A 144,179-nucleotide genomic window follows, 5' to 3' on the forward strand; every position below is an offset into this window, starting at 1 on the left:
TCAGTAACCGAGAGTTGGAGGTCCTTGTCGATGAAATCCTCAGAGTCGAGCCACAGCTCTTTGGAACCTTGGTCAGACAGACCAGCATGTCAGAAAAAACAGCCATGTGGCAGACCATCGTCGATGCTGTGAATGCTGTTGCGGACACCAGAAGGAACAAGCAGGAATGCCAAGCCAGGTGGTACGATCTGCGGAGGAGGGTCCGAGCCAAGATGCTGGATGAACACAACCAGGCCAACGTCACTGGAGGAGGGCCGTCCCGCAGACCCGTACACTACCATCCCTGGGAGGAGAGGGTGATGGCCATACTGCCGGTTGAGGCAGTCGAAGGATTAGGAGGACTCCGAGACCCGGGTGAGTACACAAACAACGCACCTCACATGGGGGGAACGTCATCCACAACCAAACTCACAAACAGGCACGCAACCACCCCAAGCTATCGCATGACTCAACCACACTCCATGAACACGCACATGCCACTGCCGCCACCATGCCCCATGCACCCAGCTGGACAATGTTAAGTCACAGGCCACAGAAGACACCAACACATGACACAGTAACCCGGATGGCGGGAGGGTGGGCCCCAAAATTCACATAGTGCAACTCAGAAGCAGACAACAATGCCCTCTGCCCATATGGCCTAGGTCACAGCCAGACAAACAGTGTGTCCCCACACAGGAAAGACTCGCCAGCAAATGGCAGACACCTTGCATCAACACATGGGGGTGAAGGCACTGTTTTGCACATGACAGCAGCTAATGAACAGCCAACATTGTGAAAGAGTGGCAGCACACACCACCACAGCAGCAACGCAGAGACACACACTACACCCAATGGGTGCCTGGAGATCAGAAACAAACTCACATCAACAAGCCAAGGGCCATTCAAAGATCTGCTAACAGTGTGTGCCCAGGAAGCTGGGCTGAGGTGACAGAGGGTGACACACAGAGGGAGGGAGAGGGGGACAGAGAGGGAGGGAGAGGGGGACAGAGAGGGAGGGAGACACAGGGACACGGACAGAGGGAGGAGGCTGACACACGGAGGGAGGGAGAGGGGGACAGAGAGGGAGGGAGAGGGGGACAGAGAGGGAGGGAGACACAGGGACACGGACAGAGGGAGGAGGCTGACACACGGAGGGAGGGAGAGGGGGACAGAGAGGGAGGGAGAGGGGGACAGAGAGGGAGGGAGAGGGGGACAGAGAGGGAGGGAGACACAGGAAGATGGACAGAGGGAGGAGGCTGACACACAGAGGGAGGGAGAGGGGGACAGAGAGGGAGGGAGAGGGGGACAGAGAGGGAGGGAGAGGGGGACAGAGAGGGAGGGAGACACAGGGAGAGCAATTCAGTCCTTTGGTGTGTGGGAATGGCTGCTCGTCAGCAGGTGGACTGCGTGCATGTAGACAAGGGTGGCCAGTGCCAGCACCCCCCCTCTCCTCCATGGCAAAACACAGGGCCATGTCACAACCTGTGCACGAGCACAACGACAGCTACCTGCATCATTGAAGTGTGTGTAACTACTTCATGTGCCCACGTACAGTGCAACACGGAAGGCGCCAATGCACGGCTCGCCACACCTGCCCACTCCACTGCTGACTGCAGTCACACTTGACGCAGCAAGTAAGACTGTGCCACACATAGTTAAAGGCGCCAAACCTGTGCACAAGGGACACACCCATGCACAAGTGCACTGTGAGTGGAATGCCAGACAGATCCAAATTCCCAGAGGAAATGTTCCAACTTTGAAACTGATGAAACATGGATGTTGCATGGACCAAAATTAACATTGTCTCTCTCACACACAGGTCAACCTCGTGGTTCACCCCCCTCACAGGACCCGGCTCTGCGGGAGGCCGATCCCACCGGCAGCAACGACTCTCACCACTCTGTGGATGACCCCGACCAACCTGGCCCCTCTGGTGTCCAACGACCTGCAGCACCTGCGTCAGGTACAACGGGGCCAACCACCACCCCCACTCCTGCCACATCCCAGGAGACACCCAGGATCCCTGCCCCACCACCACAAAGCAGCCAGGCTGGCCAGGAGGGACACGGTGTCCCGGGCACCCAGGAGGAGGCAGGCGACAACGCCAATGCCACCCCTCAGGGGTCCCGGAGACCCGATGTGCCCACAAGGGCAGGCCAGGTGCAAGTGGGCAGGGGTGGTGGGAGTGGAGGACGGCGGAGGCGCCAGCCTGACCAGTTGGCTGGGGACCCGGTATATTCCCATGTCCGAAACATCCTGGACACATAACGGCAGGACACCACGGGCCTGGCCCAGGTTGTGTCCGTCCTCGAGGGGATCAAGACCCAGCAGGCCCAGCAACATGCGTAGCTACATGCCTGTCTACTGCAACACCAACGGAGGATGGAGGACGGACAGGCTGAGCTCGTGACGGCGTACACGGGAATTCACGATACACTCCGTCGGATGGCCGACAACATGGCCAACCCTCCCTGTGCCAGAAGGCGTAGAACATCACCACCCACAGGGAGGGATCAGGAGGAGGAGGAAACATCCGATGGAGCATCCCAGACGTCGTCACGGCCTGCTTCTGAGGGTCCCCGCAGGAGGGCGGGTCGTCCACGGAAAAGACCGTAAGGGTCGGCGCTACAGCACCATCTCCCAGGACACCTGGCCTGGCACCTGGCCCACTGGAGCAACAGCAGCACAGCATCAAAATACATTCTCTGCCACATGGCCTTGCTGGTCACTGTCTGACCAATGTTGACAAAGACTGTGGCATGGACTCTGAGGATTTCTAATGGCAAGGACACCAACTCCCCTACTGAACTTTGGATTCCAAACACCCGGAAAGCCCCTCATGTCATCCCCCCCCCCCCCCACTAAAATAAAAAGTCACACCATGATGAGAAGATGCCTGCTGGTTGCATTATTACCTTACATGTGTCTTGTAAAGTCTAACCATGCCTGAGTTCTCTTTTGACTTCAACCATCCACACCCTGGGGCATGAGTCTGGCACAGGACACACGGGTCACAGTGTATTAGGCAAGACAGACATGGAGCACCATACACACCCGTGATGGGCCCAACCAGCTGAGGGGGTGGCCGCACAACCGTGCTGACAGACATATTGAGTACAGCAACAGTCATGCGCAGAGGTCAGGGATCATGTCCAGTGTCCTGGGGGGTACCCAGGTATGTGTAGACAGGTGGCAGAACCATGTCCTGCAAGCTTGAGTCCGGTGGATGCACATAATGGGGGCCTGGCCAACGTTGGATGCATGGGGATGGCACATGTAACAATACCCACACAACAACATTTTCGGGACAAATGTTGTTGTTTAGAAAAACGTGCTGTTTGGGCTGAGTGCGACGCCACTGAGCACGCAACAGTTATAAGTTAAAATCTAAAAATTGGAGTAACTTGTAGAAAGCAAGGAGTGCAACTCGTCCTACTTTGATGTTTATACAATACCCACACAGTCATGGACATCATGCACAACACACAGTCACATCCCACACACACAGCTTGCATGTTGCTACTCGACAGATAGACACATAGCCACTATCAGGGAAAACCATGCCAGACATGCAGGATGCACCGTGGCAACACACCAGCATTGACTGAGAAGAGGCACCTTGGAGGCCTAGGGACACCTTTATTAGTCATATTTTCAGGATTGCAGAGGGAACTTGAAGTACACATGAACACTTCATGTGGAGTAACATGTGGGTCCAACACTGGCACCCCCCTTCTGCAGCACAAATGCGTGATAGCCATGGAACTGGCACACAAGTGTCGGCAAACAGCTAAACACCCACAGCTGCTCACGGAGAGCCTGCCATACACCATTGATCAGCTGATGTGGAAGTCCCACAGCATGTCAAGCCAATGCAAACCGTATGTGTCCGAGGGCAGTGTTACACACATTGATGCCATCATCACGATCCACTATCCCATCACTGATGACTGTCAACAAGTCTGACCCCATCTATTCAGGTGTACCCAGCTGCATGTAATGTGCACCATGGTGATGCGACATGTCTGCAGAGGAACCAAACATCGACAGGGGCAGTGTGCATACATCGTGAACAACTGCCACACCCAATACACCCCTGATGCATCCCTTACCCTAAGGAGACTTCCAAACTTGTCAGTGCCTGTAACGCAGAGTCAGCACACGATGACGTGTCCATGAGGAATAGCAGTGCCACAACAATGCAAGCAGCAGACGGCATGCACAAGTACCTGGGGAAGAGAGACACACAAGAAGTCAGCCACAAAAAGCACAGCCACTTGCATGTGCATTTACTCGACACATGTATGGATGACAACATGCTAGGTCACAATTATGACTGGGGAAATACAACCATCACTGGCACCATCACTCCAGTGACACACCCACACACACCTCTGACTCACGTGCCATACATGCAGGTGGAGACACACATCACAACACATGCCACACGGGGACCAATGCGTGCACACTCAGACACTGGTACTCACCACTAAGCAAAGAAGTCGCGTATGAGCCGAGTCCGGATGTCCTCTTGCGGCTCCACATCCTCCACATCACTAGCCCCATTGCCAAGCCCTTCGTCCTCCACGGGTGGATGGTCCTCGTCATCTTGATCCAGGATGAGTGGCACAGCTTTCTCAACTGCCATGTTGTGCAGCATGCAGCAGACCATGAAGATCTTGCAGACCTTCGCCGGGGCATATGGGAGTGCGCCGCCGGTCTTGTGTAGGCACCTGAATCGGCTCTTCAGCAGGCCAAACGTCCTCTCTATCACTCGCCTTGTCCGGCCATGGGCGGTGTTGTAGCGGAGCTGGGCCAGCGTGATGGGGTTGCGGAGAGGTGTGATCAGCCATGGCATGTTGGGATAGCCAGCGTCCCCTACATGGGAAGCACATGGACATCGTTAGAACAGGAGAAGCAGTCGTGCTGGAAGTCTACGCAAAATACAGGACAGACAGACTGTACCCACCAACAACACATGCTCGTTCGTTGCGCAGCTGCGTCATCATTTCAGGCATCCTGCTACACCTCATGATGTAGGCATCGTGTGCTGATCCTGGGAAACGAGCACAGACATGTGAAATCACCATGTTGGACAGACACACCACAAGGGCATTGATGGAGTGGTAGTGCTTGCGATTGCGGAATGCTACCTCCTGTGCGTGTGGTGGTACCAAAGCTACATGTGTCCCATCTATGGACCCAATGACATGGGGCATCCCTCCCAGGGCATAGAATCCACGCTTGACCCCAGTCAACATTTCAGGGGTTGGGAAATGGATAAACTCATCCAGGTGAATCAACATGGCCTCTACGAAATCATGCAGCACACGGCAGAACATGCTCTGGGACATGCCACCAAGATGAGCTATGGTATTTTGAAAGGTACCCGTGGCTAGAAAATGTAGGGCTGCCATTACCTTCAGCTTGGGTGTCAGTGTCTTAGGATACCTGTGCAGCGGTTGCAGGTGTGGTGCCAGTCTCGCCGTCAAATCCAGAATCAACCGTTGGGGGAAGCGGTAGCACCGGATACAATCATTCTCCCGCATGGCAGCCAAGTCCGGAATTGCTCGGGGAAGAGGCGGCGCCCTGCAGGAATTTGGAAATGACAAGGAGGAGTGAGTGCACCACAACAACAAATAATTTGTCCTGAGCACATGTTAATCTGTCTATACACATATGCGACATACGGAGTGAGGTATGTGCCACATGCCCTGGACACGTATGGCTGGCAGGTGAAACTCCTACCAAGCCCCGGGCGACACACGCAGATTGAAAACCTCCACATGCCATGGCATGGGATTAGCTGTGTCCCAGTGCAAGTGAACCGCCAGACGCAAGACAGGAGTGACATACACCCACACATCAGCAGAAGTAGGATGTCGATTGCAGAGACTGGTAGCGGAACACTAGAGCCACAGGTCACATGACATTACACTAGGACAGGCCACACACCTTGCCATGAAGGTGCACATGTGATGACTCACCACACATTCATAGAGAGGATGCAGACATGTCCTTGTTACGCTACTCCATGTCCCATGCATGCATACGCACCTCACATCCGATACCACATGTGGCCTGGTGTGCGTAACAGTGTGCCATGGCCATCTACACACAGACACATGTTGGTTGCTGCAACGGCTGCAGCTTTTGAGGGAGCTCAAACATCTACCTAATGTGAACCCCCCACACATACCTGACATAGTCACATCGTGCACCGTGGGTAGTGACATGTCAGGTGTGGTAACCCCTGTACCGGGCCTCAGGGGACACTTCCGTGAGTTGGTGTCCGTGCCATGCCAGTGACGCTCATGCCAAGTGTGCAGTACGACATGCACACATGTCAAAGGAGTCAAGGGCATGCCTGGCACACATTGCACCGTCACACATTACATATGTACACATCTCATCATACATCTGGTGCCTTCTCCACTCAGGAGTATTGTGCCACATCACACCCTTTCACACCTGTGCCCCACACATGTAGTACTGCCCAGACAATGCCTTGATGTCCATCCATGGACAAGTATGTCAGCCCTATCCCTTCCTGTGTGCTGCCTGTCACCACTGTGATGTGTGAAAAACACCGTACTTCTGCTAAGAGGGCCTGTGTACCTTCCCGTATCACTATGGGAGTGCTGCCGTATGTGTACCCATCGTGATGGTGAGCGTACAGGCGTGTGTACGGCCCGTACACACGCCGGTACGCTCCCTATCACTATGGGTGTCCTCGCGTATGCGTACTCGTAGTGGTACGGACCGTACACACGCCTGTACGCTCCCTATCACTATGGGTGTCCAAGCGTATGTGTACTCGTAGTGATAGTGAGCGTACAGGCGTGTGTACGGTCCGTACCACTACGAGTACGCATACGCTTGGACACCCATAGTGATAGGGAGCGTACAGGCGTGTGTACGGTCCGTACCACTACGAGTACGCATACGCTTGGACACCCATAGTGATAGGGAGCGTACAGGCGTGTGTACGGTCCGTACCACTACGAGTACGCATACGCTTGGACACCCATAGTGATAGGGAGCGTACAGGCGTGTGTACGGTCCGTACCACTACGAGTACGCATACGCTTGGACACCCATAGTGATAGGGAGCATACAGGCGTGTGTATGGGCCGTACCACTACGAGTACGCATATGCGAGGACACCCATAGTGATAGGGAGCATACAGGCGTGTGTACGGGCCGTTGCTATGCATTTGGGGTGCCCTAGGGCCCCGGAACGCACCGTACCTGTGTGTGAAGCTCCAAATTACATAGGGGACACATGGGGGACAAGTATTAATGCCTACATGCATGCTGGTTGTCATGGAGACCAAGTTTTAAGTTTGAATTTGTTCTGGAAGGTGCACAGCAGAAGTCAGTTGGAATGAATCTACTTTGTTGCAATGTGTTTGTGGGGTTGACATCATGCTGACGAAAAAAACAGAATAAGAACCCACTGACTGCTAGGTTTGAAGGGATTGGAGGAAACATAGGATGCAAATGTGAGTGACCAATCACTCTGCACTCCTGTGAATGAAATGGGCCAGCAAGGCAGATATAAGGCAGCCAGGTCCCATGAGGGAGCACTTGCCTGCACATCTCTGTATTCCACGACCCAGCTGCTGCTACTGATTCCCTGGAACCATGTCAAGGGCTGTGGAGAGGTCACAGCCATTCACCCTGGAGGAGAACATGGCTTTGGTGGATGTGATCCTCCCACAGTACCCCATGCTGTATGGGCGACCAGGTTATCAGGTGAGTGCAGTGTCCACTGGCACAGACTGTGTCCCTTTTTTGTGACTGTGACTTCTGCCATTGTGTCCAGGTGTGACACACATGCTATGTACTGTAGGGGGGGTCCCAGGGGGGGGAATGCCTGATGTCTCCCAGCAGTGCCCAGAGACAGGAGGGGTGGGTGCCTATCAATCCCAGCAGTGCCCAGAGACAGGAGGGGTGGGTGCCTATCACTCCCAGCAGTGCCCAGAGACAGGAGGGGTGGGTGCCTATCACTCCTAGCAGTGCCCAGAGACAGGAGGGGTGGGTGCCTATCACTCCCAGCAGTGCCCAGAGACAGGAGGGGTGTGTGCAGAGTCCTCCCAGCAGTGCCCAGAGACAGGAGGGGTGTGTGCAGAGTCCTCCCAGCAGAGCCCAGAGACAGGAGGGGTGTGTGCAGAGTCCTCCCAGCAGAGGCCAGAGACAGGAGGGGTGGGTGTGATGCACAGTGTGAGCCTGGATCATTGATTGTGTAGTTGCCCTCATTCCACCTGTGTCCTTTCAATAGCACGTACTGCTTTTGGCCTTCCCCAGAGGATCATGTCCCTATGCCAAAGGTGCAATGCGTTGGATGCATACTATGCCTTGTTGTAAACAGCAAATGTGTTCTAATATGTGTCTCTGTGACATGTGCCAGGTGTATTGATGTAGTGTCACTTGTTCATCCTCACAGGTAGACGCCTCTGCCAAGGAGCAGATATTGCTGACCGCCGTCAGCGCCGTGAGGAGTGCGGATGGTCGGAGGCGGCGCTTGTCCCAGGTGAGGAAACGCTGGCAGGATATCCGGTGCTGGACGCGGAGGATCGCACGGGTCCTGCTGGGGGACTCACCTGAGAGCCATAAGAACCGCGGGCGCCGCCGTCTCTCCCACATCCACAAGCGTGTGCTGGCGGTGGTCTTTCCAGACTTGGACAGGCGCCTTCAGGAGATGCAGCAGCAGGAAGGGGGTAGGTACATGTGTGTTTGTTGTGTTTCACCAGCATTTGTACGTGCACTGTTCCATGGATACACTGCCAGGGTTTTATGGTGCTGTGCAGATCCTGTTACCCACAGTGTTGCAGTGCTCTCCTGCCTCCCTTCCCCTCCTTGCAATGTGTTCCCTGGTCTGTGTGTAGTCACTCCGTCACAAGGTTATGTAGCCTGGCACCTTCTGAAAGTGTACTATGCCTGCAGCATCATGTGTGGGGGTGGTGTGTAACAGGTATTTGGACCTTGCCTGTGCCCTGTCCCGTTCTGGACTTGTGGGTTCCATGTCAGTTGGCACTAATGCTGAGTCCAGACATGGGAGTTAATCTCTCAAGTGCGAGGCCTTCCAGCACGCATGTCCTATGTGGTGGCCTGTGACATGATGTGCATGAGTGTGCGGTACGCATAGTGCAGGGATGTTAGCGTGTGTTGCAGTCATTCCCATTCAGGAGCATGGAGTTGTGTGGCCACTACTGTCCCCAGGGGCATATTTACCTAGGTCTCATGTGTGTAATCCGAAAATGTCGAAAATCTCTGTGTCTACAGCATAGGTTGTGCTCTTTGCCATTGTGCCCTGGCACCATGTATATTGACGTGAAATGTAGTACAAGTGTCCACTGTCCAGCCTGACCTGATTTTCCCAGTACATACTCACGGTGGCCATTGCCTGTGTATCTTGTTACAATCATCTCATGATGCCCATTTGTACATGATTATTTGGACAGGCGCACCTTGGGTATTTTGTGTGCAATATAGAATTTTTGCATCCCATGTGTATTTCACCCAGACTAAGAGATGTACGTGCTTCCTGTGTCTCCAAAGAATTGTCTCATGTAGGCGGTGGGTGGTGCGGGCATGGCCGACATGTCAAGACCTGAAATCTCCTTGCTAGTGTGTGATGTTTGCCTGGACATACACTCAAGGTGCAGTGTGCCAGTCAGGGTGGGCATGTTATCAGTATTACCTATGCTGCATGTGCCTCTAGTTCCTGGCTATGGTCCCTGCTCATCCCTATTTCCTGCCACGCTGTGTGGTGCAGATGCAGTGCTGGATTGTCCCCAGGGCCTTGCTCCTCAGTCAAAATTCCATGTCATCTCATTTGGTATTGTGCCATGCTCTCCATAGTTTTTCGGTGGCATGGTGGGTCAAACAACTGTGTCTTGCATGCCCTACATACGTACCTTGTTTAGTAGTTGTAACTCTTCTTTTGTTTCAGGCTATGCACTGTAACCTAAGTAGATTGGACTCATGTGACATATCTATACAGGTGTATGATTAATTTCTGTCTCTTCACCCTGCCCACAGCATTGTCGGGGGACACGGAGGGAGACATGGACACAGATGGCGCAGAGGGACCGAGCACCAGTGCCAGCGGTGACATCGGGGCTGGCACATCGAGTGGGCCTGAGGCGGAGGAGAGTGAACCCGGGGACCTGTCGACTGGCACAACAGAGTATGAAGCTGACGGGTCCGAGGATGATCTCTCTGAGTGGGCGGTGGCTGCACCACCATCTGACAGCAGCCCTACATCTCGCACCGCCCCCTCTATTGGCATCAGCTGCCTCCCACGTGCTCGTGTCCCTTCCCAGCGTGCCCCGTCACCGCATGTCTCCTTCCTGCCAGGCACCGCACCCTCTGCCCCTGTCTCCACTGCTGCCGCCAATGCCGAGTCTGTGGACATCCAGCGGCAGTTGCAGGTTGGTCAGACTGCGATCCTTAATGTCCTCCATGCCCACAGCCAGGTCCTCAACAACATGGAGGCATACTTGGAGGGCATTCATTCATCGCAGGCTGACCAACGCAACTTGCTGAGGTCCATAGACTCCACACTGACTGCAGCAGTGGGTCTCCTGCAGCGCTACGTCCCACCCCCTACCCCTGCCCCTTCCACACTTCCCACTCCCATGCCTGTCCCACATACACCCAGACATCAGCATGCACCCACCACAACAGACACAGGCACCACACCAGCAGGGAAGGTCCGCCGCACACCTCCTGACACGCACACACAGGGTGAAGTAGGCACACCCACTGGGTCGGGGGGCAAACATGTGACACACAGCCAGAGTGGGAGTCTGCATTCCACCCAATCCACTCCCTCCAAATCCCCTCCCCTCAGCTCTCCTGGCCACATCTCCCCCAAAGACTCGTTCATGGCCGCTCTGTCCCTGAGCCCCACATTGACACCACCCCGCAAGCGGTCAAGGAAGTCCACGGTCAGGGTGTTTGAGTCCCCCCCCCTGTCCACACCCTCCCCCAGTGGCGCTGCGACCCATCCCTCTGACCCCCCACCCTCCTTGGGGCCTGTGGTTCCTTCGGGTGCAGGGGAGTCCCTGGAGGACCTTGCCAAGGTGTGCAGCGCGCTCCTAGAATCCACCTTTGGCCCTGCCCCACCCCCTGTGGTGGAGTCCTCCATCCCTGCACCCACGTCGCCTACCCTTCGCCCTCCTGTCCCTGCGGTGCCTGTTCCTTCCCCCCCACATGATGCCCTCACCCCTGTGGAAGACGACGGCTTGTAACTGTGCAGGCAAGCTAGGGGACACGCATCCCACTGTGTCCCCCATCCAGCTGTGACTTCTGGACTGCCCTATGGGCTTTGTAACTATTGAACTTTCTACGAACAAAGAATTTTAGATAATGCTGATTAAAGCCATTTTTGTTTCCTTTGAACACTACTGCTTTACTGATATTGCTGTTGGTGGGGCTGCTACATGAATTTGGGTGGTGATCATGTGTTGGGTGTGTGGGAAATGTAGTAGTGTGCTGGTCATAGGGGGGACCCTGGTATCTGTGTGCCATCACACGGTGTTAGCTAGGTTTCTCTGTCCATGTACGCAGTTGCTGCATGGTGGAATTGTACCAGGGTGTATTCCTTCCTCTGTGTACCCTGACATCTTCCCTGCAGGGTGTTCCCAATATGTGGTGCTGAACTGTGTCTACATCAGCTGGGTGTGCGACGGACTCCTTCAACTTTGCACATGCATGCAGAGCGATGTCTCCACCTGCATCATTCGTGGCATCCTTGGTAGTCATAGTACTTGTGTGTGTGGACTATTGACATGACTTCATGTGGACATGTTTTCTTTTCTGCGCTATGCATGCGTATACTCCCAGCCTCGCACACATGTGGTACATGTACTGCAGGGTCTTTGTGCACCTGACTGACATTTGTGGGCATGGTATCTGTGGCTACTCCACCCTTTGCGTTTCATGGGCACTGCTGTGAGTGTTAGGCACACACCCCTCCTGTGTCTGGGCACTGCTGGGAGGACTCTGCACCCACCCCTCCTGTCTCTGGGCACTGCTGGGAGGACTCTGCACACACCCCTCCTGTCTCTGGGCACTGCTGGGAGGACTCTGCACACACCCCTCCTGTCTCTGGGCTCTGCTGGGAGGACTCTGCACACACCCCTCCTGTCTCTGGGCTCTGCTGGGAGGACTCTGCACACACCCCTCCTGTGTCTGGGCACTGCTGGGAGGACTCTGCACACACCCCTCCTGTGTGTGGGCACTGCTGGGAGGACTTTGCACCCACCCCTCCTGTGTCTGGGCACTGCTGGGAGGACCCTGCACCCACCCCTCCTGTCTCTGGGCTCTGCTGGGAGGACTCTGCAAGCACCCCTCCTGTGTATGGGCACTGCTGGGAGGACTCTGCACCCACCCCTCCTGTGTCTGGGCACTGCTGGGAGGACTCTGCACCCACCCCTCCTGTCTCTGGGCTCTGCTGGGAGGACTCTGCACACACCCCTCCAGTGTGTGGGCACTGCTGGGAGGACTCTGCACACACCCCTCCTGTGTGTGGGCACTGCTGGGAGGACTCTGCACCCACCCCTCCTGTGTGTGGGCACTGCTGGGAGGACTCTGCACCCACCCCTCCTGTCTCTGGGCTCTGCTGGGAGGACTCTGCACACACCCCTCCTGTCTCTGGGCACTGCTGGGAGGACTCTGCACACACCCCTCCTGTCTCTGGGCACTGCTGGGAGTGATAGGCACCCACCCCTCCTATGTCTGGGCACTGCTTGGAGGACTCTGCACACACCCCTCCTATTTAACAATATGTACGCTTTGTCCATACACGTGTGTGGGTTCGCTCCATGGGGGTACGGGTCGTACTTACACTGTTGGGGTGGGGGGTACGCTCAATGCATACGGGTGGGGGGATGTGTCGTACTTACACTGTTGGCATGGGGGGGTACGCTACTTGCATACGCGGGTGGGGGTACGTGTCGTACTTACACTGTTGGGGTGGGGGGTACGCTCCATACGTACGCGTGTGAGGGTACGGGTCGTACATACACTGTTGGGGTGGGGGATCGCTCCATACGAACGCGGGTGAGGGTACGGGTCGTACTTACACTGTTGGGGTGGGGGTTCGCTCCATACGAACGCGGGTGAGGGTACGGGTCGTACTTACACTGTTGGGGTGGGGGTATGCTCCATACGTCCGCGGGTGAGGGTACGGGTCGTACTTACACTGTTGGGGTGGGGGTACACTCCATACATACGCGGGTGGGGGTACGGGTCGTACTTACACTGTTGGGGTGGGGGGTACGCTCCTTGCATACGCGGGTGGGGGTACGTGTCGTACTTACACTGTTGGGGTGGGGGTTCGCTCCATACGTCCGCGGGTGAGGGTACGGGTCGTACTTACACTGTTGGGGTGGGGGTACGCTCCATACGTACGCGGGTGGGGGTACGTGTTGTACTTACACTGTTGGGGTGGGGGGTACGCTCCTTGCATACGCGGGTGGGGGTACGTGTCGTACTTACACTGTTGGGGTGGGGGGTACGCTCCATACGTGCGCGTGTGAGGGTACGGGTCGTACATACACTGTTGGGGTGAGGGTTCGCTCCATACGAACGCGGGTGAGGGTACGGGTCGTACTTACACTGTTGGGGTGGGGGTTCGCTCCATACGTCCGCGGGTAAGGGTACGGGTCGTACTTACACTGTTGGGGTGGGGGTACGCTCCTTGCATACGCGGGTGGGGGTACGTGTCGTACTTACACTGTTGGGGTTGGGGGTACGCTCCATGCATACGGGGTGGGGGTACGGTCCGTACATATCCGTCCCCACGCTATGTAATGCGTGTGCGGCCCGTACCCAGGCCTTTGCCACGTGGGTACGAGCCGTCCCGCCATTGTTGGGGTGACGTATGTGTGGGCGTGGTACGACTCGTACCCACGCTCTTGAGGCGTGGGTACGGGACGTACCTGTCTGGTTGTGTTGCCGGTTCGCGTCATCAAGAACTTCCGTTGTGGCGGTCGCTGGCTTAGCTGGACACGCCCCCACCCCCTCGTAGTGACCAGGGCCTGAGGGTCAGGTATGTCCAGGGCATGTGTGCTGTGTGACTATAGTGGGGGTTTTGTGGCCTGCCCCTGGTCCTGCCCCCCCCCTTTCCCCCCTCCCTTTGTTGTTCTGACCTTCTGCGGCGTCTGCGTCATAACCTGTAGAGGAGGTCGACTGCTATGAGGGCCGGGATGACACGTAGGTTCGGGTCCATGTCTGTCCGTCGCGTACGGGTACTCCTTGTTCGCGTCGTCCTGTCTGTCCGTCGCGTACTGGTACTCCTTGTTCGCGGCGTCCTGATTTCCCGGCAGTTTTTGGCTGCCGGAAAATATTCACCGTGCGGGATGACGTCGGTGCGAATCGTAATTCCTGGTTCGTGAATGGCAGGCTGCGAGCGTCCCGACGTCAGGTCGGCGCTTTCCCGGATCGCATTTGTATGTTTATTTTCGTCGGTCAGGGTTTTGTACGATTCGTACGGAAATGGTGTTTCCGTGCGAATCGTAATTCCATGTTGGTAGATTTTGATGACCGGGTACGCGTCGGACGGAGAATATGCTCCGTCCGACGGTTTGTACCCGGTTTTTACAGGATCGTGATCGGCGCCCAAGTCTTGCACTCTCCCTATTTTCAGCTATAAATCTTGGTATCCAATTTTTCATGTGATCTATATATTCCTGATCATAGAGTAAAGCTGTGTCAAAAGTCCAGCGAGATAGTGGAGGATTCTGTATTTGTATTGAACATTCTAAAACTAACGGGTTGTGATGAGACACAATACGGGAAAATTTAGATATCTTACTAAAGCCCGTGTGATATAAAAAAGTAATCAATGCGATTGGTGCGGGGCAGAAAAATAAGTGAATCCTGGGTTCTGGGGTTCCTTTGCTGCCCAGGCATCTGTTAAGCCGTGAGTCGCACAGAGATTAGCTAAATACTGAAATACTTTTGGCTTACGGCCTGCGTATGGTCTTGTTCCCTGCTCGATAGAGTTGGAATTTAAATTAATATTAAAGTCCCCATATAAAATGAGTGGGAGTTGCCAGCTTACCAATTCTGTGTTTAACTAATCCAGCAAGGACGGATCATCTAGTACAGAACAATACAGTGAACACAAAGTAAAAAGTGTATTATGAATACTGCATTGAGTGAGCGCCCACCTGCCCTATTTTCAGCTATAAATCTTGGTATCCACTTTTTCATGTAAACTGTATATTCCTGATCATAGAGTAGAGCTCTGTCAAAAGTCCAGCGAGATATTGGAGGATTCTGTATTTGTAATGAAAATTCTAAAACCAACGGGTTATGATCAGACACAATAAATTGGTGCGGACAGAAAAATAAGTGAATCCTGGGTTCTGGGGTTCCTTTGCTGCCCAGGCATCTGTTAAGCCATGAGTCGCACAGAGATTAGCTTAAGACTGAAATACGTTTGGCTTACGGCCTGCGTATGGTAATGTTCCCAGCTCGATAGAGTTGGAATTTAAATTAATATTAAAGTCTCCACATAAGATGAGTGGGAGTGGCCGGCTTACCAATTCTATGTTTAACCAATCAAGCAAGGACGGATTATCCAGTACAGAACCGTACACTGAACACAAAGTAAAATGGTTATTATGAATACTGTATTGAGTGATCGCCCACCTGCCCAACTGATCTGATTTAGAGCGTGAGAATCCAGCCCCTTTTTTGCGAGCCATAATAGCCACCCCCCTCTTGTCCGTGTACCCTGCGTTGTACTGGAAACCAACTGATAGCCTTCAAGTTCTGCCACTTGTTGTCTGCCAGCCTCTACATGTGTTCCTGCAAGCACACTATGTCTTCCCTAACTTGCTGAATGTCATGCTCAATCCGGCATTTTTTAAGGGGACTATTCAATCCACAAATATTGATTGATGATATTCTCAGCTTACCCATTTCTTCCTGTGATATTTAACAAATCCCTCCATCCTTTTAAAGTTAGTAATATCAACTCATCCTGAACAGACATCTGGACCATCCCCTCCCCGCATCCCCTCCCCTCACCCACCCTCAACCTTAATATTAGGCAAAATAGGTCCGAGGACCCTTGTGATGCCTCCTGTATAGTGCTGTTCCCCACCGCCACCCACCATTGCTCTACAAAAGGGAAAAAAGAAAAACCGCTGTGTGGAACGAAAAACGTCTATTATACTAGACAACTTATAGTATATCTGAAAAAGAAACCCAGATAGAGAAAGAAAGCAAAATAAAAAATAAAAAAAAGAGAGAAGAACACTGCAGACAAGCAAGAAAGAGAATATCAAACAGACAAAGAAAAGGACCAAAATCAGCCTTCTTGAGTCAATCCAATACCCATTTTCATTAACTTCCTTCTATTTCCCTGTCTCAGAGAATTCTCAAAGATAATCTTGTGCCTGTATTTATGAGGGAAACACTCTTATGACCCCCCTTGTAGATGACCTTGGGGCGTGCAGGGCTAAGAAGGTAAACCTCACACCCAATTTTTTGAAAAGGCAAGATTAATTGTCAAAGTCTCCACCTTCTTTCGACAGTAATATGGCAAAAGTCTGGCCTGACAAAGAAGGTATGTCCTCCTGTTGAACGTCTCGCTTCCGGTCTTACTTTATCAAAGACTGCTTGCCTAAGAAGGAAATTACCAAAAAATACTAAAATAGCTCTAGGTCTTTCATTGTTTTCTAGTCCCTTCTTCTTTCTCAGCATAAGTGGGAAGCGATGTACTCTTTGCACCTCCATGCACCTCCATGTCCCAATCCCAGTGTGCTAGTTCTCGAAGACCCTCTTTTAGCAGGCGTATCACAAACCCTCTAATGCCCTCTCCTTCCACATTTTCCGGTATGCCCAGAAGCCTAAGGTTGTTGCGCCGTTGGCGATTTTCGAAGTATTCCAACTTCCACATAACATCCACCATCTTAGTCTCATTGGCAGCAGCCTGTAGTACAGCAGACACAGCTCTGGCCTCCAAGGCCACCACTCTTTCTTCCAATGCAGTTGTCCGCTCAGCAATTTCTGTACATGTCTTGTTGACTTTTCTAATAAAACCTTGAAGATTATTAGTTACAAAATGAGCCCTTTTGTGCTTCTGTCTTGCTTCCGCTTGCATTTGCTTGAGGGTAGAATATATTAGATTAATTGAGGGAGATGGCTCTGACCCTGCCTTAGCCTCAGATAGATCTTTCTTTAATCGATGCGCGTTGTCTTCACCAGCAGGACCCTCTTCATCAATTAAAAGGTGCGTAGAAGAGTGACCCCATTTTAGTTCGCTATGACCTGAATCAGATTGTACTCCTTCCAGTTCTTTTCCACCTTTATCCCTTCTTCATCTTCTCTGAGATGACAGCCGTTTCCGGGTACTGGGAGTGGAGAGTGAGCTGTCAGAGCCTACGTCTGAATTTCCTGTGGCTAGTACATCATTTTCACTGATGTCAGACAGCTCAGAATCGTCATTTAGAGAGAAGGATTTCTCACCACCCTCTGGGGTTCCCTTGCACAATGTTTGGGTCATCTAAAGATTGGCAACAGGCACCCCCTCTAATGCTTTCTCCCCCATTCCCACATCCTTATCATTACTGTTATTATTCATTCATATTGGCCAAGTTGCCCCTGTCTGCCCCCTCCACTATTTCAGTACTTGTAACAAGTCCAGTACTGACAGCAACCATGGCGGGTGACTCAGTGTATATTGCTGCAGGGTTGTAGGGGGTCTGACCAGCCGTAGTCTCCCTTTTGCTTTTAGTCTTGCTGTGACCTGTGAACATGATTGGAATCACTTTTTGTTTAGCGGAGATCTCCGCTTCTTTGCCAGAACATTGCTCCTTAGATTTTTGTCTCCCCGCCTCCACTTCCTTCTGCCAAGCCACGGGCCCTCCACAATGGGTATTTTCTCCGCCTCCTCGGGAGAACACTGCTCCTTCGATCTCTGCTTCCCAGCTGGCACCTGCTTCCGCCTGGCAGCAAGAGTAGCATCCCCAGGCTTCTCAGCAGCAAGCGTCTTCCGGACAACGGGAGGTCCGCATGAAATCCCGGCCGCTCCAGAGGTGCTATTCTCCGGGCGGTGCTTCGGGAGTTTGGGCACTTTTGGCAGCATGATGCGCGACCAGGGCTGATCCTTGCCACTAGCCACTCGGCCATGGTGAACCAGACAGCGTGAAGAAGCCGGTAAGTTTGTGTGCCCAAGTCCGCTTGTTTCCCTCCAAGCTTGGGTTCCCAATTGAGTAGGTTCCGCAAAAAAGTCATTAAAGTTGTTACTTCTGCCCGATAATCCTCTTATCTGCGTATTATCCAAAATGCTGCGGAGTGGTAAATGGGTGGCTACTGCAGCACCTACACAGCCACCATCTTGCCCCAACCAGCAATTGCACTTCCTGAAAGGGCTATTTCCAACATGACCCCCTCCAGCCAAAAGCCAGGGTAAACTAATCAATACCTTGATGGCGCTTCCATGCTTAAGTGATAGAACATGGAAGAAGGCCCTGTTATACAGATGCACTTGTCAGTTCTATGCCTCTCTGAACTCAGTTTGATCCCTCTGTCCACACTCTCCTGAGCCACTGGATTAACCTATGGTGAACCTTTCTCCCTACTTGTGGACCCCACCTGTGAAGCACCTAACCTTAACTTGCTCACAGATGCATCCCAGTAGGCCGACAGTAGCACCATGGCCAACAAAGTGATGTGGCCCATTCCACCTCTTTGATTAGACTTCTGTCCCCAACACAAGAACATAACTGACCGTAAGCCTTGGGGCTAGCAAGAAGTTCCCTATGTGGTCCTGAGGTCTCCCTAACCTCTGGGCTGTCTCAGAGTGTGGGGCAACGGATCCTTGTGTTAGGCACCCTACTTCCACTCTTTGTTCCACCATTCCAGGGGTGGTAGCCTGAGACTGGCCGCTCAGCCAAGGATCTGTGCCCTGATGCTGAAGAGGGGGATGGTTGATGCCTCCTTCACCCCCCAGAGCTCCTGACACCGGGGACAAATCATTCCCTAAAAGGTACTTTATGGGCATCTGGGTACTGACCATGACCCTCCTGTGGGTCACCTCCTTACCCCACTCCAGAGATACCAGGGCCATTGGGTGGAAAAATGTCTACCACTGGGCTTGAGTTACCCTAAGCCCCTGGCCAATGTACTGCTCTAGAGAAATTAGCTTTTCCACTATCATGGTCCGGCTAGCCCCAGTGACCCTCAGAGCAGTAACAGGGACTCTATTCACTTTCACGTGGTGGAAGTGATGACTCCCTCTCTCAGGGATCACAAGCTCACCCTCTGAATCTATGTCCCAGCTAAGGGAGATCATGGCATGGTGTGTTATCTGCCCCTGGAGTCACACTGGCCACTCCTGTAGGAGTCCCACTAGGGGATGCTTTTTTGGAACAGACAGAGTCCCCGTGCTTGTGTCCGAACTGGGAGCACTCAAACCAGCAGGGTTGGAAATGGGACACCCTGGACCACTGATCATCAGAACCGCCCCTCTTTTTCTTAGACGGGGCTTCAGAACCCTTTCTCCCAATTTACTTTGGGACTTGTCTTGGTCATCTTTAACCTCCCCTTACTCTGCTAGGTAAACCTGAGCCACCCTTGTTTGGGTCACCCCCAGGTATCTTCTTGGACACTCTGGCACTGACCCAGAGTCAGTCAGCTTGCTGTGTACAAGGTGCTTGCACAGCAACATGCAATGAGCATGTGATCTCTTAGTATCAACTTTGATGCCTCGCACCCAAATATTCACTGCCTTGCTGGCATAATCAAGACAATCCACCCTAGACTGGTTCAGCATCTTTTGACTATCCCTGAACATGATGAAGTATTTCTCTGGGTTGAGTCCAAAATCAGTGACAAGGATGTCTTTCATGGGGGTATATTTGATCTTAGGCCTCCAGAGTGAGTGGGGAATCCCTCCTGACTGTGGGCAAATGTTTCCACAAGCCACCCCCAGTACTCCTGTGGAATCTTGTATACCTTTAGTGTTGCCTCGCATGCAGCAAGCCCTACTACACAGGGGGTGACAAGGGGGGGGAAGATGGTGAATTTTTGGCCCTGTTTTTTTACTATAGGACTGGTGAACTCTGAATAGTTACAGAATCCTTTGCATGTTTTTCTAAATAGAATGTGTTAGACGGTGACCTCAGAGGAGCCCGGAAAGGGGTCCTGACTTCCCTGAGTCCCACCCGTGTTGTATTGTAGCCGGGCACTGGCGAGAGATTCCCCAGGGGGAGGAATCTCGCAACTAGGATCGTACTTCTGGCACCACACGACACAGAGAGGCCACACTGGGTATTCTCAGAAACAAGCTTTATCAAATAGGTATCACTGCAAATATGTACAAGGTGAGCACGGGCTCAAGAGTCTCGGAAAGGGTGGGGGTAGCGGGACAGTCTCTGGTAACGGTTCAAAGCAGGGATGTATCCGGCGCACAGCTCACAATCCTCGAGCTGGGGGATACGTGGTCGGAGTCGAGGTCCGGCGGGACCGTGAGAGTCTGGGGGAGCCGCGAGTCACTCAGCAGGGCTCAGGTACGAGTTCGGAGGTCTTACGATCTTCAGGGAGCCGCGAGTCACTCAGCAGGGCTCAGGTACAAGTTCGGAGGTCTTACGATCTTCAGGGAGCCGCGAGTCACTCAGCAGGGCTCAGGTACAAGTTCGGAGGTCTTACGATCTTCAGGGAGCCGCGAGTCACTCAGCAGGGCTCAGGTAGGTTCCAGTTCCAGGAGCCGCGACCACGTCAGCAGGCTCTCGTTGTTCCAGCGTCGAATCTGCCGGACAGTCTCAGAGCACCCCTTGTTATAGGTCGACCCCGCTTTGATGTCCGGAGTCTGCGCAGGCAGGGGTCTTGTCACCTGGGGGCCGCTTGTCGGGGTTTCCTGCTATTGTCTTTTGATCCTTTCAGGGCCGGGTCGGGAGGAGTCCCAGACACCCAGCAGGCACGGAGCCAGCCCGCAGGGAGGCCGGAGGGCCGATCGAAACCCATCGTCCCAGGGGAGTTCAGAGGTGCGATAGAAACTGCTCCTCCCTCTCTCATCCCCTGGAAGCGTGATGACCTCCAGCCGGAGTGGCGCCTCGAGGCCCGGGTCGTGCTGGGGCCGGGCGGCCATCTTGTTGCAGGGAGTGGGCACGCGGGCCCGGGGTGGCCGAAAGGAGGGAGGCCATGGACGGGGATGTCCGGGGTTGGTGCAGGTGTCCTGGTGGGAAAGGTCGGCTGGGCCGCGTGCTTGGGCTGCAGACACCAGGTTTCGGTGGTGCGGGGGCACGGAGGGCCTTTCTACGAGGCCGGGTCAAAACACGCGTCCCCCCCAGCTGAAAGCCGGAGAGAACTGCCCATCACCTTGGGGGGTTCTCTTCGCTGAGGCGGAAGAACCGGGAGAGGCCGTCAGCGTTGGCGTGGTCCGTACCAGGGCGGTGTTCTACGGTGAAGTCCATTCCCTGGAGGGAGATTGACCACCGCAGTAGCTTGGGGTTTTCTCCTCGCATCTGCATGAGCCATCGCAAGGGCCGATGGTCAGTTTGGACCCTGAAATGAGTGCCGAACAGGTAGGGTCGTAGTTTTTTGAGTGCCCAGACCACGGCAAAGGCTTCGCGCTCTATGGTGCTCCACTTCTGTTCTCGGGGTAGCAGCCGCCGACTGAGGAAGGCGACGGGCTAGTCTAGGCCTTGATCATTCACTTGGGACAGGACGGCCCCAATGCCATGCTCGGAGGCATCGGTCTGGACTATGAACTCCTTGGTGTAGTCGGGAGCCTGGAGGACGGGGGCCGTGCACATGGCCTTTTTTAGAGCATCGAAAGCTTCCTGGCAGGCAGCCGTCCATTGCACCTTCTTTGGCTGTTTTTTAGACGTGAGTTCCGTGAGAGGGCCGACCAGGCTGCCATACCCCTGAATGAATCGGCGGTAGTAGCCCGTGAGTCCCAGAAAGGCTCGGACTTCCGTTTGGGTGATGGGTGCGTCCCAGGCCAGGATGGCGTCGATCTTCGGCTGTAGAGGAGCGACCTGACCACTCCCGACTTGGTGCCCCAGGTAGACTACGGATCCTTGCCCGATCTGGCACTTGCTGGCTTTTATGGTGAGGCCTGCCTGGCGCAGGGCGGTTAGCACTCTCCGGAGGTGCTGGAGATGCTCACTCCACTCTGAGCTGAAGACAGCGATGTCGTCCAGATAGGCCGCGCTGAACTGTTCTAGCCCGGCCAGGACCCTATTTACCAGTCTCTGGAAAGTGGCCGGGGCATTTTTCATCCCGAAGGGCATCACGCGGAAGCGGTAGTGCCCATCGGGGGTGGAGAAAGCAGACCTCTCCTTGGCCCCTTCGGTGAGCGCAATCTGCCAGTAGCCGCAGGTGAGGTCAAAAGTGCTGAGGAACCGGGCGGCCCCTAGTCGGTCAATGAGCTCGTCGGCTCGTGGAATGGGGTGGGCATCGACTCGGGTAACGTCATTGAGCCCCCGGTAATCCACGCAGAACCGGAGCTCGGGGGCGACACCGGGGGCTGCTGCCTTCGGAACCAGGACCACGGGGCTGGCCCAGGGACTGTCAGAGGGCTCGATCACCCCCAGGGTCAACATCTTCGAGACTTCGGCTTGAATACAGGACCGGACCCGGTCAGGAACCCGGTAGGCTCGGTGTCTCACCGGCGGGCTGTCCCCGGTGTCCACATCGTGAACACACCAGTTGGTGACCCGGGGGGTCAGGGAGAAGAGGTCAGAAAATTGTCTGAGGAGTTGGCGGCAGTCCGCTTGTTGCTGGGCAGTGAGGGCTGGGGAGAGGTTCACTCCCTCCACGGAGCCATCCTGCTCCTTGACACACAGGAGGTCCGGGAGGGGATCCGACTCATCTTCGGCCCCGTCATCGGTGGCCAGCAGGAGGCTCAGTTCTGTCCGCACGAAGTGAGGCTTGAGGCGGTTCACGTGCAGGACCCGGAGGGGGTCCCGAGGCGACTGGACGTCCACCAAGTAGGTGACTTGGCTCTTCCTCTCAACCACTTTGTAGGGCCCAGTCCATCGGTCCTGGAGAGCGCCAGGCTTCACGGGGGCCATGACCCACACCTGCTGGCCCGGCTGGAACTCGACCAGAGTAGCATTCTGGTCGTACCAGCGCTTCATTTCTTCTTGACTCGCCTCCAGGTTGGCTTCGGCCAGTTCTCGGAACCTCCTGCTCTGGTTCCGGAGGGCCAGGACATATTGGAACACATCTCGGGGGGTGGTCTGGGGTGCTGCCTCCCACCCTTCCTTAACCAAACTGAGGGGACCTCGGACGGGGTGCCCATAGAGTAATTCAAACGGGCTGAACCCTAAGGACTTCTGGGGGACCTCCCGGTAAGCGAACAAGAGGCAGGGGAGCAGGACGTCCCACTTACGCCGGAGGGGCTCTTCTAGGCCAGCGATCATCCCTTTCAAAGTCCTATTAAACCTCTCTACTAGGCCGTTCCCTTGGGGATGGTACTTATAGGACACCCCACATTGTTGCCACAGGGACGTCATATACCTTGATATAAAATTAGTGCCGCGATCGCTCACGACCTCGCGGGGGAACCCCACCCTGGAAAAGATCCCCATCAGGGCCCGGCCCACCACGGGGGCCGTAATGGTGCGCAGGGGGATAGCCTCTGGATAGCGGGTGGCGTGGTCTACTAGGACCAAGATGAAACGGTGACCTTGGGAGGTGGGGGGGTCCAGTGGCCCCACGATGTCGATTCCGACTCGTTCGAAGGGGGTACTGACGACCGGGAAGGGTTGGAGGGGAGCCTTGCGCTTCCCCCCACTTTTCCCACTGGCTTGGCACGTGGGGCAGGACTTGCAGTGTGCCTCTACTGCTGCTTTCATCTTAGGCCAATAAAAATGGGTCACGAGACGGCTGTAGGTCTTGTCCTGACCCAGGTGACCGGCGAGGGGGACATCGTGGGCTAAGCCCAGGAGGAAATCCCGGAAGCGGAGGGGTACCACCAGTACCCGTCCGGATCCCAGCTCCACTGATTTCTGCTCACTATACAGGATGTTATTTTCCCAATAGATTCGGTGCGTTCCGGTCTGGTCACCTGCGGCTTGGCCCTCGGCCTGGCGCCGCAGCCCGACCAGGGAAGGACAGGTGGATTGCTCCCGGCAAAATTCTTCCCGGGTGGGCCCGCCCTCGTGGCGCCAATGGGCCAACTCGGGTAGATCCCCCAACTCGGGGACCGGGGCGGGGTCGGATGGTGCGGGTTCGTCGCTGGCGACGGACCCTTCTGATGGGGGAGCGGGAGGACCCTCGGCGGGGACGGTACGGGCTTCTTCGACCGGGGTGCTCTCGACTTCTCTCCGGGGAGTGAGTCGGGCGGTCATAGATCGGGTGGTGGCACACACCCACTCGGGGAGTCCCATCATCCCTAGGTGGGCCTTGCGCTCTACGTGCTTCCAGGGAGAACTCTCCAGGTCGTTCCCTAAGAGGCAGTCGACCGGCTGGGAGGTTCTTACGGCCACCTTGAGTTTACCTATCACCCCTCCCCACTCAAATGGCACCAGGGCTACCTGACACATACTTTCCCTATTGTCTGCAGAGATTACGGGGCAAAAGACATTGGGGAGGATCTGCTCCTCGGGAACTAGGTGCCTGAGGACACCGGTGATACTGGCCCCGGTGTCCCGCAGGGCCTCTACCTGGTGGCCATTGATCTTGACGAGCTGCCCATATTTCTGTGTGTTGGACGGTAGGAGGCTACCAGGGATCATTTCCCTATCTCCCAGGGATACTAGGGCCATAGCGGCGGGTTCCCACTCCTCGGCTTCCTCAACCTCCTCCCCCAGGGCTACGTTGGCTATCTGTCTCGCAGGGGTGACTTGGGTGGCCATGGGGCACTCTGGGTCAATGGCGTAGTGCCCGGGTTTCTGGCAACGAAAACATGTAACGGTCACCCGGTGTCCTCGTCTCCCAGGGGGCCCTGTTACTGGTGGGGGTCGCGCCGGGAAAGGTGGAGGTGGTGTCTTCGGGGGGCTAGGCTGGGACTCTCTCGGCCCTCCCTGGTTCCCTCCCCCTCTCTGGCGGGGTGGTCCCTGACTGGTTCGGGGGTACTCTCCTACCATGCCCCGGGAGACCCGGGTGTTGGTCCAGCGGTCGGCCTCCACAGCCAGCTTCCGGGGATCTGTGAGCTTGCTATCCAGCAGATGTTGACGAAGCTCTACGAAGCAGTTCGCAGCCAGATGTTCCCATAACATGAGGTCAGTGAGTTCGGCAAGGGTGGTGACCTTGCTGCCCTTGACCCACCCATCGAAGGCCCGACTAAAAAAGTTTACATACTCCACCCAGGTGGTGCCCGGGATCTTCCGGCAGTCCCGGAACCGTTGGCGGTACATTTCTGGGGTGAGGCCGTATCTTGTGAGGAGAGCCTCTTTCATGTGGCTGTAGGAGGTCTGCAGGGAGAGGGGTAGGTCGAGCAGGGTGTCCCTTCCTTCGCTCAGAAACCGCCCCCACAACCCCGCCCCCCAGTCCTTCTGTGGAATCCGATGGGAGGTCATGGCGACCTCGTAGGCCCGAAACCATTGCTGAATGTCATCGTTTTTATAATATTCTTTGACCACATCCTTGGGGATGTGGACCTTCTGTTCCGCTGGGGGGGCCGTCTCTCGGTTCCCCGAGGGCCTCCCGTCCTCATTTCGGGCCTTGAGCTCGAGCTCTTTTAAGCTGCGTTCGTGCTCTAGTTGGAGCTTTCTTCCTTCGTGCTCCCGTTGGAGCTTCTTTTCTTCCAGTTCGCCTTGTACGCGCATTTGCTCTACCGCTAGCTTTTTCTCCGCTAACTTCAATTCGCCCTCGATTTTGAGTTTAGCTAACTCGAGTTCATGACTGCGGCGTCTCTCTCTGTCCGCAAGTTCTCCCGGGGATAGGCCCCCGTCTGGTACAATGCCTTGCACCTGATTGTCGCTGCTTTCACTTGGAGGGGGTTCGGCTTCGTCGGGGCGCTCCCCCGTGCCTTCCGGGCGGGATGCCCCGGTCTCCACCCAAGTTTTCAGTGCTTTCTGCAAGTCTTCCTTAGTGTTGAGGCCAGTGGTAGCTATTTTAAGTTCTTTGCAAAATTGTTTTAGCTCTTTGTGTGTGTATTCTTCCAGATGCTCCACCTGGAACACTCTGTTGGCGTTGGTTTCTGCGGAGCTCATGGCGCTTCCTTCTGCCATCTCTGTAGGTCGTGCGTCCGTTGTTCACTGTACGATCTCTAGGTGATGGGCCCGAATCCCGTCGCTTGCCACCAATGTTAGACGGTGACCTCAGAGGAGCCCGGAAAGGGGTCCTGACTTCCCTGAGTCCCACCCGTGTTGTATTGTAGCCGGGCACTGGCGAGAGATTCCCCAGGGGGAGGAATCTCGCAACTAGGATCGTACTTCTGGCACCACACGACACAGAGAGGCCACACTGGGTATTCTCAGAAACAAGCTTTATCAAATAGGTATCACTGCAAATATGTACAAGGTGAGCACGGGCTCAAGAGTCTCGGAAAGGGTGGGGGTAGCGGGACAGTCTCTGGTAACGGTTCAAAGCAGGGATGTATCCGGCGCACAGCTCACAATCCTCGAGCTGGGGGATACGTGGTCGGAGTCGGGGTCCGGCGGGACCGTGAGAGTCTGGGGGAGCCGCGAGTCACTCAGCAGGGCTCAGGTACGAGTTCGGAGGTCTTACGATCTTCAGGGAGCCGCGAGTCACTCAGCAGGGCTCAGGTACAAGTTCGGAGGTCTTACGATCTTCAGGGAGCCGCGAGTCACTCAGCAGGGCTCAGGTACAAGTTCGGAGGTCTTACGATCTTCAGGGAGCCGCGAGTCACTCAGCAGGGCTCAGGTAGGTTCCAGTTCCAGGAGCCGCGACCACGTCAGCAGGCTCTCGTTGTTCCAGCGTCGAATCTGCCGGACAGTCTCAGAGCACCCCTTGTTATAGGTCGACCCCGCTTTGATGTCCGGAGTCTGCGCAGGCAGGGGTCTTGTCACCTGGGGGCCGCTTGTCGGGGTTTCCTGCTATTGTCTTTTGATCCTTTCAGGGCCGGGTCGGGAGGAGTCCCAGACACCCAGCAGGCACGGAGCCAGCCCGCAGGGAGGCCGGAGGGCCGATCGAAACCCATCGTCCCAGGGGAGTTCAGAGGTGCGATAGAAACTGCTCCTCCCTCTCTCATCCCCTGGAAGCGTGATGTCCTCCAGCCGGAGTGGCGCCTCGAGGCCCGGGTCGCGCTGGGGCCGGACGGCCATCTTGTTGCAGGGAGTGGGCACGCGGGCCCGGGGTGGCCGAAAGGAGGGAGGCCATGGACGGGGATGTCCGGGGTTGGTGCAGGTGTCCTGGTGGGAAAGGTCGGCTGGGCCGCGTGCTTGGGCTGCAGACACCAGGTTTCGGTGGTGCGGGGGCACGGAGGGCCTTTCTACGAGGCCGGGTCCAACAGAATGTTTATGTTTGAGCACATAATTGGTTTCACATTGAGCACAATGTTTTTAGACAAATTTTCATATTTGTGATGTGACTGTGGTTTTCACGTTCTGTTTTTTTATGTATGTCTAAGTTTTGAATAGGTATGAACTAAATGTATAAAATTAATCTGAGGCCAGGTTTATTTCATAAAATGTCCTCTATGTTGAAGTAAAAGTATGTATTAAATTCACAGCCACCTCTTGTTGTTGTTTATAGTTCAACTTTCTAAAAATAGCATTTTCAGAATTCTGATTAGAAATGTAACATTACCTTTAAAGAGGGTTTTTAATGACATTTCCATAGACACCAAACTCAAGCTGCCTACTTGCTCGAAATTGAGAGTTATTACTTATCAAATGAAATATGGCAATGCAAGGTTATCCTAGGGGAGTGGTAGGTCTTGTAGTAGGTAGGGGAGTGGTAGGTCTTGTAATAGTGAAAAACAAATGTAAGAGATTTCACTACCAGGACATGTAAAACATAAAAGTACATGCCCAACTTGTTATATACATCAAACCCTGCCCTCTGGGCTGTTCAGGACCTACCCTAGGGGTGACATATGTATTTAAAGGGATGGTTTGGGCCTGGCAAAAAGTTTATTTTGCCAAGTGAAAATGGCAGTTTCAGACTGCACACACAAGCTGCACTGACAGTCCTGAAACATATTTAAAAGTGGCACAGAATGTGTTGTAAGCCCAATAGTAGAATTTAATTTATAGGCCCTGGGCACATTTAGTAACACTTTACTAGGGACTTAGAAGTAAATTAAATATGCCAATTGAGTTTAAGCCAATTCTATTATGTATAAAGGAGAGAGCACAAGCACTTTAATACTAGTTAGTAGCGGTAAAGTGCCAAAAACAATGGGTTCAGAAAACAGGAGGGGGAAGGCAAAAAGTTAGGGGAGAATCACGTCAAGGATGTCAGTGTCCCTTCCAGCTGAAAGTGGGGAGAATTACCCAACCTACTGGGAGTTCTCCTTACTAAGGTAGAAAAAGCTGGAGAGACCATCAGCATTGGCGTGGTTTGTTCCAAGAGGGTGTTCCACCATAAAGTCCATTCCCTGCAGGGAGATAGACCACCTCAACTGTTTAGGACTCTCACATCTTATCTGTTTCAGCCATCTTAGAGGTCTGTGGTCTGTTTAAACCCAGAGCTGAGTGCCAAACAGATATGGTCTCAACCTCTTTATCGCCCAAACCACTGCAAAGGCTTTTCTTTCTATTGTACTCCACCTCTGGTTCCTGGGAAGACTACAATCCTGTGTACGTAGGCGGCACTGAAGTTCTCCAATCCAGCCAGAATCTGGTTGGCCAACCTCTGGAAGGTGTCAGGGGAGTTCTTCAACCCAAAGGGCATTAACCGGAACTGGAAGTGGCCTTCTGGGGCAGAGAACAGAGACCTCTCCTTGGTCCTCTCAGTTAGGGCAATCTGTCAGTACCCAGATATTAAGTCAAGCATGCTGAGAAACTTAGCAGCCCATCACCTATCAATGAGCTCATCAATCCAGGAAATGGGGTGTGCATCAGAGATCATGACTACATTGAGCCCCCGGTAATCCACACAGAACCTAAGGCTAGGGGTGGTACCTCGAGGTGCAGCCTTGGGGGCCAGCATCTCTGGGCTGGACCAAGGGCTGTTTGAGTGCTCAATGGCCCCTAGCTCCAGCATTTTTTAGACTTCTCCTACATGTCGGCTCTCACCTTATCTGATGGCCTGTAGATTTTACTCTTCACAGACATATTGCCCACAATATCAATATCATGGGTGCACAATATAGTGAGTCATGGGGTGAGGGAGAAAAGAGGCAAACTGCCCCAACAATTGGCAGTAGTCCCTCTTTTGCTTTAAGGTCAGTGTAGGGGAGAGGCTGATAACTTCCACTGATCCATTCTGCTCCTTGGTAAAAAGGAGGTCAGGGGGAGGTTCACTCTCATCCTTCATCACATCATCTTTGACTAGGAGCATGGTAACCTTAGGTCTCTCAAAGTGGGGTTTGAGGTGATTGACATGCAAAACCCTTAAAGTGTTCCTAGGGAGTCTTAATGTCCACAAGGTAGGAGTCCTCAGTTTTGTGTTCTTTCACTTCATAGGGTCCAAACCATTAGTCTCGTAGGGCCCGGGGCTCCACTGACTCCATTACCCACACTTTTTGGCCAGGCTGAAACTCGACTAGAGCATACACTGCAGAATGCATCTGAGGCCATCCTCTTCAGACCCTGATCTCCCCTAGGTGACCTGACAGGGGAACGTCATGACTCAGCTCCAGTTGAAAGGCCATGTAGCACAGAGGGGCCACCAACAGCAGGCTCAGGAGACTTAGGCTCACTATACAGGGGACCATTCTCCCAATAGTTCAGGTGATTACCAGAGGTGTTGCAGCTGCCTGGGCCTCTGTCTGCTGCCCTAGACCCTCCTGAGTAGGGCACTCCTTCTGCACCCTGCAGAACTCCTCCTTGAGGGACCTGCCAATTGGTCAGTTCAAGTAGGTTTCCCAGGGCGGCAATGTCCTCCCCTGTAAGTTTCGGGTGTCACCCTCAGGACCAGCCTCCTCCTGGACTGTGGAAGTTTCTCAAGCAGGTTTGCGGCACCCCTTGCCCTTCCTCTTTTTGGCAGGTACTTGGGCAATTCTTCCAGGCTCCAGGTCCTCCTGACAACCCTCTTGGGTGGCCATGGACCTTGTGGTGAAGCACACCACTCAGACAACCCTAGCATATCCAGGCAGGCGCAGAGCTCCACCTCTTTCCAGATGGTGTGCTCTAGATCATTACCAAGCAGAACTGGAGAATGATCACCGAGGAGCACCTCAACTCCACCCTCAACCACGATCCCCTCCCACCACGACCGATGCCAACTCTGCAGTCAAAAAACTACACAAATGGATCACCAACTGCGCAGACAAGCTCGCCCACGTCCGCAACCCTGGCAGACAGCGCCCCAGGAAGGCCACTTGGTTAACCATCGACCTCCAACAATCCAGATGCACCCACAGACGTCTCAAGAAGCTATGAAGGAACAGCAAAACCACGGAAGATCGGACTACGGACAAGAACGCCATGACAGAATACCACCAACTCATCAGATCCACCAAAAGGACCTTTATCCAGAGCAAAATCCTCGCCAACTCCAGCAACTCAAAAGAACTCTTAGCATCATTCAGGAATGCACCAAACCCCCCAGCGAAGCCACGGACGTCACACCCTCCCAGGACCTCTGCAACAAACTCGGCTCCTACTTTCATCTGAAAATAAAGTACCTCCACAACAACTTCAACCAACAGACACCAAACACCGAAACCACCTCTTCCTCCAGCAACTGCAGCCAGCCTACCATATCCACCTAGACCCCCATCACCACTGAAGACACTACCAAGACCATGAAAAACATCCACTCAGGAGCTCCCACGGACCCCTGCCTGCCGCACATCTACCACAGAGCCGCAGCTGCCATTGCACCCGAGCTACAACGCACCACCAATGCCACTTTCGAAGCCACTTGCCCCGAAGACTGGAAACACACAGAAGTCAAGCCCCTCCTCAAGAAGCCCTCTGCAGACCCGACGGATGTCAACACCAAGCTAACAAACTTCATCGAAGAGAAATCCATTCTCGACCCTTCCCAATCTTGATTCCGCAGCAACCACAGCACCGAGACCGCCCTCCTCGCCGCCACTGATGACATCCGCACTCTTCTCGACCAAGGCCACACCGCGGTCCTCATCCTACTAGACATCTCTGCAGTCTTCAACAGCGTATCCCACTGCACTCTCACCGTTAGACTCTACAATGCCAGCATACAGGGAACTACCCTCGACTGGCTCCGCTCCTTCCACACCAGCAGAACCCAAAGAATCAGACTCTTGCCCTTCCTCTCCGAACCCACAGAGATCAACTGTATCATACCCCAAGGATCATTGCGCAGCCCCACGCTCTTCAACATCTACATGGCCCCCATCGCCACAATGGTCAGACAGCATGGACTCAGCATAGTAGCCTATGCTGATGACAACTAGCTCATCCTCTTCCTCACAAAGTATCCCCACACCACCAAACTCAGCTTCCCGAAAGGAATGAAAGACGTTGCATCCTGAATGAGCAGCAGCTGCCTGAAGCTCATCTCAGAGAAGACAGAAGTCCTCATCCTCGGACCCACCCTCTCAGCATGGGACATCACCTGGTGGCCCACCGCCCTCAAAACCCCCACACTCCCATGGACCATGCCCAAAACCTCAGCTTCATACTCGACTTCTCCGTCACCATGACCCGACAGATCAACACTGTTACCTCTACCTGCTTCAACACCCTCTGCATCTGTCGCAAGACCTTCAAATGGATCCCCACTGAATCCAGAAAGACTGTCACCCACGTACTCCTAACAAGCAGACTGGACTACGGGAATGCCCTCCACGCCACAATCAACAACTCCCTGCTCCGTAAACTCCTTACCACCCAGAACACTGCAGCCAGACTTGTCCTCAGCATCCGACGACAACATCATCCAACACCTGAGAAACCTTCACTGGGTCCCCTTCGAGAAGAGAGTAACCTTCAAGCTACTCACCCACGTCTACAAATCCCTCGACAACACCGGACCCCAATACCTCAATGAAAGAGTCTCCTTCCATGTACCCAAGATAAGCCTCCGCTCCGCTGACCTCGCCCTCTCCGAAACCCCACACAGCCGCAAAGCCAGAGCCAGCGGAAGAGCATTCTCCTACACCACGACAAAGACCTGGAACAAGCTCACGGTCAACATCAGACGCTTCCCCACTCTGCATACCTACAGGAAGAGCCTCAAGACCTGGCTCTTCGGCTGACCCAGTGCTGCACCCCAGTGCCTTGAGGCCGTCACCGGCGAGTAGTGTGCTTCACAATTCCCTGATTGATTAATTGACAATCCACTGGCATGGACGGACTTGGACTCACAGCTACTCTTAAGGAACCTGAGACTCTCCCACTAAAAGAGAACCAGAGTTACTAGTTAGTGACTCTCATGGTTTTCAGTTACAATAACCTGGTGGGATGCATTAAGGGCTACCTGCTCTCAGGTTACCAGATGACATCTGACAGTTGTCATGCTGACTCTAGTGTCTCCCAGAGCCTCCACACTCTGCCCATTGATGGTGACCCACTGCCAATATTTCTTAGTGTTGCTAGGAGTCTGGGCCTTTGGCACCATCTCTCTGTCAGCCAGGGACACTAGATTAACCTCTGCACTACCCCCACACAAACTTGAGTAATATCCTCCCCAAATGTTACATTCACCAGCCCTTATCTGCTCGCTAGTGGGGGGTGGTGCCTGTTTGGGAAACTTGGCATCTCCCTTGTTGTTCCCAAACTGTTGGCACTCATAGCACTTTTGGGCTGCCTTCCCTGAGGACTTGTTGTCAAGGAACCATTTTTTCATCTGCTCTGGTGAGGACTGGGAGTCCTGACCTGTGGAACTATTTTGGGGACCTTTAGAGAACTCCTTGTTTTTATTAGGGGTGGGCACAGAATTCTGCTTTGCCAGTGGAGTTCATGGAGTTTTACCCAATCCCCGTTCCGTGCTGCATGCAGGGTTCCAAAAAACTCCACGAAGTGACCCAGAGGGGAGTTTCTTTTTCTAGCAGCTCGCCAACGGTAAGTTGGCGAGTACTTATGTAAACAAATACTGCGCTAGACCTCCTCCTGTCAAGATTTCTCATCGTGGGAGGTAGCGGCAGGTTGCGACCGCTCACACTGAGAAATCTGCCATTCTCTTTGAGGAAGCTGCCGCTCGAGTAGAATGTCTACTCGAGCGGCAGAAAGCAGCAGCGCCCTCTGGCGTAACGCTTAGTGCATCCTGGCGCTAAAAATCAGTGCGAGCAACACAACTTAATGGACTCTGCCACTGGCGGAACTCCGCAGAGCGTGGCAGAGTTTTTCTGGCACTTCGCGGAGTTACGCAGAATAAAACTCAGAAAACTTAGCCCAGGCTTAGTTTTTATGTGTGTGACTCCCCTCCTTCTTGTGGGGACCCTGCCTACCCTTGTGATGATCCTTCCCCCAGATACCTTCTTGTGGATCCTGGTGCTGCGCCAGCGCTCTGCCTCCTTAGAAAGCTCCCTAGAGTCAGTGAGGTTACTATCAATCACTTGATGCCGCAGATCTGCACAACAAAGACTGAGCATGTACCGTCTTGCAATTAAGTTTTGTAGCCACTGGCAACCCTACACCCAGCCACCCAGCGCCTTGCAAACAGAATCTACACAGTCCACCCAGGATGGATAGGCCAGCTTCTGGCTGTCCTTAAACCTTTGCACATACTTTTCTGGGGAGAGACTATATTTACTGACAAGGGTTTCATTCATGGGAGGCTACCTCATGCTGTCCTCCTTCTCTAGGGTCAGTAGGGCATTCGTTCCCTCACTTTGGTATTTGTTTCCAGATGGTAGCCCCCAGACATCCTCAGGGATTATATGCACCTGCAAAGCTACCTCATAAGCTTCAAATCATTTGTCAATGCCGTCCCCTAAAACAAAGTCAGGCACCAGATCTTTAGGAGTGTGGACCCTCTTGTCTCCAGAGGTCACTGTAGGGTTGCTGCCACCATCACTGCTGGACCTTGCCTATCTTGCTGGGATGTCAACTTCCTTAAGGATCCTCTGAAGAGCAAACCACTCAAAAGTGATTTATTCCTCCATGCCACTTTTCCCTTACTAAGACCCTCTTAACCTCAGCCTTCAGTTGCTTTGCCCCCATGGCCAATTACTTTTCCTCTGTGTCCCTTCCTAAGGCCTGCCAGCCTGCCAGCCTTCTTTTGCTCTGCCTCTATAGCCAGGTTTTTTCCTCCAATTTTATCTTTAACTGGGCCATCTACAGTCTATACTCCCTTTTGGCCTTCATGTCTGCCAGCTTCTCTGGGGACAGGCCATGAGAAGACATAGGGAGTTCCAACTCTGGAGACAAGTTGACTGCTGGGTCTCAAAACCTCCACCCCGCCCTTCTCTGGCCCTTCCACATCATCCTCTCCATCCTCGTAATCTGTTGTGACTAGCAACTGCTGGACCTCCACCCGAGCCCTCAGATACTTTTTAGAGCGCCACCTTCCTGGTGTTCCTTTTGGCAGGCAGCGCACTGTCCTTACAAAATTCCTTGAGCTCATTCACAGTGTAGCTCTCCAAATTGAGAAGACTCATATTCCTTACTTGCGGTGAAGCCACAGACACAAACAGTCGGATAGAGTTATGGTGAATTTGGAAAACAAATGCTGTCAAACTTGGCACTCTCTACAGGGTCATCCCAAAACCTTGTTCTCTCTCTTTCTGGATCCCTGCATTTAGGGCTTTATCTTCATTTCTTCTTTGGACCTTTGCCCTTTTTGCCCATTTCTGCAGAACGGGAGTCATGGATTCATTGTGGCTAGCTATCAAATGCATGAGTAAAGAGCACAGATCATCTTTGTTAAAGATCAAATGTGACCAGATTGTGCCCATAGCATTTTATCTGACAAAAGAATCATTTGACAGCATTGTTATGGCTACCCATAGGCTTTAACTGGGCATTTCTTCCTGTGCAGTATATGGCAAAACAAAATTCGGGAAATACCATATAACAATTCATCTGTAGGGGATAGCTGCTATCTGTGAGTTAGTGTTGCAGGAGGACAAACAGCTCTAAGACCTGTGCTATAGTCGTCCTGCTGATGTTCAGAAGCAGATCAGTTTCTCTGAGGGCCAAAATTGACAGCTTTCTGTCTGAGGAAAAATAATATTAGTTGAGGATTCGACGGTCACGCATGTTGGGTAGATTCATTCTAGTGCAGTACAATTGAGCATTGTAAAAGACTAGGTGCTCCAAATGGTGAGTAAATCTTGAAGTTTATTTAAACAGAGGCACAGTACATGTTCAAATAGTGAAAAACAGCAGTAACTGAAACCTTGGGGCTCTGGAACATGGAACCAGGAATGTACAACGCAGGTACATGGTTCCATTTTCCTAGCAGGAAAATAGCATGAGGGTAGAGAGAAAAGAGGAGAGGGAGATGCAACACATCTCACCTCTAACAAAAACAAAGGAAAGAGGAAGGGGAAAGAAGATATTAAGACAAATAAAACCTGGTTCTGTTATTACCTTTGACTCTGGACGCTACAGAATGGGCAGGATGAGAGGAGTTGCAATTTGAATTGAGAGAGTCAAACAATAGCAAAGTTACATCTCTGTCTGTGCTAAGCCCTAGAGACTTACATTTGGCAACTCTCCTCACATTCCACACTCTCCCATCCTGGGTAATGACACTGTTCTTGCAAACCTTAACAATCTTGATGGGATGACCAAACTTGGAAATCCCTTTTGCCGAGAAACCGGGTTTTTTAATCCTAACCCATTCTCCTACAGTTAAATCAGGTACTTTCACATTCATTTTAGAGTCAAACAAAACTTTTATCTTGTTTTGTTTTTCTTCTACATGCTTAGCGACAAGATTAACATCAATGCTGTCATCAGCTTTGTTAACTTTCTTAATCCACCAAGGGCAAATATCCGAGGTAGGTTCTCTGCCCTTCAAAAGTCTGTAAGGGCTCACTCCCATCACAGAATGGGGAGTGATACGGTACATCCACAACCTCTTCCTTACCACCACCCCTCCAAGGTTCACTGGACATGTAAGCAGATTGAATACCATCCTTAAGAACGCAGTTAAACTGCTCCACTTGGCCGTTCTCTCTTGGTTCGTACAGGGATGTGGTCACATTCTTAATGCTACACAAATGGAGGAAACTCTCTATCTCCTGAGAAGTGAATTGTACCCCATTGTCTGTCACTAGGACTTCGGGGAAACCCTCACGAGCAAAAACTTCTTTAAAAAATGTAATGATGACCTGAGTGGAGGGGCTAGTCACGAACTTTACCTCAGGCCACTTGGAATGGTAGTCTATCATGACAAGAGCGAAACGGGCATTAGAAGGCAGATGCCTAAAAGGACCTGAAACATCAAATGCTACCTTTTGCCAAGGACACTCAGGCCAAGAAACAGGCTTAAGAGGGGCAGAGGAAACCTGGAGCATCTTGCCATTACTGATGCAGTCTTGACATTCCCTTACAGCTCTATCAACCATTTTGTCGAGACCAGGCCACCAAAAATGGGCCCGGATAAGGCGATTCATGGAGGACATACCTCGGTTTCCCTGATGGGCAAGCGATAACATTTTCTTTTGCATGGAAACAGGAGGAATGATTTTACCTCCTTTGAAGAGCAATCCACGATCTTCTTCAATCTCATTAGAGACATGACAAAAAGGAGCAATTTCAGTGGTGGCAGACTTTTCTCTGGGCCAACCCTTCTTTAAACACTCAATAACCAGTTGACACACAACATCATTATTCATTTCTGTCACCCACTCAGATTCTGGCAAACACACAAATTCCGGAGAAACAAAATCCTTGATAGTTGCAACTATGTCCACTTCTTGTTCATCAAGGGACACACCAACATCAGAACAGGGTAAATTTGATAAGAAATCGGCAGTAACATTGCTCTTGCCGGGAACATAAACAACTTCAAAATCATATTCCTGTAACCTTGAAGTGAGATGAGCAATACGAGCTGTAGAATTCCACTCCCCCAGGAGATAAGATACCAACAAGGGGCTTAGTGTCAGTCCTAAGTATAAATCTGTTTTCCCACACATAGTTGCGGAAATGTCCGATGGCCCAAATACATGCTAACAATTCCCTCTCGATGACAGCATACCTCCTCTCAGTAAAAGAAAGGGTCCTAGAAGCAAAAGCTACACACCACTCTTCTTTTCAGGAGTACTGGCTAAGTACTCCACCTAAACCGTAAAGGCTAGCATCAACAGTAATGATACATTTTTTGTTGAGGCAAAAGGACTTAAGAGTGGGAGCATTGACTATCTCGTTTTTTATCTGTTTGAAGGCTGTCTCTTGTCTCTCAGACCAGAGAAACTCAGTGGACTTCCTGGTCAGGTCTCTGAGAGGCTCCATCTTAGTGGCAAAATTTGGTATGTATTTGCTGTAATATTCGCACAAACCCACGAAAGAAAGACATTTCTCTCTATTGTCAGGAGAGGGTGCATTGATGATGGCATCTACCAAAGACTTTTTGGGCACTACACCATCTCCTGAGAGTGTATGACCAAGTGACCAAGATATTCCACTGATTTACAGAAAAATTTACATTTTCCAGCTTTAAGTGGCAAACCACACCTTCTCATCCTCTAGCAAACTTCTTCTACATGTTGGGAATGATCATCCTTATTTTTAGAAAGAATTAGGATATCATCCTGGAAACATTTCACAAAATTACTGACATCTTTAAAAATATGATACATGGCCCTCTGCAGCACAGATGCAGCTGATGCCAGCCCGAAAGGCATCCTCTTAAACTGAAATAACCCATGAGGTGTGATAAAGGCAGTGTAATGTTTGGAGTCTTCAGTAAGTTCGATTTGATGGTACGCAGACCGAAGATTGAGTGTGGAAAAAAACAGGCACCATCCAGCATGCACACCATTTCATTTATATTGGGAGGGGGTGGCAATCAGCCACTAAATTGGCATTCAATGCTCTCGTATCAACTCACAACCTAATACTGTTGTCAGGTTTTTGGGCTAAAACAATTGAAGAAACCCCTTCGGATGACTCAATTTCCTCAATGATGCCACCCATGAACATGTCATCCAACATCTTCTTCAATTCAGCTCTAATGCTGATGGGTACCCCCCTTAGCTTCTGCTTAATAGGTACAGATCCCTCTCTTACTTTGATCCTGTGGCTGAATCCAATACGTTTTCCAAGATTTTCAGAGAACACATCAGGGTATAATTTTGCAAAATCAGGATCAGCAGAGGTTAGCGATAGAACAGACACGGGGTCCCTGTTCCTAGGGTTCAATATAATACCCAGCTTGGCCTGGTCCAATCACCCTAAAACATTGACACCTTTAAACGCTACATAAAGTTTGATTATGGCTGTGTTCTCTTTAAATTCAATAAGTACTTCCTTGAAACCTATGAAATCGATGGTGGAACCATCAAAATTATCCCACTATATCAGGTTTGCTCAAAGAGTTTAGGTCAAACAGATCTCCAAAGGATTCTAAACAATAATCTTTAGTGATAATGGTCCAAGGTGACCCAGAGTCTGCCATTAACTCCAGTTCCCTTGCCAGAACATGTACAAAACATTTGGGGGATCAAATCTTGTCGACCTCAGAGAGTTCAAATGAATTTTGAATGGAAACCACAATTCCAGACTCTAAATTTTCCTGGGTATGGTCACAACTTGAAATATCACAAGACACACAAGAAATGTTCCCTTTGGAAGAGGAAGGAAAACTATTTCTTGTGTCAGGGACACCCTTCTTGGTATCCTTGCACATCTTGGAAAAGTGGCCTGAATGTCCACACTTACGGCATTCCTTACCTATAGCAGGACAACGTGGAAAGGAAGCCAGGTGCCCCAGATTACCACACCTGTAGCAGTAGAATTTGTTTGGTTAGAGTTACTCTTGTTGTTGGACAAGTATTTTGAAGTGGTGGGATTGACACTGTTAACCTCACTGGAAGTGAGATTTTTAGTCTCTTTGTTAAGTGACTTGATCCACTTCTCAGATTGCTCCAGTGCTTTGGCCGTACTGATGGCAGTTTCTAAATTGGTGTCAACCATTATCCAGAGTTGCACCTGTACTTTTTTGTTTCTCACATGGACAATGATTTGGTCTCGGATCATTTCAGCAGTTATTAAATCAAAGTTGCAGTGCAAAGACAGGGCACGGAGAGCGGTTAAAAATTCGTCAAAGGTCTCTCCCTAATCTTGAGCTCTGGTATAAAATTTAAATCTGTTTAAAGCAACACTAGTGGTTGGTTTAAACCTGTTCTCAATATGCAAAATGGCTACATTATATACATTGTGATCACCACCATATCTAACAGGAGGCAGAGTTCCATAGACTAACTGTCCTTCAGATCCTAAATAGTGGAGGAAAATGTTCTTTTGTCTCTCGGCAGACATGCGTTCACCATCAATAGCTTTTATGTAGGTGATAAATTCTTCTTTCCATCTTGTCCATGGAATAGGAGGTTCCCCTTTGTTTTGTAGAAACTTTGATGGTGAATCAAACTGCATTGTAATAATATGGAGGTAATAGTCACTGAAGTATAAAACACACTAACACTATTTAAAATCATGACAATGAGACCTTGGTAATGGAAAATTATCTGAATAAAGGCATAGTATAAAGATCAATAAATAGAATTAAATGAAAAAATATATATGCACACAAAACAATATAAAGACTGAACTTGTTACCAATATACAACAATGTGCATTACAGAAGGTGTGCCTGTCACCGCAGGCATGCAGAACGTGGAAGAAAGAACCAATGTATTTAAATAGATGTATCAAGTGTGCCTTTCACTGAGCCGGTAGGTTGCGAACCATATGAAATAATCTGTAAAGTCAAGGTGTGCCTGTCACCGCTAAAGAACAGGCTTTCCTACCTGTGTATACAAAGAAGGTGTGCTCATCACCGTGCATAATGAGAACACAAGAGAGTAATTAGCAAAGTGTGTTCATTGCTGAGTGAAAGATATTGAGAGCTGGTTACCAAAGTTACTGGAGTCGAACTCCACAATGCGCAGGCACCGACAGTACAAACATGCGTGGTAGCACAAATCGGACTTTCCGATGTATGCACAGTCAAAATGCAGGAAGCTGATAAAATCCAATTGAAACAGGTGAAGAAATCCTGCTCCAAAATGGCCACCGGCGTGACGAAGCACGGCGTACCCATCGTAAGGAGTGGAAAGAGGAGAGGTGCAGAATTGGAGGAAGCACAGCAGCTAGGCAACCGTATGGAAGTGTGACGCATGCAAAATAAAGCACTCCACAAAAGGCAAGAAGGCACTGCAGAGGACGATTAACAGTTCGAGTGATGGCCGTTGCTCCACAGAATATGTGAAAATGTCAACATTTTGCCAACAAGGCGTTTGAAGGCTGACAAACTCACGGTTTGGATGGCAGCACTCACAAAAGTCGTGCGGAAGTAGCGGAGTGGCACTCGAAGACAATACACAGCAGGAACACAAAGACGGGTCGGTGGAAGACGTCGCAGCACCTGTGCCTCTGAAAGTAAGTAGCCAGCAAAGTCTTCTGTAGATCGTCACCAAAGTAAAAGACGAGGTGCTCCAAATGGTGAGTAAATCTTGAAGTTTATTTAAACAGAGGCACAGTACATGTTTCAATAGTGAAAAACAGCAGTAACTGAAATCTTGGGGCTTTGGAACATGGAACCAGGAATGTACAACACAGGTACATGGTTCCATATTCCAAGCAGGAAAATAGCATGAGGGTAGAGGGAGAAGAGGAGAGGGAGATGCAACAAGCATACCTACTCTTAATTCTGGAGTGTACTTGCTGCCTCTCCTGACTTTCCTCCGGGCTTCCATCTGCGACAACCGGCATTTCTTCAAGTCTGACAAAATGTGATACAGAAGTAGCTATAGTTGTGCAGTATGTGTATGGTGTTTACATAAACGTATACATTGCTCCAATCATGTTCTGCATCAATTATGTGAGACGAACCAACATACCAAACAGTTTTAGGTGCTAGTATGTTTTTCTAAAACCAGGACTATTTTTTCATATTTCCCGTCTATATATTGAATTGTTTTGCAACACTTTTCTCGTCAATGGATTTCTTGTTGGTAGTTTTCTGCTATTTTGTTCAATATTTTGCCTTTTTTACATGATGTAAAAAGTTTCTTTGATCAATACATGTTTTAAATTAACGTCATATTCTAAATGAGGACATCAATCTGGCCTGTCAAACTAGGGAAGCTGAAGTATATTTGAAATTCCCCTTGCATGCAGAACACACGCAAATCCAGCAATTATAATCAGAGCCTGTAAGCCCATTTAATTGATTCGTCGGGATCAAGCAAGGCATCACAATCATTAGGAAATCTTTAAATATGAAATGTTACTCTGTTTTTCGTTTATTAAATTCATTTTAGAGCTGACATCCACAACTTATATGTTCAGTTGAATTTCAGATGTCAGTGAAGGCTTCAAAAAAGAGTCATTGCTATTCAAGCACAATATATAGAGTCAATAATCAATTAATATCCTCTTAATTAATATGCAGATTAACCATTCCCTTTAACAACATCATACCTTCATACAGTGGCATCAGTTGATTGCAATAAAAAAATCGGAATTGAAACTGGCAACTGCGAATGCTGCATGCACCTTTACATCAGTAAATAATATTATTAGATAGGACAATAAAGACTAAAGATCTGAATTCAAGAATGACAGTCAAGATATTGGTGTATAAAATACTTCATAGAGCATTAAAATGGACCTCTCTGCATGAGAACTAAGGTGCCAATTCCGATCCTGTAAAAGCCGGGTACGAATGGTCGTACGGAGCGTATTCTCCGTCCGACTCGTCCCCGGGTAAAACACCTTACAAACCCTGCAAGTACGATTCGTACAGAAATACAATTTCCGTACGAGTCGTACAAAAGACCGACCGACAAAAAAATACCCACAATTCCGATCCGGGACACTGCGTACGTGACGTCCGGACGGAGTCAGGCAGCGTTTTACTAACCAGCAAGTACGATCCGTGCCTACGTCACTCCGCACGGATAATATTTTACGGCAGCCAAAAACTCCCAGGAAATTGAGGACGACGCGAACAAGGAGCACCGGTACGCGACGGACAGCCATGGACTCCATCCTACGTGTCATCCCGGCCCTCATAGCCTACGACCTTGTGTACAGAAACCGATGCAGATGCCGCAGAAGGTCAGAACAACCCCCAGGGGCAAAGGGGGGGGGGGGCAAGGGGCAGGAAACATAACCCACACCCCACAAAAAACAAATATATCCTGCACATTAATTACCTCCATGGTCTGGTCACTTCGGGGGGCATGTCCACCAATCCCACGTCCCGCCACAACGGAAGTGGACGTGGACGCGTACCCGTCACCACCACCATTGCAGTGGTGATGTAGGGGTACGCGTGTACAGACCGTACCCACGCCCCCCAGAGCGTGGGTATGGTCCGTACACGCGTACCCCTACATCACCACTACAATGGTGGTACGGACCGTACCCACGCCCCCCAGAGCGTGGGTACGGTCCATACATGCGCACCCCTACATCACCTCTACAATGGTGGTACGGACCGTACCCACGCCCCCCAGAGCGTGGGTACGGTCCGTACACGCGTACCCCTACATCACCACTACAATGGTGGTACCAACCGTACCCACGCCCCCCGAGCGTGGGTATGGTCTGTACCACCATTGCAGTGGTGATGTAGGGGTACGCGCGTACGGACCGTACGCATGCCCCCCAGAGCATGGGTACGGTCCGTACCACCAACATCCACCCCCCCTGGGACCCACTCTAAACAACATTGCATGTCTGTCACACCTGTACACAATGCCAGAAGTGACAGACACAAAAAAAGTGCACAGGCAAAGGTAGTGGAGTCAGCACTCACCTGCTCCCCTGGTCGACCATACAGCATGGGGTACCGTGGGAGGATCACATCCAGCAGGGCCTCGTTCTCCTCCTGGGTGAAAGGCTGGGCCCTCTTCACAGTCCTTGACATGGTGCCAGAGGGAGACAATACAGCAGCAGTGGTATCGACTGACATATTGTGCAGGCAAGTGCCCTCTCATGGGTTCTGCCTGCCTTATATCTGCATTGCTGGCCTATTTCATTTACAGGAGTACAGACTGATTGGTCAGACTCATTTGCATCCTACGTTTCCTCCAATCCCTTTAAACATACACCAGTGACAGCCTTAGCATCTTTCGAATTTGCAGCATCATGTCAAGTCAACAACCACTTTGCAACAATGTATAATGTGGCCAACTGCTTTTTCCAGACCACATGATGTAAAGTTTTGAACTTGAAACTCGGTATCCATGACAACCAGCATGCATTTATGCCCTAATACTTGTCCCTCATGTGTCCCCATTGTAATTTTTAAATCCCCACACAGGTACGGCGCGTTTCACACGTACCCCTAGGGCACCATCACTACAGTGATATGGCCCGTACTCGCGCGTGTACGGGCCGTACACGCGTGAGTATGGCCCCTATCACTATAGTTGTGTTACCGTAGGCCATAGTGATAGGGGGCGTACTCACGCGTGTACGGTCCGTACATGCGCGAGTACTGCCCCTATCACAATGGCCTACGGTAACACAACTATAGTGATAGGGGCCGTACTCACGAGTGTACGGCCCGTACACGCATGAGTACGGCCCCTATCACTATGGCCTACCGTACCACAACTATAGTGATAGGGGCCGTACTCACGCGTGTACGGACCGTACACGCGTGAATATGGCCCGTACTCGCGTGTACGGCCCGTACACGCTTGAGTATGGCCCCTATCACAATGGCCTATGGTAACACAACTATAGTGATAGGGGCCGTACTCACGCGTGTACGGCCCGTACAAGCGTGAGTACGGGCCGTACTCATGCGTGTACGGCCCGTATACACGGCCTCAGAGCGTGTGTACTGCGTTTCACAGCTTACACTGGTGATAGGAGGTGCACACAAAAGGAATGGAGGTGTCAGACTCACACAAGGCTGTACATCAAGTCATTGTCAGTGCAGTCCTTCATGTGCAGGGCCTAGGTGTGTCAGGCAGTGATGTGGCACATGTCTCCTCATGTTGTGGCACAATAGATGTGTGATGAGCTGTTTACACATGTCATGCTTCTCGCAAGAGTTGATTGAGCGCTTGACCACCCGGCTGGAACCACACCTCCAACCGCGACACAGGTATCCTACTGCTCTGACCCCCGAGATGAAGGTGATGGTAGCCCTACATTTTTTTGCCACCGGTATCTTTCAATTCACCATAGCTGATGTCGGTGGCATGTCCCAGACAATGTTCAGCCGTGTCCTGCATCATGTTTTAGAAGCCATTTTGGAGCACCTGGATGAATTCATCCATTTTCCCACTCATGAGCAGTTGACAGGTGTCAAGGGTGAGTTCTATGCCCTGGGAGGGATGCCTCATGTAATTGGGGCCATTGATGGGACACATGTGGCTTTGGTACCACCACAGGCACAGGAGGTAGCCTTTCGGAACCGCAAACATTATCACTCTATTAATGCCCTTGTGGTGTGTCTACCTAACATATGGATTTCCCATGTCTGTGCCCGTTTTCCAGGGTCAGCACACAATGCCTACATCATGAGGCATAGCAGGGTGCCAGAAATGATGGTGCCGCTGCACGACGAATGAGCATGTCTTGTTGGTGGTTATACTCTGTTTGTCCTCTGTTTAGCGGTATCTTTGTATCTTACGGAGTCTCCTGACCCACTTCTTCACATGATGTTTCCATGTAGGGGACTCTGGCTATCCCAACATGCCATGGCTGATGACGCCTCTCCGCAATCCCAGAACAGCCGCAGAACACCGTTACAACGACGCCCATGGGCAGACCAGGCGCGTGATTGAGAGGACGTTTGGACTCCTGAAGAGCCGATTACGGTGCCTCTACAAGACCGGCGGGTCCCTCCCATATGCCCCGGTGAAGGTCTGCAAAATCTTCCTTGTGTGCTGCATGCTGCACAACATGGCAGTGGAGAAGGCAGTGCCACTCATCCTGGATCCCGATGAGCAGGAACATCCACCCATGGAGGATGAAGGGCTTGGGCACGAGGAAAGTGAGGAGGAGGAGGAGGAGGACATCCGGAGTCAGCTCATCCGCAACTTCTTCTCATAATGGTGAGTCCCTGTGTCTGAGTGCACGCTTTGAGCCTTGTGTGGCATGTGTTTCAATGTGTGTGTCCAGCTGACTGTGTGCTAAGTGACTTGGAGGTGTGTTCTGATGTGTCATTAAAGTGATGATGTCATTCCACACATTTTAGCATGGACACTAATTTGTTAAATTAGCATGGTGACAACATCATTCCTGTCGAGTACATGTCCATGTCTGCCGATAACTAGCTCTTTGCTGACTTGTGGTGTGTCTGTCATCCACAGTTTCTTGCACATGTCATCTGCTCGTGTCTTCGTTGGCCTCCAGCTATTCCTCATGAGTATTGCAACGTGTGCTGAATCAGCGTTCCATGCACGGACATGGTAAAAAGTCATTTTGGGTAAGGAGTGCAGCAAGGCATTTTGTGTGTGGTACGTGTTTGGTTTATGTTGGGACTGCTCCTGTGCATGTTGTGTTACCATGCATACCTGTCGACTCACCATGGGGCACATGACATGTGGCATGGCTCCCATGACTTGATATTCACCCTTCCTGACAGTCATCTGTAATGTTTTGTGGAATGTGATGAAGGCATCAATGTGTGTAAAACGTCCCTCAGGAACATACGGGATGCTGATGGTGGACATAGTGTGGGACATCCCCATAAGAGGCTCAATGGCGAATTGCAGACTCTCCATGTGGAGCAAGGGGTGTTTGGCTCACACACTTCACTTGTGTGCCAGCTCAGTAGGATTTTACACATCTGTGTGTTGCAGGGGGTGTCCAGTGTAGGTCCCACATGGTCAGAGGAATGACCTGTGAGTCTGTTCAAAAGGATGCATTTCCCTTAGTGTGAGCCTGAGTAATAAATGTGTTCCTCACACTCCAAGGTGCCTCATCTCTGTCAATGCTGGTCTCTTGGCACTTTGCATGCGGCATCTCTGGCATAGTTGTGAAAGATTGTGCAGAGGAGTCCATGTGTAGTTTAGCAACATGCATGCAGTTCCTCATGGATTATGATCCCTATTGTGCATGAAGTCCATGGTTGTGTATGTATTTTGGCATGTTGGTCCACACAATGGGCCATCAACACCTGGTGAGGGTGTGTCTCCTGTGCGCAGCTTGGCCTTCAGTTCCCTGATCCGGTGTCATTCATCTTTCGTGTTTGTGCATGCATTGTCTCTGGGTGTGCCATGTAAAACCGGACACTCCTTCCTTTACACACGCCTGTTGCAGTTGTCCTTCAGACATCCTAGTCTTTGTGTGCAAATTGTGGAATATTTTCAAGGACATTCCGCCTGCTGCTGCGGACCCTGCAGCAAGGGCCCACAGAGTATCCTGATTTGGCAACACACACGCCTCAAAGATGCTCCTCCCTTCCTCCCTCCACCCATTCATTTGGCTGTCCTCAGCTTGTCTATGCCACAGTTGGTGCCACGCGGTGGCAAAGGCTGGACCATCAGCACATGCAATGTGCACATTGCATGACCCTCATGTCCTTGCATAACACACATCACACTACAGTCTGATGTAGCAGCCACACTCCAAGCAATGTCCATCCCCCAATCTACCGCATGCTGTCAGTCATACCCTAAGCGCACACACGACACCTTTGCATACTGAGTGTGCTACTCCAACTGCCTACACAGCGCTGCCACGCCTTCCAGGCCCTGTCACACCAACCAGGTCATGTCCCTCCTACTCCCCACCGGCTCTGTACCCCAGCAAGGCCATGGGAGTGGGACTCAAGGCTTTTGCATGTAGTATGGTGTCGTCGTCTGGCACATGGCACAGGTATCATCTCTCAGCGTGTCAATCTACAATGTGTCCAGGACCCCCCTCTCCACCATCACATGCGCACAGCACCTCATCAGCTGGTATGCCATTGACAGCCAGGTGCTCCTCACCCTTACCAAATACGCAGACATTGCCAGTTCCATTATTCCTGAATGCATGAGATCCATTGATGAATGGCTGTACATGAGCCACCTGAGGCTGGGCTTGTACAGGACTGAGTTGATCATCTGAGGATTGTCCTCTTACAGCTGGGTCAAGTGCTTGTGTCCCACCCGCAAGAGCCCTGCCCCGGCACCCAGTGGCCACACACACAAGATGGTGTGCATCATGTATTGCTCGTCAGTCCACAGCATCTGTACCTCATGCTGCAACACCCTCTGCATTATGCACATGATCCACAGATAGATCCACTCCAAGGAAAGACAGACCATCCCCCATGTCCACGACAACATCCGTGTCAAATACTGGCCTGCCCTCTACGGAGCACATACATCCAAACTCCCGGGAAACTTGTCCACATCCAGAGTGCATCTGCACACCTTAGCTTCAACATCCTGCGCCCCAGCCACATCACTGTCCACCATAGATAGCTGCAATGGATCACTGTCTGCTGCAGGATGACCTCAACACTCCCTACCCACACTCAGGAGGCAGTCCACAACCCCGACACAAAACCAACCTTGTACGTCTTGTCATACGAGACCCCGTTGGGCCATCTCCGTGCATCCAACCTTGCACTGGCCACCATTCTTCACATCCACCGTACTCCAGCATGCAGGACATAGTTCTCCCACCTGCCAACACATACCTGGGACTCCCTCCCCGGTAACCTCCACATGAGCCATGACCTCTACGCCTTAATGATAATCTTCCAAATAGGTCTGTCCGCTCAGTATTGCAAGCCCCCCTCAGCAGCTTGTGGCCATCACAGGTGAGTGTTCTGCTCCATGCCTGCTTTGAATGATACCTTGTGACCCATGTGTGACCTGTACCAGACTCAGATCCCAGGGTATGGATGGCTGGAGTTAGTTTTACACTCAGGCATAGTTTGACATTTACACACACATATGTTGTGGAATTAAACAACATTACAGCAACGTCTCATGAACCAAATAATATTTTTATTTGCGGTGGGGTACGTGTTTTGGTAGTTGAAACTAGGTGCTCTACCGGGGGAATAGAATCCAAAGTTCACAGGGGGAGATGGTATCCTTGGCATTGGAAGTCATCAGAGTCCAGAGCACAGTGTTGGTCATCATTGGTCAGACTGTGACCAGCAAGTCCATGTGGCAGAGAATGTCATTGGATGAGGTGCTGCTGTTGCGCCAGAGGGCCAGGTGCCAGGCCAGGTCACCTGGGATATGTTGATGGTCCGCTGACTCTCACGGTCTTTTCCGTGGACGACCCACCTTCCTCCGGGGACCCTCAGATGCAGGCCTTGACGATGTTTGGGATGCTCCGTCGGATGAATCCTCCTCCTCCTCCCTCCCTGTGGCTGGTGGTGGTCTGCGCCTGCTGTCACAGGGAGGGTTGCCCATGTTGTCGGCAATCCGATGGAGTGAATGGCTCATGTCCCTTTGCACCGCCAGGCGCTCAGCCTGTCTTGCCTCCATCCGTCCTTGGTGTTGTTGTTGACTGGCATGCTGCTCGGCCTGCATGTTCTTGATCTCGTTGAGGGTCCCCTGCATCTCTGTGAGTCTTGACACTACCTGGCTTATGCCCCTGGTGTCATGCCGGTATGTGTCCAGGATGTGGCGTATGTGGGACATACCGGTTCCCTCAGCTGGCTGGTCAGGTTCGCGCCTCCGCCTGCCTCCACTCCCACCACCCCTGCCCACTTGAGCCTGGCCTGCCGTTGTGGGCACATCGGGTCTACGGGACCCCTGAGGGATGGCATTTGCAGGGTTGCCTGCCTCCCCCTGGGTGCCCGGAGAACCTTGTCGCTCCTGGTCAGACTGGCTCTGTTGTTCAGTGCGAGCAGGGCTCCTGGGTGTCTCCTGGGATGTGGCAGCAATGGGGGTGGTGGTTGGCACAGATGTACCTGACGCAGGTGCTGCAGGGGCTTGAGCACCAGAGGGGCCAGGTTGGTCAGGTTTGGTTGTGATTGTTCCCCCCCAGTGTTGGGAGGAGATCCACGACGTTGCCCTGTGTGTGAGAGAGAGACAATGTTAATGCTGTTTCATGCGACATCCATGTTTCATACATATTCAAGTTGTCACAGTTCCTCCAGGTAGTTGGATGTGCCTAGCATTCCTCTCAATGTCCACTTGGGGATGGGTATGTTGCGGGGGACAGATTGATATGTTCTCCTGAGTGTTTGACCTGTAGAATTTTGGCTAGGATGCTTATTTGGCTATGGATTGGTCTTGTGTCACATGTCCATTGTGAGAGTGTGTAAATCCGTTGCCTGCCCCGGGGGTGTGTGCTTGTGTAAGGGGGGTGTGTGTGACCGGGACTGCTGTTGGGTGTAGTGTGAGTTGGCATTGGGTCTCCCAAGTGATGTGTCTGTCCCCTCATGGTGAATGCTGGCATGACAGTGAGTGTGAGTTCCTGTGCTAGTTACCTGTGCTTGTGGAGTTGGTGTTTGAGTGTACAGCGGACCCAGGAAGGCCTTGTGCTGCATACAGCAGGGCCAAGTGTCAGCGACCTTGTCAGTACTTTGCCAGTCCCTGTGCATTGTGCATGGGTATGTACCTATGCCATATGGGCTGAGGGCATTGGTGTCTGCTTCTCATTTTCACAATGTGTTGTGTGAGGCCCACCCTCCCAGCCTCCCGGACATCCAGTCTTGGGTTTGTGGTTGGTGTAGCCTGGGACATGGCATTGGCTTGATTTGTGAATGGTGCATGGAGACGTTGGTGGCATGAGCGTGGTTTTTGAGTGTGGTTGTGTGCAGTGAGTGCTTGGGGGAAGTTGCATGCATTTGGTGTATTTGTGGTGTGGACCCCATTGCCCACATGTCACGTAAGTTGTTTGTGTACTCACCAGGCTCTGCGACTCCTTCAACTCCGTGTACTCCCACCGGCGGAAGCAGGGCCATCACCTTCTCCTCCCAGGGATGGTAGTGTACGGGTCTGCGGGGCAGCCCGCCTCCAGTGATGTTACTCTGGGCGTATTCCTCATTCATCTTCCTCTTGACTGCCCTGCGCAGATCATACCACCTGGCTTGGCATTCATGCCTAGTCCTTCGGATGGGCGCAACAGCATTCACCTTATCGACGATCCTCTGCCACAGGCTGTTTTTTTGGGCTATGCTGGTCTGTCTGACCAATGTTCCAAACAGCTGTGGCTCGACTCTGATGACTTCGTTGACAAGGAGCTCCAGCTCCGCCCTTGTGAACTTTGTATTCTTGTCTGTGGGAATGGTGTGGGGTGTGGGTGTGGATGGTTGTGGGTGTGTGGGTGTGAATGTGACGGTGTGTGTGAATGTGAGTGGGGGTGTTTGTGAAGGAGGTTGTGTGAAGGTGTGTGAGTTAAGGTGTAGTTAAGGGGTCAGTAAGGTGCAGTTGTTTGTGTGTGGGGTCTGGCAGCAGTGGGTCTGTTGCAAAGGCTCATGGGTTGTGTGTGTGGGCCCTTTTTATTGGTCCATTTTTGGGAGTGGCTGTGTTTGAATTTTGGTGGGTGTGTTATAAGAGGTGGTTGTGAGTTTGGGCCTCTGTTTGCCTGTTTGGATGTGCCAGGTCAGTCTTTGAGATGTATTTTGTCATGTAGACGTGTTTTGTGGTGTTGTGCGAGTCGAATTGACCCTCCTTGTGCTTTTGTACAGTGTCCTGGTTCTGTACGAGCATTTTTCGCGTAGGTACGGTCCGTACATACGCAATGCTGGGTGAGGTTGCTGGGGTATGGGGTTGGGGTGCTGCGCGTACATGCGGTGGGGGTACGGCACGTACATGCGGGGGTACGCTGCGTACATGCGGGGGTACGGCGCGTACATGCGGGGGTACGGCACGTATAGGTGCGGGCCAGGGGTACCCGCGTACATGGGGGGTATGGCACGTACATGCAGGGGTACGGTGCGTACATGTGGGGGTACGGCGCGTACAGGTGCGGGCCAGGGGTACCCGCGTACACGGGGGGTACGGCGCATACATGCGGTGTTACGGCGCGTACAGGTGCGGGCCTGGAGTACCCACGTACATGGGGTGGGGGTACGGCAGGTACATGCGGGGGTATGGCACGTACAGGTGCGGGCCAGGGGTACCCGCGTACATGGGGGTGTACGGCGCATACAGGTGGGGGTTCGGCGTGTACATGCAGGGGTACGGCGCGTACAGGTGCGGGCCAAGGGTACCCACGTACATGGGAGGGGTACGGTGCGTACATGCGGGGGTAGGGCACGTACAGGTGCGGGCCTGGAGTACCCGCGTACATGGGGTGGGGGTACGGCGCGTACATGCGGGGGTTACGGCGAGTACTGGGGGGGTACGGCGCGTATGTGTGCGGGCATGGGGTACAGTGCGGACAGGGGGGTGTACGGTGCTGACATATTGGGGCGTGGTGGGGGCTGTACGGCTCTTACATTGGCACAAGTTTACCCGTGTACATGTGTGCTACTGCGTTGGCTCCGTACGGGGCCTTTTAAATGCGGTTGTGTATTCGGACGGGCGGTACGAATCATACTTGCGCGTTCGGACTTTTGTTTTACGATTTCCACTTAAAAATGTCCGGCTCCCTCTCGTACACTTTTCACGAGGCCATTCAGACGTAAAAAAATTCCGACTCCCTCTCGTAGACATTTCCCGACGCTATTCGTAGGTATTTTTCACGTCTGAATCATACTTGGCCGTTTGTACGGCACTTGTACGATTCGTATGTAAAAAAATACGGATACGAGTCGGACGGTAAATTTTTTTCACGGATCGGAATCGGCACCTAAATGTTACACAATGGAATATCCTATAAGTCTTTGTCTAGGAATTGCCTAAGGGCCTGATTACGAGTTTGGCAGTGCAGCACCGGGTCCGCCCGCCGCTGCACCGCCAAACTCATTGTCGGGTCCGCCCGGCAGATTATGAGTGTAACTCATGTCTGGTAGGCTTCATTTTGACGTTCCCACAGCTGTGACTCTGAAAACAGGCACTGTGGTGGGAACGCCAAAAATAGTTCCTGCATGGCATGGACTATAAAGTGCTGGAGCTGGGGTGCATGCATACAGGTGTGTGCATGTTGTGCCCCCCCTGTGAGCACCCCATCACCCTGAGGCACAAGAGGGCCCTGTGGAGGAACCTCCATGAAAACCGTGGTGGAGGCGGCACTCCTAATATGCTTGGCGGGACCGTGGTGGTCCCGCCAAGCATATTCAGGCCTCTAGGCTGCCAGGGAGTGGCAGTTCCTTGGCAGCTGCAGCGGGGCAAAGGCGGTTCGACTACCCTAATCGTAATAGGGTGGTTGGCAGACCATCAGTCTCATTATTAGATCTAAATGTCATCACATAATTTATCTCTAAAGAGCAAAAACATTTCCTAATTCATGAACACAATACAGCATTCTGTGTGCTATTGTGCTATTATAAATGTTGTAGGTTTTAACATTTTTAATAGAGTGTTTAAATATTTTAGGGATAGTGAGTACGTACATAATCTTTATTTGCATGATTAATTAAAACCATTGCAATAATATTTTGATTATAAAAATGAAATAGTGATCAAATGTGCAGAATAGGCAACAATACTTAACACATAAATTCAATTATACCTTACATACTGATATGAAAATCGCAACATTACTTTCAATACAGTCGTGTATAGTTAGGGCAGTAAGGGATAGTTCAATAAACAATAAAACCTACAATTAACAGCTAACAACATGATTTCCATTCTTCAAATATACCAATGTTATAATACATTTATGTGTTCTTGCACAGCACAGTAAGATATAATTCAATGGACAATAAAACCAACTTTAGAAAGCTAGCATCCAAAAAACTGGTGAGCAGGTTCATGGCATTCCCCAGTAGTCAGGAAAGAGCAATCAATAGGCAACTAGGCAAATGTAAAATATAGTTCAAACGACAATCAGACCGACATTAAAATGCTAGCAGTTTATACACTTGTCAGCAGATTCATAGCCGCTCCCAATGAAAGGAAAACAGCAATTGATGTGCAAGGTAGGCAACAGTGTTTAAAATACGAGTTTCGTTCAGCCAGTAATAGGGCCACATCATATTTACTAGGAAACTATGCTTCTATAAAAATAACCAAGAAGTGTGTTTCATTGAGCGATAAAGCCAACATTGAAAAGCTAACCGCATAGACGACTCCTGAGGTATTTGTAGCAATCCCCTTATAACTAAAGTACAGAGGTTGTTTTATGCTGGAGAAGCAGCCTTTTATTAAATGGTGTTCCTGACCTCCTCCTGTTGCCTGCTGTGCCTTCCAGGTGTATCCTTGCTCTTTATCTCTTTTCGGCTATGCTCAGGAATCTTAAAAGGCATCAGTGTAACTGTACATCTTCACTTGCAAAACACTATTTTACCGCCTGCCTGCATGTTTGAATACCTTTATGATTGACAAGAGGTTGCAGCAGTGCTCCGCGTTAGCTCATGCGTTCTTTGCATATACATAGCAGATGGATAATATCTTCTTTCTCCTCCCCACACAGATGGAACCAGAGTGTTTCCAAAGGTCGTTTCTGTGGTGGTAGATGGAGCAAGGAGGGAAGGATGCCAAAAAGATACTGTAGATATTTCTCCTTAGTGGTTTTAGTAAATCCAATGCCTAGATAATGCTGAGGTGCCACCTTGGTGTAACTGTTCAGGCTAAACCATTCATGTGCCCTTCCCAACACTAATGCCTTATCCTCTACCAGGGAGACTTGATTGACTGTTTTGTTAACTAGCTGCTGATAGCGGTCATGTGTCCCTGATGCCTTCCAGAGACCCCGCAGGTCCAATTGATCTATTGAGTCTTGCAGATAAGCCCTTGCAGGGCTTTTCTCCTTAGTTGTCTGTTCGGCCCATGAGAGACCATTTAGAGTCCCTGGCTCTGCTCTCTTGATCTTGTGCCAGCATTTGGTATAAGCACCTCTACGGGTCATCTCTTTCCTCTGCATACCAAATTCTTGTCTTATTTTGGCTGGTGACGTGTATTTAGGAAGGATGAAAATCATTCATAGTGCACCTAGTACTATGTTATCAAAAGTGCTCTCATATCTCCCTCTCATTGACCAACTTTTGTAGTTGATTGTTGGGATACGTTTGGCCTGTATCACTTGGCTTAGTGGAGAGAAACTTGAACCGACAACTTTCCTTAGATGTTTTAGCACCACTGCTGTTACCATATCTCTCCTATCAGCGCTTCCGTATTGAGGGGGGGGGGGTAAGTGAGCCTTTGCTATCTATTCTAACATGGTATTCATGGACGATTTAGGGATGGATTGTTGGGTTTGTAGGGGAATTGGGTGGGTTGTATTTTTTATGTGTCTTTTTTTTAACAAGTAACAGAATTTTATCTGTGATTTTTTTTTTAAATTTTAAAATGTGTTGATTTATATTAATTATAATTTTTATAGTAGTATTGTGCTGATGTAATGTGATGTTTTCAAACAGAAAATATTTTTGGGACAAAGTTTTTATATAGTTACTTACTAATTTATAGTGTATGTATTTAATACAAATAACATAGGGTTTATTTTAAATTAAATATTTACTTTTTTATTTTGGTTTAGAAAGTAATATTTAGGACTTTTATATCTCCTTATGGTTTTTTAAATATTTTATATTTTGCAGAGAAAATTATAAACAAATATTGTTAAAAAATTATAGATTTAATTTGTTTCTTGGTGTAATAGTGATGTATTTATATAAATAATATATCAGTTGGTGGTAGTAAATATTGTAAATACCATTTTAGATCTTTTTTAAAGTTACAATATTTTATGAGTAAAAAAAAACGTTTGATAATATTTTAATATAAATGAAAGCATTCATGAAGGTGTTTAGATATTTGTTAAATAATTACATGTAATATATATATATATATTCACTGAAAAAACCATAGGTTTCAGGGGCGTTATAGTTAGCTGGACATTTCCCACGTACAAAACCCTAGAAATTCCCCTGTTATAGTTAGTTCAGCTAACTATAACTCGCGCCCCCGCAATGCACTGCTGATGACGTCACATATTACATCACTGATGACATGGTCAGTGACATCACTGATGACATCACTGATGACATCTGAAATTACATCACTGATGACATCACTGATGACGTCATCCAGTGAGTCTGTGTTTCTGTAAAGTTGTAATATGTTTAATATATATATTGAAAGGCCTGTTGAAGAATGAGTGGGTGTACAAGTGTGTGAATGGATGATTTTCTAGGTGCGTAACTGGCTCTATAAGTGAGTCATTAAATGTATCTTACTGCAGACTAGTGACTAAACTGTGTGAATGTCTGTATGTGTCTGTGTGTTGGTGTATAAGTGGCTGCATGGTTTTGTGAATAGCTATATGAGTGTCTATATGGGTTATTGATTGGTTGTCTGAGTATCTGTATGGGTGCCTGAGTGTTTGTGTGCGTAGGCTGTGTGTGACTCTGTGGATAGATGTGTGAGTGGGTGATTCTATGGGTGCATGGTTTTAAGAGTGCATCTGTGATGAACTGTATAGTTGAATGAGTGTATGTATGGGTGTGTTAGGGATTGAATGTATATCTCAGTGGTACATTTGTGACTAACTACATATGTTAAAGGCAGTATATATGCGTGTAAGAGTATATAAGTGGGTATATGTAAGAGTGTGTGATTGTGAGAGTGGCTGTATGGATAAGTGTGTGCTTGTATCAATGATTGTATAGGAGAGTAAGAATGTGGTACTATTTTTATGAGTAAGTGAACTTGAGTGTGTATAACTGCATAGGTGAGTAAATGGGAGTGTAATTAATTATTTGCATGACTGACTAGGTGTGAGAGTACCTCAATGGATGATTGGTGGTGTGTGAGTGTCTATGTAGGTGTATAAATGCATATGATAGTCTTGTACGGAGTGACTGTAAGTATGAGTGACTGTACAGGTGAATGAGTGGGGGTGTATGTAGACCTAAGAGTTAATGAGTGGGTATGTAGATATTGGTTTTTGAGTATCTATGGTTTTGAGAATGGAAGTCTGAAATTTTGAGTCGGTGTATCAAAGGTTATATTAGGGTGTGAGAAGATGCGGTAATTTATCACATGGATGACGTCATCAGTGATGTCATCAGTGATGTCATTTGAGATGTCATCAGTGATGTCATCAGTGATGTCACTGACCATGTCATGAGTGATGTAATATGTGACGTCATCAGCAGTGCATTGCGGGGGCGTGAGTTATAGTTAGCTGAACTAACTATAACAGGGGAATTTCTAGGGTTTTGTATGAGGGAAATGTCCAGCTAACTATAACGCCCCTGAAACCTATGGTTTTTTCAGTGAATTTCTAAGGTTTTTTAAATGCCAATTCCTAACTATAACACCCCTGAAACCTATGGTTTTTTCAGTGAATTTCAAAGGTTTTTTAAATGCCAATTCCTAACTATAACGCCCCTGAAACCTATGGTTGTTTCAGTGAATTTCAAAAGTTTTTTAAATGCTAATTCCTATCTATAACTTATCTCTAAAGATATCATGAAAAGCATTCTTTTTTAAAAGTAGGGTGCACATTAGTTTTGTGGAAAAACATCTTTGTGATTGGTTAAGAAAAAGCAGTTTCAACGTGGAGTACATATCATAGGATAAAATTTGCTCAGATCAACCACACCTGCTACTTGCATTTGGAAGGCGCTGTTGGAACTTCAAACAATCATCAACTTTTAACCTGCACGTGTCGTTAAATATTCAAGAAAATGTTACAAAAAAATATCGTTAAGTTTTAAAAAATTGATGAACTTTTAACCTGCACGTGTTGTAGAATGTTCTAGAAAGTGTGTTGATAGAATACGTTGCACTTCTGACTTCTATGTGTTGTTGAATATTAAAAAAACGCTTCATATGGAAAATTAAAAAGAAACCAATAGAGAAGTTTTCAAACCTAAAAGAATCAAGGAACTATTCTAATTTATTGTTTACATGTATTTATGTGTGCAGCAACAAAATTATAGGCACAACAGCACTAGGAAGAGGAAGAAGCAGGGAGTGGGGGGAGGGGGGAGATGGGCAGAATGGCACACATGCACAATTAAGTACAACACACATATAGACTAACAATGGCCAAAATGAAACAACCAACAAGGAGCACAAGTCACACAACCCGCCAACATCACACCACTGAATGAGCATAGAAGTGAAAACCACGCTGCATTCATACAGGATGTGTACAAAGGCCAGTCGTTGGTGTTGTGGGATGTCTGCGACCGTGGTCATCATGGATGAGATGCCCAGCATGTGGCACATGGTCGAGTTCACTGTGTGTTATGTTGCCAAACGGCTGCTCCTCCCTCCCACAAGCCCCCACACTTTTGTACGGTGAGCTGTTGTATCTCATGCACTCGTACGGCACGCCATTGTAATGCCTATTTGTGCATGTCCTGCTACATTCCAACTACAACATCACAGTGCCGTTTGGAGGTGGTGCATGCCACTTTACAACATCGACTGCTGCAGCTCTTGCAACAGGCCACACCAGAACACAGAGACACACTTACCGCACTTCCTGTACACGGACATGTCTGAGACACCCCGTTCCCCTTGCTGGATAGGCACACCCCTGCACTGACCTGAGAACCCCAGACCAGCACACGCCAGTTGTGCATGCAGGAGGATACGTACGTAGCTACACATCCAGGCTCACTGCCAACGCTGAGGTGACAGCACACTGTGATGTTGCAGGGCTTGTGCCTATCATGCTAAGACAATGACCACAGGGACACACTTACTAAGATATGGGTTTGGGGGGCATTGGTGTTCCTGGAGTTGTTGAGATGAGTCTTCTGGCCCTCATGGGTATCCCTGTATCATGCTCATTTACTCTATGGCACCTGTGGGTGTTCTGGTGTGGCTCTTGGCTGTGTTCTCTTTCATGGTGCAGGTAGTTGTCCTGCCTAACACCAGCAGAAAGCAGGTGTAAAATCCCTGGTGCTAACGTGTCTTATCGACGGAATTTGTTTCGCATTGCAATTGCTGTGAAAGTTGTGATGTGATTTTTTTCGTGTGCAGAACAATATACAAACTGAGCAGTGTATCTCGTCAAGATCCAGCACCTGACGCACTATTCCCAATCAATATAAATACAATGAGATTTCTTAATAGATTTTGTGTGTACACTGTAAGTGCAGCCAATACCTCAGTGCAATACAATACAGGATTTTAGTATTTAGAATAAATCGCAAACGTGCACCTCATGTCTTTTTGCACGGGAACGGCTACTCTCTATTTCATTATCAGCACTTTAATGGAAGTAAAGTTCAGAAAAATCTAACACACTATTCAGAAGTTGGTGCAAACTGCAGATATCACTAGTATTCCAGCGATAAGTGCCCCAAAATTTAACACCATGGCGGACTTCATCAAATAACAGTAATAAGAACAAGAAAGAGTCACACAGCACTTAAGAGAACAACCAAAAACATTATATATTTTTTTTTCAAACTTTATTTTTTATAATAATAAATATATAAACGTTAAACTATTTTCAAACTTTATATTTTTATTAACATAAATATAAACAATAAACTAATAAACAAAATGTAACAACCATAATACAAAACAACAAAGCGGAACACTCCTGTGGGAACCACGGATGTCGATGACAGACCTGCAAAATTAAAAAGATTGTTAAAAAAAAAACAACATGGTATTCTTAACAAAATACCACAAGAAACAAATCACAGATATATAAAATGTATACAGCTAACAAAATTTTATAAGTTTAACTTACAAAAACTCTAATTGTTGCTGCTTTAAAATATTTACCGAATCTGAGGAATTTCTTTTGCAGAAGGCACCACGCCCACAACGTTTTCCTTCAGTGGTGTGGACATTTTTTACTTTTCCCAAGGGGCCAACAAAGATCAATGCCACCTTGGTCACGTGCGAGATTTGCAAAAGAGTTCTGTTGTGAGGGGATCCTAACAAGAAATACTCGTACGGCTCGGCAAGTATGATGAAACACCGAAGGACCCTTCATCCAAACAATCTTGCACGAGAAGAGTGCAAACGGATGAGAAACACTCCTATTCTGTATCTGTAAAAAAGAATCACAAATAAATGTATATTAATAACTTTCAAATTTATACTATTCCATTACTGTACAAACACATTTTATATAAAAACTGACTAAGAAACTATAGCCCTGAACCACAAGTGTGACGATCGTTAAAACACTACATGCATAGTGCATACTACTTTGAAGCAGTTCATGCCCTAAAGCCCTACCTCACTAAAAGACTACATGCTAACTGACTAAATGATTACAGTACTATAAGGAGACACACTGGGTGAGTGACAGGGTGTTTGCTAGAAGAGTATGAATACTAACTAGGGAATTCAAGGTGTGAAACACAACTGTGTAGGTGATTAGAGGACTGCATCAATACTGCATAGGCATTTAAAGCAGTCCATGTGCTAAGGCCTGGCTCACTGCATGACTATTTGGGTACTGACTGAATGATTAGACTACAACAAAGAGAGTGCCTAGGTGAATTTATTAGTGCTAGGCTTTTCGCACAGGGAATGGATTAGTACTTGGTACTGAATGACTCACTAGAGGAGTGCACAGGCAGTCACAAGTGCTAGACTGTATGGATACTGACTAGGAAATTGAAAGTGTGAAAGACAAGTATCTAGGTGGTTAGAAGACTGCATGCATAGTGCATAGGGGTTTGAAGCAGTCCATGTGCTAAGGCCTGGCTCAGTGTATGAATACTTAGGCACTGACTGGATGATTAGAGTACTGCACAGATAGTATCTTGGTGAATTTATAAGTGTTTGGGTTTTAGCACAGTGAATGGATTAGTACATGATGCTGAATGGGTCAGTAGAGGACTGCAAAGGGAGTGACAGGGTATTTCCTGAAAGTGTATGGATACTGACTAGGTAATTGAAGGTGAGAAAGACAATTGTGTAGGTGGTTAGAGGACTGCATGTATAGTGGATAACGGTTTGAAGCAGTCCATATACTAAGGCCTGGGTCACTGAATGAGTACTTGGGTACTGACTGAATGATTAGAGTACTGCAAGGAGAGTGTCTGGATGAATTTATTAGGGTTTGGCGCAGTGAACGGATTAGTGCATTATGCTGAATGGGTAACTAGAGGAGTGCAAATGGAGTGACAGGGTGTTTGCTGGAAGTGAACGGATACTGACTGGGGAATTGAAGGAGTGAAAGACAAGTGTGTAGGTGCTTAGAGGACTGCATGCATAGTGGATAGGGGTTTGAAGAAGTCCATATGCAAAGTCCTGGCTCTGTGCATGAATACTTAGGCAGTGACTGAATCATTAGAGTACTGGAAAGAGAGTGTCTGGGTGAATTTATAAGTGTTTGGGTTTTGGCACAGTGAATGGATTAGTACATGCTGTTGAATGGGTCTCTAGAGGACTGCAAAGGAAGTGACAGGATGTTTCCTGGAAGTGTATGGATACTGACTAGGGAATTGAAGGTGTAAAAGACAAGTGTATAGTATGTTAGAACACTACATGCATACTGCAGAGACATTTGAAGCAGTCTATTTGGTACTTAGATTCGGAATAAATAATCAGACTACTTCTAGGACAGTGCTTAGGTAAAACTTATACATTTTCAGTTCTGCCACAGTGAACATAATAGTACATGGTACTACACCTTAGTGTCAAACCCTGACTCATTTTATCAATGCATAAGCAAAGACTAGCTTCTAATGCTACTAAAACTTGACAACATAACAGGTTTTAAATTAGTTATCTGTCAGCAAATACACAATGTTACCAAATGCCTCTCTCACAGTGGTTCTCAAATGCACACAGACTCACAGTGTGATTCTACACAACAACCACTATACCTAGAAGTTTACCAAAAAACATTCACTACTGTGGAAGTGGTAAGCGAACTGCACACAATCTTCATATTTCAGGACTGCACTTTTATGTCAAAGCCTGACTCATATAATCAAAGCATAAGCAAAGACTGGCTTCTAATTCTACTAAAACTTCACTACATGACCGGTTTTAAAACAGGTATATGTCAGCAAATACACGATGTTACCAAATGCTTCTCTCACAATCCTTACCCAAATGCACACAGACTCACAGTGTGATTTTAGACAAGCAACACTATCCTAGGAGTTTACCAAAACTTATTCACTGCTCTGGAAGAGTTAATGGTACTGCACACAATATACATATTTAAGTACACCACATCAGAAACAAAGCATGACTCATTTAATCAACGCATAAGCAAAGACTGGATTCTACTCCTACTAAAACTTCACAACATGACAGGTTTTAAAACAGTTATCTGTCAGCAAATACATGATGTTACCAAATGCTTCTCTCACAGTGATCCCAAATACACACTAACTCACAGTGTGATTCTAGACAAGCACCACTATCCCTATGAGTTTACCAAAACTCATTCACTACAGTGCAAGTGGTAAGGGAACTGCACACAATCTACATATTTCACAATTGCAATTTACTGTCAATGCCTGACTCATATAATGAAAGCATAAGCCATAACTGTCTTCTAATGCTACTAAAACTTGACAACATAACATGTTTTACAACACTTATCTGTCAGCAAATACACGATGTTACCAAACACTTGTCTCACAGTGGTTCCCAAATGCACACAGACTCACTGTGTGATTCTAGACAAACAACACTATCCCTAGGAGTTTACCAAAACTCATTCACTACAGTGGAAGTGGTAAAGGAACTGCATACAATCTACATATTTCACGACTACACTTTAATGTCAATGCCTGACTCATTTAATCAAAGCATAAGCAAAGACTGGCTTCTAATGCTACTAAAACTTCACAACAATACAGGTTTTAAAACAGTTATCTGTCTGCAAATACACGATGTTACCAAATGCTTCTCTCACAATCCTTACTCAAATGCACACAGACTCACAGTTTTATTTTAGACAGGCAACACTATCCTAGCACCTTACCAAAACTCATTCACTACTGTGGAAGGGGTAAGGGGACTGCACACAATCTACATATTTAAGTACAGCACATCAGTGTCAAGGCATGACTCATTTAATCAACATATAAGCAAAGAGTGGATTCTAATGCTACTAAAACTTCACAACATGACAGATTTTAAAACAGTTATCTGTCAACAAATACATGATGTTACCAAATGATTCTCTCACAGTGGTTCCCAAATGCACACAGACTCACAGTGTGATTCTAGACAAGCACCACTATCCCTATGAGTTTACTAAAACTCATTCACTACTCTGGAAGAGTTAATGGTACTGCACAGAATCTACATATTTAAGTACACCACATCAGTGTCAAAGCATGACTCATTTAATCAACGCATAAGCAAAGACTGGATTCTAATCCTACTAAAACTTCACAACATGACAGGTTTTAAAACAGTTATCTGTCTGCAAATACATGATGTTACCAAATGCTTTTCTCACAGTGATCCCAAATACACACTAACTCACAGTGTGATTCTAGACAAGCACCACTATCCCTATGAGTTTACCCAAACTCATTCACTACAATGCAAGTGGTAGGCGAACTGCACACAATCTACATATTTCACAACTGCAATTTACTGTCAATGCCTGACTCATATAATGAAAGCATTAGCCATAACTGTCTTCTAATGCTACTAAAACTTGACAACATGACATGTTTTATAACACTTATCTGTCAGCAAATACACGATCTTACCAAACACTTCTCTCACAGTGGTTCCCAAATGCACACAGACTCACAGTGTGATTCTAGACAAACAACACTATCCCTAGGAGTTTACCAAAACTCATTACTATGTCAGTAAAAACACGATGTTACCAAATGCTTCTCTCACAATCCTTACCCAAATGCACACAGACTCACAGTGTGATTTTAGACAATCAACACTATCCTAGGACTTTACCAAAAATCATTCACTACTGTGGAAGGGGTAAGGGGACTGCACACAATCTACATATTTAAGTACAGCACATCAGTGTCAAGGCATGACTCATTTAATCAACATATAAGCAAAGACTGGATTCTAATGCTACTAAAACTTCACAACATGACAGATTTTAAAACAGTTATCTGTCAGCAAATGCATGATTTTACCAAATGATTCTCTCACACTGATCCCAAATACACACTAACTCACAGTGTGATTCTAGACAAGCACCACTATCCCTATCAGTTTACCAAAACTCATCCACTACAGTGCAAGTGGTAAAGAAACTGCACACAATCTACATATTTCAGGACTGCACTTTTATGTCAAAGCCTGACTCATTTAATGAAAGCATAAGCCATAACTGTCTTCTAATGCTACTAAAACTTGACAACATAACATGTTTTAAAACAGTTATCTGTCAGCAAATACACGATGTTACCAAATGCTTCTCTCACAGTGGTTCCCAAATGCACACAGACTCACTGTGTGATTCAAGACAAACAACACTATCCCTTGCACTATATCAAAACACATTTCTTCATCTAGAAGTAGTACTACATTTTAGTATAGAAATATAACATAACTCATTTCACAAATCCATAAACAATGACTGGTTTCTAATTCTACCAAAATATAAAAAATTGCACAGTTATCTGTCTACAAACACATGAAAAACACAAATGCCTATCACAGAATGGTTTGTACATGCACACACATTGTAGAGAAAAAAAGTACTCCCTACACTTTAGCAGGAAAAATACATTAGTCTGATTAAAATAGTCTACATACATCCCCTCACAATTAAATAACTCATCTTTCAAGTTCTTTTGTAGATTAAGGAGTATATCGATCACTCACCATATTTTCTTGTACAGAATCTCTGCACTGTGCACCTCTCAGCAAAAGCAAAGAATGAAAAAGTTTCCCTTTCATTTTCCACACATATACATGTAAACATCAAATCACAATCCTTCGCACATAAACTCAAAAGCAAACACACATTTCTATTGGTTAAACATTTCAACCCTTTCCAACTGAAATACATTTCAACCCTTCCCCCAATCTGCCTTCTGCCTGTTACCATAGAAACAGGTCATGGAACACTGCACTGAGCTCACAGGTCACAAGTTCAGCACACAATGTTCCTACACAAGACAGGAAGTGTGCTTGACTTTTCAACATATCAGCTTATCATATATAATGTTCCTTACAATCTGTTTTTGTTAACCAATAACAATCATACCTTTAAAAAACAAAAATATACACCCTACCTTTCAGTGTAGAAAGTTGTTATACAACCAATGATTTCTTGTTGTTTTTCAAAAAACGTTGCAGTGGATCCGCGCACCCACCGCGAGAGAATCCGTGCATCCAACGCGATAGGATGCGCGCACCGTGCGCGCATTTCGCCGCTTTTTTTTTTAAAAAAGGGGGGCCCCAGGGGGTTCTTTTGGGACCCCCTAAGCACCTCTAGAGGGTCAGAGTATTTCCACTCTGCCCCCTTTATATGTTTTACGCACTTATTCCCCTTGCTTCTTCAGCCTCGCTTCTACCAAGGCAGAAAATGGCCGCCAACAGTTCCTGGTTTCGAATGTAGAGAGACTCTCGACAGCCAATTAGCATTCAGCGTGCGATCGGGAGGGTGCGCGCTCCGTTCGGGGCGGGTTCGCTTACGGTGCGGGTAGGGTCCGTGGATCCTCCCCGGCCATAGATATCACTAACTTTTTTACCCTCATTTTCTCAGGAACTACTGAACAGATTCACACCAAATATGCAAAAGGCACGAGTCCGAACTGAGGACTACCTCTTTGCCAAATTTGGTGTCATTCCGTTCAGCGGTTCGGGCTGTAGCTGCGACAACAGATCCTATGGGAAATTGCATGGGGAAAACGCGTTTTGGGACCCCCCTTTTTTCTCGACCCCCGCTTGACGAATCACCACGAAACTTTCAGGGTAGGAGCGGAGCGGAGCTGGCCAAAAGTTTGGAGAATTTCGCGAAGATTCGTCAATCGGCGTCAAAGAAATTCCCAATAGAATGTTGCGGATTTCCTACGGAAAATAGGTCCTAACTATAGCTATCTACTGGCGTCCGCCAGTAGATAATATAGATCTATATATATCTATGCAGAGCGCACAAATATAAAAAAATAAACTATATTGGGTAAAATAAAAGCGGAGTCCATTCCCTTCTTGATCCGGAGTGCAGAGGATCGCTCAAAAGAAAGTTTTACTGCTATATATATATAGTCGGTTTTGTGGCTCTGCATCCTCTGTTGCTGTCGCGAATTCCTCCAGGATCTCCATTCCTGTTAGCAGAGCCTGCCCTGCAGGGTCGGGGGCCCTCAGTAAAATGGAGCCTTTGCTTGTTGTCATTATCGAGGGGGCATGACCCGCGCATCGCACGTTCCAGCCATTAGGATTTCCATGGATATTTGGCATTGTGTGAATGCGAAAGGGAGACGGGGGAGGTGGCATCCTCTCTCTGTTTAAACCGCTTTTCATGAACTTATCAAGCAGATGCAGCATACGCACTGTGCGAATACAGAACTTTGTGCACGTTTATTTTTGGACACTGTTTTTCATATTGTTTATGCACGTGACATTTGAAACGCTATTTCAGCTTAAAGGAAATTGTCCGTGCCATGAAGAAAAGAACTGTGTCAGTGCATGATGGGGCCTGTAGTTGTGTAACAGGTCATGTGACCACTTGGCTTTAACTTTACTCACCTGTGATCAAGGCGGTACTCCGCTGAAACGCGTAAGGATATTGAGTACAAAATGCTGCACAGACGAATAAAGTCTTTCTTGGAAACAAGTCGGTTTTGTGGCTCTGCATCCTCTGTTGCTGTCGCGAATTCCTCCAGGATCTCCATTCCTGTTAGCAGAGCCTGCCCTGCAGGGTCGGGGGCCCTCAGTAAAATGGAGCCTTTGCTTGTTGTCATTATCGAGGGGGCATGACCCGCGCATCGCACGTTCCAGCCATTAGGATTTCCATGGATATTTGGCATTGTGTGAATGCGAAAGGGAGACGGGGGAGGTGGCATCCTCTCTCTGTTTAAACCGCTTTTCATGAACTTATCAAGCAGATGCAGCATACGCACTGTGCGAATACAGAACTTTGTGCACGTTTATTTTTGGACATTGTTTTTCATATTGTTTATGCACGTGACATTTGAAACGCTATTTCAGCTTAAAGGAAATTGTCCGTGCCATGAAGAAAAGAACTGTGTCAGTGCATGATGGGGCCTGTAGTTGTGTAACAGGTCATGTGACCACTTGGCTTTAACTTTATTCACCTGTGATCAAGGCGGTACTCCGCTGAAACGCGTAAGGATATTGAGTACAAAATGCTGCACAGACGAATAAAGTCTTTCTTGGAAACAAGTCGGTTTTGTGGCTCTGCATCCTCTGTTGCTGTCGCGAATTCCTCCAGGATCTCCATTCCTGTTAGCAGAGCCTGCCCTGCAGGGTCGGGGGCCCTCAGTAAAATGGAGCCTTTGCTTGTTGTCATTATCGAGGGGGCATGACCCGCGCATCGCACGTTCCAGCCATTAGGATTTCCATGGATATTTGGCATTGTGTGAATGCGAAAGGGAGACGGGGGAGGTGGCATCCTCTCTCTGTTTAAACCGCTTTTCATGAACTTATCAAGCAGATGCAGCATACGCACTGTGCGAATACAGAACTTTGTGCACGTTTATTTTTGGACACTGTTTTTCATATTGTTTATGCACGTGACATTTGAAACGCTATTTCAGCTTAAAGGAAATTGTCCGTGCCATGAAGAAAAGAACTGTGTCAGTGCATGATGGGGCCTGTAGTTGTGTAACAGGTCATGTGACCACTTGGCTTTAACTTTACTCACCTGTGATCAAGGCGGTACTCCGCTGAAACGCGTAAGGATATTGAGTACAAAATGCTGCACAGACGAATAAAGTCTTTCTTGGAAACAAGTCGGTTTTGTGGCTCTGCATCCTCTGTTGCTGTCGCGAATTCCTCCAGGATCTCCATTCCTGTTAGCAGAGCCTGCCCTGCAGGGTCGGGGGCCCTCAGTAAAATGGAGCCTTTGCTTGTTGTCATTATCGAGGGGGCATGACCCGCGCATCGCACGTTCCAGCCATTAGGATTTCCATGGATATTTGGCATTGTGTGAATGCGAAAGGGAGACGGGGGAGGTGGCATCCTCTCTCTGTTTAAACCGCTTTTCATGAACTTATCAAGCAGATGCAGCATACGCACTGTGCGAATACAGAACTTTGTGCACGTTTATTTTTGGACACTGTTTTTCATATTGTTTATGCACGTGACATTTGAAACGCTATTTCAGCTTAAAGGAAATTGTCCGTGCCATGAAGAAAAGAACTGTGTCAGTGCATGATGGGGCCTGTAGTTGTGTAACAGGTCATGTGACCACTTGGCTTTAACTTTACTCACCTGTGATCAAGGCGGTACTCCGCTGAAACGCGTAAGGATATTGAGTACAAAATGCTGCACAGACGAATAAAGTCTTTCTTGGAAACAAGTCGGTTTTGTGGCTCTGCATCCTCTGTTGCTGTCGCGAATTCCTCCAGGATCTCCATTCCTGTTAGCAGAGCCTGCCCTGCAGGGTCGGGGGCCCTCAGTAAAATGGAGCCTTTGCTTGTTGTCATTATCGAGGGGGCATGACCCGCGCATCGCACGTTCCAGCCATTAGGATTTCCATGGATATTTGGCATTGTGTGAATGCGAAAGGGAGACGGGGGAGGTGGCATCCTCTCTCTGTTTAAACCGCTTTTCATGAACTTATCAAGCAGATGCAGCATACGCACTGTGCGAATACAGAACTTTGTGCACGTTTATTTTTGGACACTGTTTTTCATATTGTTTATGCACGTGACATTTGAAACGCTATTTCAGCTTAAAGGAAATTGTCCGTGCCATGAAGAAAAGAACTGTGTCAGTGCATGATGGGGCCTGTAGTTGTGTAACAGGTCATGTGACCACTTGGCTTTAACTTTACTCACCTGTGATCAAGGCGGTACTCCGCTGAAACGCGTAAGGATATTGAGTACAAAATGCTGCACAGACGAATAAAGTCTTTCTTGGAAACAAGTCGGTTTTGTGGCTCTGCATCCTCTGTTGCTGTCGCGAATTCCTCCAGGATCTCCATTCCTGTTAGCAGAGCCTGCCCTGCAGGGTCGGGGGCCCTCAGTAAAATGGAGCCTTTGCTTGTTGTCATTATCGAGGGGGCATGACCCGCGCATCGCACGTTCCAGCCATTAGGATTTCCATGGATATTTGGCATTGTGTGAATGCGAAAGGGAGACGGGGGAGGTGGCATCCTCTCTCTGTTTAAACCGCTTTTCATGAACTTATCAAGCAGATGCAGCATACGCACTGTGCGAATACAGAACTTTGTGCACGTTTATTTTTGGACACTGTTTTTCATATTGTTTATGCACGTGACATTTGAAACGCTATTTCAGCTTAAAGGAAATTGTCCGTGCCATGAAGAAAAGAACTGTGTCAGTGCATGATGGGGCCTGTAGTTGTGTAACAGGTCATGTGACCACTTGGCTTTAACTTTACTCACCTGTGATCAAGGCGGTACTCCGCTGAAACGCGTAAGGATATTGAGTACAAAATGCTGCACAGACGAATAAAGTCTTTCTTGGAAACAAGTCGGTTTTGTGGCTCTGCATCCTCTGTTGCTGTCGCGAATTCCTCCAGGATCTCCATTCCTGTTAGCAGAGCCTGCCCTGCAGGGTCGGGGGCCCTCAGTAAAATGGAGCCTTTGCTTGTTGTCATTATCGAGGGGGCATGACCCGCGCATCGCACGTTCCAGCCATTAGGATTTCCATGGATATTTGGCATTGTGTGAATGCGAAAGGGAGACGGGGGAGGTGGCATCCTCTCTCTGTTTAAACCGCTTTTCATGAACTTATCAAGCAGATGCAGCATACGCACTGTGCGAATACAGAACTTTGTGCACGTTTATTTTTGGACACTGTTTTTCATATTGTTTATGCACGTGACATTTGAAACGCTATTTCAGCTTAAAGGAAATTGTCCGTGCCATGAAGAAAAGAACTGTGTCAGTGCATGATGGGGCCTGTAGTTGTGTAACAGGTCATGTGACCACTTGGCTTTAACTTTACTCACCTGTGATCAAGGCGGTACTCCGCTGAAACGCGTAAGGATATTGAGTACAAAATGCTGCACAGACGAATAAAGTCTTTCTTGGAAACAAGTCGGTTTTGTGGCTCTGCATCCTCTGTTGCTGTCGCGAATTCCTCCAGGATCTCCATTCCTGTTAGCAGAGCCTGCCCTGCAGGGTCGGGGGCCCTCAGTAAAATGGAGCCTTTGCTTGTTGTCATTATCGAGGGGGCATGACCCGCGCATCGCACGTTCCAGCCATTAGGATTTCCATGGATATTTGGCATTGTGTGAATGCGAAAGGGAGACGGGGGAGGTGGCATCCTCTCTCTGTTTAAACCGCTTTTCATGAACTTATCAAGCAGATGCAGCATACGCACTGTGCGAATACAGAACTTTGTGCACGTTTATTTTTGGACACTGTTTTTCATATTGTTTATGCACGTGACATTTGAAACGCTATTTCAGCTTAAAGGAAATTGTCCGTGCCATGAAGAAAAGAACTGTGTCAGTGCATGATGGGGCCTGTAGTTGTGTAACAGGTCATGTGACCACTTGGCTTTAACTTTACTCACCTGTGATCAAGGCGGTACTCCGCTGAAACGCGTAAGGATATTGAGTACAAAATGCTGCACAGACGAATAAAGTCTTTCTTGGAAACAAGTCGGTTTTGTGGCTCTGCATCCTCTGTTGCTGTCGCGAATTCCTCCAGGATCTCCATTCCTGTTAGCAGAGCCTGCCCTGCAGGGTCGGGGGCCCTCAGTAAAATGGAGCCTTTGCTTGTTGTCATTATCGAGGGGGCATGACCCGCGCATCGCACGTTCCAGCCATTAGGATTTCCATGGATATTTGGCATTGTGTGAATGCGAAAGGGAGACGGGGGAGGTGGCATCCTCTCTCTGTTTAAACCGCTTTTCATGAACTTATCAAGCAGATGCAGCATACGCACTGTGCGAATACAGAACTTTGTGCACGTTTATTTTTGGACACTGTTTTTCATATTGTTTATGCACGTGACATTTGAAACGCTATTTCAGCTTAAAGGAAATTGTCCGTGCCATGAAGAAAAGAACTGTGTCAGTGCATGATGGGGCCTGTAGTTGTGTAACAGGTCATGTGACCACTTGGCTTTAACTTTACTCACCTGTGATCAAGGCGGTACTCCGCTGAAACGCGTAAGGATATTGAGTACAAAATGCTGCACAGACGAATAAAGTCTTTCTTGGAAACAAGTCGGTTTTGTGGCTCTGCATCCTCTGTTGCTGTCGCGAATTCCTCCAGGATCTCCATTCCTGTTAGCAGAGCCTGCCCTGCAGGGTCGGGGGCCCTCAGTAAAATGGAGCCTTTGCTTGTTGTTGATATATATATATATATATATATATATATATATATATATATATATATATATTCACTGAAAAAACCATAGGTTTCACACACGTTATAGTTAGTGGACATTTCACTCATAAAAAACCAATGAAATTCCCCCGTTATAGTTAGTGCAGGCAACTATAACTCACACGACCGCAATCCTCTGCTGATGACATATGTGTCTTTATGAAAAAAAAATATTTGCAATATATGTATAGCTAAAATTTAATGGAAGAAGACATGGGCAAATAAGTGTCTAAATACAATATTAGCATCAGCAGAGGATTGCGGTCGCGTGAGTTATAGTTGCCTGCACTAACTATAACGGGGGAATTTCATTGTTTTTTTATGAGTGAAATGTCCGCTAACTATAACGTGTGTGAAACCTATGGTTTTTTCAGTGAATTTGCAAGGTTTTTTAAATGCTAATTCCTAACTATAACGTGTGTGAAACCTATGGTTTTTTCAGTGAATTTGTACGTTTTTTTAAATGCTAAGTTACTTTACGCCGTTCGTGGCTTGCGCGCCCACTTCACGCAGTTCGTTCTGTGCGCGCACGGTGCACTTCGCGCACCGTGGGCGCACAGTGAGCACGCGGTGCGCTTTGCGCACCGCGCGCCCACTTTACGCAGTTAGTGCCGTGCACGCACGGTGGGCACGCGGTGCGCTACGCGCACCGCGTGCCCACGTTACGCTGGATGGGCCATGTACGCACGATGCGCTTTGCGCACCGTCCACACACGGAGGACATATTATGCGCTTCGTTGTGAAAGGTTATCGTTTAAATGTTCATTGTGTATATATGCCATGCAGAAAAGGAGCCCTGCAGGCACCTTTTGCACACGGGGGGGGGGAAATTGAGGATATTTTTTATTTTTTAATTAATTTGGACCGTACGAGTTCGGTAAGCGCAATCGGCGTTTTTAAAAAAAAATAAAAAATGAATTTTTGCCCTTCGGGGTCCTTTTGGGACACCCTAACCAAGGCTAGGTGGTTAGGAGCTGTCTAGCCTGCCCCTTTTCCTGATATCCTACTTTGTTTTTCCTCCCCCCCTCAGAGTGCGAGAGAGAAAATGGCGGCCGCCATTTCCTGATTTCGACCGATTCGAATGTTTACTAAGATCTAACAGCCAATCAGAATCGCGCTCGCGCACGGCACCGTACGCGTACGGTAAGCTTACCGTAAGCGCACGGTAAGCGCACGGTAAGCTGCCACAGATATATATATTGATTTAAATGCTATTTTCTCAGGAACTACTGAACAGATTTACACCAGACCTACAAAAGGCACTTCCTTGACCTGTAGACTACCTCTCTGCCAAATTTCAAATAACTCTGTTCAGCCGTTCGGGCTGTAGCTGTGTCTAAAGGTCCTATGGAAAAATGCATGGGGAAAACGCGTTTTGGGACCCCCCTTTTTTCTCAGCCCCCGCTTGACGAATCCCCCCGAGACTTTCAGGGTAGGAGCGGAGCGTAGCCCCCCATTAGTTTTGAAAATTTCGCGAGGATTCGTCGACCGGCGCCAAAGTTATTCCAAATAGAATGTTGCGGATTTCCTATGGAAACAGGGTCCTAACTATAACTATCTACATATATATATATTACCTACTGGCGGTCGCCAGTAGGTAGTTATAGTTAGGGCCTATTTTCCATAGGAAATCTGCAACATTCTATTCCCAATAAGTCTGGCGCTGGTTGACGAATCTTCGTGAAATTTTCCAAACTTTTGGCCAGCTCCAGTCCGCTCCTATCCTGAAAGTTTTGTGGTGACTCGTCAAGGGGGAGCCGAGAAAAAAGGGGTCCCAAAACGCGTTTTCCCCATGCAATTTCCCATAGGACCTTTTGACATAGCTACAGCCCGAACTGCTAAACGGGATTACACCAAATTTGGCAAAGAGGTAGTCCTCAGTTCAGAGTCGTGCCTTTTGCATAAATGGTGTAAATCCGTTCAGTAGTTTCTGAGAAAATTTGAGTTAAAAGTACATATATATCTATGGCCTCGGAGGATCCGCGCACCCTATGCGCACCCTGAGCGCTCCCTCTGCGAACCGTGCGCACACCTTCCCGATCACGCGCTGAATGCTAATTGGCAGTCAAGTGTCTGTCAACATTCGAAACCAGGAACTTTTGGCAGCCATTTTGTGCCTCGGTAGACGCTAGGCTTAGGAAGTAAGGGAAATAAGTGTGTGAAAGATGTAAAGGGGGCAGGGTAGAAATACTCTGACCCTCTAGTGTTGCTTAGGGGGTCCCAGAAGGACCCCCCGGGGCCCCCTTTGAAAAAAAAATAAAAACGGCAAAATGTGCGCAGGGTGCGCGGATCCGCTTCAGTGATGTCATCAGTAATGTCACTGACCATGTCATGAGTGATGTAATATGTGACGTCATCAGCAGTGCATTGCGGGGGCGCGAGTTATAGTTAGCTGAACTAACTATAACGGGGGAATTTCTAGGGTTTTGTACGAGGGAAATGTCCACCTAACAATAACGCCCCTTAAACCTATGGTTTTTTCAGTGAATGTCTAAGGTTTTTTAAATGCTATTTCCTAACTATAACGTGCATGAAACCTATGTTTTTTTCAGTGAATATATATATATACATATATATTTATTTAATATAATTAGAATATTTTATAATGCATTAAACATAATATTTTATTTATTTTCTGGGTTCTTTAAATTAATTATACTACATATAGCTCAACAGAATTTTAATGTTTTCTCTAATGTGCATTAGGTTGGGGGTGGTATTAGTACATGAAATCCCTTCAATGTCTGATGCATTCCCCATTGTAGCTTACATTTTAGTAAGAATAGTAAATTTTTCAACTCCAGTGTCAAACATGTTCCCTAATGTAGCTCTCTCATTGGAGTGGGAATGATAAGTTTACCCCTTTTAAATTCCAAAGTCTTTCTGAATGTAGTTTTAATTGGAGTGGCAATAGTAAATTTAATCTCTTCAGTGTTGACCACTTTCCTCAATTCAGCTTGGATTGGAATTGCAACAGTAAATTAAACCCTTTCAATGGCCAACACCATCCCTTATGTCCCTTTCATTGGAGTGGGAATAGGAAAGTTAAACCCTTACATATCCAAAGCTCTCCGCAGTGTAGTTTACTTCGGAGTGTGAATGGTAAATCTATCCATTTTAAAGGTCAATACCTTTCTAATTTGGGTTAGATTGGAGTGGGAATAGTAAATCTACCCCTTTTGAAGTTCAATATCCTACCCAATGTAACTTAGACGAGTGTGAATAGTAAATCTTACTGCTTTAATGTCCAATGTGTTCCCTAATGTAGGTTTGATTGGAGTGGGAATTCTAAATGTACCCCCTTCCATGTGACCACCTTCCCAGCATACCTTGGAGTGGGGTTAGAAGTAAACTCTATTTAAAGAGTATAGGTTTCAAGTTGTGTGTTAGAGAGTAGTGTTGTTGCATTCTTACTAACATTGTTTAACCATTTCGTTTTGAACATTAATTTTATTTTCACATAATTAGACACTTTTTACAAACACTTTCACATTTAACATAATATTAACTGCTTTTTATTCTTTCCCTATTTTTACACACTTTTCACTTACATTGTCTTCAGTAAACATTATTAAATTAGTTTTATTTTACCAAAACATTTCATATGTACATTTTAAATTTCACTGTATGAGAATATTTATACACAGGAGAAGGCGTTGAGGAGGATTTGATGGTCAATGTAGTATTACAGTATTGTAGGTGGTACAAGACAAGAAGACAAGATTTACTGTTGTCTGTGATGTAGAGTGGAGGACATCATTCCCTTCACAAGGTGCTGTCTTTGTACTGCATGGTGTCTGGGCACCATATTGTTTCCATCGGAAGAGATCGCTGCTCTTAATTTTCTCATAAAAATGGCTGAAAACAGCAATTTCAAACAACATTGCTGAATATAGTATGTGAGTGATTGAGGAGTTGTTTGATAGGTCATCATCATTCACAATGGTCATCTTAAAGAATGCCAGAATCTTTCCTGATGCGATGTCGTTGGGAATAATGCCTTCCGCTCAGATGCGTGGAGTGACATAAGAACTTCACCAGTAAACATGTACATTATAGATGCTGGCAGGATATTGTGCTCCCAAGAATCCCCCTTCAAAAAGCTGAGGTGTCTTGAAAGGTGATTAATGGAGAGCATATAAAATGGGGACCATTTGGGTACTCAGAACAATGGAAACTTGGGATGATGGCTGATGTGTTTATGTTGGCATTGTGTTGAGGATTATTGTTGATCTTGTCCGTCAAAGAAGTGGCTAATTGAAGTGCATTTTCATTGGTGTTTAATGTCATATGGAGGATGCAGGTGAGAGCAGTAGGTAGATATTCCTGACAGGGTTTGCTGATGCCACCAGGATGATCAGGTTTATGGTGAGTGCCTTGATGTGCAACCTCAATGGCCTCAGGAATTGGATCACCAACAGCAACATAGTTAGAAAAATGGGAGAGGTCATGGACTTGGATTTATTGCTAGTATCTTAAGTGAATCCAGTCAATAGAGGTGTTTTACTCACCATGCAAACTCTATACCACTTCTTTCCTTGGGGTCTCATGGCAACCATTGACCTGTACTTTCAAACCTGGACTATGCCAAAAGACTTTAACTTGCAGTCTCATTTCAGGTTACAAGGATGATAGTGTACTTCCCCTGAAGGAATATAGCACACAATCCCAATCATCCACATGTTCCAGCCAAGGTACTGAATAATATACAGGGCCACTGAAATTATCAATCAATCAATCAGTGTTTGTTAAGCGCGACTACTCACCCGTAAGCGTCTCAAGGCGCTGGGGCGGAAGGGAGGTGCAGGTTCCATTCCATCAAGGAGGGGGTCTGTCGAAGAGCCAAGTTTTGAGGTTTTTCGTGAAGATGGGGGGTTATGCTGTCTGTCTGAGGTGGAGCGGAAGAGGGTTCCAGGCTCTGGCCGTGAGGAAGAGAAGGAGCGACCTCCCGATCTGGTCTTTCTGGTGTGAGGAACCATGGCATAGGAGACCTGGGCTGATCGTAGGAATCTTGGGGGTGCGTGGAAATTGAGTCGGCTGTTCAGGTATGCTGGTCCGGTGTTGTGGAGGGCTTTGTGTGCATGAGTGAGGATCTTGAAGGTGATTCTAGTCTCGATGGGGAGCCAGTGGAGTGTGCACAGGTGCTGGGAGATGTGGCAGTGTCTTGGCAGGTTGAGGACCAGTCTTGTGGAGGAGTTCTGGATGTTTTGTAGCTTGCGGATGAGATTTTTGTTTATTCCGGCGCAAAGTGTGTTGCCGTAGTCGAGTCTGCTGGTGACGAGGGCGTGAGTGACGGTTTTTCTGTGCTCAAGGGGGATCCATTTGTATGTCTTACGTAGGAGGCGGAGGGTGTGGAAGCAGGAGGATGAAAAGGAGTTGATCTGGCGGTCCATTTTGAGCTCGGAGTCCAGGATGATTCCAAGGTTGCGTGCGTGGTAAGTGGGGGTGGGCGGGTTTCTGAGGGCAGGGGGCCACCATATGTAGTTCCAGGCATCAGAGTGTGGGCCCATGATGAATAGTTATGATTTGTCAGTGTTGAGTTGTAGACAGCTGCTTTTCATCCATTTGGTGACAGCTTCCATGCCTTCTTGAAAGTTGTGTTTGGCTGCGCTGGGTTCGTTGGATAGGGAGAGAATGAGTTTGGTGTCGTCTGCGTGTGAAACAATGTTGAGTCCATAGGTTCTTGCGATGAGGGTGAGTGGAGACATGTAGACATTGAAGAGCATTAGGCTGAGGGAGGACCCCCAGGGTACTCGGCAGGTGGTTGGTGTAGGGTCCGAGAGGAAAGGAGGGAGTCTGACCTGTTGCCAGAGAGGAAAGAGTGGATCCAGTCAAGGGCTTTGTCCCAGATCCCTGCGTCATGGATTCTGCGTGTTAGGGTGTGGTGGGAGACTATGTGGAAGGCTGCTGAGAGGTCGAGGAGGATGAGGGCTACTGTTTCTCTTTTGTCCATTAGGATGTCGTCTGTTGCGGCGAGGAGGGTGGTTTCTGTGCTGTGGTTTTTTCTGAAGCCAGATTGGGATGAGTCGAGGATGCTGTGCTCTTCGATGAAGGTGGCGAGTTGGCTGTTGATGGCTTTCTCGATGACTTCTGCTGAGAACGGTAGCAGGGAGATGGGTCTGTATGTACTATTGCCATTACAAAATGCACCACATTATGCTGCATAGTTTTCCTTTTCTTGCCTAATAAATTACTCAACCCTGCTGCACAATTTGGCCCTCTCCTGTCACTTAATTCTTGTGTCCCTGATAATATATCAGTCAAGAACCGAGGGAAAAATTAGAGAAAGGAGGATGGCACCAATAACACCCTAAAATTGTATCAGAATCACAGTTTGAATACCAGAGAGGGGGAGAGCGAGAGAGAGCGGGAGAGAGAGAGAGAGAGAGAGAGAGAGGGAGCGAGAGAGAGAGAGAGAGAGGGAGAGAGAGAGAAAATGAGAGATTGAGAGAGAGAGAGTGACGAAGAAACCATGTGAGACTTTGTAAATACACACTTTATAATGTTTCACTTGAGTCATTTTACTAGTAATTAAAAATCCAACTTAATACTAAAATCATATTTTATATTAATATTTAGCAATTAAACTTTTAGAAAGTTGTCATTTTCCTATCTAAGCCTTAACAGTCCATGCAGTGCATGGACGTGCAATGGCATTCCCATTTTGGTGCTTTGCTAAGGCTCACGTATGAGTCTTAAAACTGCACTGCTGTGGGCCATCGGCCACAGGACCGCCCGACCTGGATTTCAGTCAGAATCTGGCAGGTGGTCACAGTATGGGTTTGGCGGTCTTGGAGAGGGGCCCTGGCATGGTGGCCCGCTTCAAGACTGCGAAATTCATAATAAGGTGCCTAGTGTTAGGTGGCTCCCAGAGCTGAGACAATTGGAGAGGGTTTGACCATTCCTTGATAGGATAGTCTTCTGGGATGTGCCCAGGAAATTACTTATCTTCAAAATATGCCTACCTTGTCATTGGCAGATGTAACTCACTCTCGGGCCTGCCCCCTCTATACTCTTCTAGCCAGCCAGGCACCACTCCCAGGGAGTGTGGACCTGCCCCCAGAACTAATTTTGGGTGGCCACAAGGTAAGGTAAGGTAAACTATATTCAGGAACAGACAGTACATATGCCTGTTCGTCTTCTCTCCAGTTCCATGCTTATCAGGGCAGCTTGGAACTGGAGAGAAGCCCTGATAAGCTTGGAACTGAAGAGAAGACAAACCGGCATGCGTCCTGTCTGTTCCTGAGTGTGCACACTCAGGAACAGACAGGACGTATGCCAGTTCGTCTTCTCTCCAGTTCCAAGTTTATCAGGACTTGGGGGCAGGTCGGTCTCCGTGGTATTCCACGGTTCCACTGACAGCGTTGTTTTCGATTGCTTTTAAGGCTCACCATGCTCTACATATGATTCACAACAGGTGCTTGCTAATATTTGACCTTGTGATAGACGTCGTTTTCATTTGTGAATTACTGCAGGGACTGGCATTTTTTATTGGAGTCAGCTTTCATAGACCACTGGGACTCGGAATCTCCACATTGGTATTTTTGCCTGCAGGTACAGAAACTCGTGGTGATAACTGCAGGCCACAGATATCCTTACAAACACTAAAGACATTGATGCTTTGCATACCATTCAGGATCCGGTGTATACTGTGAATACATATAGGACTGAAATTCCAAATTTGATGTTTGCTTTACAGACTTCCAGAATCTTCTGTGTAAACTTACATCTGGTACGCTGTTCTACGGGGTGCCGGGTTTATGTGCCCATACACTTTAGCCTTGAAAATGTCCGTTGGACAAAACACGTGTCGGCTGCCAGTGTGCCTTTGTGCTTGGATCTTTGAGAAGAGAAGAAAATAAAGGAAAAAAAAAAATGTTATGGACTCTCCGTGATTACTATGTGGGCTACTACCTACATTACAATTTGTACTGACTCAGTGTGCCTCGGCATATGTGCATGTCAAATACATACTTTCCACTGCCAGGGATAACATTGACACCTTCTGTTATGTAGTGGCACAAGACCTGTTGAGTCTTATTGGGAAAGTGCCGCGAAACATGAATATCACCAAAGAGCAATGGGAGGCTGTGAAGATCTTACAAAGGGATGCTGACCTGATCATCAAACCATCTGATAAAAGGGGGAAACGTGGTACTCATGACTAGATGTATGTGCAGGAAGCATATTGCCAACGTAATAACAAGGCATGCTACGCAGGGTAGATAAGTCATATCTTTCAAACTTACACCAAAGATATTCTACCCTGCTACAAGGATGGTATGACATTGTGATGGTCCCGCACCATCGGACGACCCGGATACCTCCAACATGGCCGCCGCGATCCGCCAGTGAGGGAGGCGGTCTAGCGGACGCAAACCGGCCGAGTACAGGCCCAAATGAAAAGAATGAGGGCAAGGCAAGTGCATCGTCGGAGGAATTGAAGCCGCGGACTGGAGGAGAGAGCAAGACAACAACGGACTCCGACGAAGTGGGGAGAGAGCAGCAGGAGCAGAAGGTAGCGGAGAAAGATGTCAGGAGCAGACCCGAGAGCGTGAGGACACAGGACGATGGAGGACGTCGAGACCGCTCAAGGAGCACTGCGCCCAAGAACGCTGCCTCCCACGAAGACTCAGGAGCAGGGTCTTCCATCACCACGGCTCAGGAGGATCGTGGAAGCAGGCAAGTGCCCAGGGCATGCGCCGTGGTTGTACAAGGGCTGTGGGCACGCTTGAAAGGCACCAGGGAGGAAGCACAAAACCACCCCCACTAGGCACCTTCACAAAGGATAGGGGTCTGGTGGTGGCGCACTCTCCCCTCCCTTTTTGGTATCCTCAGTTATACAGTAACCTGAGTTTTTCTTTTGTTTCATTCCTTTTTGGGTACTAACCCGAGCCTGGGAGGAAGTCGGAAGTAGAGAGAGGCCGGAAGAGAACCTGACCCAGCCATGAGAACCTTTGGATTTGGATATTGACCTTTACGAATATCAACTGTGTAAAGTTTTGTGACAATAACAAACCTTACCTTAATAAATAAGGAAGAACAACCAGCCTTCAATTGTCTAGACTGCCTAGAGAGGAGGAAGGGAGGACTGGGTTGAGGGACACGACCACAAAAGTGGTGTCAGAAGTGGGATACGCTGTCTGGAAAAAGACAGAACCCATAACAAGGAGGCTATTATAACTCAGCCTGCAGAAGGGCAACGCCATCTAAAGCTCGTCTTTGAGCAAAAAACCAAACAGGCCCAGAAGGAAAGAGAAGCCCTACAAACAGACTTAAAAGACCAAGCTGCACTGCTAACTGCAAATCAGCAGGTCCAGGATACTGCTGTATTACGCCTCACAGAGGTCATATCAAGTGCTCGGGTACATCCCAATGTGCCAGGCTCCGTGCTTCAGAAATTCCAACAGGGGGATGACCCTGACTATTTCTTTGTGAACTTTGAGAGTGTGGATTCTACAGCCACTTGGCCACCAGAAAGATGTGGCCAATATATTGCGCCATTGCTTTCAGGGGAACTGCAGGCTGCTTACCAAGCCGCCAACCCAGCAGGAGTCACTAGTTATGCTGATATAAAAAAACAGCTATTCTGGAACGCCTAGGGTGTGACCAGGAATACTACCGTGCTCGCTTTCGAAAGGAAAAATGGACCGCGGGTGTTAATCCAAGAGCTCTTTATTATCGAATCCGCAATTTGGGTAATCGCTGGTTGCAACCCACCACCTCTTCCATAGACGAACTAACTGAGAAAGTGTATTTAGAACAATATCTGGAGGCACTACCCTGTAATAAAAGGGCTTGGATCAAACAACATTCCAATCTTACAGTTGCAGTAGCAGTGGATCTCGCATGTGCATACCACCAATCTCCTGAATTCAAAGCCCCTACCCTTAGAACCCCGATAGGTCTACCAAAAACCCTAAATAGACCAGCCATACAAACCCACCCAGAGAACAGAGGCCAGAACCTCCCATGACCCCAGCCCAAGCCTCTTTCTTCCGGACTTCCCCCATCTGGCCCGCAGTGTTTTCATTGTGCAGAATGGGGCCACATTGCTCGTAACTGTCCTTCCCGCATTTCCCCTCCGGAACCTATGGAGGTGGGGTATATATCCGGGGGCGTGTAATGACAACAGGAGAACCCCCAGAAAGGTATAAGAAAAGAATATATGTAAATGGCAAACCAGTCCTAGCATTTCTTGAGACAGGTTGCCATCACACAGTCATTGACAGAGTCTTAATAAGGGAATCCCAAATAGTGGAGAATGAATATATACAAGTCACCTGCGTACATGGGAAACAAAGTTGTATCCCCTTGCTGAAATCCTGTTCAACATCGATGGGGATTCACAGTTAAGGAAAGTGGGGGTAGTACCATCCCTTCCGGAATTAGTATTATTAGGGGCCGATTTTCCAAAGTTCCACGACTATTTGCAGATACAGAACCTGTCTTCCCCCGCGGTGGCTTGGCTGCAGAACGCCCCTTTTTACAGTGAAGAAATAGAGAAGACAAACCCCAAAGAGGGTAAAAGCCGTAGGGGAAAAAAGAGAAGAACGGGCCATGTATCAAAAAACAATGCCCGCTCATGTGTTTGCCTCTACAGAAACAACTCCAGAAACAGGTAGAAGTTTCTGAGCAGCCCAGAGAGATGATACCACCCTACAAAATGCCTGGGAACAAGCAGAATAGGATCAACCAGACAAGGTAGGCCCCTTCTTTAGTGTGAAAAATGGCCTCCTATAATGGATGTATCAGGAAAAGAGTATCAGGAAAGAACAACTGTTAGTACCCCGAGCTTTTAGGGAACAGGTATTGTGTTTAGCCCACAGTCAAGCTGGGGGTGGACACTATGGTAAAGAACACACCCTGAAATATTTACTACCCAAGTTTTATTGGCCAGGGGTGTATTAGGAAGTGGCCAGATATTGCGCTTCTAGTCCTCGATGTCAACTAGTTAATGCGCCCTCTCTGCCCAAAGCTCCATTACAACCCCTACCCATCATCGATGTCCCTTTCAAAAGAGTGGGTATGGACATAGTCGGCCCACTCATCCCATCGGCCCGAGGGCACCAATATATATTAGTGTTCGTAGACTATGCAACTCGGTATCCAGAGGCCATACCCCTGTCCTCCACCACTACCACTGCAGTTGATCATGCCATGGTCACTTTATTTTCCCATGTGGGTTTCCCCCAGGAACTGTTAACCGACCAGGGAACCCCGTTTATGTCAAAACTGATGAAACAGGTATGTACCATACTTAAAGTCAAACAGATACGTACCTCAATCTATCACCCTCAAACTGATGGGTTGGTGGAACGGTACAACCGCACGATAAAGACTATCCTACGGAAAAGCATAGACAGAGCAGGGAGGGACTGGGACCAACAACTGCCCCTAGTCATGTTCGCTATCAGAACACACGAACAAAAATCTACAGGTTTTTCACATTTTGAGGTATTGTTCGGAAGGAGACCCCGGACACTTCTAGACATGGCCTTAGAACAGTGGACAGAGGAAGAAGACGAGGGCAAACCTCTGTTACAGTACACGGCTTCCCTAAGGAATACCTTGTCCTTCCTGTGGGAAGACGCACATGCTAATGTGGAAAACGCTCAGAACCAACAAAAACGTCTGTATGACCGTCACACTAAACCTAGAGAATTTCAGGTAGGGGATCAGGTTCTCATCCTTTTGCCCAGTTCTGAGAAAAAACTTCTTGCCACTTGGCAAGGGCCCTATAAGATACTGGGCAAAGTAACACCAGTAATTTATTGAGTAGATGTTCCCCATAAGCAAGCTGCTGGACAAATCTGCCATATAAATCTTCTCAAAGCCTGGGAGGACCCTGTGCCTACAAACCCAAAGACAGGAACACCCATACACCATATCACCATAAACAAGCCTATAGAGGTAACTTTCACCCCTCTTCCTAGTAAACTAGAGAACAACATTCAATTGGGGCCCCAAGTCACTGAAGAACAGAAACAACAAATGTTATCCCTCAGTGAAAAGTACTCTACTGTTTTGTCAGGAACACCAGGGCAAACTACTTTGGTAGAACATGATATAATCACAAAAACAGCACAACCTATCAAGCTAAGACCATATCGTATTCCAGAAGCCAGAAGACAGGCAGTAAATCAGGCGATACAAGCCATGTTAGAGTCAGATATAATTGAGGCCTCCCACAGTGCATGGTCATCTCCAATAGTTCTTGTACCGAAACCTGACGGTAGCATCAGGTTTTGTATTGACTTTCGCCTGCTCATTGCGGTATCGAAGTTCGATGCCTACCCTATGCCAAGGGTAGATGAATTGATAGAATGTCTGGGGGAGGCCAGAGTCATGTCCACCATAGATTTAACAAAAGGCTATTGGCAAATTCCCTTATCCCAGGCAGCCAAAGAGAAAACCGCCTTTTCAACCCCCTCTGGCCTCTATCAATTTAAGGTTCTACCCTTCGGTCTTCACGGGGCTCCTGCCACCTTTCAGAGGCTAATGGATGTCCTCTTAGCCCCACATCAACATTTCGCGGTGGCATATCTTGATGACATCGTCGTATACAGCCCCGACTGGAACACCCACCTAGCTCACCTAGAACCAGTCCTAAAAACCTTAGAACAAGCAGGTCTTACCCTTAATCCAAAAAAGACCACCTTTGGAACTGAGCGTATTGAATACCTAGGGTATGATATCAAGGGAGGGTGTATAAGACCCCAAGTCAACAAAATAGAGGCCATTGCAAATATACCGCAACCCACCTGTAAAAGGGACATCCGTACTTTCCTCGGCTTAGTAGGGTATTACAGGAGATTCAAACCTCATTTTTCTGAGATCGCCAGTCCCCTCACTGATTTACTTACGAAGACACACACAGGGAAACGCCTTCATTGGTTTGATCCTCAAGAGAAAAGCTTTCAGCAGCTGAAAAGAGCCCTGTGTACCTACCCTATTCTGGCTTGTCCGGATTTTAAGAAAACATTCGTCCTACAAACTGACGCCTCAGGCAGAGGCCTTGGGGCCATCCTGTCCCAGCCCGAAGCATCTGGAGATCTGCGTCCCGTCCTGTACTTAAGCCGAAAACTTTATCCCCGAGAAACAAGATACGCCACTATTGAGAAAGAATGCCTGGCCCTTAAATGGGCTATGGAAGCTTTACAATACTATCTTCTGGGACGTTCTTTCCTTTGTTAACTGATCACGCCCCCCTTACATGGCTATCACAAAACAAAGACTCTAACCCTAAGGTCTTACGATGGTTTCTTGCTTTACAGCCCTTCATCTTTGAGACTGTTCACGTTCCGGGGAAACTACAAACAAATGTGGACTTCCTTTCCCGCTTCCATGTCTTCGAATGGCCCGATCGTCCATTCCTGGGAGGAAGGCAGTGTGATGGTCCCGCACCATTGGATGACCCGGATACCTCCAACATGGCCGCCGCGATCCACCAGACTGGAAGTGAAGGAGGTGGTCTAGCGGTCACAAACCGGCCGAGTACGGGCCCAGCTGAAAAGAATGAGGGCGAGGCAAGTGCGTCATCATCGGAGTTGAAGCCGTGGACCGGAGGAGAGAGCAGGACGACAACGGACCCTGACGAAGTGGGGAGAGAGCACCAGGATCAGCAGGTAGCGGAGAAAGATGACAGGAGCAGACCCAAGAGTGTGAGGACACAGGACGACGGAGGATGCCGAGACCGCTCAAGGAGCACTGCGCCCAAGACCACTGCCTCCCACGAAGACCCAGGAGCAGGGTCTTCCATCACCATGGCCCAGGAGGGTCGTGGAAGCAGGCAAGTGCCCGGGGCATGCGCCGTGGTTGTACAAGGGCTGTGGGCATGCTTGAAAGGCACCAGGGAGGGAGCACAAATACCCCCACACTAGGCACCTTCACAAAGGATAGGGCTCTGGTGGTGGCGCACTCTCCCCTCCCTTTTTGGTATCCTCAGTTATACAGTAGCCTGAGGTTTTCTTTTGTTTCATTCCTTTTTGGGTCCTACCCTGAGCCTGGGAAGAAGTCGGAAGTAGAGAGAGGCCAGAAGAGGACCTGACCCAGCCAGGAGAACCTTTGGATTTTGAATATGGACCTTTACGAATATCAGAACTGTGTAAAGTTTTGTGACAATAACAAACTTTACCTTAATAAATAAGGAAGAACAACCAGCCTTCAATTGTCTGGACTGCCTAGAGAGGAGGAAGGGAGGACCGGGTTGAGGGACACGACCACAAACATTCAATTACTTAGTTGGGACAAGAGGACATTTCTCTGAAATGAGACACCCACTACACCCACGCTGTACTTATTACCTGAGATACACAAGAATGCCTTAGAACCACCAGGGAGGCCAATTGTTTCATCTAAGAATAGCCTCCTAGAAAATATCTCTATTTTTGTTGATCATTTTTTGTTTCTGTTTCTGAAAGTCCTCAATTCTTACATAAGAGACACCAAAGACTTTTTTACAGAAAATACAAAATGTGAGAATCATTGGTTAGAATGTCTTGATGTGCAAAGCCTCTACACGAACATGAGGCACTCGGATGGCCTAAGGTTTATGCCAGTATTTCCTTAAAACACGTAGTCTGCACCTTCTTGAGCCAACACACACATAATCTTGTCAATGATTGAAATATGTCTCAAAGAGAATGTCTTTATGTTTGAAAAAGAATACTTCAGACAACTACAAGGAACTTCCATGGGCACCTGCTTCGCTCCAAGCCATGGTGGTGGGCTGGAGGGAAAAGCAGGTGCTCTTAAACGAAAATACTGAACATTCGATTTACAATGTGAGTTTATGGCTCTGGTACATAGACGACATTTTCTTTCTGTGGGAAGGTGCTGGATCTGACCTCAAACTGTTAATTGATGCACATAATGATAATGCCATGAATCTAAGATTCACAATGCATCACAGAAAAAAAACTGTTGATTTTTGGGATTTAAAACTTGTATTAGAAAATGGTACCATCCAGACGGAACTGTATAGGAAAGAAACAGCGGGCAACTCGATCCTGCACGCTTTGAGGTGCCACCCACTGAGTTTTCAATGGGGCATACCTTACAGGGAATTTCTGAGGACGTAACGCAGCTGTAGTTCTGTAGACAGGTATCAACGTACAAAATGAGAGATGATGGAATGGTAGGGGTTATTCATGTAAAGTTCTTAAACAGGCAGAAGTCTGAGTGGGGAGACTTACTAGGGATGAGGTGGTCGTTTTCCAATCACACAATACTAGTACCTCCAAAAAAGAACAAGGACCGATACAGTCTATCACTAAATATAACAGTCAGCCTGGATAATTGCGCAGGATATTGAAAAATAGATGGGGGATATTGAGATAAGATCCCATTTTGAGAAATAAGGTTGGTACTACTGCATCATTAACATATCAAAGAAATTCCTCATTGAAGGATATCCTAGTGCATAGCCATCTCTCAGCAAAAGAGACCTGCTGGTTGAAACAAGCTAAAGGATTCCGCAAGTGCGGTAACTGTAAAGCCTGCAGACACGGTGAAAGTATTACTGAAGTGACCCTCGAAAGAATAGGAACCAGATGGAAAATCCCCAAATGTATTACTTGTAGCAGCAACCATGTAGTTTATGCCATAGCCTGTCCCTGTAGCCTGTGGTACAGTGACTCGAGCACCTTTCCAGTTAAAACAATGATGCTAGAACACTGGAGAGCCATTATGAACAGAGAATTTAGCTGTAGTACAGCAAAACACTTTTCAGAAAAACATGCAAGAGATTGGACCCAGGCCAAATATTTTGGCCTTGATACAGTCATGGTACACCAAAGAGGAGGTGATCGAGTGGCAGCGTTACGTAAACTCGAATCCCAATTTATCCTGCAAACCGGATCAAAATTCCCTAATGGCCTCAATTATGATGAAGAAATGCATTCTCAGCCATAAGAAATGTGCACCCTGTTTTGAACATTTGTATGCCTCTGTCTCCCTTCTTTTTCTTTTAGCACCACAATTTTCCCTTATTGACAATTATAAGTGCTATATGGTTGAGATATTGTTTCCGATTGATCTAGCAATATGAATCATTGTGGTAACATCAATCTGGTTTCACCAGTATGACTGTTTATGTAAACAAAGAGTTTCCAATGAAGTTCCAATAATTGTTTGTTTTATCTTTTGTAGGAAAGTGATTGGCATGGATCCAGGATCTGACAGATTCACTACTGTTAAAGTTATGTGCACGGAGGCCAAGTGAACGCCCACCGCTCCTACTTGCTTTATTGGGTACTATACCTTGATGTTTTTGTGGGTTTGATGACCCACACAAAATGTATACAATACAATGCAGTATTACTATATTGTGTACTATACCTTGATGTTGTCACGGGTTCATGAAATTACACAAAATGTAGATAATGCAATACACTGTTACCATGTTCATTGATCCAACAACTGATAAAGTTGGCTCCTTTCAAATTAACTTTATTGATCGCGCCGCTTAGGACACACAAACCAGATAATGATGGAAACAATTCCGATTCAAGCAATGCTATGCTGACCACGTAATCATTATGCAAGAAGCTGATGTTTTCACAATCATGTACAGTGGAAAATTGGTGTTTGTGTTAAAAATATGAATATTATTTTTTGCATCGTGTGTGATGCTTAGTGTGGCACCTTTAAAAACTCGATGACCCCAGCTGGGAGTCATGTATTCAAGACCATGGCTGTGGTGGAAAGGAGTCTTCTTTCTGCTTAATAAAACTATTGACCTTTAACCAGTGTGGCTTGAAAAAGTGTGTCTTGGATTGATTTTGCAGGAATATTTATATGTATATATATGTATATGTATATATTCACTGAAAAAAACATAGGTTTCAGGGAAGTTATAGTTAGAAGTTAGCATTTTAAAAAACTTAGATAATCACTGAAAAAAACACAGGTTTCTGGGACGTTATAGTTAGTTGGACATTTCACTCATACAAAACCAGAAAAATTCAGCAGTTATAGATAGTTGAGCTAACTATAACTCGCGCCCCCGCAATGCACTGCTGATGAAATCACATCCCCCTCCCCTATCATATCTACACCCAATGTCATCTCCCAACCACCGTCACCCAATCTTTCTCTCCCTCCAATGATTCCCCCTCCTCCTGACATCCCCACTGCATATCCCCTCTCCCTACCACTTACATCCTCCATCGAACCGTCCCCCTCAACCTCTTCTAAAATAACTAACCCCCTCCTTCCCTCCTGGACACCACAGCCTGAATCCCTATCCCTCTTCCCTGGCTCTCGCTTTGTACCACCTCCAGCCCCACCTTCACCCTCTCCTAACCCTCCATCGCACACACCGAATTTCGCTCCACTGTTAATCCCCAATGCAGTCTTACGTCACACTCTTTATGCCCTCATATTATCTCTATCCACATCCCCCGAGTTATCAAATCGCTTATCCTCCATCATGACACATCTCATGCCTAATAGCCTGAACTCTACTCATTCCAACTCCATTGACCTCACACACCTTACACACAATTGCCCCTGTCTACAACAAACACTATCCATTCCCTCTCTCCCTCATCCTCCCCTTCAGAGATCCCCCGCTCCCCTATAACCCTGACCCTACATAACATCAAACGCAATCTCTCCTTATTGACAAACAAACTCTCCCGACTTAGAGAAGATGTTGAATCCCTCAGCCCAGAAACCCGACTCTCGCATGCATATGCCCCCACACCAACCGTATATTTCCCACCAACTGCAATCATCATCATTGGAATACTTACCCCCTCCACAACCGTACGCCAATGAAATCTCCAAATCTATCCTTAATGAATTCATTGACATTGCGTTTCGCACGGAAACTTGGCTCAATGATCACTCAACGAGTATGTTTGATCTATTCCCCCCCATGGATACTCTATCCTCAGAATAGACAGACCTGACAGAATAGGAGGTGGCCTTGCCACAATCTTCAAAAACAAACTTCAGCTTTCCCTTGTCAACAATGCTGGCCACTCCACCTTCGAATACCTTGAAGCTGAACTTAAAATTCTAGGCGCCTACTCCATTCATTGACATACTATCTACCACCCTCCTGGTGATCCACACCCCTTTATTGATGAACTCTCTGACTTGATTACACAGTCCTCATTATCCAACTCAACAAATCTCTTTCTTGGAGACCTCAACCTCCATTTGAATGACACCACTACCACCCTCTTCACCAACCTTCTCAAGATCAATGACCTCAACCAACTTTGTCAATCCTCCACCCACACCAAAGGTGCCATCCTGGATGCCATCATTCCTAATAATGACTTAGCCGTCCTGACCAACATCATCCCCATTGACTGGTCCGACCACCACCTCATACTGTTCACCATTTCCATCACGCTGCCTCCCCTCACCTCGAAACAAATTAAACCTATGAAATGGACCAGAAATCTAAAACGTATCCCTCCTGGCGAACTCGAGTCCAAACTCAAAGCTCAAGTGCTCCACACTCCTCTCTCATCAAACGCAAATGAGCTTACTAATCACTTTAATAAAGCCTTCACGGATGTCCTAGACCATTTGGCCCCTCCTAAACCTAAAACTCTAAGAAACATCCCTTCCAAATCTTGGTTTAACCCTGAACTTAACAACGAAAAATGCTCATTAAGACTAATTGAAAGAACCTGGAGACAACATCCCTCCCACTCAAACCTGACACTCCTCAGATCAGCTAGATCTACATACAAAAAACTAATTTTTAACAAAAAGGCATCCTTCTTCCGACCACAACTCGATCTGGCCAAAAACAGACCTAAAGAACTGTTCAACATTATCCGGCACCAAACCTCCTCATCTCCCCCTAACCCCATGGCCTCAACTGCTAGAAGTGAAGAAATTGCCCACTTCTTCTTGGAACAAATCGCCAAAATAGATCAATCCTTCCTCTCAACGCAGATCCCAACTAACCCCCTACTTTCCCCTCACATCACCTCTAATTCACACTCCACACTCCTGACACCCCTAGCTCCCCCTCACACTCATCCCCTACCTCACCTCACCGTAACCCCTCCTCACACATTCCTTCTCCTATTCCCTCCCCATTCTACCCCCTATACCCTCCCACCTCTACTCCTCTCACACCCAGCCTCCCAAATTCACGACCAAAAAACAACGCCTCCAGGCATAATTTCCTCCCTGTAACTGAGCACGAAGTCCACAGCATTATTACTAAACTAAAACCATCCTCCCATACCAAAGACCCCCTCCCTTCTAACCTTTTCCAAGACCTAAAGCACATCATTGTCCCATCCTGGACCACAATCATCAACACCTCCCTTGCTGCAGGAAATGTCCCTAGCTCCTTCCAACTTGGTCATATCTCCCCCATTATCAAAAAGGCTAATGCTGATCCCAATGACTTAAACAACCTCCGCCCCATCACCAACCTCCCCCTTCTCTCTAAAGTCCTCAAAAAGTGTGTGTACTCCAATTAGACAAACACTTCGAAAAAATTAACCTTCTGGACCCCTTACAATCAGGTTTCAGAAGAGGCTGTAGCACTGAAACCGCCATACTAAACATTGTTGATGACATACACCACTCCCTTGATAATGGTGAGACATGTCTTCTTACCCTCTTTGATCTCTCCACAGTTTTTGACACTGTCAACCACTCTGCCCTACTAAATGTGCTCAAAGAGCGCTTCGGCCTCAATGGTACTACCCACAAACGGTTTGTCTCCTATCTTCAACATCGAACTCAACAAATTAAAATTCATGACTGTATTTCTAAACCCACTCCGGTCAACCTAGGAGTCCCCCAGAGATCTATTCTCTCACCCTCACTCTTTAACCTCTTCATGGAACCCCTCGCCCTCATTCTAAAGCAAGCTGGTATCAACTACCATCTTTATGCTGATGACATCCAATTCTATAACAAGATCAAAACCCACACTGACATCATACACCTTAATAACATCCTTACTAAAATCCAATCCTGGTTCCACCTTAATCATCTCAAACTCAACCCCCAAAAAACTGAAATCATCCTCTTCTCCCCCAAAAACAACCCTCTCCTCATTCAAACTTGGATCTCCAACCTCAATGCCCTCAACTGTTCTCTCTCCTTGTCCAATTCAGTTAAATCCATTGGTATCTCCATCGATAAGAGTCTTTTAAAAAAAAAAAATTATTGATTTTTACAAGCACTATGAAACATGATCCACTTGATTGATAACAGTCTTAAACTCAATGTCCACATCAAAAATTCGGCTAAAGGAGCCCTCTTCACTCTTCGTCATCTCAAAAAAATCAAACCTTTACTCTCTACTGAAGATTTTACATGAGTGGTTCAATCCCTGGCCCTTTCACGAATCGATTACGGCAATGCCATCCTCACTGGAATCCCCAAGGTCCACCTAGTTCCACTCAAATCTGTACTCAACCTTGCAACCAGGCTCATCACTGACTGCAAATGGTTCAACCACATTTCCCCAGCTCTCAAAACTCTAAAATGGCTCCTCCATCAAAATGCACCACCTTACCGCGCCAATAAACTCTGCAAAGCGGGCAGAACTCGACCCCTAAGAAGCACCAACGCTCTCCTCCTTGTCCCGCCCCCTAAAAAAGAAATCAACTCAATCCCGTTCCTTCTCCGGAAATGCCCCCTATATCTGGAATGCCCTCCCCAAAGACACACGATGCAACCCTTCCTACGCCAGCTTTAAAAAAAGATCTCAAAACCACCTCCTCAATAAATATCAGGGGTCTCTTCCTGCGCCTTAAACTTGCTCCTCCACATCTTTAGGTATTTCAACTCCTATCTCCAAGTACTTGTTTTACATGATATGTATTACCTCAATGCTCTTGTTATTCCCTGTCTTACCTGCCGTTTTCCTATATTGATGCTGTAAATATTGTAATTCTGTTTTATGATGTATGTTTCTTAGCCTTGTAAAGCGCTCTGTTATTTTTTTATTCATAGATGCTGTAATTTGTTCTTTTACTGTAACTAGCTCTCCCATGTAAAGCGCTCTGATACCTCTGGGTACAATTAGCGCTATATAAAACCTCTAAAATAAAATAAATAAATAAATAACATATTACATCACTCATGACATGGTCAGTGACATCACTGATGATATCATCCACATGATCATTGGATGCACCTCCTCACAGCCTAATATAACCTTTGTTACACCCACTCTAAAATACAGACTGCCATTCTCGAAACCATAGACACACCAATACCAGTTGCTACATATCCACTCACTGATTCCTCGGTCTACACACACATCCACTGCCTTATCCATACAGTCACTCATACATGCAGTAACTCATCAATACAGCCACTATCATATGCACTCATACACCCATACAGACACTCAAAAACCACCACTCACCCATAGAGTTACTCACAGAGCTAGTCAGTAATGCAAAGAATCAACCACACTCCCATTTACTCACCTACACAGTTATAGACACACCACCTCACTTATTTATACAGATACTAACACATACTTACTCCTATACAATCACTGACACAAGTACACACTCATCCATATAGCCAATCTCACAATCACTCACTCTCATACATAATCATTTATATACTCCAACACTCATATATACTACCTTTCACATATGTAGTTACTCACACATGTACCACTGAGACATCCATTCAGTCACCAACACAGCCATACACACACTCACCCACCCATACAGCCCCTCACAGGCGCACTCTTGAACCCATACACCCATTGAATCAGCCACTCACACATCTATGCAGGGAGTCACACGCACCCCACACACCCACACAGACACTCAGGCACCCATACAGATACTCAGACAACAAATCAATAACCCAAAAAGACACTCATGTAGCTAATCAGCAACCCATGCAGCTGCTTACACACCAACAGACAGACAGATAGAAACATTTACACAGTTTAGTCACTAACCATGCATTCAGTAAGACACTTTTAATCCATGCATTCAGTAAGACACTTTTAATCGCTCACTTATATAGTCAGTCACACACCTACTAAATCATCATTCTATACACTCATACACCCACTCATTCTTCAATACACCTTGGCCTATAAATAGATAAAACATATTTAAACTTTACAGAAACCCACAGTCACTGGATGATGTCATCAGTGATGTCATTTGAGATGTCATGAGTGATGTCACCAGTGATGTCACTGACCATGTCATGAGTGATGTAATATGTGATGTCATCAGCAGTGCATTGCGGGAGCGCGAATTATAGTTAGCTCAACTAACTATAACGGCCGAATTTCTCCGGTTTTGTACGAGTGAAATGTCTAACTAACTATAACGTCCCTGAAACCTGTGGTTTTTTCAGTGAATATCTAAGGTTTTTTAAATGTTAATTTCTAGCTATAACATCCCTGAAACCTATGGTTTTTTCAGTGAATTTCTAAGGTTTTTTTTAAATGCTTATTTCTAACTATAACGTCCCTGAAACCTATAGCTTTTCCAGTGAATTTCTAGGGTTTTTTAAATGCTAATTTCTAACTATAACGTCCCTGAAACCTATGTTTTTTTCAGTGATTATCTAAGTTTTTTTAAATGCTAACTTCTAACTATAACTTTTAGTGAATATATATATTATATATATATGTAACCACAGGGCGAATCCTTCAAACACCACAATGGAGAGCACACACGGAAGTTTGGTTCAAGTAAAGTGCCTTATTGTGCAGACCCCCCTGCACTGACAGATGCATTTCACCTTACGGCTTTTTCAATGTCAGTTTCCCTGTGCAAACCGACAAGTATTTCAATCTAACAATCCATCACGTGTCCTTCGTGAAAGTAAAAGATTGACTTACATCAAACATTGATAGCGTAAATTCGTGGCAGCCATCTTTTAACATGTTTTTTGACCTTCAATCGTGATATCACCAATGTCTAATAGTGTGTTGCAAATATTTTTTAAAAACAAGATATTCTGGAAGAATCAATTTCGATAAACAGCCGCTTATAGTCATTATTGCATTCCGTTATTAATAGCATTCATTAACTATGAAAATTGCTGAAAGTTCATTTTACAGATAGAATTCATATATGTACATTAATATCAACAATGTTATCACCATAATTTCTATTATTAAGCCGTGAATAGGCTGGTGCGTCACTGGAATCTGGGTATATAACTTGGTATATTCCTAGTTCAATAATTCGCAGGGTGTGCCTATGCATATATACCCCTGATTAGGAATGTTGTAACCCTTCATTCTAGGTGAACCCACATCTTCTCATCATTGTTGAGTCCTATGGGGGCTTTGGTTTGGAGGTCAATGATATATTTAGACTCCAAGATCTGTAGTTTTCTGACCCTGTCCCCTCCCGTACGTTTCTTTGTATTTGATCTATACAGTGAAATTTCAAGAGGTCTCGATTGCTCTGATGACATTTCTCAAAATGGCAGGCTACTGGATAAGTAACATCCTTATTAGTTATAGCGCGCATATGTTCGAGAATGCACTTTTTGGTAGGATGTGTTGTACTCCCTATGTAATGTTTTGGACAGGGGCATTCCAAACATTATACTGTGTGGTCAGCGATACAACTTATGAGCTGCTTTATTTTTCTGGTGGGCCTAGGATCCCCTGGTCTACCCTCGAAATTAATAACTTTGCAACTATATTTGCAGGCCTTGCAACGCTTACATCGGTAAAATCCTGTAATATTGATTTTATTCTTTGTTGGGGCCGCATCATAGTGACTAGGTGGTCACTAAGGGATTGACACCGATTGTACATGATTGATGGGTGGGTAGGGAGACTCTTCTTTAAAACGTTTGGAGAATGTGCCAGTTCTTTTTAAAGATTTGCACAATTTTTGCAGAATTTTCATTGAACTTCGTTATCATCCTAGCTGGACCATCCTGCATAATTTGTCTGGGTGTTTTCGCTACCAGTAAGTCAGGTCTATACCGCGTTGGTGTAACCACTATTCTTAAATTTGTCCAATGCTAATTCTTTAGCTTGTTCATAGTCTTGTTTAGAGGTGCAATTGTATTTAAGACGCAGAAGCTCCCCGTATGGAATGTTTCTAACAAGACTTCTAGGATGATAACTCCCCGCATGCAGGACAGCATTGCCTGCCATGGGTTTCCTGTATAATCTTGTTAATAGGTATTATTCTCCACATAGACTTCCAGGTCTAAGTAGTTCACTTTGGTCTCATTAATGTGACCTGTAAACCTCAAATTCAACTCATTATCGTTTAATGACGCAATGTACTCCTCAACCGAGTAGCGACTACCACGCTACATCGTCTATGTAGCTCGCCCATAGCGCCACTTTATCAATTCATTGTTTATGGGATTCCCCCAGGCTACGTGCTTCTCCCACCAGCCCATGAAAAGGTTTGTGTAACTGGGGGCGAAGCACATGCCCATGGCGGTCCCGCGTCGTTGCTTGTACAATTGTCCTGCAAACATAAATATGCTGTTATTCAACAGAAGTTAATCATGTGTTGGAGCATCATGTTGTGTTTTGGGAATCTCAAAGATCTTCTGTTTAGAAACCACTTGACTGCTGTGATTCCGTCCTGATGGTTAATGCGTGTGTAGAGACTAGTGAGGTCTAAATTAATAAGCAGCATATCTGGTTCCCATGTGATACCCTCATTGAGTCTCAAGAAGTCCTGGGTGTCCCGTATATCTGAGGCTAGATCTTTGACCAAGGGTGCCAGGAAATAGTCAATATATGTAGACATGTTCTCTAAGAGACTGTTAACAGAGGCCACGATTGGTCTCCCTGGGGGGTTGACCAGGTCTTTATGTATTTTAGGGAGATGGTAAAAGGTCAGTAAGACCGGTGGTTCACAATAGAGGAACAGATATTCGTCCTGATCCAACATTCCTTTGTCCCTCCATTCTGACAATAATTGGTGATAGGTATTAATACACTCCAGATAGTCTGCTCTCTTAATGGGCACATAGCATTCTCTAACGTCCAGCTGTCTCATGGCTTCCTTGTAGTAGTGCTGTTTATTAAAGATGAAAATGTTGCCTCCTTTATCGGAGGGTTTTATTTCCAAGGTGGAGTCCTCTTTAAGTGATTTAATTGCTTCCCATTGTTTTCTGGAGATATTAAAATCACCACTCTTTTGTTTTGTGTCTTTGACCAAGTTCTTAAGGTCTGTGATGACAGCTTCATTGATGACATCGATGGAGTCGAAGGGAGACTGTGGAAACACTTTCGATTTTCTTTTCAAGTTGCTATTTCTGCTGTACTGTTTGATACCTGCCTCAACGAGACAGGTGTCTACATTAATATCTTCCTCATTGGTGTTGGTCGCTGAATCCAGTGTTTGTAGGGCCATGAGGGTATCCAGGTCATGGCCACTGAGGAGGTCGATATCATTAACATCATGATCTGACCCACCTGGTGTTTTCTTCTGTGGGTGCTGTAAGAAAATCTTTTGTAATTTCAGCTTTCTAACATATTTAAAAAGATCAATATGGGTCTGTACATAATCATATTCAGAGGTAGAACAAAAAGTAAGACCTAATTGTAGGACCTTAATTTCGTCCTGAGTGAGTTCTCTGTCCGAAAGATTGATTATTGTCATTTCATCTTTGGGGTCTACCACTTGCCCCTCCTTCCTCTGCTGCGAGTAATTCTTGGGGTAGGTGTTTCTTCTCCTTCCTTTCTTGCCCCTCCTTGTTTTGCATTTTTTGACAGGGGTTGTTGCGGTGGATGAGTCCTTGATGTTGGTCTTTGTTGTGTTTCCCTCATAAATTTGTACTCTTGAAGATAAGGGGACTCATGGATACCGCTCCTATCCTCTGTGTCTGTAGATTGTTCGCCTTCAGAGCTTTCTACCTCCAATTCTGAGGTTTCTTTGCTGCAGGCAGTGGTTGCACCTTGCTGGCTCATCTTTTTTCTTGGGGCATCGAATTTGCATGCAAAGGTCAGGATGTGGCCCGTAGAATAATCTTACCCATCCCTCTGGAATTTTGTCCTTTGTAGTCTTTTAAGCATTTCATCATTGCGCTTTTCAGCCCATCACTTTGTTTTGCATATTTATCTTTGCTAATCACATCTTACAATTGTTTTATTTCTGCCAGAAGTTTTTCCCGGCCGCTCCAAGCATATTTTATGAGTATCTTCACCATTCCCTTTGCAGACTCTGTGGTATATATAGTCAGCCCATTCCTTGAGAAGTAGGGGGACAGGATTTTCATAAGAAAGGACCGTAAAAATGCAGAGGCCTCTGGGGATTCTATTACAATCAATATACCTCTGCAGAGAACTTGCCTCCCACCATTTGCGTATCTCCCTTTCATGCGCTTTCTCCAATGATTGAAAAAGGATTACCAAATTGCTTGAGGGAGAAGTCAAGACATTACCGTCTTTTGGTTGTGTGTTCTTTGATCTGGTCCCTGTCTTAAAAAAATCTGCCGCAGCTTCCTCTCTTTCCGTGACACTAGACATGCTAGTATTATTTATCGCACAGTTCATTTCAAGTATTAAGTCTGAGAATTTTCAGGGGTCTGCACAAGGCTGGTACTGCCTTCGGGGCTGAGGATTTTGCGTATTGTAATGGCTGGAATAAAGCGGAGCTCGCTTACCAGTCGGACTGCAGCATAAACTCCCACATCTTCCGACTCGGGATCCACGCCACGCCTGGAGCCGCAGGAGACAGTCCGCGTCTTTCCATTTTCCCCTCACTTAGTTACAACGCTGATGGTTCCTAGGCGAATCCTTCTTTCAAAGTCTCGGGGCAGGCTGCCATAAATCAAACTGGAAACAGAAGGTCACTGCCGCCGCTCCATCACGCCCCGGGTGCTAAAAATCCTGCGGTGGTGAGCCGCTCTATAATGTAACAGCAAGGCGAATCCTTCAAACGCCACAATGGAGAGCACACACGGAAGTTTGGTTCAAGCAAAGTGCTTTATATATATATATACATATATATATGTATATATATATATATATAGAGAGAGAGAGAGAGAGAGAGAGAAAGAGAGCGAGAGAGAGAGAGAGAGAGAAGGAAAAACACACGCACCGCTTTATGTTAGAATTTACAACCTTTGTTATCCATCCATTCGCCCGCTCATCAATCCACTCACCCTCTGTCCTTTAAACACCCACCTCTGCCCCTCTGTCTGCCCGCTCATTGTCTTCCCAACAAAAACCTCCGTCTGTCTGCCCAACCACCCTCCCACTGTCCTTCAAACACCCTACTTCCTCCATTTTGTGTGCAGTTATTTAAGTTTTTTAATACGTGGATGCAATTTGGGCTTGATATAGCCTTACACATATTTAGGAATTAGGCTATAATTGAAGCACCCAGGATAACGTACTGTATGGCTAAACACTTAAACGGTACCGTCCCAAATGAGAGACTTATTGGCTATGCCAATGCTTGTTTTTGCTAGCAGTTCTGTGCCAGGAGAAAGGAGTTGTGACTGGGTTATTCACCAGTTTCACCTCCTCCTGCTCTACCAGAGAGGACCCAGGGAGCTGTGGGCGGGTGGGGAGCAGCCACCCCCTCTCCTCTCTGAGGTAGGTGGAGCTGTGGAGGAGTGGGGGGAGCATTGGAGGAGGGGTGGCAGCAAGAGGAGCGCTGGAGGAGGGGTGTTTGCAGTGAGAAGCAGTGTCAGTGTGGAGCGGTGGAGGACCGGTGATGCAGAGATGATAGATGGTGGGAAGAGGAGCGGTGAGGGAGCAGTGGAGGAGCAGTCCGTGCAGGGAAGAGCGGTGGAGAGAACAGGAGCGGTGTTTGCAGGGTGGAGTAGTGGAGCATTGTCAGTGAGAAGCGGTGATGGACCGGTACATGCATAGAGGAGAGGTTGGGTGAAGAGCTGTGAAGCAGTGTCTGTGGTGGAGGGAAGAGGAGCTGTGGATCAGTGTCTCCAGTGAGGAGCAGTCTCTGCAGGGAGTAGAAGTGGAGGACCAGTCCTTGAAGGGAGGAGCAGTGGGGGAGTGGTGTCTGCAGGGAGGAGTGTGGGTGGAAGAGGAGCTGTGAAGCAGTGTCTGCAGGAAAGAGAGGTGGAAGATGAGCAGTGTCGGTAGGAAGGAGGAGGGAAGAGGAGATTTGAAGCACTGAAGGAGGGGTACACCCTGCTGCTCTCCCCTGCTTTAACCTGTGGATACTCGAGCACTGCACCGAGGATGAGACACTGCTCAGCGGCGAGGTAGCGCCTGGAGGACAGGAAGCGGCGCTATGCTTCTACTTAAAAGTGTTCCGTGGGCTAAAGGAGGTAAGATTATTCATTGTTTAAAACCGCAAGTTAGTGCAAGAATGACATCAGTGTAATCTGACGTCACAGGGCCACTGGCCCGATGACCTCTAAGAAAGCAGTGTTACACGGGGCACAACGTACAAGGAAGGACTGTGTGGGTTGGTATCATGAGAAGAATATGACGGGCCGAAGAGAGTGACTCCTGAGTGCTGGCCCCAGCGCCTCGTGTGTGGAGGGTAAAGGAGATGCGCTGGGGCCTTGTGACGAGCTAGATTGTTATTGTACCTCACTCCATGCATGTGTTTCTGTGAACCCCATTGAGACTTTGGGGTGCAGTGTGAATATGTTTCATCCAGGTCACACACAAGCATGTGCTGCCAGGACGTCCTGTATTATCACCGTCGGGTCAAACACAAGCTTGTCAGGGTTGGAGGGCCTTGGGGGGGCAGGCCCTATTATCCTCGTCCTGCCGACACTACTCTTACACCCATAAAAAGAAATGCCACAGGGTGGTGGTGGTCCTCGGGGCAGCTTGGGGGGCTAGAGCCCCCCTACGCATTTTTTCAAAAATAGCGCCTTGGAGGTGGTCAGTCCCCGGGACTGTGGGGGGCAAGCCCCCACACATTTTGAGCAAAGCCCTGGGGAGGTGGCAGTCCCTGGGGATGTGGGGGGCCCCCGCAGGCCCTGCTACATAAATTTGGATTGCCCCCGAGAACTGGCTCAACCGGAGGATGAAGGAAAACAAAGCGCAGGAGCCTGTGCTTTGTTTTTTTAAATTTTCTGCCGGATTCACGCACCCAGCGTGACTCCAGCCAAAATCTTTTTTTTTAAATACTTTTTTGTGGCCTGGGGGTGCACAAGGACCGCCTGAGCAGGCCTAGGGGTCAGGGTTTTTCTGCCGTGCCCCCTTTTCTTGTTTTTTATCAGTTTTTACTGTTTTCTTGTGACTCGTTTCTACTGAGTCTCAAGATGGCTGCCAACACTTCCTGGTTTGAAGTGTTAGCAACCAATCAGAATGAAGCTCGTGATCGAGAGTGTTCGCAAATCCTCCTCGATGCTCAGATATTGATATTTGTATTTTTACATTTCTCAGTAACTACTGAACGGATTTACACCATTTAATGCAAAGAATGCACTTAGGACCAAGAGCTAGCTCTCTGCCAAATTTGGAGTAATTCGGTTCAGTAGTTCGGGTTTTAGCTGCAGCAAAAGTTCTTAACATGGAGAAAACACATTTGACGCAGCTACAGCCCGAACTGCTGAAAGGAATTACACTAAATTTGGCAAAGAGGTAGTCCTCAGTTCAGACTCGTGCCTCTTGCTTAAATGGTGTAAATCCGTTCAGTAGTTCCAGAGAAAATTAGAGGTAAAACTACATATATATCTATGGCCTCGGAGGATCCGCGCACCCTCCCCGCACCTTCCCGAGCCCGAGCTGTATGCTAATTGGCTGCCAACACTCTGAATCAGGATGTGTTGGCAGCCATCGTGTGCCTCGGTAGAACCGAGGCACAAGAAAACCAAAAAAAAGGGTAGAAACACCATGACCCTGAAATCAGGAGAGAACCCAGGGGCTGCATCTTTTAGCCCAGCACTGACCCTGAAAAGTAATTCTAAGCGTACTTACCAGTAACTTGTATTTCCTTCCATAGGAATCCATTCTGTGGATTTCACCAGAAAAGTTTCTGTGTCCAATTTTGAAACATACAAATATTCCTCTAAAATCAGCCGAACTACGAATTCCAATTTACTCACCTGTTATCAAGAGAGAGCCCAGTGCTGCATCTTTTAGCCCAGCACTGACCCTGAAAAGTAATTCTAGGCGTACTTACCAGTAACTTGTATTTCCTTCCATAGGAATCATTGTGTGGTTTTCACCAGAAAAGTTTCTAAGTGTCCAATTTTGAAACGTACAAATATTCCTCTAAAATCAGCCGAACTACTAATTCCGATTTACTCACCTGTTATCAGGAGAGAACCCAGGGCTGCATCTTTTAGCCCAGCACTGATCCTGAAAAGTAATTCTAAGCGTACCTACCAGTAACTTGTATTTCCTTCCATAGGAATCCATTGTGTGGTTTTCACCAGAAAAGTTTCTGTGTCCATTTTTGAAACGTACAAATATTCCTCTAAAATCAGCCGAACTACGAATTCTGATTTACTCACCTGTTATCAAGAGAGAACCCAGTACTGCATCTTTTAGACCAGCACTTACTCTGAAAAGTACTTCTAAGTATGCTTACCAGTAACTTGTATTTCCGTCCATAGGAATCCATTGTGTGGTTTTCACCAGAAAAGTTTCAAAGTGTCTATTTTCACAAACTAAAAATATTCCTAAAAAATCATCTGTATGACTTAAACACATTCTTTCAACTGTTTACAGGAGATTGGCCAGCGCTGGAACCAGGATCCACCACTGAGTAAGAAAAAGTAACGATAAGACTACTTACCTGCTAAGTGAATTTTCTGCCATAGGATAACATTGGTGATTCTATGTGAAAGATTGTCTAAGTGTCAACTTTTAAAATACAATAATATTCCTTAATAATCACTACTGTAACCAAAAGGCTTTTACATAACTGTTTACAGGAGATGTCCTAGGACTGAATCTAGGATCCAGTCCTGTGCTTAGAAAAGTAATCCATAAAGTAACTAATTGTATTTGACTAGAAATTCACATTGAGCTCAATGTTGCATTGTGTTTGAAATTGTGTTGCCCATTGCAACAACTGTAACTACTGTACTGAAAAGTCTATTGCTTATTTGCAAAGTATTTAAACTAAAGTTATTCATTCTGAGAAAGTAGATTTTGTATTGTAATGTATAATGTAATTCAAAAAATAAAATATCTAAAAATAAACAGTTTGCAAAATGTAGTAAATCAGTATCAAAATAATCAGTATAACAATTAATACATTAAAAATTGTAATTTACGAGGAGGAGCCTAGCGCGCAACCAAGATGGCCGCGTAGGCACAGGGCTCCCGAGGGCCTCCACAACTTCCCACGTCTATCCTGAATTTATCCTGATTCTATCGACGGGCTTCTACGGGCGAACCTACGTGGAGGTGATACCTGTTGTCCAAATTCAAATCGGACATCGGGAACCGGAATAGCATCGATTCCAAGTTGGCGGCCTACTCCGGACCTTGCCCCGGACTCGAGTTGGCATGGTGCCCGGGCAGAAAGTGAACAACAACGGCATGCAGGACTTGGGCCGGTGCGCACCCCATACTTTCACTTTCGGTTTCGGGTCTCCTCGCTGAAACTGAGGGGCCCTGGATTGTCAGCACACATTTATAGTGGGACGATTGGGTATCCTGCCTGCTCTTGGACACTAGCCTGGACTACCTTTCGGGATCGCCGAGGCTCCCTGGATTGGTTCTCCGGGGATCGCTCATCGTGTTGGTGGCCGACACCCTTGGCGACCATCAGACAATGGCGGCTAGATTGGACGGAGATAAACAAAAATCCAAGGCGACTAGGCGGGGAGCTCATACCCAAGCTAACAACATGGACCGCTATACCCAGTCGAGAGGTTCCCCTGGTGGCCTGCATAAGGCAACAGAGAGACCCAAGGATAGCCCGGGATCGTCTACGGAGTTAACATTGCAGGACTTCATGGGTGCCATCGATGAGATGAAAGCGGCTTTCGGCCAGCAATTCGATACATTGGCCCATAAATTGGACACGGTTTTGATCGACGTTAAACTAGTCAGAGCGGACCTTTCGCAAACGAATGAAAAGGTCAAATCCTTGGGTCTGACGACGTCGAGTCTGGTAACGGACGTGTCTGACCTGCAAGCTGAGGTCCGTAATCTGCGGACGTCCACTGCTTTGTCTGTCCGTCGACTGGAGGATTTTGAAAGTAGGGCTCGGCGGAATAATGTGCGCATAATCGGGGTGCCGGAGAAATCGGAGGTCCCTGCGGCTGACCTCTTCGTGGAAGACCTTGTGATCAACCATCTCGCACCCAAAGGCTTGAGTAAATTCTTTGCGGTTGAGCGGGCCCATAGAGTTCCGGGTGGTAAGCCTAAACCGGGCGCTCCCCCACGGCCCATCATCGCCAGAATTTTTCATTTCAGGGACAGGGATGCTATACTGCTGGCCTCGAGGGTGAGTGGGCCGCCGAAGTTCGGGAACACTCATATAAGTTTCTACCCGGACTTCACACAATTGGTCCAAAAGCAGCGACAGGAGTTCATGGGTGTCAAACGGCGACTGAGAGACATGGACCTGAAATATGCGATGCTCTTTCCGGCCAGGTTGCGTGTTGAGTTTGAGGAGCGGACGCATTTCTTCGATCGGCCAGAGGAGGTTGGAGATTGGCTTGATACCCTGCCTCAGCAACGACGTCGAGAGGGACAGACCGAGGGGAATGGAGTGCGCTTGGCTGGACAGGAATAGACTTTTGGTTCCCGGTGAATGACTATTGTGATGACACTTCCATATTTTGGTTTGGTGTTTCTATTCAGCGCCTTATCCTTCAATGCCCGGGGGTTGTGGGGCGCTCAGTGAGGCTCTTTCCTCCTCTGGGTTTTCTTTTTGTAGCGTAGTTAATGTTAGGGTGACAGGCACACTGCAAGTTGGGGGGGCTACACGGGCTCACGCAGGGGTGCAGGGTGGGGGGAGTTGTAACGGGAAGGTTGGTGGGGAGGGGGGAGTTGGGGAATGTTTGAATGTTCTACAAGGCAACGTCACGCCATACGACTGGTGGTCGGGATCGTGTTCTCTGGGGGGGGAGCTGTGCGCGGGGATGGGATGGGGAGTAGGGGGTGGAATGTGAATGGCTTGAGGGATAGGATTAAACGTGGAGTAGTGCTGCAGTTTTTGAAACGACTGTCGCCAGATATTGTCTTTCTGCAGGAAACGCATCTAATTGGGAATTCTTGCCATGCTATGAATAGGAGGGGATATCGTCTCGTTGTGCATTCTGGTTTCACTTCTGGCTCACGTGGGGTGGGCATCTTGATTAGAGCCTCTCTCCCGTTGGAGGTGGATGATGTGATCCATGATGATAGAGGGCGGTATGCTGCACTTGTAGGCCGATGGGAGGGCCGAACCATCTCGCTCGTTTCTGTTTATGTCCCACCAGGACTGCAGACCGTAACTTTCGCTGATTTGGGGCGAATGGTCCTGGGACTCCCGGGGGGGGTTCTGGTGGTGGGGGGCGATTTTAACTCTGTCGTATCAGGCGAGGCGGATCGTCACCCTCCCAGGGATCTCCCAGGGGCACAGGCCTGGCTGAGTGAGTTTATAGATACCCTCGGACTGATAGACTGCTGGAGACTAATCCACCCGGGGCAGGCGCAATACACTTTCCACTCAGGGGCTCATGGGAGTTTGTCGAGCCTTGATTATGTCCTTATGCCGGCGGCCCAAGCTGTGATGATTAGAGAAGTAAGACATCTGGCCCGGGGTATTTCCGATCACTCCCCACTACTGTTGCGCATTGAGGTCACCCACGGGGCTGAGGGGAGGGTGGCACCGATTAACCCCTGGTACCTGCGTGATCCTAAAATCCGGGCGGACCTGGTCAAGTCTATTGGGCGCTATTTCACTGAAAACGTGGGGTCAGTGTCCTCTGCTGTCTCGTTATGGGAAGCCTTCAAAACAGTGCTCCGTGGGCAGGCTCTTTCTCTCATTTCCCACTCCAAGAAAAGCAAGACTGAAGAGGTGGTTCGCCTTGAAAACGACATAGCCAAGTTGGAGGGGGACCTGGAGCTGGGTGTTACGAAAGATACGCTGCATGTTCTCAGTCTTAAGCAGCTTGACTATAGAGCGTTGGTAACTGACGCTGCCAAAGTGATGAGTAGAGAGCAACAGGGGCGCTTATACGATGTGGGGGACAAGGCTGGTAAATTGATTGCATGGTTGGACAAGAAGGAGAGAGCGAGTCGAGTGGTGCCGGTTATTGAGAGAGCGGATGGCGTGCGTGTGACTGACCCTGTGGAAATTGTTGAATGTTTCGCGACCTATTTCCGCGACGTATATTCTCCAGTCTCGAATGGCCTTGAGGATGACTCTCATCTGTTGCTGAGAGATATAGTGTTGCCGTCTTTGTCAGAGGCGGATAGGGTACTGATGGATGCGACATTGTCGCCTGATGAGATTGCTTTGGCTATTCGCTCGATCGCTTCTGGCAAGGCCATGGGTCCCAATGGCCTTCCCATTGAACTGTATAAACTGCGCCCGGACAAGATGGCGCCTCATCTCTGCGACATGTTTCTTGAGGCACGTGACGTGGGCTCCCTCCCCTATGATCAGCGTCTCGCTACCATAGTCGTGATTCACAAGGAGGGGAAGCCGCGGGATCGGTGTATTTCTTACAGGCCCATCTCCTTATTAAATGCTGAGCCTAAAATTCTTGCTAAGGTTTTAGCTAACCGTCTGATTGGGGTCGTTGGCGACTTGATCCATCCGGACCAGTCCGGTTTCATACCTCACCGTAATACGGCTCTGAACCTGAGGCGTCTTCATGGAGTGCTCGCCAGAGCGGAGTACATACGTGAACCGGCCGTTTTGGCGTCCTTGGATGCCACTATGGCGTTCGATACCCTAGAATGGCCGTATCTTTGGGCGGCGCTTGCGAAATTTGGTTTTGGCCCCGGGTTTATCGGTTGGGTGAGGTTGCTGTATGAGGAACCTTTGGCTCAGGTAGTTGTGAATGGCAGAGTGTCGGCACCCTTCGGGTTGGGAAGAGGCACGCGGCAGGGTTGTCCGCTGTCGCCCCTCCTCTTTGCACTTGCCTTGGAACCTCTGGCTGCCTGGTTACGATGGGAGCCCTCATTGCGCGGCATTAGGTGGACGCCTGAATTTGAGGACCGCATCTCTCTTTATGTGGACGACATTCTCCGGTACCTCACATCTCCCCGGCAGTCTTTGATAGTACTGGTCGATGTTCTGAACTCATTTGGTCGCAACTCCGGCTTGGTCATTAACTGGGCCAAGTCATGCGTCTATGTTCTCTCTGGGGATGCTCCTCTCCTTCCGCTTGGCTGCCCTATCCAGATTGCGCAGTCAGGGTTTAAATACGTGGGAGTGTTCATAACCTTGGACCCTGTGGCCCGTTATGAGCGGAACCTACTCCCCCCACTCCAACGACTGAGGGCCGACGTCTCGAGGTGGCGACGGCTTCCGCTTTCGCCGCTCGGACGCACGGCGTTGTTTAAAATGATGTCGCTGCCACGATTTCTGTATGCACTGCAAAACACACTCGACGTCATACCAGCCCGCTATTTCCGTGAGGTGGAGAGCTTGCAGAGGCGTTTTTTTTGGGACGGGCGATCCCGAATCGCTCTCACAAAATTGACACTCCCTTGGTATGATGGCGGTATTGCACTCCCCGATATCAAGCGATATTATTGGGCGTCCCAATTGGCGGCGGTGAACCACGGGATGTACGGGCCAGCCCTGAACTCGGCGTTCGAGATGGATAAAATGCTATTGCCTGGGGGGGATTATAATAGGGCACTCTATTCGAAGTCTCCTGGTGTGCAGTTGACAGGCCCAACAAAGATAGCGGTACGTGTGTGGCATGCTGCTAATGCTGCGATGGGTTGGAAGGACCGCCTGACTCGAGCGACTCCACTGTATGCTTCGGAAAGGCTGGGCTGTTTGTGGAAAACTAAAGGGTTTGAGAAATGGGATATGATTGGCATATGTAAGGTGAGTGACCTCTGGGTGAAAGGGGAGTTTAAAACGTTTGAAATGCTGAAAGCGGAATATGAGCTAAACGATAGGGAATATTTCCGGTATGCCCAGGTCCGTCATGCGATGTGCTCGGTTTTCCCTGATGCTACTGCTATCCCGGAAAATTCCCCGCTGGAGGATAGGGTGCTCGATGGCTACGTGCCTGACAGCACGATCTCCTTGATCTATAAAAAGCTTATCAATGATCGGGCGGATCTGTTGACCCGCTTGAGGGAGATCTGGGTGGCTGACGGTTTGGAATTAGATGATGAGGACTGGGTTTCGGCAATAGCCTCCCGGCGGGAGGTGGCAATTCCGGCCCGCCTTCGGTTCGTACAACTAAAGATACTCCATAGAGTGTATGTCACTGGTCCCCGCCTGATGCGCATGGGTTTCTCCGTGGATGGGATGTGTAAGCGTGGTTGTGGTTCGCTGGGTACTTTCCTTCAAGTTATATGGGAATGCCCTGAGGTGGCGCTCTTTTGGCGGTAATGGAAGAAGTCACTTGCGTTGCTCTGCTTCCAGAAGCTAGGAGATGCCTGCTGAACGTGTGGGAGCCAAACGATTATAATGTGGCACAGACGCGGTGGGCGACTTTGGGAAATATGGTGGCTAAACGTAATATTGCCCAGTTATGGGGTTCCCAGAGGCCGCCCGCGGTCTCGGTGGGGAAGGAGAATATGGACTGGTGCATGTTTAGAGAAATTTCGGTGTATGTAGCAAAAGGCAAGCCGAGGAAATGGACTGGGGTGTGGGGTCTGTGGAACGCTTATCGCGGAGACATCTGTACCCCTCCACTGGCTGTTGTATTGGATGCCTCTTTGTCCCCCTAGCCGAGCATTCCTCGTCTGTTAGGTTACGAGTGAGTTACAGTTTGCTTTTTCCTCTGCTCCCGTGCCCCCCTCCCTTCTCTGCCGCTGATCATTGATTCCCTACCCCGGGGAGCGCGTCCTGTCATTTACAATGCCTATTGCCTTGTTTGTATGTAATGTTTCTTAGTTTTAACTTGAAAACTGAAACCGTATTTAATATTGTCACTCAACTATTGCTTCTGCCTTCACTGGGTGCGATGATGGACTGACGGGCTCCTTGGATTGACCAATCTGTATAACGGTGAATGATACGTCTCATGCTAATTAGCGGCCGGCCCGAAGGGTTGTAGGCCCATGTCTGTAACTCCTTGAAGTCAAATAAAGGTTCCTTTCAAAAAAAAAAAAAATTGTAATTTACAAAACCTTTGAAATTCACTGAAAAACCATAGGTTTCAGGCCTGATATAGTTAGGAATTAGCATTTTAAAAACCTTTTAAATTCACTGAAAAAACATAGGTTTCAGGCCTGATATAGTTAGGAATTAACATTTAAAAAACCTTTGAAATTCACTGAAAAAACCATAGGTTTAAGGCCTGATATAGTTAGGAATTAGCATTTAAAAAACCTTAGAAATTCACTGAAAAAACAATAGGTTTTAGGGGTGTTATAGCTAGCTGGACATTTCACTCGAACAAACCATTGAAATTCCTCCGATATAGCTAGTTGTACTAACTATATCTCGCGCGCCCGCAATCCACTGCTGATGATGTCACATATTACATCATTCATGACATGGTCAGTGACATCACTGATGACATCATCCAGTGAATATGTGTCTTTCTGAAAAATAAATATTTTTTATATATGTATATCTAAAGGTTAATGGAAGAATAAATGGGTAAATAAGTGTCTAAATGGATGTTTTTTTTGGTAAAATTAATTGTATAACTGACTTATTAACAGTATCTTAGTGAATACAGTGATGTAATATGTGACGTCATCAGCAGTGGATTGCGGTCGCGCGCGTTATAGTTAGCTGAACTAACTATAACGGGGGAATTTCAATGGTTTTTTACGAGTGAAATGTCCAGCTAACTATAACATGTGTGAAACCTATGGTTTTTTCAGTGAATATATATATATATACACACATACATATATATAAATGTATATATATATGCATATATATATGTGCATATGTGTGCGTGTAGAGAGAGGTAGAGAGGTAGACGTGTAGAGGTAGAGGTGTAGAGGTAGAGAGGTAGAGGTAGAGAGGTAGAGGTGCAGAGAGGTAGAGGTGTAGAGAGGTAGAGAGTAGTAGAGAGAGAGGTAGAGAGAGGTAGAGAGGTAGAGAGTAGAGAGTGAGTATTAGAGAGTAGCAGAGAGTAGTAGAGAGAGTAGCAGAGACTGAGTAGTAGAGAGTAGTAGAGTGAGTAGTAGAGAATGAGTAGTAGAGAGTGAGTAGTAGAGAGTGAGTAGCAGAGCATAGTAGAGAGTGAGTAGTAGAGTGAGTAGTAGAGAGTAGTAGAGAGTGAGTAGTACTGAGTAGTAGAGAATGAGTAGTAGAGAGTGAGTAGCAGAGAAAGAGTAGTAGAGAGTAGTAGAGAGTGAGTAGTAGAGTGAGTAGTAGAGTGAGTGGTAGAGAGAGAGTAGTAGAGAGTGAGTAGTAGAGAGTGAGTAGTAGAGTGAGTAGTAGAGAGTGAGTAGTAGAGAGTAGTAGAGAGTAGTAGAGAGAGTAGTAGAAAGTGAGAAGTAGAGAGTAGTAGAGAGTAGTAGAGAGTGGGTAGTAGAGAGTGAGTAGTAGAGTGAGTAGTAGAGAGTGAGTAGTAGAGAGTAGTAGAGAGTAGTAGAAGAGAGAGTAGTAGAGAGTGAGTAGTAGAGAGTGAGTTGTAGAGAGTGAGTAGGAGGGAGAGAGTAGTAGAGAGTGAGTAGTAGAGAGAGTAGTAGAGAGTGAAAAGTAGAGAGTATTAGAGAGTAGTAGAGTAGTAGAGAGTGAGTAGTAGAGTGAGTAGTAGAAAGTAGTTGCGAGTGAGTAGTAGAGAGTGAGTAGTGGAGAGTGAGTAGTAGAGTAGTAGAGAGCGAGTAGTAGAGAGTGAGTAGTAGAGAATGAGTAGTAGAGAGTGAGTATTGGAGAGGAGTAGAGTGCTTAGTAGAGAGTGAGTAGTAGAGAGAGAGTAGTAGAGAGTGAGTAGTAGAGTAGTAGAGAGTGAGTGGTAGAGGGAGAGTAGTAGAGAGAGAGTAGTAGAGAGTTAGCAGTATAGAGTAGTAGAGTGAGTAGTAGAGAGTGAGTAGAAGAGGGAGAATAGTAGAGAGTGAGTAGTAGAGTAGTAGAGAGTGAGTGGTAGAGAGTAGTAGAGAGTAGTAGAGTAAGTAGTAGAGAGTAGTAGAGAGTGAGTAATAGAGAGTGAGTAGTAGACAGTAGTAGTAGAGAGTAGTTGAGAGTGAGTAGTAGAGAGTAGTAGCGAGTGAGTAGTAGAGAGTGAGTAGTAGAGAGAGAGTAGTAGAGAGTAGTAGAGAATGAGTGGTAGAGAGTCCATAGTAGAGAGTGAGTAGTAGAGAGTAGTAGAAAGTGAGTAGTAGAGAGTAGTAGAGAGTGAGTAGTAGACATTAGTAGAGAGTGAGCAGTAGAGAGTGAGTAGTAGAGAGTAGTAGAGAGTAGTAGAGAGAGAGTAGTAGAGAGTGAGTAGTAGAGAGTAGTAGAGAGTGAGCTGTAGAGAGTGAGTAGTAGAGAGTGAGAAGTAGAGAGAGTAGTAGCGAGTAGTAGAGTAGTAGAGAGTGAGTAGTAGAGTGAGTAGAAGAGAGTAGTTGAGAGCGAGTGGTAGAAAGTGAGTAGTGGAGAGTGAGTAGTAGAGAGTAGTAGAGAGAAAGTAGTAGAGAGTGAGTAGTAGAGAGTAGTAGAGAGAGAGTAGTAGGGAGTGAGTAGTAGAGAGTAGTAGAGTGAGTAGAAGAGAGTGAGTGGTAGAGAGAGAGTAATAGAGAGTGAGTAGTAGAGTAGTAGAGAGTGAGTGGTAGAGAGTAGTAGAGTGAGTTGTAGAGAGTAGTAGAGAGTGAGTAATAGAGAGTGAGTAGAAGAGAGTTGAAGTAGAGAGTAGTAGAGAGTGAGTAGTAGAGAGTGAGTAGTAGGGAGTAGTAGGGAGTGAGTAGTAGAGAGTGAGTAGTAAAGAGAGAGTAGTAGAGAGTAGTACAGAGTGAGTAATAGAGTGGGAATAGTATAGAGTAGTAGAGAGTGAGTAGTAGAGAGTAGTAGAGAGTGAGTAGTAGAGAGTAGTAGAGATTGAGTAGTAGAGAGTAGTAGAGAGTGAGTAGTAGAGTGAGTAGTAGAGAGTGAGTAGTAGAGAGTAGTAGAGAGTAGTAGAGAGAGTAGTAGAGAGTAGTAGAGAGTGAGTAGTAGAGAGTAGTAGAGAGTAATAGAGAGTGAGTAGTAGAGAGTGAGTAGTAGAGTGAGTAGTAGAGAGTGAGTAGTAGAGAGTAGCAGAGAGTAGTAGAGAGAGTAGTAGAGAGTGAGTAGTAGAGAGTAGGAGAGAGTGAGTTGTAGAGAGTGAGTAGTAGAGAGAGAGTAGCAGAAAGTGAGTAGTAGAGAAAGTAGTAGAGAGTGAGAAGTAGAGAGAGTAGTAGAGAGTAGTGGAGAAGTAGAGTGAGTAGTAGAGTGAGTAGTAGAGAGTATTTGAGAGCGAGTACTAGAGAGTGAGTAGTAGAGAGTAGTTGAGAGCGAGTAGTAGAGAGTGAGTGGTAGAGAGAGAGTAGTAGAGAGAGAGTAGTAGAGAGTGAGTAGTAGAGAGTAGTAGAGTGAGTAGAAGAGAGTGAGTAGAAGAGACAGAGTAGTAGAGAGTGAGTAGTAGAGTAGTAGAGAGTGAGTGGTAGAGAGTAGTAGAGACTGAGTAGTAGAGAGTGAGTAGTAGAGAGTAGTAGCGAGTGAGTAGTAGAGAGTGAGTAGTAGAGAAAGAGTAGTAGAGAGTAGTAGAGAGTGAGTAGTAGAGAGTCAGTAGTAGAGAGTGAGTAGTAGAGAATAGTAGAAAGTGAGTAGTAGAGAGTAGTAGAGAGTGAGTAGTAGAGAGTAGTAGAGAGTGAGTAATAGAGAGTGAGTAGTAGACAGTAGTAGTAGAGAGTAGTAGAGACTGAGTAGTAGAGAGTGAGTAGTAGAGAGTAGTAGCGAGTGAGTAGTAGAGAGTGAGTAGTAGAGAGAGAGTAGTAGAGAGTAGTAGAGAGTGAGTAGTAGAGAGTCAGTAGTAGAGAGTGAGTAGTAGAGAGTAGTAGAAAGTGGGTAGTAGAGAGTAGTAGAGAGTGAGTAGTAGACAGTAGTAGAGAGTGAGTAGTAGAGAGTGAGTAGTAGAGAGTAGTAGAGAGTAGTAGAGAGAGAGAGTAGTAGAGAGAGAGTAGTAGAGAGTAGTAGAGAGTGATTTGTAGAGAGTGAGTAGTAGAGAGAGAGTAGTAGAGAGTGAGTAGCAGAGAGTAGTAGAGAGTAAGTAGTAGAGAGTGAGTAGTAGAGAGTGAGTAGTAGAGAGTAGTAGAGAGTGAGTAGTAGAGAGTAGTAGAGTGAGTAGTAGAGAGTGAGTAGTAGAGAGAGAGTAGTAGAGAGTGAGTAGTAGAGTAGTAGAGAGTGAGTGGTAGAGAGTAGTAGAAAGTAGTAGAGTGAGTAGTAGAGAGTAGTAGAGAGTGAGTAATAGAGAGTGAGTAGTAGAGAGTTGTAGTAGAGAGTAGTAGAGAGTAGTAGAGAGTGAGTAGTAGAGAGTGAGTAGTAGGGAGTAGTAGCGAGTGAGTAGTAGAGAGTGAGTAGTAGAGAGAGAGTAGTAGAGAGTAGTAGAGAGTGAGTAGTAGAGAGTGAATAGTATAGAGTAGTAGAGAGTGAGTAGTAGAGAGTAGTAGAGAGTGAGAAGTAGAGAGTAGTAGAAAGTGAGTAGTATAGAGTAGTAGAGAGTGAGTAGTTGAGATTGAGTAGTAGAGAGTAGTAGAGTTATAGAGAGTGAGTAGTAGAGAGTAGTAGAGAGTGAGTAGTAGAGATTAGTAGAGAGTGAGTAGTAGAGAGTGAGTAGTAGAGAGTGAGTAGTAGAGAGAAGTAGAGAGTGAGTAGTAGAGAGTAGTAGAAAGTGAGTAGTAGAGAGTAGTAGAAAGTGAGTAGTAGAGAGTAGTAGAGAGTGAGTAGTAGAGAGTAATAGAGAGTGAGTAGTAGAGAGTAGTAGAGTAGTAGAGAGAGCAGCAGAGAGTAGTAGAGAGTGAGTAGTAGAGTAGTAGAGAGTAGTCAGTCAGTGTCAGTCAGTGTCAGTCATTGTAGGTCAGACAGTGTCAGTGTTAGTCAGTCAGTGTCAATCAGTCAGTCAGTGTCAGTCAATCAGTGTCAGTCAATCAGTGTCAGTCAGTGTCAGTAAATCAGTGTCAGTCAGTGTCAGTCAGTCAGTGTCATTCAGTCAGTGTCAGTCAGTCAGTGTCAGTTAGTGTCAGTGTCAGTCAATCAGTGTCAGTCAGTGTCAATCAGTCGGTGTCAGTCTGTTAGTGTCAGTTAGTCAGTGTCAGCTAGAGCAGCTCTGCTGACCTGGTTCTCTGGCTCTAAAGCAGCTCTGCTGACCCGGTTTCTCTGGCTCTACAGCAGGTCTGCTGACCTGGTTCTCTGGCTCTAGAGCTGCTCTGCTGACCTAGTTCTTAGGCTACAGAGCAGCTCTGCTGATCTGGTTCTCTGGCTCTAAAGCAGCTCTGCTGATCCGGTTCTATGGCACTAAAGCAGTTCTGCTGACATGGTTCTCTGGCTCTAGAGCAGCTCTGCTGACCTGGTTCTCTCCCTCTAGAGCAGCTCTGCTGACCTGGTTCTCTCTGTCTAAAGCAGCTCTGCTGACCTGGTTTCTCTGGCTCTACAGCAGCTCTGCTGACCTGGTTCTCTGGCTCTAGAGCAGCTCCGCTGACCTAGTTCTTAGGCTCTAGAGCAGCTCTGCTGACCTGGTTCTCTGGCTTTACAACAGCTCTGCTGACCTGGTTCTCTGGCTCTAAAGCAGATCTGCTGACCCGGTTCTATGGCTCTAAAGCAGTTCTGCTGACCTTGTTATCTGGCTCTAGAGCAGCTCTGCTGACCTGGTCCCTTGGCTCTAAAGCAGCTCTGCTGACCTCATTCTCTCCCTCTAAAGCAGCTCTGCTGACCTGGTTCTCACTCTAAAGCAGCTCTACTGACCTGGTTTCTCTGGCTCTACAGCAGCTCTGCTGACCTGGTTCTCTGGCTCTAGAGCAGCTCTGCTGACCTCGTTTCTTAGGCTCTAGAGCAGCTCTGTTGACCTGGTTCTAATGCCCTAAAGCTGCTCTGCTGACCTGGTTCTCTGGCTCTAGAGCAGCTCTGCTGACCTGGTTCTCTGACTCTAAATCAGCTCTGCTGACCTGGTTCTCTGGCTCTAGAGCAGCTCTGTTGACCTGGTTCTAATGCCCTAAAGCAGCTCTGCTGACCTGGTTCTCTGGCTCTAGAGCAGCTCTGCTGACCTGGTTCTCTGGCTCTAGAGCAGCTCTGCTGACCTGGTTCTCTGGCTCTAAAGCAGTTCTGCTGACCTGGTTCTCTCCCTCTAAAGCAGCTCTGCTGACCTGGTTCTCTGGCTCTAAAGCAGTTCTGCTGACCTGGTTCTCTGCCTCTAGAGCAGCTCTGCTGACCTGGTTCTCTGGCTCTAGAGCAGCTCTGCTGACCTGGTTCTATGGTTTTAAAGCCGCTCTGCTGACCTGGTTCTCTGGCTCTAGAGCAGCTCTGCTGACCTCGTTCTCTGGCTCTAAAGCAGCTCTGCTGACCTGGTTCTTTCCCTCTAAAGAGCTCTGCTGACCTGGTTCTCTGGCTCTAAAGCAGTTCTGCTGACCTGGTTCTCTGCCTCTAGAGCAGCTCTGCTGACCTGGTTCTATGGCTCTAAAGCCGCTCTGCTGACTTGGTTCTCTGGCTCTAGAGCAGCTCTGCTGACCTGGTTCTCTGGCTCTAGAGCAGCTCTGCTGACCTGGGTCTTAGGCTCTAGAGCAGCTCTGATGACCTGGTTCTCTGGCTCTAAAGCAGCTCTGCTGACCTGGTTCTCTGGCTCTAGAGCAGCTCTGCTGACCTGGTTCTCTGGCTCTAAAGCAGCTCTGCTGACCTGGTTCTCTCCCTCTAAAGAGCTCTGCTGACCTGTTTCTCTGGCTATAAAGAAGTTCTGCTGACCTGGTTCTCTGCCTCTAGAGCAGCTCTGCTGACCTGGTTCTATGGCTCTAAAGCCGCTCTGCTGACCTGGTTCTCTGGCTCTAAAGCCGCTCTGCTGACCTGGTTCTCTGGCTCTAGAGCAGCTCTGCTGACCTGGTTCTCTGGCTCTAAAGCAGTTCTGCTGACCTGGTTCTCTCCCTCTAAAGCAGCTCTGCTGACCTGGTTTCTCTGGCTCTACAGCAGCTCTGCTGACCTGGTTCTCTGGCTCTAAAGCAGTTCTGCTGACCTGGTTCTCTCCCTCTAAAGCAGCTCTGCTGACCTGGTTTCTCTGGCTCTACAGCAGCTCTGCTGACCTGGTTCTCGGCCTCTAGAGCAGCTCTGTTGACCTGGGTCTCTGGCTCTAGAGCAGCTCTGCTGACCTGGGTCTCTCATTCTAGAGCAGCTCTGCTGACCTGCTTCTTAGGCTCTAGAGCAGCTCTGCTGACCTGATTCTCTGGCTCTACAACGGCTCTGCTGACCTGGTTTCTCTGGCTCTACAGCAGCTCTGCTGACCTGGTTCTCTGCGCCCACGATGCACGCACCCAACTTCGCAAAAATATATTTATTTAAAAATAATATAAGTTTATTATAAGTACAAATATATTATTTTTATGAATATCTTAGATAATCTCTTGCCCTAATATGTATATTAAAGACACATACATATAATTTTGGAACATACGTTTTTTTTTGCGGGAATCGCGCACCCAGCGCGCCCCAGCATGTATATGACGTCACGCGGAACCCGCCACCGCGCAAGCATCTCGTACCGTAATGCGCATGTGTCGCGAATGCGCGGAAGCAGAAGTCGCGGACTGGTCGCATACCAATCGCGCACATCACGTAATATTAAATGTATATGATGTAACTGAAAAACACGCAGCCGTCGCACACCGTACGCGGATCCTTCACAACTTTTCTAAAATGGCGGCTAGAATCGACACACCCACCGTGATGTGTACGCTTTTAGTGCGCGACTCCGAAAATTTTTGGGAATTTTTAAAAAAAAGAAAATAATATAAATATATTGAAATAAAAAATGAAAACAAAAAAAGTATCAATATTTCAGTTTGAATGTTTTTAATATTGTTTTTGCAATTTTCTGAAAAATATATAATGTTATTTAATGAATAAAATATTTATAAATAAACAGTTAAAATACTGTAGAAAATCAGTACAAAAAATAGGTGTAACTGCTATCACACTTAAAAATTAGCATTTAAAAACCTTTGAAATTCATTGAAAAAACCATATGTTTCAGAGACGTTATAGTAAGAAATTAACATTTAAAAAAGCTTTGAAATACACTGAAAAAACCATAGGTTTCAGAGATGCTATAGTTAGAAATTAGCATTTAAAAAACCTTAGAAATTCACAGAAAAAACCATAGGTTTCAGGGGTGTTATAGTTAGTTGGCCATTTCACTTGTACAAAACCATAGAATTCCTCTGTTATAGTTAGTTCTGCTAACTGTAACTCGCGCGCCTGCAATGCACTGCTGATGATGTCACATATTGCATCATCCATGACATGGTCAGTGACATCACTGATGACATCTCAAATGACAGCACTGATGACATCATCCACGTGACAATCTGAAACACCTCATCTTACACTAGTATAACCTTTCATCACTCACTGTAAAATACAGAGTACCATATTTGAAACCACTGACACACCAATACCAGTTACTACATACCCACTCACTGATTCCTAAGTCTACACACACAACTCTCCATTCAACAACAGAATCATTTATACATGCAGTCACTAATTAATAGAACACTATCAAATGCACTTCTACACATATATAGACATTGACACATTAGCAGTCATCTTAGTCGGTTATTCAGTCATCCTACTCACTCATGAAACAAATTAATCACACTTACACAATTATCCAACAACACCTCATTTATTCAAACATATAGTAACTCATAGTTAATATGTTATAAAATCACCATTACAATTATGCATTCACTTACATACTTACTCTCACAATCCCTGACTCTTACAAATACTTATTTATATACACCAACTCTCACATACAATGCCTTTTATTTTTTTACTTTGTTGAAGATGTACAACTAAAACATATATTCGCTCACCATCACACAAATAAATACACTCAGTCACCCAAACAACTGTTTCCACATGCACTCTTAAACCTATAAACCTAGGCAATCAACCATTCACACATCTATGCATAGAGTTACACACACCCCATCCAACCACACACAAACTCAGTGTCCCATACAGATACTCACCCAACTAATCAATAACTAATATACACACTCATGTAGTTAGTGACCAACTGATGCAGCATGTTATACAACAACGGAGACAGTGATGCACACATTCACATAGTTTAGTTACTATTCCATGTATTAAGTGGGACACTTTTAATTACTCACTTAAACAGTGTTGGAAGGCGTTCCCCGGGGAGGCTGCGGAATGCGTTCCCGACCACCCGGAGGCCCACCTTACCCAGAGTTAGGCCGAGCAAGAGCAGGGAGGCCCTTCCTGGAAGGGTCTCGTACCTAGGATCGCACACGCTGCGCTTACTCTCTCTTCGGATAGAGGGACACCACACAGTAATTCGTTGTAAGACAATATGCTTTTATCGGTAGTTGTCAGGGATCTTTATGATCCGGCAGGCAGGTGCAGAATTAATGCCACAAGCGGCAGCGATCTCGTGAGGAGGGAAAGGGTAGCGGGACAGTCTTTGAATCAGTGTCTCTGCGAGGTATCCGGCGCACAGCTCTCAATCCTCGAGCTGAGGGGATGTTGCTTCTCTCGGCAATCTCTGCCGATTCTCTTGGAGGAGCGGGCCACGAGTCACTCAGCAGGCACCGGAGGGTCGTAGTTCGGGGAGCCGCGACGGCGTCAGCAGGGCTAAGATGGTTCAGAGTTCGGGGAGCCGCGACGGCGTCAGCAGGGCTCAGATGGTTCAGAGTTCGGGGAGCCGCGACGGCGTCAGCAGGGCTCAGATGGTTCAGAGTTCGGGGAGCCGCGACAGCGTCAGCAGGGCTCAGATGGTTCAGAGTTCGGGGAGCCGCGACAGCGTCCGCAGGGCTCAGGTGGTTCAGAGTTCGGGTAGCGTTCTTCTGTTCGGTGAGCGATCGAGCCGCGACCAGGTCAGCAGGCTCTCGTCAGTCCAGGTCTTCTCTGCTCCCGTCCCTTCAGCACCCCTTGTTATACTTCCCCTTCTCTTGGAGGAGCGGGCCGCGAGTCACTCAGCAGGCACCGGAGGGTCGTAGTTCGGGGAGCCGCAACGGCGTCAGCAGGGCTAAGATGGTTCAGAGTTCGGGGAGCCGCGACGGCGTCAGCAGGGCTCAGATGGTTCAGAGTTCGGGGAGCCGCGACGGCGTCAGCAGGGCTCGGATGGTTCAGAGTTCGGGGAGCCGCGACAGCGTCAGCAGGGCTCAGATGGTTCAGAGTTCGGGGAGCCGCGACAGCGTCCGCAGGGCTCAGGTGGTTCAGAGTTCGGGTAGCGTTCTTCTGTTCGGTGAGCGATCGAGCCGCGACCAGGTCAGCAGGCTCTCGTCAGTCCAGGTCTTCTCTGCTCCCGTCCCTTCAGCACCCCTTGTTATACTTCCCCTCCTCTTTGAAGTCCGGAGTCCTCGCGGAGAGGGGTCTGGTGCCTGGGGGGCGGTGTGTCGGGGTTTCCTGTCGCTTGGTCCTTTGATCTGTTCAGGTGGGTCTGGGAGGGACTCCAGACACCCAGCAGGCGAGGCGCCCGCTCACCGGGGGCCTGGTGGTCGATCGAAACCTCCCTCGGGGGAGAGACCAGAGGTGTGACAGGGTCGGCGCCTCTCGGTCTGGTTTGGGGGGGGTTTCGCTCTCCCTCGGCCGGGCATGCGTGTTGGGGATCTGGTCGGCCCTCGGGATGTTGGCCCACGGGAGCCGGAAGGCCGTGTCCACGAGGTTCGGCGTGGTTGTAGAGTAACTTGCTGGTCGGGAGGGCCCACGCCACGAGGCCGGTCTCACACGTGCCCCTCCCCCAGCTGAAAGGCGGGGAGAACTACCCATCCACTTGGGGGTTCTCCTCGCTGAAGCGGAAGAATCGGGACAGGCCGTCCGCGTTGGCGTGGTCCGTCCCGGGGCGATGTTCCACCGTGAAATCCATCCCTTGGAGGGAGATGGACCAGCGTAGCAACTTGGGGTTTTCTCCTTGCATCTGCATCAACCACCGCAAGGGGCGGTGATCCGTTTGTACTCGGAAGTGTGTTCCGAACCGGTAGGGCCGTAGCTTTTTGAGGGCCCAGACTACTGCGAAGGTCTCTCTCTCAATGGTGCTCCACCGCTGTTCCCGGGGCAGCAACCTTCGGCTGATGAAGGCTATGGGCCGATCTATGCCCTTGTCGTCGAACTGGGAGAGGACTGCCCCGATGCCGTGTTCCGAGGCATCCGTCTGGACCACAAACTCCTGGGCGTAGTCGGGTGCTTTGAGCACCGGAGCCGCGCACATGGCGGCCTTTAGGGTGTCGAACGCCTTCTGGCAGGAGGGAGTCCAGTGTATTTTCTTGGGGTGTTTTTTGGAGGTTAGTTCTGTGAGGGGGCCTGTGATGCTGCCATAGTTCTTAATAAACCTTCGGTAGTAGCCGGTGAGGCCCAGGAAGGCCCGGACTTCCGTTTGGGTTGTGGGGGGTTCCCAGGACAAGATGGCGTCGATCTTCGGCTGGAGGGGGGTGACCTGCCCACTTCCCACCTGGTGCCCCAGATAGGTTACGGAGCCGTGCCCAATTTGACATTTGCTGGTTTTGATGGTGAGGCCGGCCCGGCGCAGAGCCAGCAGGACTTGACGGAGGTGCTGGAGGTGCTCGGTCCATTGGGAGCTGAAGACCGCTATGTCATCGAGGTATGCTGCGCTGAACCCCTCTAGTCCGGACAGGACCCTGTTCACCAGCCGCTGGAAGGTGGCCGGGGCATTCTTCATCCCAAACGGCATCACCCTAAAGCGGTAGTGCCCATCCGGGGTGGAGAAGGCGGAGCGCTCCTTGGCTCCCTCGGTGAGGGCAATCTGCCAGTATCCACTAGTCAGGTCGAAGGTGCTGAGGTAGCGAGCGGCCCCAAGGCGGTCAATGAGCTCGTCGGCACGGGGGATAGGGTGAGCATCCGCTCGGGTGACCGCATTGAGCCCTCGGTAGTCCACGCAAAACCTCAGCTCGGGGGCAACACCCGGGGTAGTCGCTTTCGGAACCAGGACTACCGGGCTGGCCCAGGGGCTGTCGGAGGGTTCAATCACCCCGAGGTCTAGCATCTTCGCCACCTCGGTCTGGATGCAGGTTCGGACCCGATCAGGGACCCGGTAGGCTCGATGTCTCACTGGCGGGCTGTCGCCGGTGTTCACGTCGTGGACACACCAGTTGGTGACCCCAGGGGTCAGGGAGAAGAGGTCCGCGAATTGCCTTAGTAGCTGGCGGCAGTCGTCGGACTGTTGGGCTGTGAGGGCGGTTGACAGTCTCACCCCCTCCACGGACCCATCGGTCTCTTTCGCCCCCAGGGGGTCTGGAAGGGGCTCGGTGTCTTCTTCGGCCCCATCGTCGGTGGCCAGGAGTAAACTCAATTCGGTCCGTACAAAGTGAGGTTTAAGGCGGTTCACGTGGAGAACCCGGAGGGGGTTCCGCGGGGACTGCACATCGACGAGATAGGTGACTTGGCTCTTCCGCTCGACCACTTGGAAGGGTCCAGTCCATTTATCTTGGAGGGCGCAGGGTCTCACCGGGGTCATGACCCAGACTTGTTGGCCCGGCTGAAACTCGACCAGCGTAGCATTCTGGTCATACCAGCGCTTCATTTCTTCCTGACTAGCCTCGAGGTTCGCTTCTGCGAGTTCTCTGAATTTCTGGGTCTGGTTGCGGAGCGCCAAGATGTATCGGAACACATCCGGAGGGGTCCCCCGGGGGGTGGTTTCCCACTCCTCCTTGACCAGGCTCAGGGGTCCCCGGACGGGGAGTCCATATAGTAGTTCGAATGGGCTGAATCCCAGGGATTTTTGGGGAACGTCCCGGTAGGCGAACAGGAGGCATGGGAGGAGGACGTCCCACCTCCGGCGTAGGGGTTCCTCGAGGCCCATGATCATTCCTTTCAGTGTTTTGTTAAAGCGCTCGACTAGGCCGTTTCCTTGGGGGTGGTACGGGGTGGCGAATTTGTACGATACTCTGCACTGCTGCCAGAGGGACTTCATATATCGGGAGATAAAGTTCGTACCCCGGTCACTCACTACTTCCCGGGGGAACCCCATGCGGGAGAAGATCCCCATCAAGGCCCGGCCTACCACGGGGGCCGTCACGGTGCGGAGAGGGATGGCTTCGGGGTAACGGGTGGCATGATCCACCAGGACGAGGATGAACCAGTGGCCCTGGGCGGTCTTGGGGTCCAGGGGTCCCACAATGTCGATTCCTACCCGCTCAAAAGGGGTACTGACGACGGGGAAGGGTTGTAGCGGAGCCTTGCGCTTGCCCCCACTCTTTCTGCTGGCCTGGCACGTGGGGCAGGACTTGCAGTGGGCCTCCACATTTGCTCGCATCTTGGGCCAATAGAAGTGGGTGATGAGTCGTTGGTAGGTCTTATCTTGGCCTAAGTGTCCGGCCAGGGGTACATCATGGGCCAGGCCCAGGAGGAGACTTCGGAAGCGTAGGGGTACCACTAGCACTCGGGCCGATCCCAACTCGGCCGACTTCTGTTCGCTGTACAGGAGGCCGTTCTCCCAGTATACCCAGTGGGTGCCAGTCCGGTCGCCTGCTGCTTGGGCCTCGGCCTGTTGTCGGGGTCCAATGAGGGACGGGCAGGTGGATTGTTCTTGGCAGAATTCTTCACGGGAGGGGCCCCCTTCGCAGGGCCACTGGGCCAGTTCTGGCAAGTCCCCGAGTTTGGTCAGGGTTTCGGGGTCGGAAGGCACTGACCCTTCGTCGGGAGTGGTCGGTTCGTCCAGAAGGGGGTCGTTGGCCTCTGGTGGTGTATTCTGGATCTCGGGGATGGTGGCGGTGCTTAGCGGCATGGCCTCTCCCCCCTCGGAGGAAGGCGCCCTGAGAGTCATCAAGCGCGTGGTGGCGCATACCCACTCGGGTAGGCCCATCATCTCGAGATGGGCTCTTCGTTCCACTTGTCCCCATGGGGAGTTCTCAAGGTCGTTGCCCAGGAGGCAGTCCACGGGCTGGGAGGTTCGGACCGCCACCTTTAACTTGCCGGTGACTCCCCCCCATTCGAAGGGGACTAGGGCCATCCGGCATAGGCTCTCGGAATTGTCTGATGATATGACAGGACAAAAGGCGCCAGGCAGGATCTGATCTTCGGAGATCAGGTGACAATGAACCGCCGTGACACTCGCCCCCGTGTCCCGGAGGCCCTCGATGCGGTGACCGTTGACCATTACCTGCTGTCGGTACTTCTTCGTGTTGGCGGGCAGGGACGTTCCGGGGACCATCTCCCGGTCCCCTAGGGAGACCAAGGCCATGGCGGCTGGTTCCCATTCTTCGGAGTCTTCCATCTCTTCCCCCAGGGCTACGGAGGCCATTTGTCGAGCCGGCGGGGTTGTTGTGGCGGTCCGCTGGTACAGGGGACATTGAGGGTCGCTGGCATAGTGTCCGGTCTGTTGGCAGCGGAAACAGGTGATCCTCACTCGGGGCCCCGGCTTCCCTGGTGGCCCGGTGCTGGCCGGAGGTGGAGCTGGAAAGGGCGGAGATTGTCCTCTGGGAGGGCTGAGCGGGGATCCCCCCGGGAGCTCCCTTGGCCGGCCTTGATTCCCTCCGCCCCTCTGGCGGGGGGGTCCCTGACTGTGGCGACCGTAGTCTCCCACGGGGCCCCGGGAGGCCTGGGTGTTCACCCATCGGTCAGCCTCGACGGACAGTTTTCGAGGGTCTGTGAGTTTGCTGTCCAGGAGGTGCTGGCGCAGCTCTACGAAGCAATTAGCGGACAAGTGTTCCCATGCGATTAGGTCGAACAGCTCCTCAAAGGTGGAGACCTTGCTGCCCTTGATCCATCCGTCCAAGGCCCGGCTGTAAAAGTTCACGTACTCCACCCAGGTGGTACCGGGTATCTTTTTGCAGTCTCTAAACCGTTGCCGGTACATTTCAGGGGTGAGCCCATATCTGGCTACCAGGGCCTCTTTCATGTGACTGTAGGAGTTCATCACCGTGGAGGGCAGGTCCAGCAGGGTATCTCTCCCCTCGCTCAGGAACCAGCCCCACAGCCCAGCCCCCCAGTCTTTCTGCGGGACTCGGTGGGAGGTCATGGCGACTTCGTAGGCTTTGAACCATTGCTGGATGTCGTCATTCTTATAGTATTCTTTCACCACATCTTTGGGGATGTGGACCTTTGGTTCCACGGTGGAGGAGATGGGTTGGGTTTCCGAGGGTCGAGCCTCCGCCTTCTTAGCCTTGAGCTTGATTTCTTTTAGGCTACGTTCGTGCTCTAGTTGGAGTTTTCTTTCTTCGTGTTCTCTTTGTCGTTTCTTTTCCTCTAGTTCTCCTTGTAGGCGTAACTGTTCCACCGCCAGTTTTTTTTCAGCCAGTTTTAGCTCTCCTTCGATTTTTAATTTTGCTAGTTCTAGTTCGTGGTTGCGACCTCTTTCTCGGTCCGCTAGTTCTTCTGGGGATAGGCCCCCCTCGGGGGCGCCGTTCCTCCCCGGGGTGCTTCGTGGTTCGTTGGGAGGCTCTCCTTCTGTTTGTGTCCGGGGGGTTCCCGCCTCGACCCAGGTTTTTAATGCCCCCTGGAAGTCCTCTTTCGTGCTTAGTCCGGTGGTAGCAATTCCAAAGTCTTTGCAAAATTGTTTCAGTTCTCGGTGCGTATAAGATTCTAACTGGTCCTTTTGGAATGCCATGCTCGGGTTGGTGCCTGCGGCACCTAGGGAAGTTTCTCCTTCCATTTCTTCTTGGTAGTGCGTAAGCCGTCTACTGCACGATCTCTAGGTGTTGGCTCGGATCCCGTCGCCTGCCACCAAATGTTGGAAGGCGTTCCCCGGGGAGTCTGCGGAATGCGTTCCCGACCACCCGGAGGCCCACCTTACCCAGAGTTAGGCCGAGCAAGAGCAGGGAGGCCCTTCCTGGAAGGGTCTCGTACCTAGGATCGCACACGCTGCGCTTACTCTCTCTTCGGATAGAGGGACACCACACAGTAATTAGTTGTAAGACAATATGCTTTTATCGGTAGTTGTCAGGGATCTTTATGATCCGACAGGCAGGTGCAGAATTAATGCCACAAGCGGCAGCGATCTCGTGAGGAGGGAAAGGGTAGCGGGACAGTCTTTGAATCAGTGTCTCTGCGAGGTATCCGGCGCACAGCTCTCCATCCTCGAGCTGAGGGGATGTTGCTTCTCTCGGCAATCTCTGCCAATTCTCTTGGAGGAGCGGGCCGCGAGTCACTCAGCAGGCACCGGAGGGTCGTAGTTCGGGGAGCCGCGACGGCGTCAGCAGGGCTAAGATGGTTCAGAGTTCGGGGAGCCGCGACGGCGTCAGCAGGGCTCAGATGGTTCAGAGTTCGGGGAGCCGCGACGGCGTCAGCAGGGCTCAGATGATTCAGAGTTCGGGGAGCCGCGACAGCGTCAGCAGGGCTCAGATGGTTCAGAGTTCGGGGAGCCGCGACAGCGTCCGCAGGGCTCAGGTGGTTCAGAGTTCGGGTAGCGTTCTTCTGTTCGGTGAGCGATCGAGCCGCGACCAGGTCAGCAGGCTCTCGTCAGTCCAGGTCTTCTCTGCTCCCGTCCCTTCAGCACCCCTTGTTATACTTCCCCTCCTCTTTGAAGTCCGGAGTCCTCGCGGAGAGGGGTCTGGTGCCTGGGGGGCGGTGTGTCGGGGTTTCCTGTCGCTCGGTCCTTTGATCTGTTCAGGTGGGTCTGGGAGGGACTCCAGACACCCAGCAGGCGAGGCGCCCGCTCACCGGGGGCCTGGTGGTCGATCGAAACCTCCCTCGGGGGAGAGACCAGAGGTGTGACAGGGTCGGCGCCTCTCGGTCTGGTTTGGGGGGGGTTTCGCTCTCCCTCGGCCGGGCATGCGTGTTGGGGATCTGGTCGGCCCTCGGGATGTTGGCCCACGGGAGCCGGAAGGCCGTGTCCACGAGGTTCGGCGTGGTTGTAGAGTAACTTGCTGGTCGGGAGGGCCCACGCCACGAGGCCGGTCTCACAAACAGACAGTCAGACAGCTACTAAATCCTCCATCCAGACAGTTATATATCCACTCAATCTTCAATACAGATTGGTATATATATAATACATATTTAAATTTCAAAATAAACCACATTCAATGGATGATGTCATCAGTGATGTCATCAGTAATGTCATTTGAGATGTCATCAGTGATGTCATCAGTGATGTCACTGACCATGTCATGAATGATGCAATATGTGACATCATCAGCAGTGCATTGTGGGCGCGTGAGTTATAGTTAGCAGAACTAACTATAATGGAGGAATTTCTATGGTTTTGTACGAGTGAAATGGCCAGCTAACTATAACACCCCTGAAACCTATGTTTTTTCCTGTGAATTTGTAAGGTTTTTTAAATGCTAATTTCTAACTATAACGTCTCTGAAACCTATGGTTTTTTCAGTGAATATATATATATTTATATATATTGACTGAAAAAAAACATAGGTTTTAGGGATAGTTATAGTTAGTTGGACATTTCACTCGTACAAAACCAGAGAAATTCCCCCGTTATAGTTAGTTCAGCTAATTATAACTCGCGCCCCCGCAATGACATCACATATTACATCACTCTTGACATGGTCAGTGACATCACTGATGACATCACTGATTAACATTTCTAAGGTTTTTTCAACATAAAATTAAATAGTGTTACCATACGTAAAGCCAACCTAATGTCACTCACATCTTTGGCAGCGCACAGCGTGTGGTTTGCTGCAGGACCTGCGTCCAACCCTTCCTGGGCAGCCAACCCTGTGGGCCTTGGAGAGGCTTGGAGAAGGGGTGCAATGTGCCCCCTTCACCTTTTTGAAAAATTGGCCCTTGGGTATGGTGGACCCAGGGTCTTATGAGGCTCAGTTAGTGGGCACACGCCCTTTGTTTGACATGACAGGGATTGGGGTGGGGCACACAGTGCTGAAATTGGCTCAGAGAGGGGGCTCCACACATGCCACCTCCGCTAATAATTTTATATTTTGATTCCCAGTCCCAGTCCTAGTCCTAGTCCAACCCCAAGTCCAAGTCTTTTTGCTGCGTTTCTGCGGGTGTACCACAGGATTGTGGGCAAACAAAACCTGTTTTTTCCCTAACTTTGGTCCCAGGGACTGCAAAGACTAGGTGTGCACAGTATACCTATCCTGCTCACTTGTATTCTTTTTAAACCATTTTCAGGACAAGGAACTTAGGGACTGACTGCTAGTTTGGGGGTCTTACTGCCCTACCAACGAAGTGGCTGTCATTAGAAGACCACAGCAGCAGTGGGCTTACACCTGCCATATAACCACGTGACCACTGACCCTGCGGTGGTCTTTCTAATGGTGGTGTATATTTTTTCAGGTATGTCGATGCATGTGCATAAATTTTTACTGCAGTGAAAAAATGCCTATTACAAGTGCTTTCCCATTGCTGGAGTCTGGACCATATGTGCCTAGTTCAGTCAATTGTTAATTAGTACAAAACAGACTTACCTTGATTTTGGCTCCAACAGGACCATTTTCATCAGGATCAAGATGCTGCTGTGAAGGGGGGACCTGGAGAAAGGGATCTACGTGGGAGACCGAAGCGAAGAAAAGGAAATGGGTGAGTATGCAACCCAAATTATTTGATTCCCCTATCTCGAAGCATGGTCGGCTCGTCAGAAATCCAATTTGTAATTCGGACGGTGGTGAAACTTCTCCGTACTGCCCTATGAGAACTACTTTCCCTCAACCGACGTCGAGGCGGTCGGCAAATGACTGTCAGTGTTGCAGTGCCCCGTCGGTCTTTTGAACTGCGATAAGACAAAATCATAATATGGCAGGTGGACTGCCTACTCAGCAGCGGTGAATCTGATGCCAACGCAACGGTAGAAGTGGGAACACCAAACTTGTAATCAGGCCCTAGGTCTCATCAACATTTGTTCTATGTTTCTATGTTGTAGCCAGTCAATCAGAATACCTGTTCCTGCTGGACCCTCACTCCCATAGGATCGAGGTGGCCCATGGGAAAAAAAGCCCCTAGTCCAATCAGAACTCTCTATTTTCTTTATGCTGAACTGGTAGGACTGTCACAAGAGTCCCTCAAACCCAACCATCCATATATACAAATATTTTTGTACCTCCATGTCTCAAAAACTACTGAGTAGATTTACACCAAATCACAAAAAGCAATCTTTCTCGACCAAGGTCTAGCTGCCCGACAGATCACGTTCAGAAGAAAGTCTATGGAAAATGCATCGGAGAAATGTGGTTTTGGGACCCCTTTTTTTCTCGTCCCATTCTTCATGGATAATTCCCAAACTTTCAATGAAGGAGCTGAGGTGGATGAACTTGTTTCAGAAAGTTTTGTGAAGATTTGTCAAATGAAGTCAAAGTTATTAGCAAACCAAAAAATGCTTTTCTTATAAAACACAGACCGAACTATAAATACCAAGTGACGACCTTCACTGGGTCATATATATATATATATATATATATATATATATATATATATATATATATATATAGAACGTTGGAATGTTGGGAGCTCCATTGAACACAATGGAGTGCTCCCTGCTTCTATGGGCCGGTAAAGGCCCGCAGAGCAACATTCCAATGTAAAACAAAGGCCTCCCGGAGCTCGAGGGGATCCCCTCGAGCTTCGAGAATCCTTTGTTTTAATTGTTGGAACATTCTGCCCTCTAGTGGCAGAATGTTCTAATAGCCTTATAGCCCTTCGTAGCAGGGCTATACCGGTTATTAAAGTCCCGGTCCCTTGTTAAAGTCACTCGCCTTTGGCTCGGGCCTTTTACGCGGGAGCGGGCCTTTATTAGCCGGAATAGCCCGCTACGGCGGGCTATAAGGCTATAATATATGCACACACACACGCAAGCACACACACACTCCCTTGCTGTGTTGCGTGAAACTAGTGATCTGGCTTGGGGAACTTGCCCTGAACTGAAGTCCTGCGGCCCTGAAAATCACTAAAATGCCAGTTGAAGTAACACCACACAACCTTTGAATCCTAATGACATTACAAGGTTCACCTCTTGTCGCAGACTTAAACTTTCAATAGCCTTCTATTTGCTGCAGATAGGCTAAGGAAGGGAAAAGAGTGGAAACTGCAGAAGGTAAGGAGGGCTCTAGAGTCTTGGTATTTTTTCCTTCTGCTGCTTTTCAAAGACCACTGGTATCAAGGGCAGTACCATGGAAACCAAAGCACAGTCTCAGGGTAACAGCTGCTACCCGTGGTTACCCTTATTGACGTCCATGCACCAGTAGTGGATCTAATATGAATGGATACCCTATGTCAATTAACATGTTACTTTTTTTCTATTTATTATCCTTTATGTAAAGAAATTATAAAAATTGAAAGAATTCTTTCAGCATTTGAATCTCCCTCTCATCTGCATGTAGACATTTCACATCATATGTCAATATATGTTAAGCAGGAGTGGTTTAAGACAGGCAATAGGCAGACAAATTATTAATTACTTCTCAAAGTCTATACTTTCATTTTGGCAGGTATGAAGGTGTTTTCCCATGGGCACATTTTGCTTGGTCTGTTTTAGCTTTGCTCAATCGATATCCTTTCCGTACACAGTTTTTTCTGGAATCAAGCTCTCTTATGAATCTTGTATCTCCAGGGTACTCCATTGAAGCGAAACAGTTTGTTGATGGTTTTTTCTTACACGCCAGTAAAAATGCTATTCTTTTTTGTGGCCACCACATTCTGCCCTAAATCGGCGCAGAAGGCTTTCTTTGAACTCCCCGCCTGAAGTGATTCCTGACTGCAAGTTTTTGTACGGTAAACTAGTTCAATACATTGGTGCCAATCTTTCGAAATTGCAGACTCTAAAATCCTTGTTATACACAAAGCAAGCTGAAATGTGCCCTTCTTCGGTGATTTACAGTAACCTTAACGGACTGCTAACAATGTACTGGGTTCCGTAATCGCTTTCCTGTTCTTTATGTGCCCCGTTTCCTTGTGATGTTGGGCATGCATTCAAAACATCGCACTCCCGCATTTTGAACCATTGCTCTCAACAAAATACAGCCTGCCTGTGGACTAACAAAAACATCTGCTACACATGGTATTTACGATGTTTCTTACAAGGTCTTTTGGAGGGCACCAAGGCTTGGCTTTTCTGGCATTAATCTTACTTGTTCCACACATCAGCGCCTAGAGAAAACAGGCCTTTCTACTTTTTTCTAATTATATATGAACATTCCCATTTTAAAGGTTTGCTGGCCAATTCAAAAGGCATTTGTGATACTGTGAATCAGTACTGCAGGAGTACTACTTCCAGTAGTCAAAAATACCTAGGTGAATTGGCCCGTATCTATTTATTGGAATAATACTATAGTCATAATTAGAACACTTTTAATCAGAAGGTAAAAGAGGACAGGAAGAAGAAAATACTACACATACTAATAATAACATTAGTAATACAAATAACCCAAATATTAATCCTAACACTCATAATAATGTAGAACGGTGGAGTTTAGTATGCACAGTGCACAGCCTCCGCAGGAGTGCACTTGCACACACCTAAGCATCGCGTTCTGCCATTTGCAGCGCTTCAACCCTGGTTAGCATCCAAGGCGTGCACAGCACACAGTGCATACAATCAGGAGAGCCGGGGCAGCCGACGTGCATCAGCATGGACGATTGGAATTCAAGGCGGCTTTCGAGTTCCTTCGAATATTAGGTATGTGTGACTACTTTTCAATTACCTTCGTTTCACGCACAGCCGAGGAAGAGTCCGTGCAGAAAACCCCGGAACACCTTCCCCGTGGCTCTCCTTTGTCTTTTTCTCCTAACAGTGGTATCAGCACATTTGTATTGAAATTAATCAAAACAAATTGGTGGGTGACCGCAAGAAAATGAACAATGAACAGAAATCATCTATAAGGCACTGTTACAGGTGAACGTTAAACACTACGGTGCAGATTTACAAGCCCCTTGTGCCACTTTTGCGTCACCTTTAACATGGGAAAAGTAACGCAAAAGTGGCGCAAGGGGCTTGTAAATCTGCCCCTACTTATTTTGAGTGACGACAAATTAGGATCTGAGGTAATGTCCCCTAACAGATTACAATACTCTATTCTGCTCGTGTCCTTATATTTAACTAAACTGCTGAACAACTACTGAAGTAAATGTCGTTTAAATAATTTTTAAGTGAAGGAGAAAATATAATGGGGCAGATATATGAGGCCCTTGCACCTCATTTACGCCGCCGTTGCGTCACTTTTGTGATGCAGCGGCGGCGCAAATCCTGCGCCATGCTGCGGGGTATTTACAACGTGACGCATCTGGGAGATGCGTCACGTTGGAAAGCCCTGCGCCAGCAGTAGGCGTACCTGTGCTTGGGGGGGCGTTCCGTCGCAGGAACGCCTCCTAAAAGTGGCTGAGTGAAATCTACAAGATTGCACTCAGCCACTTTTAAGGTCATGCTGCGTCAAAACCCTGCGCCTGCTTGAAGCAGGCGTAAGGATTGACGCAGCATTGTGAAGATAGTTCCCCCCAAAGCATTGCTGGAGCCGCGTTGCGCTTGCGACACAACTCCAGCAATGCGCCACTTTTACGGCACAGATGCGTCACGCATCTGTGCCGTTTTTGCCCCATGGTGCGCCGCATTGTAAATGCGGCGCATCCATGGTGGCGGAGCTGTGGCGCACAATAACTGGCGCATCCCTGCTAATATGCAGGGATGCGCCAGTTATTATACATCTGCCCCAATATGTATTAATTTGTATACGGCTGACAAGCCAGCGTTGGACCTTAACTCCTACCCCCTCCCCCCCACTGCAACCATAAAGCAGGCAACAACCACAAAAAGTAATTGAGAAGCTAATTAGCATAGCTAATGTTCAAATAAGTTACTTCAGTCTCAGGAAGATTTGTTACATCCCTATCAAATGCATCACTTTAATGGGGATATCTTTTTTTTTTTTCTAATCAAAGCCAAGGTGCTTTGTCCATATATATAAGTGGGTAAAAATATGCATATTGTAACATCATAACGTTTATTTCAAACACAGACCGCAGCGAACGGTATCTTGGTGCATAATGGCACACATGTATTGTTGCTCAGCTCAATGGTACACATTTTATAGATCTTGGACGGCGATGGAAGATACCAGAATTTGTTTTTCTCAAATACAGACCCTACAGAGGATGCAATAGTCCACTCAGCCGCTCGACGAAGACGAACATTATCATCTTCGAGCTTCACTTTCATGTCTGTCATATTGGAGTCTAACTCCTGAGTAAGAGTGAATGTTTGGAGCAACGCACGACTTTACATTTAAAAAATAACGCATGTATCTATAATTATTCAATCATGCCGGCCTAGCAATAAAGCATAGATTAAGGAATGCGAACATTGCTTTAATAAACCATTAACTCTCATATTCCACTTTACATTTGGAGCTCATCAACTTAATGTCGTTGATGATACATCATGTAAATGCATTTATTTGTGATACATTAAATAATCTGTAGCTTTGATTTACTTTTCCTTCCTGTGATCTCGGACGTGAGTAATCCTGTTCCATTGGTGCCTTGAATCTACCCACTGACTGTGTGAGTGCTATTCCATGACACCCCATAACTAAATATTATGACACTTAAAAATGTTTATTCAAAATGAGTTCACCTATTATAAACCTGATTGTATCTTTTCCAAATATTGAGGGTTACTTGAGCTTTCAAGAGACACGATTTTAATGCTAAGGAAAGGTAAGCTTTGTGTATGTAGTAAAAGGGCTGGTTTCAATGAGTAAAACAAATATTTTATGAGTATTTGTGTAAAATGGTAATGCTACTTCTCTGATGAGTGGCACAGATGGCTTTCAGTTAAATACTTAAATCTGCCTCCCTTGCAGAAATGCTAATCCACCGATGTGAGAAACCCATTCAGAGGGCCACAGGGCTAGCCGCAGCAACAAAAGAGTTTGCAGCCTCTTAGTCCTAATGCTCTAGAGCCCAACTCACTGTGGGCTCTGAGCACCTGGGCCAGGTACCCCTTCAGCACTTGACTCTCAGTGGTAGCATGGATTGAGGCGTCTTGGGGATGAGATAGGTGTAGGAGGAACACAGGCACAAGACTCCAGATACATTCATCTACCCCGATAAATGATTGTTCAGTCAGATACTTGTTTTTATGTAAATGGAGCATTTATATAAGAACACATAGTGAAATATGGCCTACCACAAATAATATACACAGACTTCTTCAGAAAGGTAGGCTAACGTTAACCTAGTCAGCTCTCTGGTTCCACCGCCTTGTCCAAAGATCGTGTTTATTCCTCCTTTACGAGGGGCAACACTCAGGCTAAACCCTAATAGTGAATCCTAGTCTTAGAAGTTCCACGGTGACTCTGGAAATTTAAAGTGTCCCGCATCATAGTGATTCAGTCAGAGCAAGTTCCCCAAGAAGTACGGTGGCCCAATTCCCAGTCTCACCCACCCTTGTTAAATTGGCGGTTCAGAGAGCCTGGGTGTGCAACAACAGCCCATCGATGAGCAGAAGGCTGGACGCTGAATTCGGAGCTGCAGATGTCAATGGTGCTCCTCATGTCCTGTGGTAAGTCTCTCTGAGTCTGACAGGTCTCTGGGACTCTCGGTACGAGTGGTAGAATTAATGCACTTCGGGCATGGGTTGCAAACCTCAACTTCTTCTCTCCTGCACTCTGCTCCAAGATTGACAGCCCTCTCTCATTGCCATGTCCCCCTCTTGGCATACAGGAGTCATGCACAGCAACACACCAGGGCAATAGCCCTCTCAGGTTACCAAACTGCACAGGTTGATGGCCCTCTTCTCCGTACAGCAGTGCACAAGGGCAATGGTCCTTAATCTTCATCACGGACCCTAGCTGGCATATAAGGGTCACAAACAGCATACTCAAGGCAAAATCTTTCTTCTGGTTGCAACACTGCACACAGTGATGGCCTGATCTCCCTCACTGTGTTGCAACAGGGCGACACCTTTGAGACTCACTGTGGCACCCGAATGGCATATGGTGTTCGTTAACCACGCACGTACAGTGGCATCTTTCTTTGGGTCACAACACTGTACAGGGCAAGGGCCCTATATTAATCACAGCACTGCTCCTGGACGACAGCCCTTAATATCCACTGTGGACCCAAACTGATATACGGAGATGCAAACAACACACAGTGGCGGACAGCCAATCAGTGCAGCAGTCCCGATGGACTCAAATCTCACTCTTAGCTCCCGAGACCCACTTGTCAGGATCACCTTGGGACCTCGCTCCGTCAAGATAGCCTTATTCTCCTCACAGGGTCGTCTGGTCTTGGGTCCTGCAAAAGCTGGTGTTCTAGGCTTCAAGACAAATGGTCTGGATTCTTATGATGATAGCCCCACACCCAGCAGGGAGACTGGCAGACCTGCAGACCCCAGTTCTGGTCACAACAGGAAGAAGTTATACTGGGCTTCTCTGAAATAATGTATGGCTTCAGTTTTATCTTTGAAGTTCATGTTATGGGGACAGCCCACTTTGAAGTGCCCAAGCCTCTGTCTTATCCTTCCTCCAGAGAGCAGTCTAGCACAGCAGGAGTGTCTCCAAACTTGATAACCACAAAACACAGGTCATGCAAGTGACTAGAATATCACACATTGATGTCAGTGTCACTGATATATGCTCATTAAAAGTTACAAATGCCCCCAGTCCTACTCTTTATTATTCACTTATCATCCCAATCTCCTTTCTGAGATGTGTTCAGGGCACTTTGACATGTGACATCTTTCAGAATCAAATAAGCCCTTTTAAAGTTTACCGAAGAGCCTGGAGTGCAGCTACCCATAATTCTGTCTGGGGGACTCCTCCACATGCTACTCCAACAGGCCCTGGGTCTCCCAAAATGGAACCCAGAACCTTTCATGTATTGTGCCCTTCATGAACACACATCCATCCCTGTGCATATGCACACACATGCAGAGGCTCTCATGTACTGCACAATTTCACAGGCACACATACATTCCAGCATGCTCATTCAGACACATGCTGACTTTCTTGTATTGCACCACTCACAAGTAAACATACATCCCAGCAAGCAAACGCACACACAGGCACACTGTCAGGCACAATATCCATCTTAATGTGGGCAATGAGTAAGTGCCTTCTGTGAATACCAAAACGAGTAAGTGCCTTCTGTGAATACCAAAATGAGTAAATGTTAGTAAGTTTAGGATTTTGTCTTAAGTTAGTTCTGTGAATCGGGCCCTATGTTGTTATCAGAGTTGAAGAAGCAATCCTTCAGGACGTTCTAACTTTCTAGCCCATGGCATCTTTCTATGTCAGTTTTGGACTTCTAGGCTTCACAATTCTGAGAGTCAAGTACTAAAAGGGGCACTTTTTCCAGTTTCAGGATTCAAAGCAGTGGTTAACTTGTAAAAGAATGAGCACCAGTGCCCAAAGCTCTGCTCAGAAGCCCACGGTGGTGCTATTAACTGTCTTCTTGGTGAAAACCAAGGCAGCATAGTCTTGAATTCACTGCATGCATCTTTAAACACCACCAGACACCCCTTTGCCCTTTATTTCACTTTTGCAGGTTCATGCTTTCTCCCTTTGTGAAAGGTTATCTGTCCTTCTCGTCCTCTTCTATCACCTTTGTGTGTGTTTTTCCTCACTTCTCTCAGTAAATGTCTGATGAGGAAAAATGAGTGCCATTCACTGTGAGAAACTGGAGTATTAGTTGAGGGGGTGAGTACTCACCTTGAATAAGAACTACTAACCTTGTCAGGGTGAACCCTTAAAGTCACTAAATTAATCTGAGCTCAACCCCCTGGTTGCTATGACAAAGGACAAACAGGCTTAACTTAGTGATAATGTGTCAAGTATGTATACATTACGTAATCAGTAATAACGTAAAAACACAACTTAAGAAAAATATCTCAATTTTTTTACAAAACAGAGTACATTCTAATAAATAAAATGACACCAAAATGGCATAAATCCAATAAGTTGAAGTCAAAAACAGCCCCAAAAAGCACTAATTGCCAACCACAGTCATCTGGTTGCATTTGATGGGTACTTAGGCGCAAGTTAAAGTTGGCCATGATGGAGCGTTATTCAAATACAGCAACCAGGTGCAACTAGGTCAGGAGAGATATCTTCCGACTTAGGGGCTGATTACGCCATTGTAACCTGATTTACCCCCCATCATATTATAATGGCGGGGGTATCACGGAGGACGCAAAGTGCGTCTGCCACTTTTCCACCGGTCGGCAATCATCCCAATTGCAGACTGGGCAGACTTGGGCCACTAATATGGTGGCGGTGCCTAGCAGCACCACCATCCAGATTAGGATGTGTGTGGAGACAGGCCTTTCCATGGCGGCAGTGGGGAGTTGCTTTGGGGGCCTGTTGCGGGCCCCCGGGGGTGGGGGTGCAATTGGGGGGTACCCCCTCCATTTCCATGCACAAGGTGGCAGGAACTGCGCGGTGCCTGCCATGTTGTGCTTAGAAATGCACAACATGGCAATTTGAGCATCACCCGCTGGAATTTTAAACTGCGGAATGCAACTGCCAGGGTGGCGGTCGAATCCTAATTTGCGGTGCAGGATTCCTGCATGTGTAGCAGCCGGTCCAAACACTGTGAGGATGAAAAGCCCGCCATCCTAATTGACCCCTTAGTCTTTGGAATGGAAGCCAAAAATCCTCAGCGTGGCAATGCAGCGGGCTGTGGGTGAAGGAGGATCCACGTTGCTGGGTATCCACTGGAGAAGGACTTGGTGAAGTCTATGACATTTGGTTTGAAAGCTCTGAGCAGACGTAATTTGAATTTCCGGCCCGAGGAGGTCCCTCAACAGCCCATAGTTTTGGCACCTTTACCCAGTGAAGATTTCTACCTTTGGACATAGTCACTGTTTTGGAGCTCTGATTCTTCCAGAAGGAGCAAGGCTGCAGGCTGTGACTGGTTTCCTTCTCTAGGAGGTCAGTCTCACGACCATTGGAGTTCATGTCTTTGACCTGGGTGCAAGATGGACATCAGGTCCGGTATTCAGGGCTCTTCTCAGGGCACTGTGAGCGGGGTCAGCCTGTCAGAGAAACAGAACACCTCCGGACACCCAAGACCTGTGTCTCAGCTCTGGGAACAAGTTCACAACTCATTAAGGAGGACATTCAGCTCCTGGGTGACAATTGGAACCTCATGCAAATAGTCTTTGTGAGGGTTTAGACTAGGAATACACAACATTTTTAAAGTACCTGTTCTAAAATATTTATTACAAATCTTACTTTACTAATGAATTGGATTTGTACATATGGGGTGGGGGTACAGCGCGTACATACGGGGTGGGGGTACGGCGCGAACATACAGGGGGGTGGGGGTACGTCGTGTACATACGGGGGGCTGGGGGTACGGCGTGTACATACAGGGGGCTGGGGGTACGGCGCGTACATATGGGGGCTGGGGGTACGGCACTTACATACGGGTGGCTGGGGTACGGTCCTGGAGTACGGGGCATGCAGGTGCGGGCTGGGAGATGGTCCTGGGGTGCGGCACGTACAGGTGCGGGGCTGTGCTACGGTGTTGGGGTATGGTGCGGAGGGGAGGGTACGTGCTGACATATGGGGGTATGGTGCTGACATGTGCGGGGTGAGGGGGGGCTGTACGACTCATATCCGGGCAAAAATGATTTAATTAATAAGTATGTTAATTTAACCCCTACGCTAGCCTACATTTTCCACTCTGTTACATTCACTGGAGTTGGAATATTAATTTTAACCATTACGCTATCCGAAACACTTTTCCTACTGTTGCATTCACTGGAGTGGGAATAGTAATTTTTACCCCTACGCTATCCAACAATTTCCCTACTGTTGCACTCCCTGGAGTGGTAATAGTAATTTTAACCCCTATGCTATCCATACGCCAACACCTCCTGAGCATATCATTGGTACCTTAGCGTCTCACAAAGAAGAACACCGGAAGTCCTATAAGGACTATGTTTTTATTCAGATGCTGCACCAAACACATGCTGTTTATAATACAATGAAATGTTGGGTGTGTGGGTTGTTAACTTCTGTAACGCATCAAAGTGAGAACTTGCTGCCTATGTCTCTGTCCTATGTTAATAAGTGTGAGGGATGGTTCACCTTACTTAGTTTGATCCTCTCATTCTCCCAGCCTGACTCTTTGGAACGCACGAGCACCAGTTCCCGTTCTCTGACAATGAATGTGTATCCTCAGCAGAGGTCCCCACCTGGTGCTTCCCCTGGAGATGGGCGACTTGATCGAGTAATCTTGAATTCTTGCCTCGGGGCGGCAGATCGAGGTAGAAAGGCTAACAGAACAGGGATGGATAGAGATAGGTGTCCACGGTTCAATTTATCTGAATATTACCAATCCTTCCAAGCCCGCAATGTAATTAAAGATAAGCCCATACCCCTGGCAGTGGTAGATGTACCAGATCCCTTTTGTGTTCAAGGAGCGGGGGAGATAGAGGTGCAACACCACTTCCATATTGAGACTGCCCAAAGGTCCACCATTGATCTCACAACCAAATGTTTATTTTGTTTGTGGTGCTCGTGGCTATGTGTGACTACCTGAGGAATGGTCTGTGCGATGCTACCTTTCTCAGCTCCTCCCCCCAGTTTATATAGCTCCTTTCAACTACCACAAAACTCATCACTTGTAGCGTAGGGATGTCCCAGTTCTCTGAGTTAAGAGGGTCATCAATCCAGACGTTATTGATGAGACAGATACTTCCCTGCAGCAGTTTACTGACATAATGAAGGACATACTACTGTTCTGGGGTCCCATGTTGAATAGCCGCAATATTCGACTTCTGGCCAGAGTAGTCGAGGGACTTCTTAATACTACTGCAGGTATACTGACCAATATTACAGTCGAGCTTTAGGCTACGAGGCTTGTTGCTCTTCAAAATCGGCTGGTTTAAGACGTCATCTTGGCTGATGGGGGTGGATCCTGTCCCGTCATCGGCAGCAGCTGCTGTGTTTATATTCCCTTCGAATTTTAAAGACCCTACTGGATAGCCAAATAAAGCATTTAGCCACTTCTGCTAAAAGGAGGGTCTGTTAGGTTTGAAATCCCCAGTCTTGCAATGTGCTTGTTCTATGCCATATTAGGTTAGCAGTGCGTAGCTAAATAGATTCCATATGCATTCATGTTATGCAACCCGCTGAGTTATCCATTTGCAATTAGGGGAATAGTGGGCTCACTCATGCACCAATTCACTATTTTTGATGCAGGTAGTAGACCAGCACTGCATTACTAATCAGCTTCCAGCAAGTGTTATGGCTCGGTCATGGTGATGGCAGTCATCCATAAAAAAACAGAAGTGCCCCTGTGTGTGCTTCCTTGTCGTCCAACAGAGCGCATCACTCTTTGGGTGAGCAATGTCCAAAACTTGAAGAGTTCCTGACTGGGACTGGCGACATGGGTTTCCAGCAGAGAAATATACCAGGCCGGTCTGAATGAGAAAATGATGAGCAGATTTACACATGGCTAATGCTTTTTGCCCCTAAATGAAACATGTTAGACGATGACAATTAAAAACTGGAAGCACTTTTAAATTGCTAAGTAACTAAGGGCCAGATGTACTACTCGTTTTTGCATGCGCAAACGGGTTTGTGAACCCGTTTGCACATGCAAAAACCAATTGGGCCATGTACATAGCAATTTTTTTGCGACTCGCTAAATAGGTTTTGCAACCCGCTATTTGGAAGGGGCGTGCCCTTCCAAATAGCGAATCTCAAAACCATGTACAAATGTTTTGCGACCGCAATTGCGGTTGCAAAACACTCGCAATTACCACCTACTTCAAGTAGGTGGTAATGCATTTGCAAAGGGGAAGGGGTTCCCAGGGGACCCCTTCCTCTTTGCAAATGCATGCAAAATTATTTTTTAAGGGCAGGCAGTGGTCAGCCCTTGGAAAATGAAACATAAACGTTTCATTTTTTTAAAAAATGCAGCCCGTTATCCTTTAACCCCTTCGGTGCTCATGACGGAACGGTTCCGTCATGAGCCACGGTTGAGCTGTGCTCATGACGGAACCGTTCCGTCATGACCACGCCCGCGCAAGATTCCGTCAGCACAGCGGCGGAATCTGCGCAGCATGGAAGGGGTTAAGGAAAACGGGCTGCATTTAAAAAAAAACTGTTTTATTTGAAAGCAGTCCCAGACATGGTGGTCTGCTGAGCCCAGCAATTTATGAGCCTCGCAATTTACTACCCCATTGGGAATCGCAGACAGTGTTAAAGACATTGTTGTACATTTCATTTAGCGCCTCGCAATTTGCGACTCGCAATGTGTTGCAAATTGCGAGGCGCTAAATGATATGTCGTAGATCTGCCCCTAAATAAAGAAAAATCTGTGCTTCCAGAGATGTTGTACAGCATGGGCAAAGTTGACAATTTCTCAGGGCCTTCACCTTTCAACGGGCCCCTGGGACAGAAAACCTTTACTCTTCCAAACTTATGTTCATTTCTCTACCTCATACTTTAACATATTATCAATATTGTTTGGCAACATGGGGGCTAGAAAAAGCAGAAAATGGTTAATAAAATGTAAAGTTGTTCGAACAGGGCCCTCCAAAATATTTTTGCCTGGGCCCTGAAAATCCTTAACATGGCACTGATTGCTTTAATTCCTTACCACCGACAAGACCATGAGTATTATCCTGGCTATCTGGTAAAAAAAAGGGCAATATTTACAATAAAATTTGGCAGCACCATGCCCTGACATTTTGAAAATGCAGGGATGCACCATATTTACAGGAATACAGCACAGCGCTGTGTTTCACCTAGCGCTGGCACAATTAAAGCTACCTAACACCGGCGCAGGCGCCCTGCCGCCATGTTTCATGGGTGCCTGCACTGTAGGGACCATTGCTTAGGTGCAGGACGTTATGCCTTCCTGCACATTAACAATCAATAATGGCAATTTGCATCTTCCATGTGTGCTGAAAAATGCAGCACATATGGAAAGAGCAAAAAATGGGGAGAAATTAATAATTTCTCCTCGTATTCCTATTTTAACACTTGGTATTCCATGGTGCTGCCTCAGCCTTTTAAATCTGGGGCAGCGTCAAAAAGCAATGGGTGCTATGGTGGAATGCCAACAGTAACACCCATTGCACACTCCTTTGCTGCAGAGGACCGTGGTGGAAAGGGGCATATTTACAAGGTGGCGTTAAGCCACATTAATTGGCTGAGAGCCATCTTCTAAATATGGGAAATGGCGCTATTCCACCGGAGCATAGAATAAATGGGCCGTTCCAGTGACAGTGAGGGCTTGTAAATATGCCCCAAAGAGGTTAGACAATCTGTTTCTCACTTTCTGTAAAACATCCTAATCTGCACTGTTTTTTTACTGTAGCTATATGTAGCCCGGCGGCGACTGTTAAAGGCATAGCTGGTTCCTCACAAACAAACAAGGATAGTGTCCAATTTGTCTTGCTATAAACATTTCCTATCAAATGGTCCGATCCAGTGCCAGAGAGCCCCTGATGGGAACACTTTGAGATCTTTGCTGTGTTTTCATGTCATCCAGTGATTTAAAAAAATTAACACAGAATCCTGTGCACTATATAACAGCACTGTATTCCACAACATTAAAACTGGCAGAATCAATGGCTGATAATTGAATATCTGGAAGGAAATGTTCTTGAAATGTATTTAAATTTCAATTGATGGAGGCCAAGAGCAAAGTTAATGGGGTGGTGTATATATATACATATCATAAACTGAGGCCAAAGAAAAGAAATCCCATACCTCAATACTGGGCTCGGTCAAAGAGTCCTAGACTGTGCGCTATGTATGAAAGAGGCAGACAGCCAAGGGCACTTAAACTTGAAATTCCACCACTTTTATGTTTAGTTGCAACCAGAAATTTAGAATCATTTTATATCATTGTGTTTATATTACATCAATCTTGCGCTTTTGGGACCATATGATCCGCTCCCCTTTGTACACAATTTGAACTTTGTGATGGGTGTTTGGCAGGTTGATACCCCATCAGTGACTCTGGTAATTTTAACACCACAAAGTTCTATAGCAACACCATGCAAATAAATTGATACCGCACATTATTCACTATTTATTTACAACTCAAAATCAGAAGCTAATACCATTGGAGACATTAGATCTGCTAGTAGGTATTCCCTCCATCCATTAGGTGTTACACTAAATCAGAATTATGTGATTTAAACTAAAGTGTGTATTATGTTTCATTCGTTTAAACAGCAAAAAACCATGACTAAAGAACGAGTGCAGAGAACATCATTCTTTCAGGACAGAGTTGTCACAGTTAGGTAACCACAAAACTTCTATTGCTACAGAACAAAACTGCTCACCTCATGCATTGCAGCTAAGATTACATGAGATTTACTCTCCAATACTTTATTAGCTCCCTGCGGTGGAAAGCTGCATCTAGTTAACTATTTCTTACCTGGCACACATGTTCCACTGGATACAAGACATGGTATAGTAAATAGGTCGTGGTTTTAGTAAAGGAAAATGCTCTGTTAGGGAAGGAGATTTTCTAAGTATTTTTTTACGAAATTGTAAGTAGGTGAAAACGAGGAGTCAAATGTTTGATAAATGGAGACATTATTGGATTACTTGACAGATAAGTGAGTGGATGAACTAGTGCATAGATGAATACATCTATTTCTGGATAAAGGCATGTGCCATAGACCAAATGTTCGAATGACTCACTGAGTTTATGGGTGGAAAAGGAAACTGAATATATGCATGGATAACACTGATGAATAGATGTGTGCCCAGGGATGGATGAATGGGTGAGTGTATACAAAGATGGATTATGTGATAAAACAGTGATGAAAGAGTGAGTGCATGGATAGCTTAAGGAGTAAAATAAGTGAGGGCATGGATGAGCGAGGAAAGAGCACTGGGGAAGGTCGATTGTTAGTTGTTATTTTACAGGTGATTAGAAATAGGCATTACATTGCTGTCATTACATAAGGAGCACCATTACATTGTCATATTGTGTATTAATATCAGGTACAGGGATTAATACTGCTCATTTTAGATATGAAGCTTAGGGAGCCGTGGTTTTTCACTGTAGTGTCTCTGTGCTCATTGGATAGGAGAAACGCATGCCTCCAGACACATATGGAGGAGACTGTGATATTATTGATATTGATGACATTGTTTTTATTTGGAGGATGTAATCTTGCCTAAATTGTTCTGGTATTTTTGGGGGGGATAAGCACAGGGCACTTTTTCGTGTAATTTACACAAACAACACGTTGCAAGATTTCTGTGATAAGACAGCAACCTATTTTCAAGAGAAAGTTCTGCAGACCTACCAGGAGTTTGCTCCTTCCATTGACATGGTACCCGCCAGTGAGGAAGGTAGTCATGGATGCCGGGGCCAAACTGAGTATGGTGGAGCACCTTCATATCACTAGGAAGAAAGTTTTGTCTTCCTTCTCCCCTATCTCAAGTCAACAAACTAAAGATCTCTTACTCCACCTTAATCTGGAGCGCCCTCTGATCCCTGTGCGCCCTCTATTCTTAAAATGGCACCAGATTTAGCAGCCAATTTTCTGAGTAAGGTGTACAATGGAATACTCACATCTGGCTGCTATCCTGCTTTCTGGAAGGAAGCAATTGTCCTTTAGCTCCTTAAGAAACCCAATGCTGACCCCCTAGAACGAAACAACTTCTGCCCTATCTCCCTCCTTCCCGCTCCTGCAAAAATTCCGGAGAAATCCATTAATACTGAGTTGATTAAATATTTGGATTCTTGGGCAGTCTAAGATTTCTCCCAGAATCAATTCCGCGCCGGTCACTGTACGGAATCTGCCCGTATTATAGCCTCTGACCATATTCGGATGCAGGTAGATCAAGGAGGCTCGGCGGTGTTGATTCTGCTTGATTTATCGGCAGCATTCGACACCATCTCTCCAGTGCAAATGATCCAACGCCTGCGGGAAATGGGAGTCACGGGTAAAGCTCTGCAGCTTCTCCAGTCCTTTCTTATGGATATAAGGTACACAGTTAGTTGTGGAGGCTTTAAAACTAAAGCTTTTGCTCTCCCATGTGGGGTACCTCAGGGCTCTTCACTCAGCCCTACCCTTCTTAATCTTTATGTGACCGCTCTGGTTGAACTGGTGAGATCTTATGGATTTCAGGTGCTCTCTTACGCGGATGACACCCAAATAATTGTCTCTGTCACCAATCTGCAGCTAGTTGCAGAGAAGTTTAACGCTTGCATGTCAAACATCATCAGTTGGATGAAGGGCAATTCTTTAAAGATTAATACAGATAAGACCGAGGTACTGATTTTTGGGCCACAGAAGTCCATCTGGTCTAAGCCTGGTGGCCAACAGAATTCTGACCTCTTCCTGCCCCGGTAAAAACAGCCAAATATCTGGGGGTTATCTTCGATGAGGGGCTGTCTTTTGATGCCCAGGTCAATCGTACAGTCAGCACATGATTTATATCTTAAAACCCCTTAGAAAGGCCCTTCCACTCATCCCCTCAGAATTGCACCGGCCCTCTATCATTGCTCTGATTACTTCTTGGCAGGATTATTACAATGCCCTTTATCTTAATATCACCGCTGCATCTCTGAACAGACTCCAGATGGTTCAGAACACAGCAGCAAGATTGATTTTATATATTCCTAAACATCAATCTGCTAGAGAAGGAATCCGGTCGCTACACTGGCTCCCTTTTAAGGAACGGATTTCATTCAAGGCCCTAAGTACAGTATATAAGGCCGTGCACTGCAAGGGTCTGTCCCAACTAAAATCTTAGCTCCATCAATATACCCCAGGGAGGACCTTGAGATCATCTACACAATTTAAATTTGTTGTGCCCAGACTTTGTGAATCAAGATGGGGCGGCCATGCCTTCTCAGTGGCCGTCGCCAAGCTTTGGAATTCTCTCCCCCCTGCCGTCGCCAATCCTAGCTCCCTTCCTGTTTTCAGGAAACTCCTGAACACTTGGTTATTACCCTCTAAATCTGCTGCTGCCTTCCTCTTCCCTACTGTGTTTGCTTAGTGCTTTGACACTTGCAGGTTTAGTGTGCTCTACAAATATTATCTTATATCTATAAGTGCAATAGAGGAGGTTATTTAGGAGAATTATGTGGCACTTTTCATTCCTTTGTACTGTACAGGAATATCACTATGCACTTTATATCAGTTAGTGCAAAATTGGAGTTTGGCATTTTAATATTTTACTATAGGAACATTACGTAGCACCTCTTACCACTTGTACTTTAAAGGAGTAGCACATTGCACTTTCTATTTAAACCTACATATGTATTTAAAGCTATTTGGTCTTTTTTACTCGAGTTGAATCTTTGTGCTCTACATCCCATAGATCTTATTTCTTAATTAATTTTTATATCGTTTTGCCCATTTCTATTATCAGCAGATGGGTATGAATTCGGGGTGTCTGAGCCATAACATTCGAACATACAATACAAAGAAAGCACATTGCACTTCATATATATGTGTGTAATATAGCGATAACACATAGCACTTCGCTGTGCTTTATGTGCAATATAGAGGATGCACTTTGCACTTTATCTCCTTTCAGCTCTCTCCCTATAGACTATAAGTGACCTCGACCTCTGAAATACAATGTCAGATTACCAGGAATTGTATATTTATATATCTGTTTGCTCACTATGTCTGGCTGACCCATATGTTGCAAATATCGGTCTGGTTGATGGGTAAAACATTCCAG

The 144,179-nt window shown here is 47.8% G+C and overlaps 1 long non-coding RNA gene across 1 annotated transcript; it reads left to right on the forward strand.

Moving 5' to 3' along the window:
* Nucleotides 1-40,189: 40,189 nt before the first annotated feature.
* LOC146862528 (uncharacterized) lies at nucleotides 40,190-87,249 on the forward strand. The gene is made up of 2 exons (XR_014978471.1): nucleotides 40,190-40,517; nucleotides 86,654-87,249. It is a non-coding gene; the product is annotated as an uncharacterized LOC146862528 (long non-coding RNA).
* The last annotated feature ends 56,930 nt before the right edge of the window (nucleotides 87,250-144,179 follow it).

This window comes from Triturus cristatus, chromosome 2_2 (assembly GCF_964204655.1).
Source record: "Triturus cristatus chromosome 2_2, aTriCri1.1, whole genome shotgun sequence".
NCBI lineage: Eukaryota > Metazoa > Chordata > Amphibia > Caudata > Salamandridae > Triturus > Triturus cristatus.